We start from the raw sequence: 144,179 nt of genomic DNA, 5'->3' as shown, positions 1-144,179 counted from the left end.
AACCTTGAGCCTTGATTGGCCAAGTACGTATGAAACACCGATCCTCCATGGTCGGGTATGCTATGTAAATACTATGTATATGATATGATGATGTATATGATATAGAAATGAGTATGATATGAATGTGAATAAGGTTATGTATACGAATACGAGTACTAATATGGAACAGATACGATTATGGATACGGATATTGATGTATGAGCACAAATACGCATTTGAATGGCAATTTCTTATGAAAGGCAAGTAAGTGCCCATGACGATGATATTATCATCTCCCATCTTGTGCTACTTTTCATGATGTTCATTATGCTTCTATATTGATATTGATCATGCTTTACATACTCAGTACATTCTTCGTACTGACGTCCTTTTGTTTGTGGACGCTGCGTCATGCCCGCAGGTGCACAGGGAGACAGGCTTGATCCATAGCTACATTCTCAGAGACTACATAGCAGGGCTCCACTTCATTCTGAGCTATAGCTTTTGGGTACTTATTCTTTCTTAGTTAAGCAAGATTCGAGATAGAGTTTTGAGAGGTGAGGTCAAGGAGGCCGTGATTGATTCTGAGGGTATTCTGAGGATTAGAGGACGCGTGTGCGTTCCTTGTGTTGGTGATTTGGTTCAGTTGATCTTGTCTGAGGCTCATAGCTCTCGCTGTACCATTCATCCGGGGGCGACTAAGATGTACCATGAATTGAGACAGCACTATTGGTGGCATCGGATGAAGAGAGATATAGTTGATTTTGTGGCTAAGTGTGGAAATTGTCAACAGGTAAAGTATGAGCACCAGCGACCCGGTGTGGTGCTTCAGAGGATGCCCATTCCCGAGTGGAAGTGGGAGAGGATTACCATGGATTTTGTCACGGGACTTTCGAAGACCCTTGGCAAGTTTGATTCTATTTGGGTGATATTTGATCAGTTGACTAAGTCCACTCACTTTGTTCCAGTTCAGGTTTCCTATACCGCGGAGAAGTTATCCAAGATGTACATTCGGGATATTGTAAGATTGCATGGGGTTCCTATTTCTGTTGTATCTGATCGAGGTAGTATTTTCACTTTTCGATTCTAGAGGGCATTTCATGAGAAGTAGGGTACCTGATTGGATCTTAGTATGGATTTTCATCCCCAGACCGATGGTCACTCCATGCGGACAATTCAGGTGCTCGAGGACATGTTGAGAGCGTGTTTTATTGATTTTGGAGGTCATTGGGAACAACACTTGCCCTTGGTAGAGTCTGCGTACAATAACGGTTGTCATTCGAATATTAGTATGGCGCCTTTTGAGGCCTTGTATGGTAGGAGATGTAGATCTCCGATTGGTTGGTTTGATGGGTTTGACGCTCATCCTTGGAGTACGGATTTGTTGAGAAAGTCTCTTGATAGAGTGAGAGTTATTCAGGCCAAGCTTTTGACAGCTCAGAGTCAGCAAAAGATATATGCAGACTGGAAGGTTCAGGATTTGAAGTTTGCTATCGGTGACCAAGTTATGTTGAAGGTTTCGCCCATGAAGGGTGTTATGAGGTTCGGTAATAGGGACAAGTTGAGCCCCAGGTATATTGGTCCGTTTGAGATTGTGGACTATATCGGTGATTTAGCTTAGGAGTTGGCATTGCCGCCAGGCTTGGCGGGAGTTCATCTAGCTTTTTATGTTTTGATGCTGAAGAAGTACCATGCCGACGGTACCTACATTGTCCGTTGGGATTCTATATTGCTTGATGATAATTTCACTTATGAGGAGAAGCCTATCGCGATCTTGGATAGGCAGGTTCAAAAATTAAGGTCGAAGAAGATTGCTTCGGTGAAGGTGCAATGGAAGCATGGTTCTGTTAAGGAGGCTACTTGGGAGACCGAGTTCCACATGCATAACCGATATCCTCAGTTGTTTACTGATTCAGGTATTTCCCCGCTTTCTTTCTTTCTTCACTTGAGGACGAGCGACGGTTCAATTGGTATCTGATGTAACAACCCATTTGGTCGTTATAGTCTTTTCGGCACTTTCACCCTTTCCGAGGGTTGATTAGCGCACTTGACCCAAATTGACTTTTGGGTAAACGGATTTTTTTCAAAAATTCATCGATTCCAAGATGTCCAGATGGTTGCTTATGACTTATGTGGATATTTGGTATGGCTCCCAATGCACTCGGATGCATTTTAGAACTTGGGTTGGGAAATTGGAATTAAGGCATCGGGGTTGACCCGGTTAATGAGACCTCCATTGGGAATTTGAAGGCCACGAGCGCGTTTGTAGCGTATTTTTGTATGGTTCTGTGTATGTGGTTTGTGAGCAGATGGCCTCGGGAATGGCTCGGGATTTTGATTGCGACTTAGAAAAGTGAGAGAAATTCTAGTACTTGGTGCCTGAAATGTCGGCACCAGTGCCATCCTAGCGGCACAACTGTTGTAGTATGTAGGCCGCTAGGGCGGCCATGTGTATGTTGGCCAGACAGCTATGGCGGCCTGATGGGCGCTGTAGCGGCCTCGCCGTGACGGTAACGGGCTTGTTATGTCATTAAGTGTGATTTAAATAAGCCTTTAGACCCTCATTATTTCCCATTTCGAAATTAGAGCTTTGGGGACCAGTTCTTGGAGATATTTTGGAGATATTCTTGGGGTAAATCTTACTTCTTCCTTTACTCTTCCTTTAATCACAATCATCCCTGGATTCCCCCCCCCCCCCCCCCCCGTTCCCTTTAATAATCCCTTAGTGATGGAAGTTGAAAGAGGGTTTTCCTTAGGCCCATTAATGAGGAAATTGATGATGTTTATGTTAGATTTTGATGAATCTAAACTTATTAATCCTATATCTTTCATTTTTAGTGTTAAATTTCGAAATCAAAGCATTAGGGTTTATACCCAAATTGGCGATCTTGCTTGAAATCAGAAATTAGGCTAATCCTTGAGTTAAATCAGCAATTAGTGGTTGGGTTATGATCACCTAGTACTTAATTTAGCATTTTACTTCCGAATTTTCCATATTTTCCTTGTTGGCCCGTTTTCCCAATTTCTAGGGCTAGAATTGACCTAATTTGAATAGTAGTAATATTAGTATCATTCTTCGTGATTTCTACTCTAGATTTTGATTATGCTTAGACTACTTTGGTTCTGAGGTTCAGCGGAAAGGCAAGGCAAAGGAGTGAATTGTTGGTGCTGCAATTCAGCCATCCAGGTAGGTTATGGCTTACCCTTGGTGAGACTTCATATAGCGAAGCGCATATGTAGATTATATTGTCGGAGACAACATGTGAACCTTCGGGTAGGAAGTTGGGTTGGATATTGCCTTAGGTTGGGCCCTGTTGCGTGTTGGGACTAGCCACCCCGTTATGTTGTGTTGATTGTTCTATTACGTTGGCTTAATGCCATGTGTTGTTAATAGATATTGGATTCTGTTTATCGTCTTGATTGCGATATGGTTGGCATATCCACTGTTGGTATTTGTGATTCGAATATATATTGTTGGCATACCCATTGTTGGTATTTGTGATACGGATATATATTGTTGGCATCCCCACTATTGGTATTTGTGATTCGGATATTTATAGTTGGCATACCCACTGTTGGTATTTGTGATTCGGATATATATTGTTGGCATACCCACTGTTGGTATTTGTGATTCGATGTATATTGTTGGCATACCCACTGTTGGTATTTGTGATTCGTCTACATTGTTGGCATACCAATAGTTGGTACTTATGATATGGAGCATCATTATTGATGTGATTCATGCATTACACACACTCTCCTTTCATGATACAGTTTTGAGATATTGATGATATTTGATGAAATACTTGATGAAAACTCAGATTTACTTGAGTGACATGAGATGGCCGATGTCCGATGTTCATCTTGGAATCGTTCATTGAGTGAAATTGATACTTGATAAAATTCTTTTACTTGAGTGAAGTGAGATGGCTGATGTCCGATGATTAATTCTAGAATCGTTGTTGTATGGCTGATATCCGATATTAGTTCTGGAATCGTTGTTAGTGCATGGACTCCGCGGGTCCCCCAGGGTGGTGCCGGTGAGAACCCCCCGTGGGCAAAGATTCGGGGTCCCGTCTGTTTTTTGGGAAATGATCCAGGACAGGTGGCACTTAGACTTCGCGAGTCACGGTAGGTTGTGCTACCGAGACGTCGATATTTCCGTCTGGAGTACATGTGTACATCGCATTTGCATGGCATTGCATACATACACTAAGGTATTGCATTGCATTCATACACTACTGCATTGCATGGCATTATGACTTGATTTGAGATGCTTGGTGTTGTATTGTGATGTTGTATTGGATTGGATACATTCAAACTTGGCACAATTGGGATTAGATGCTTTACATAAGCGATGACAGACACTTGGAATTGATTACATTGTCTTATACTTGTTGGTTTATTTGGGATTAGATTACAATTGGGATTAGATGCTTTACATAGGCGATGACAGTACTGTTGTTTGTACTGACCTGCACTTGCTGCATTCTTTTATGAATGCAAAGTATCAGGTTGGATCCACTTCTGTGACGCGTGGCTGATAGTTGCTTCAGTTCTATTCTCGAGTTTCCAGGGTGAGCATGGTCGTTCACTGCCTTGAAGACTTTTCTATCTTTATGTCCTATTTTATTCAGAGACATAGATACTTATGTATTATTATTCCAAATTTGTACTATTTGCCTTCTTAGATGCTCTTGTGTTATTCAGACCAGACCCTGGGGGTGTTGTTATTATTCCGCACTATCCTATTACTTCTATATCTATATCATGAGACTTACGTATTCGTTCTATTCCGTGGCTTAATCTCATTCTTTTATGTATTTATACATTGTTGGGTTGAGGGTTCGTTTACCGAGGTGGCAAGGTAAGTGCCCTCACGGCCTAGGCAAAATAGGTCGTGACACCCAATTCATTTAAAACGGATAAGAGGGTATACCCCCTCCCTTTAATTCATTTTTTTTTCTTTGCAATTAAACCCTCCCTCTTACCCGCTTCTCTCTCTTGCATTCTTGTGTAACCCTAGCACCACCATGACTTTCCATCGCCTCTCTCCGCCAAAAATGGCAAGTTTACAGAGCATGGTTGACAAATACAACTATGGCATGCTTATTGTGGTGAAAGTACTAAATGTTCTGCTTGATTTCGTGTTCTTTTTAGCCGAATATGGTAATGTATCCTTTTCTTTTTACCTATTTTTCAGATTTCTTAGTCAAAATCGTGTTTTTTCTTTTGCTTTAAAGTTGTGTTGTTTGTTATTTTTTGTGAGTTCCTATTGGTTCATGGTGGTTGGGTCAGATCGACCCAAGAAGGGTCAGATCTGACCGCATGTTTTGCTATGCCTTTAGATCTGGGTCGTTGGTTTTGTTTACTGAATATTGTGTTTGGAAGAGGGTTTATCCCACATCGTTTGCTGTTAGTTTTGGTTGAGTTTTTGGGGTCCTATAAATAGAACCCCACTCTCACAAAAATAGAAGGTCGGAAAACGAGGGAAAAAAATAGTAGATAAAGAAATAGGGGAAATTTTTGAAAGTTGAAGAAGTTGGAAAATTTCAATTTTTCAAAAACTTCTTAGTAAATAATTTTAATACCCTAACTGAAAATAGTCGGGGTTTTCTCAGTCCTAAAATATTTTCTTACTTCATTTTATTTTTCGTGTGGCTTAGTTGTTGAGGTCGGAAGCACAAAGCTCCCAAATTCATTCTTTTCTTGGCTGCGCACACAAAAGGTAAATTTTAATTCATTTTATTTTGTTATTTAGAGTTTTGCCTAGTCTAAGTGTATTTATATTAGTTAAGTTGGCTTGTGGTTTGATACTTGTTAATGGTGGTTCTCATGGCTAATAGTTGCCCTATTTGATTGTGTGCTTAACTTATGGATTGGCTTGAGGTAAACATAGTAGAACTAGTGTGAATGTTATGCTGAAACTCATTAGGAAGTAGGTTGTTTGAACTTCTTATTGGTTTGTTTGTTCATGTGATTCTAATGTTCCATGTTTACTGTGAAGGGGTGTGGTTGAAGTACTTTTAAAAAAAAATCCCTTTTTCTTTTCCTTCCCTCTTGAAGTCATGTTAGTTTGTGAACTGCAATCCTAAGTAGAACCAATGTAGTAAAGTTCAACTCATTTTCCTCTATTCAAATCTTAGGTGTTGTTTAAAGGAGATAAGGCAGCCTACGTGTTGGTTTAGATGAACATGGATAAATTACTTGTAATGTGTGCTTGTGTTTATAATTAGAAATCACATAATTTTTTGCTAATCAGCCATGAACTACCCTTCCTTGTGAAGCAAAGTCTCTTATCGAGATCTTCTTAACTACAAATGTTTTAGCTTAACAATTGATTTGGATACAATTTCTGGTGTGTTCTCTTCTTTTAAAATAAACAAAAACTTAGGTATAAGTTAAATCTATTTGCTAATTCTTGGAAGATATAACAGTAGATAATTCCATTTTCCCTTTCCCTCCTTCCTAAATGATCTTACTCACATAAAATAGAGTAAAGATAGGATTAATTAACAGTTTGCCTTTTATATTAATTAATATTCAGATTAAAAGGGAATCAGGTTCAGTTTGATTTTGTGGGTTTGTAGACTGTTAGTGGTAATACCTGTGATTATGCTATCATCTAATGTAGGCTAGAGTGTATGCTAATTGTCTATGATTTGTAGCAAATTCTAGAACTAATGTGATTAAGGTGCTTGAGTGTGAATGTTGTTCTTTCCTTGGTTTGATCAAGACGTTAGTTTCTTGCTTGAACTTGTTGCTTAAACATGTAATGCTCATAGGTTGTCTTGTATGGTCCATGTCACAAGTCTTACATCTGAAAATGGTCTACTCCTAAAGGTTCAGAGTTTGGTAAAAAGGGAAAAATGAAAAGAAAGGATCAACTTTAGGAAATGTAAGAATAAGTCCCCATTTGAAGATTAATTGAGTTAATCTAACTAGTAACTAACTAACAAGATGGTTGTCAATCTGTAACTTGGTTAGTGATTATGTTGGAATTAAAAGGTCTAAAAATGGAAGGAAGTAGTTGTCAAGGAGGGAAGTCTGTTTTGCTATCTTTGATCTCCTGTTGCTAGTCCTATCCTCATTAGTTGGTTATTTAACTAGTGAAGTAAACTTGTTATGGAAGTGGACTGATATACCATATTCCTGCATTTGTGTTGCATTTCATTCATGTATAGGTCCTAATTTGATATATGATCCTAAGTGTTAAAATTTAACAAGTTTGAAACATTAAAAGAAGGGTGAAATGAAGCAGTTTGGTCATGGTTTGTCCAGTTTTGAATAGTTTAGAGATTGAGGCTTTTATTTTGAAATCTGAGGTCTGTTTTCTTTTCTTTGTGCATGGATGAAAATATGGTGATAATAATTCATGGTCCTTGATTGTCTAGTCTTAAAAGATGAAAACAAATAGGAAGGATCTTATAATTCTAGTCTGAGTAAAAGAAGAGGATAAAAAGGATAGAAGAGGAGGGAAAACTGTGGTTGAAACCTTAAGGAAATGTTTGTCTTTGATCTGTGAACTGTCCAGTCATTCTTTTGGTATATGCTAAAGGGTAAAAGGGATCATAAGTGTAGATGTAGGGGTTGAAAACCACTTGGCTAAATGGGGAAGTCCTTTAAAGACATCTTAGGAGAAGGTTGAGAAAGGGTCAAGCATCACTGACCCATAGTATCTTTCCTCCCAAATAAGAGATTGTCGTGGCATCCTTCATAAGTCTATGGGGTGTGACCTGCTACCTTTGAACATTTGGTGTTTCCTTGCCATTTTGTTAAGTTAAATGGATCCTAAAAATGAGTTTCTTGTGCATTTATTAATTATTCACTCAGATTAATAAACATGGTCTTGTTGTGTCTGCTCTGATATGTTTTAAGAGAGGTGATTGACTAGGCTAGATGATATATGATAATTTGAAAGATTGCAGTAAAACTAGAAAGAGGAAAAGGCTTTTCAAAAAGGAATATTGTTTGTTCTGAAAAATAAGGCAAGAAGAGTTTTATGAAGATAATATGAGAATATATAACAAATTCTTTGATATTTGGTTAAGTTGGGTTCATAATTAAGACCTTTATGTGAATTTTGTGTGCACTGATTTGAGTCCAACTTGTGTTTGAAAGATGGTCTGTCTTCTCCCTTATTCTAAGTAACAGTAGGACCTTAAAAGTAAGGAAATCAGTGGTTTGCATCCATTTAAGGTGGCAGTACAGTCTGAGTGGTATATTTGACCCCTTCACTGTGATAATTTGGGATAATACATCATGCTTCCCATTTTGAGATGTGTTTTGAGTTCATTAGTCTAAAGTCTGAGCAGAAATAAAACTAAACTTAGTCATGATGGGTAGATGTGTTTTCCCCTTTATGCAGCATTAAAACCAGCTAGGGATATGATATACTTTTCCAGTTTGAAAAAATGAAAACTAAGAGTAGATCATTGTTTATGAACATGTCTAAATCATGTGCATCCTTTTAAAAATCAACTTGGATCTTCCTGCAATAGAATAGGATCAGGAGAAAAGGTCTAAAGGAATTTCAAACTCTGAACTAAGAAATGTGAATCTTATGTGCATCCATGGGACTTTTGGCCCTTCTACTTGCTTAAGTTATGTGTAAAAATATAGTTGTTGTACCTAAGGTTGTACATTCTACATAAGACCATTAGGACTTGAAAGTTCTTTGGCATTTTCCCACAATTGATCCTGGCTTGGTTTTCATTTTTTGCTTATGTCTTAAATTGGATTCTGCTGAGAGTAATGCAGCACCACATCTGTGTTTGTCAAGGGTAATGAAATCATGGCTCTTATGACACTTTCTTATCCTAGTTAGACCTATCTATGCTTTGTTCCTGCTGGTATCATAAATAGATAAAAAGACTAAGTATGCTTCCCTTTGTGTGCTACACACTAGTAGATGGTTGTTTCCAATAAAAGAATTCTGATTTCCTCTATTTGGATTGGTATATATCATGTATGTTGGATTATAGTTTGGTTCCTTCTATTTACTTCCTGTATCCTCTGTGAGGATCACCTAGACTTTAGAACATAATTCCTAAAAAGTGGCAAGAACCTTTACTTGGACTGTGCCTAAGACATCTAGGCTCATTTGAGGATTTTGTCTAAACAATTCTACATGTACCCCATGAATGCCAAAACTGTTGTGATTCTACCATGTCTAGAAGCTGGTTTACCCTATCCTTGTGTGCCTTTATACTTTGCCACATCTACTTGATTCAATATTGTTAAGAACTGTATTACTCCTATATGATTGCCTGTGCTGTTATTACTTGGTTTAAGTTCAGTCTTGGCCACATTATGTTCATGCAGATTACTTTATTTTTTTCCATGTTTAGATCATACTTGGTGCCTTGGTCTTGGTTCATAAGATTAATTTGCCTGCTGAGTCTATTCATCTATTCTCTCCTTGTTCTCATCTGTTCTTGTTGACTTATAATTGTTCTATATACATGTATATTGGACCTGTACTATTTATTCCAAGCTATGTGTGTGTACGTGGATCTGTGTCTTCCATGGTTATTGTTGGTTGAGAGGCAGTTTAGATGAAAGAAAGGGCTTAGTTTGAGCCTTCCCGTGGTGACCAACCATTTCGGAGGTTCATGAAACCTCTTGGAACTTGTGCGGCATCAGGAATAAGAGGGGTGATGACTTAGCCTTCCCACCACCTAGGTTTGGGGTTTGAGTTCAAAGACATAGAAATGCATACACACATTATGTGAGTTTGTGAATAAATAGGGTATATTGCCTGTACATGTGTATACTTGTGGACTTATAAATAAATAGGACACTGTGTGTGTATGTGTGTGTAGTTATATGTATGATAAGGAAAAAACAATAAACTAACCGAGGTCTTTGTTTCTTTCCCCTCTCTACTGCATGGCCACTTAGGCTAAGGTCCAGCTACCTTACTGGGTCAAAAGCCCAATAGGGAAATTCTTTCAAGGTCGTTGAGTCGAAAAAAAAGAAAGGGAAGCTAATATATTGAAGGCCCAGTCATGGGTAAAAATGACACGAAGGCCCAGCCATGGGTGAAAATGGTCGGGATTTGGTACACACCATTTTACCTTCCTTATATATTTACTTTTTTTTTTAATTATTATAATTATTTATTTGTTTAAGGTGCTTCCTCTGTTGTATTCGTATTTGTAAAACCCACAAACATTATTGGAATCATTTATGTTGCGAATTAGGCATCTTAGGCAAAATGGTGCATATACCGTTTAGATTGACTTTAACTCCTTAAAAATTCTTTTTTGAAAGATCTGAAAAAAATACGTACTGATTTTGATTAAATAAAAAAGGAAGGCAACTGCGCTTGCTTTAATAAATAAACAAACTATAGAGGTTTTTTTGGAAAGACAAGATAGTGTTATCATATTGTTCAAATACTAAGAGGACGAGTGAAAGTAGACAAGAAAATCCTTTTCCATTATTGAAATATGTTTTCTGGGTTTGGAGTTAATAAAAATGTGATATTTTGGGCCAGAGCCCATCTGAATCTTTCTTAAAGAAAACCTACTATTTCAAAAAATCTTTTCGGGCCAGAGCCCATTTAGTTTAGTCTTTTGACAACAAAATGACGAGCCATTTTTGGGGCTAAAGAATCCACTTGACTCGTTTTAGTATAAATTTGTAGATAAGAAAACGTGGTTGAGGCCTATGTTTAATAGCTAAAACAAGGCATCTTTTGCACTAGAACCCGTGCAGTTTTATCTTTAAAAAAAAAACAATAACGCATACCTTTCTTTTGGTTAAAGCCCATATGATTATTTTAACCTTTTGATTGAAAAATTTTGGGCTAAAGCCAACGTTTTAAACAAATGAAGTAAAGTGTTTTGGGCCAAAAAACGAAATGGATTTCAAAAGCTGAATTGTTACACCCAGGAAAGTTTTGCGTTACCAAGACTGTCGACGGCTTAGTATGAGCTCAAGGGAGAGCAAAGTTATACAAGGATTAGGGATGAAGATTATATTATCTGAGTATAAGAATATATATATATGACATTTGGAGATCGTATGGAGTAAATCAGTTAACAAGTTACTTGATGATAGCCCTCGTAACCATAAGTTAAGGTGGGGCCCACATGTCGGGATGTTATAAAGGACATATGAAGAGATATATGAGTAGTACATGTGAAGTTGAGCAAGTCCTAAGAAGAACCCTTAAGCCAAATATGGGCATAAGCCCTCCAAAAGGATGATTTAAAGATACGTTTTCGGATGACCTGACTTGGAGGGGCCAAAACGCTATTATACGTTTGAAATTTGGAAAAACACAAAGAATGAAAGTTGTAGATAATTGAAAGAGCTTTCCAACCGTAGGTCGTGGGCGCTCACACCATATCGGGATCAAAAGTTATGGCCATTTTAAGAGCAAGACCCTAAGCTGCCAAAATAGCTCCGCGGGCCCCACATGAGTAAGTCGGTGGAACCGACCTAGGGTGGGTATAAATACCCCATCAACCCCTTTTGTTTCAGCATAATAACATTCCAAAAGGTCCTAGAAGTCTCTCAAAACATCTCCCAAATATTATAGTCCGATAAATCAAGAATTTAACAAGATTACGCCAAACTAGTCCGTGAAAGGTGATTGTTCTTGCTTCTACATAAGCTTGGTGTTGGAAAAAGTTGAGGTGGCTGACTTTTCTTCAAGTATAAGGTATGTTATTCATCCCATCTCTTGTGTTGAGTTTATTTGAAGGTCTAGCAAGCTTTAAAAACGAAAATAGTTATGGAGGAAGGGTCATAAAGTGTTGTGTTGTGGTTGTTGTGTTTATGGGATGTTTTGAACATGTTGTGGCCGTGTGGATGGACTGATTTATGCGTATAAAAATGGTATCTAACATTGTTAGTGTGTTGATGAGATTATACTCCTTGATTGGGATGGAAGGAAGTGTATATTGTTGTTGTATCTTGAAAAACATCGTGTGGGATGTTTATGGAGTATATTGGTATGAATAATAGTGTTGTTGATGTTGGTATTATTGTTGTTGTTGATTGGTTGCTGAATTGTAATTTTGGGCTAGGTATATAAACAGGGGAGATGCTGCCCGATTTTCGGCAGAATATAAAATAGTCTGATTTGAAACTTGGAACAAGTGTGCAATAAAAAGTCTAACGTTAGTGTGAATCCTCTTAAATGTAGACTTACGAGCTCGGACGAATAAGCGTAGCTATTAAGAGGTGGAACAGGTATGTTAAGGCTCGTCCCCTTCTTTTAAAGGCATGATTCTGATGTTATGGTTTCATAAATGTTTCCATATCTTCCTTATTGCCAAAAGTTAGATGTTTATGATTCCAAGGCATGATTTCTTTTCCCGATAGCCCGTAAATGTTTTCCAAAGTGTCCGTACTTTTCCCAAACATAGGTTTATGACTCCATAAGTTTTATGACAACAACGATGGATATGTTTTACAAAAATGTTTCCATATCTTCCTTGTTTTCAAAAGTTAAAAGCTTATGATTCCAAGGACATGAATCCCGTCCTGATGGTCCATAAATGTCTTTCCGAACTGCCCGTATTTTCCAAACCAAAGGTCTATGATTATATGAGCCCTTATGACAACAACGATGAAAATGTTTTCACAACGCTGATGATGGACATCAAGGATGGCAACATTTTCTATCATGTTATGATGACGATGGTTTTATGGTTACACTGATAACGATGATTTGATGTTCAACTGTTCCAAGCCCTCGGTTTCTATATGAATAGGAGAATGATGAACCATTTCTTGACCCTCGATTTTATTCACTAAATGACTCCATTTTCTAAAGACTCCAAGTATATGGATTGATTCCTTATAAGATTTATGACCTTGTTTTATGTTTTCTCTTGATGTTATTCTTCATTGATAGTCTCACCTTATAATAATTGTTTCTTCAAGGTGAGACAAAGCGATGATGGTTATTCCATAATATCATCGGAGGTTACCGACCTTGCGTCCCTCCGATAGGGACATAACTTTCCTTGGGCTCTCCTGCATGCTGCTTATATGATATATGTATATGTACATGGGGAATATGGGGAAAGGTACACATGTCGCGCTATAGACGCATTGCCACCTGGTCAGTTGGCGTAATATGATATCATCCCGGACGCGGGATGCCCGGACGTGGGACATATGTGGTTACATGAATCGGAGCCGACGTTGCTCGGCAATATGATATGTTCTATTTTCTATATATATGAAAAAAAAAATGTTTTTCGAAAGAAAGCTAGCATGCATGGCACCCCCCCCCCCCTAAGTGGCACTCATATGTACAGGTTACTCTCTTATCTCATGCTATGCTCTATATTTCCATTCTGTTATTATTCACACTTTACATCCTTTATTATGTTACTATTCGTGCCCTACATACTCGGTACATTACTCGTACTGACGTCCCTTCTTGTGGACGCTGCGTTCATGCCCACAGGATCAGGTAGCCAGTCAGGCGATTAGCAGCAGTAGGGCCACCCCTCAGCAGTAGTCAGTACGCTCCATTGATCCGGAGCTATAGCCTTTGTGTATGATATTCCGTTACGTACATATATGGGTACGGCAGGGCCTTGTCCTGTCATTTCTACAGTTTGTATTCTATAGAGGTCTATAGACAGTGATATGCAGTCGAGTTGTTATGCAGCCTCGTCGGCACTTATTTTGTTATACAGTATATATGAAGTGGCCAATCGGCTTGCGCTGTTACTCTGAGTATTTGTGTTTGTATGTATGTGTTGGCCGTGGATTCCCGATACGATGTCTCTCATGTTGATTGTCTGGGAGACAGTCCAGTTCAGTTACAGATTGTGTATGGGCCCAGGATAGTCAGTGAGAGGTAAATACAGACATCGGAGTGCTTGACCAGCAATGGTCGGGTACTTGTTGCGGCTCATCGGTTTGGGTCGTGACATGAATTTTGACTTAAAATAAATCTGAGATTTTGTTCAAAATAAAACATACATATAACGGATACATTCTTTAAAGGGTATATATGCATAAGTTATTAGACCATAAATTTCACTCATTTTCCTAAGGATAAAACGCGCAAAAATGTAAAGAACCTATTGCTTGTAAAATTAAAATAAAAATGGTCCAACTTTATACACCCATAATTAAAAGGTTTAGGTGACGATGTTCTAGAAAATGTATTAAACAGATTGACCCGGTCCGCGTGTGAGCAAAGCATGAATAAAACCTATTCACACAAATCATTAAAAAAAACACTTTCTATCCTTTTCCATAGAAAAACTACTATCCTTATATATAAAAGGAACTAATTATACCCGGATATCATAAATCCGAACCTAAATACCCTATATGTAAGGGGAATATATTCAATTCTTTTCAAAAAATGATATGCAGCATGACAAGCATTTGCGGGAAGTAAACTGTAAATAAACAGTTCATGCAAATACTTACACATTGGAATTCGAAGGTCAACCGTATAGTACGGATCCTTAATACTAGGGTGCCTAACACCTTCCCTAGGGGATCATCAGAACCCTTACCTATAACTTAAGAAGGATATTTCACGGCGTATGAATAAACCCTTCAAAACTGGTTTTCCTAATTTCCTAAAAATTAGGTGGCGACTCTTTTAAAACAAAGTCCGAAAGAGCACCAACGATTTCGAAGTAGCTTTTCCGAGCGCTAACCCCGCCCGCGAAAATACGAACCATTATACGGTGTCCATGTTGATATCTATACAGATCATAAGAGTATCCAGTATATTTTCAAGCAAGATAAGTTGAAATTGCGGCAAAGACGGTGGTTAGAGTTATTGAAGAATTATGATATTAATATTCTATACTATCCGGGGAGGCAAATTCAATTGCTAGACTTAGGGGATACAAGAGTTACGGTACAGGACACAGAGACATCATTCCAAGTAACTGAGGCAAAGTGCGCCAATAGGAGGATTCTATATTGATTCACTACAAAGATATAGCCCCCACAGAAAGGGAAGTCACCATTTGAAGTTATTAGAGACAGAGTCCCCAAGTACTGAGGTATGTTGTGTGTTCCTGATGTTGCACGATTAAGCCAACAGATTATGGCAAAGGCTCACTAATCACGCTATTCTACTCATCTTGAGTCGACAAGGATGTACCATGACATCTGAGAAGTTGTTACACCTTGGAAAAATCCCCCGTACATGTACAGTGAATAGGCAAACGGAGGACATAGTGTATGCGATGTTTAGACGAGTAAGAAATAGTATTAGATGACCCTCGACGAGGTTTCAAAGGCATACAATGCAAGGGAAGAAAGTTGTTAAGGAAAGTGAACCATATGTTGCGTATCGGGTAAGAATTCCGAGTAACGAGTCTACGATGACATAATGATGTCTTAGAGAAGTGTGACGATGTCCCTAAGATTGATATTGAGGTGTTAAACAAGTGCCAAGAAGGTTCCATAAGGATCGGAGATCAAACGAGACAACGAGAACGAAAACGGGATCACTGGGCATTATACGGTCCAATCTACGGACCGTATAATTTATACTGGCCATAGAATTGGCCGTATAATTGGCCAAAGAGAGGACCAGCCTCTGGACCAAATGTACGCCAGTACATACGGTCCGTATAAATAGTACAGACCATATGTTGGTCCGTATAATGGTCCTCAGCCAGTTTTTAATTTAAGTGAAAGAGGTCCTTTTCCATTTCATATTTCATTCCACTCCCACTCCTCTCTTCAAGAAACATCTAGAACCTTCCCTACTCTTAAACTACAAGAAAATTCCAAGGGTAACTAAGATCAACAACACATAATCCCTGAATCAAAGTGTGTGAAAACTCAAGTAAAGCTCATCTTCTTCAAGAAAACCAAAAGAAGTGAGATAGGGTTTTGGTGAAAGAGGAAGAACTTCACTCAAGGATCGTTCCACCACCATCTAAGGTATGTTTCATGACTATACCATGTTTTTTAAGGTATTGGAAGGCGTAGATACTTGAATTGTAGCAAGACATAGAAAATGGACCATTACTGAGTGAATAGTGCCATAGTTGGGTGATAGCTAGGCTGAATCATGAATGTTGTTATACTATGATTATGAATGCGTTATAAACGACATGTAGACCATGAGATAAGTGTGATACACGAGGAAACACGATAGCGAACCCAAAACCATAAATGTGGGGAAAATAGAGAGAAATGGTGGATTTTGCCAAATGTAATCAAATGAGGAATGATGGTGCGATATTGTGACTTGTTGTTGTAGGTGTTTGGAAGTTGAAATGGAACATGGGAAAAGTAGTATAAACAAAGGAAGTGCTGCCCAATTTTCTCTAGAAAAGTAGTGCGTTCTTATGGCTAATTGACTAATACTAGTACGAATCCTCTTTTGAAGCTAAAGGCGCGACATTGAAGGAGAATAAGCAAACGCTAGATCGATTAAACGTGAAAGGTATGTGAGGCTTAACTCTTCTTTCGAAAAGGCATGAATCCTTCAAGTTCCACAATCCTCCTATAAGATGAAGCTTATGAGTCCTTTTATGTATGCACTCACATATGAGCATGATAATGATGTTATTATTGTTAACACTCGCCTCATGTTTTATTCCCTTCGAGGCGAGGCACGATATTCACGAATGTCCATAATACCATCGGGGGTCCACGACCTTATGTCACCCCGACATAGTGTGGTTGTCTTAAGGCCTAATGTATGCTATGATAGTAAAATGGTCAATGACACTAACTTGTAATACGACTATGAAATACTAAGAAATGATAACATGATGCTCTGGCAAGAGATGTGTAATGATAATGTGTGTGAGTGATGTTGTGATGATACGATTCCACCGCGCCTATATGGCCAGGCATGTCACCACGAATGCGGGCTGCTATGATTCCACCGCGCCTATATGGTCGGGCATGTCACCGCGAATGCGGGCTGCTATGATTCCACCGCGCCTATATGGCCGGGCATGTCACCGCGAATGCGGGCTGCTATGTTAACACCGAGCCTAGAGGGCCGGGCATGATCACCACTAGTGGGCGGCATATGAGGGTTACCCGGACGCGGGTGACGATATAGATGATGATGTGATGATGTATATGACGATGAGTGCGATGATGTATGGAATGTGCTAACATGTGTGCTATAATTATGTAAAATATGATATGAGCAAGTAACATAATTGCCTATGATATTTGTGCAGGTTATGCCCTTGCCTCGTGACTCATGATCTTTCCATTATGTTGTTTATTTCATTCCTGCGTTACATACTCAGTACAATATTCGTACTGACGTCCTTTTTCTTTGGACGCTGTGTTCATGCACACAGGTAGACAGGGAGGAGATTTCGCTCCGGATTCTTAGAGGCTGCTAGCTGATTGAAAGCCCTCCATTGTCCCGGAGGTGCCTATGATGATTCTTTTGTACACAATTGTAGATGTCATCTCATAGAGGCTCGTAGATACTCGATGTGGGTCGTATGGTTTTATGGAAGGGTCTTTATGTATGTATGTATATGTATATATGTATTATTTTGCTAGCCTAAGGGCTCATGGGTATAAAAGCATTTTGTTTCTAAATGAAAACGGTTTCTTTTTATAAATTGAGCATGAATTGGATAATTGATTGTTAATAAGCCTGAGAAGTAGTAGTACGAGCGGTGCTCGGTGGGTAGCCCCGGGTACCCGTCGCGGCCTCTAGCCGGGTCGTGACAAAAGTTGTATCAGAGCAGTTCGGTCTTAGGAAGCGTCTACGAGCCGTGTCTAGTAGAGTCTTGTTTATGATGTGTAGCGCGCCACATCAATAAACAAGAGGCTACAGGGCATTTAGGTAAAATGACCATCTTTCTTCTATGAAATCGTGCGATAGAGCCGTGTATAAGAATTTATCCTCCCTAATAGTGTGTTATGATTTCAGAATGCCGCCAAAGGGAAAAGCTACAGCCGCCCAGAAGGGCCAGAATACAACAAAGAGGCGGGTAGAAAGAGAGCCTCCGGTGAATATAGAGGAAGGCAAATCACACCACGAGGCCTTGTCAAATACTTCTTCTACCCTGCCTAATGCGGAAGAGCAAGGGGGAGCTCCAGCTTCGATTCCTCCGACTGTTGCTTCGGGTCAACAAATGACCGAGGCTATTCAGTTATTGACCCAATTGGTTGCCGCTCAAGCGCAACGACAAAATGTAGGTCCAAGTGACCGGGCAGCGAGTACTAAGGCCCGTGATTTTATGAGCTTAAATCCCCCGGAATTCTTCGGGTCAAAACCGGAGGAAGATCCACAAGGTTTTATTGATGAAATATTGAGGACATTGAAAATTGTCCACGCCTCCGAAACTGAAACAGTGGATTTGGCATCTTATCGACTCTGGGATGTGGCGGTGTTATGGTACAACAATTGGGTATTATCAAGAGGGGAGAATGCGCCTCCACCGGTTTGGCAAGAGTTTGTAGATGCTTTTGTTCGCCACTATTTGCCACCCGAGGTCCGCCGAGCTAGAGCGGACAGATTTCTGAATTTGAGGCAGGGAAATAGGAGTGCCCGGGAGTATAGCATGCAATTTAATTCCTTGGCTAGATATGCTCCGACCATGGTGGCCGACATGGGAGATCGGGTACATAGATTTGTGAGTGGTTTGGGACCACATTTATTCAGAGATTGTCTGACGGCCTCCTTATAAGACGGGATGGACATTTCCCGGATACAGGCCCATGCTCAGAATCTAAAGGGGCGACAACAACAACAAAGGGGTGATCGTGACAGTGATAGAAGGCAAGGAAAGAGGGCCAGATCTATGGGTTCAAGCAGTGATTATAGAGGGGGATCAAGGCAGGTTTATTCCCGACACTCAGGCCAGTCAGCGACTAGTGCACCACCCCGGTTTATAGACAGGGGGTTCGATCGCTCTTTTCCATCGGGACAGGGTCAGAGCTCGAGAGCTTCGGGTTCTCAGTTTGGGGGTGACTACAGTCAGAGGCGACCACCAGTTCCACGATGCAGTCGGTGCCACAAATTACATTCAGGGCCGTGTCGTCAGGACACTGATGGTTGTTATGTTTGTGGACAGACTGGACATTTGATGCGAGATTGTCCCTCACGGTATGGTAGAGGTGGGGTTCAGCCCACAGGCTCAGCCGCCGGTTCTTCATCAGCACGCCCGGCAGGACAGACTCCTCAGATGACAGCAGGCCGAGGGGCAGCATCTACTTCAGGTGCCACTCAGCCCCGTGTATATGCTTTGGCCGGACGACAGGATCTCGAGTCCTCTCCAGATGTAGTTACAGGTATATTGTCTATATTCTCCCATGATGTGTATGCGTTGATAGATCCGGGTTCTACATTTTCTTATATTACTCCATATGTTGCCGGTTGTGTTGGGAGGAAACCCGAGTCAATTAAACCCTTTGAGGTGCTTACTCCGGTTGGCGAACCCGTGATAGCAAGACAAGTATACAGAAATTTTGTTATTGTGATATGTGATCATCAGACCCAAGCAGATTTGATTGAGCTAGAAATGGTTGACTTCGATATAATCATGGGTATGGACCGGTTGGCGTCATGTTATGCAAATGTTGATTGCCGGACAAAAGTGGTTCGATTTCAATTTCCGGGCGAGCCCGTACTTGAATGGAAGGGTAATACATCATCTCCAAAGGGTAGGTTTATTTCCTACCTTAAGGAAAGGAAGATGATAATCAAGGGTTATATTCATCACTTAGTTCGGGTCCATGACACCGAGGCAAAGCCGCCAACTCTCCAGTCAGTCCCAGTAGTGAATGAATTTCCAGACGTATTCCCAGATGAACTTCCAGGTCTTCCACCCGAAAGGGAAATTGATTTCGCTATTGATGTATTGCCGGACACCGAGCCTATTTCTATTCCTCCTTATCGAATGGCTCCGGCAGAATTGAAGGAGCTAAAGGCGCAGTTGAAAGACTTGCTCGAGAAGGGATTCATTAGACCCAGTTCATCACCGTGGGGAGCACCGGTCTTGTTCGTGAGAGTTAGAGAAGCGGATATTCCTAAAACGACCTTCAGAACGAGATATGGCCATTATGAATTCCGAGTAATGTCATTCGGGTTGACTAATGCTCCGGCTGTATTTATGAATTTGATGAACAACGTATTCAGGCCTCTTTTGGACCTATTTGTGATAGTATTTATTGATGATATCTTGGTGTATTCTCGCACGGAATCAGAACATGCCGATCATCTGAGAATTGTTCTTGGTATTCTTCGAGCCCGAGAATTATATGCAAAATTTTCAAAGTGTGAGTTTTGGCTGAATTCTGTGACATTTCTGGGCCATGTTATTTCCGATGATGGTATTCGAGTCGACACTCAGAAAATTGAAGCGGTGAAGACTTGGCCAAGGCCTACGACGCCGACAGAAGTTCGTAGTTTCCTAGGTTTAGCCGGATATTATAGAAGATTTGTAGAGGGATTTTCATCCATTTCAGCCCCACTGACGAAGCTAACCCAGAAGGCAGCTAAATTCCAATAGAATGACGCTTGTGAGCGTAGTTTCCAAGAGTTGAAAAACAGATTAACCTCAGCTCCAGTTTTAACACTTCCGGAAGGGCCAGATGGCTATGTGGTGTATTGTGACGCTTCGGGTGTTGGATTAGGTTGTGTATTGATGCAGCATGGTAAAGTTATTGCATATGCTTCGAGACAATTGCGGAAACATGAAAAGAGTTATCCGACTTATGATCTCGAATTAGCTGCAGTCATTCATGCCTTAAAAATGTGGAGACATTATTTGTACGGTGTGCACGTTGATATTTATACCGATCACAAGAGCCTCCAATACATTTTCAAGAAAAGGGAGATGAACTTGCGACAGAGGCGATGGCTAGAATTATTAAAAGATTATGATGTTAACATTCTGTACCACCCCGGGAAGGCAAATGTAGTAGCCGATGCCCTTAGCCGCCGATTAATGGGCAGTTTATGTGAAATTCCTCCGGAAAGAAAAGAAATGGTTCAAGAACTTCATCGATTAGCTAATCTGGGAGTGCGTGTAATTGATTCAGGTGATGCAGGTATTAGTATCAAGGAATCCACAATTTCGTCCTTGGATATGGAAGTGAAAGAACGGCAATGTGAAGATGCTCAGTTATGTCATTATAGAGACGCATCTCATGGGAAAGAAAAGTCTCTGTTCGAAGTCTCTATGGATGGGATTCTTAGATACCGAGGCAGGTTATGTGTGCCGAATGTGGCGGGTCTGCGCCAACGAATTTTAGAAGAAGCGCATTATTCCCGGTATTCTATTCACCCAGGTTCAACCAAAATGTATCATGATCTCAAGATGATGTATTGGTGGGATGGTATGAAGAGAGATATAGCAGAATTCGTGGCACAATGCCCAAATTTCCAACAAGTAAAAGTTGAGCATCAAAAGCCGGGAGGCTTATTGCAAGCGATAGAGATACCTACCTGGAAATGGGACGTGATCAATATGGATTTCATTGTGGGATTACCTCGCTCTCGTGGTAAGTATGATTCGATATGGGTGATCGAGGATAGGTTGACGAAAGCAGCCCATTTTCTCCCAGTTAGAACTACGTACGCAGCAGAGGATTATGCAAGGTTATATCTTAAAGAAATTGTGTGACTTCATGGCATTCCGTTGTCTATCATCACAGACAGGGGAGCACAGTTTACAGCTAAATTCTGGAAGTCTTTTCAAGAAGGTTTGGGCACGCAAGTGAAGTTTAGCACGACATTTCATCCACGGACTGATGGACAGGCCGAGCGCACTATTCAAACCTTAGAAGATATGCTACGAGCGTGTGTGCTAGACTTTGGTGGTAGTTGGGACAATCTTTTGCCGCTAATTGAGTTTGCATACAACAACAACTATCATTCTAGTATACAAATGGCTCCGTATGAGGCATTATATGGAAGGAAATGTAGATCTCCAATCGGATGGTTCAAAATAGGAGAAGCACAATTAGTGGGTCCCGAATTAATCTAACAAGCAATAGAAAAGGTCAAGGTGATCCGAGATCGGTTGTTGACAGCCCAAAGTCGCCAAAAATATTATACGGATAACCGCCGGCGAGACTTGGAATTTCAAATTAATGATTGGGTATTCGTAAAAGTTTCACCAATGAAAAGGGTGATGAGATTTGGTAAGAAAGGGAAGCTAAGTCCGAGGTACATCGGACCCTACAAAATCATCTGCAAGGTGGGACAGGTAGCCTATGAATTGGACTTACCTTCGGAGCTTGAATCAGTTCATCCAGTTTTCCATGTTTCAATGCTCCGCAAGTGTATTGGAGACCCGACTAGAATTGTTCCGGTTGATGATGTTCGAGTGACGAAAAAATTGGCATATAAAGAGGTGCCAATTGCTATCTTAGATAGGCAAGTGAGAAAGCTTCGAAATAAAGAGGTAGTGTCGGTTAAAGTATTGTGGCGAAACAACAATCAGGAAGAAATGACTTGGGAGGCCGAAGAAAAGTTGAAGTGCAAGTATCCGCACTTATTCCAACCCCCGGGAGAGATCCAAGATGAAACGCCGACAAAATAAGGTTGGTAGTGCCAAGTTATAGGGGAAACTCTGGCGAACTATTTGTAAAATCCCGAGTGTTTAACATTCGAGAACGAATGTTCTAAAAGGGGGGGGGGGGGGGGGGGAGAATGTTACACCTTGGAAAAATCCCCCGTACATGTACAGTGAATAGACGAACAGAGGACGTAGTGTATGCGATGTTTAGACGAGTAAGAAAGAGTATTAGATGACCCTCGACGAGGTTTCAAAGGCATACAATGCAAGGGAAGAAAGTTGTTAAGGAAAGTGAACCATATGTTGCGTATCGGGTAAGAATTCCGAGTAACGAGTCTACGATGACATAATGATGTCTTAGAGAAGTGTGACGATGTCCCTAATATTGATATTGAGGTGTTAAACAAGTGCCAAGAAGGTTCCATCAGGATCGGAGATCAAACGAGAGAACGAGAACGAAAACGGGATCACTGGGCATTATACGGTCCAATCTACGGACCGTATAATTTATACTGGCCATAGAATTGGCCGTATAATTGTCCAAAGAGAGGACCAGCCTCTGGACCAAATGTATGCCAGTACATACGATCCGTATAAATAGTACGGACCGTATGTTGGTCCGTATAATGGTCCTCGGCCAGCTTTTAATTTAAGTGAAAGGGGTCCTTTTCCATTTCATATTTCATTCCACTCCCACTCCTCTCTTCAAGAAACATCTAGAACCTTCCCTACTCTTAAACTACAAGAAAAATCCAAGGGGAACTAAGATCAACAACACATAATCCATGAATCAAAGTGTGTGAAAACTCAAGTAAAGCTCATCTTCTTCAAGAAAACCAAAAAAGGTGAGATAGGGTTTTGGTGAAAGAGGAAGAACTTCACTCAAGGATCATTCCACCACCATCTAAGGTATGTTTCATGACTATACCATGTTTTTTAAGGTATTGGAAGGCGTAGATACTTGAATTGTAGCAAGACATAGAAAATGGACCATTACTGAGTGAATAGTGCCATAGTTGGGTGATAGCTAGGCTGAATCATGAATGTTGTTATACTATGATTTTGAATGCGTTATAAACGACATGTAGACCATGAGATAAGTGTGATACACGAGGAAACACGATAGCGAACCCAAAACCATAAATGTGGGGAAAATAGAGAGAAATGGTGGATTTTGCCAAATGTAATCAAATGAGGAATGATGGTGTGATATTGTGACTTGTTGTTGTAGGTGTTTGAAAGTTGAAATGGAACATGGGAAAAGTAGTATAAACAAAGGAAGCGCTGCCCAATTTTCTCTAGAAAAGTAGTGCGTTCTTATGGCTAATTGACTAATACTAGTACGAATCCTCTTTTGAAGGTAAAGGCGCGACATTGAAGGAGAATAAGCAAACGCTAGATCGATTAAACGCGAAAGGTATGTGAGGCTTAACTCTTCTTTCGAAAAGGCATGAATCCTTCAAGTTCCACAATCCTCCTATAAGATGAAGCTTATGAGTCTTTTTATGTATGCACTCACATATGAGCATGATAATGATGTTATTATTATTAACACTCGCCTCATGTTTTATTCCCTTCGAGGCGAGGCACGATATTCACGAATGTCCATAATACCATCGGGGGTCCACGACCTTATGTCACCCCGACATAGTGTGGTTGTATTAAGGCCTAATGTATGCTATGATAGTAAAATGGTCAATGACACTAACTTGTAATACGACTATGAAACACTATGAAATGATAACATGATGCTCTGGCAAGAGATGTGTAATGATAATGTGTGTGAGTGATGTTGTGATGATACGATTCCACCGCGCCTATATGGCCGGGCATGTCACCGCGAATGCGGGCTGCTATGATTCCACAGTGCCTATATGGCCGTGCATGTCACCGCGAATGCGGGCTGCTATGATTCCACCGCGCCTATATGGCCGGACATGTCACCGTGAATGCGGGCTGCTATGTTTACACCGAGCCTAGAGGGTCGGGCATGATCACCACTAGTGGGCGGCATATGAGGGTTACCCGGACGCGGGTGACGATATAGATGATGATGTGATGATGTATATGACGATGAGTGCGATGATGTATGGAATGTGCTAACATGTGTGCTATAATTATGTAAAATGTGATATGAGCAAGTAACATAATTGCCTATGATATTTGTGCAGGTTATGCCCTTGCCTCGTGACTCATGATCTTTCCATTATGTTGTTTATTTCATTTCTGCCTTACATACTCAGTACAATATTCGTACTGACGTCCTTTTTCTTTGGACGCTGTGTTCATGCCCACAGGTAGACAGGGAGGAGATTTCGCTCCGGATTCTTAGAGGCTGCTAGCTGATTGAAAGCCCTCCATTGTCCCGGAGGTGCCTATGATGATTCTTTTGTACACAATTGTAGATGTCATCTCATAGAGGCTCGTAGATACTCGATATGGGTCGTATGGTTTTATGGAAGGGTCTTTATGTATGTATGTATATGTATATATGTATTATTTTTCTAGCCTAAGGGCTCATGGGTATAAAAGTATTTTGTTTCTAAATGAAAACGGTTTCTTTTTATAAATTGAGCATGAATTGGATAATTGATTGTTAATTAGCCTGAGAAGTAGTAGTACGAGCGGTGCTCAGTGGGTAGCCCCGGGTACCTGTCGTGGCCCCTAGCCGGGTCGTGATAGAAGTTTACTGGCAAAATAGCATGAAGAAGGAGATACCCAAGTCTGTAGTTCGGAGCCCTAGTTGTCAGCAGGTAAAGGTTGAGCATCTGAAGCCTAGTGGATTGTTGCAGGATATAGAGATTCCGACTTGGAAATGGGAGGCGATTAACATGGATTTCATTATAGGCTTACCTCATTCCTAGCACAGATTTGACTCGATATGGGTGATTGTTGATAGACTCACGAAGTCAACACATTTTCTACCTCTGTGGACTACTTATTCCGTCGAAGATTATGCGAAGATATATATTAAGGAGATAGTGCGACTTCACGGTGTTCCAGTATCTATTATTTCAGATAGTGGTGCACAGTTTACAACTAACTTCTGGATATCCATCCAAAAGGGTTTATGGACACAGGTGAACCTCAGCACAACATTTCACCCCCAGCGAGACGGGTAGGCTGCGCGAACTATTCATACTCTTGAGGATATGCTACGAGCATGTGTGATGGACTTCAGAGGTAGCTGGGATGATCATTTTCCACTTATTGAGTTTGCATATAATAATAGCTACCATTCCCGTATCCATATGGCCCCGTGCGAGGCCCTATATAGGAGGAAATGTATATATCATATCGGATGGTTCGAGGTCAGAGAATCAAATTTAATGGGGCCCGATTTGGTTCAGCAGGTGGTGGAGAAGGTTAAGCTCATTAAGGATAGATTACTAGAAGCTCAGAGTCGCCAAAAGTCTTATGCGGATAACAAACGACGAGTCTTAGAGTTCCAGGTAGACGACTGGGTGTTTCTGGAGGTATAACCTATGAAAGGTGTCATGAGATTTGGTAAGAAGGGAAAGCTTATCCCTAGATACATTGGTTCTTACAGAATTGTACATAGAGAAGGCCAAGTAGCCTATGAGTTGGATTTACCTTCAGAGTTGGAGTCTGTACATATGAGTTTTCATGTATCCATCCTCCGCAAGTTCATCAAAGATCCTTCTAGGATTGTGCCCATAGATGATGTCTAGGCTACAGAGCAGTTGTTTTATGAGGAATTCCCTATTTCTATCTTAGATCGCCAGGTTCGTAGGTTGCGAACCAAAGATGTTGCTTTTATAAAAGTACTTTGGAGAAATAAGAATGTAGAAGAGATGACTTGGGAAGACGAGGAAGATATGAAGTCCAGATACCCTCATTTGTTTTTTGCTCCAGAACAGATGCAGACTACGGCGCCATCATCTTCAGGTATGTATCATTTATCAGTTACTCTTATTGGTCGTGAGGGACCATAGTTGTTATTGATTATTGTAGCCCTGTGTGGCATTGTACTGTGTTGTTAGGCTGTGTGGTAGGTTGGTAGTGGTGTAATTATAGAGGAGACTCTACCGAAAATTTTGTAGACAGGAGAAGGATGTTACACCCCGTACTTTTATACGTTAAGTTTCCTCATGATTTGGTTGCTATAGATTTAGAGAGTGGAGTGACCTTCGAGGTCATACAGGATTAGGCATGTCTATATCGAGTGTATAAGATTTTAAGATCATGTTTAGTAAGTATTGGAAGGTACCGGGATCTAGCGAATCGAATAAATTAAGTTTGTCGAAACTTTGAGAAAATTTGGCAGAATTCTGGACAGGATTTTTGGTCCAAATTTAGGGAGGTATATCTTCTAGCATATGAGGAGTAATGAAATGCATAACCTATGTAAATTCAAGTTCAGAGATTTTTCATTCCAATGCAACTGAAAGACCACAGATTCGAGAAGTACGGTGCAAAATACGACTCGTAAAAATATATGATTTCAAGTACGGACCGTACCTTGGCAGAAAGGAAATTTTTATACTAAGAATTATGGCCAAGAAATACAGACCATATTTAAAAATACGGTCCGGACTTTTGGTTGTATTTTTATGTAGGCTGCAGTTCATGATTTTTTATATAATTAGTGTATCCCTTCATTTTATTTCATTTCTCCACTTTCCCTGATCTTCGATATTCTAGAAAACCCTCTCCAACAATATCTATCAAACCCCTAAGAAAAATCAAGGATCAAAAGAGAAGATCAAATGTTTAGAGGTTCTAAAGTGATCATGGATGCTTGTTTCTCCTCTTGGTAGTGGTGTTGGAGGATACTTCAAGGTAAAGTACTCTTGGAATTGATGTGTTCTTGAGTTATGAGGTAAGATTCTATCTTACCTCCATGTTTATGAGTTTATATAATGGTTATGCTAGGTTTGGAGGGAAGGTTCAAAGATGAATTTTAGTTTATGTTGAGATGCAATTTAACCTGAGTCATGTTGTAAATATGTTTTTAAGCTAAAACCTTGTTGTAAGGATAGTAGTTGGAGTTGATCTTGTATTGAGGATGTTATACTTGGTATAATTGGAAGAAGGAAGTGTATAAGTGTTGTATATAAAGCATATTGGGCTGGTTTGATATAAGTCTTGAGGTGAGTAGTGATGTGGAAATAAGGTTGTTGTTATGTTATTGACTGTTAGAAGTGTTGTAGTGACTAAGGAGATTGGAATTTTAGCCCGATTGTTTCATTGTGGGCTTCGGTTGACGACTTGAGGTATGTTAAGGCTAACTTTCCTTATTTTGGCATGATCCTTATGAACGAAACGTAAACGTAACGCTAATCCCTGATGATTCTATTCTTAGTAGCTAGGGATGTTCCATGTTGATTCATGTTCTAGAATGTTATTTTCAGTAAGTCTTTCTCTAGATTCAATATGATTCCTAGTGTCACTTGTTGATGAAAATGCTATCTCATAATGATGTTCGAAAGTATAACGACCTTACGTCACTCCGACACGTTCTTATCATATTCATGCATTGCATTTCATACATACATATATATATATATACACATATAGACCTACCCCTCAGGTGTTATATACGCGTATATTATGTATTGTATATATGGGGTATGGGGAAAGTGACGGCGTTATATAAGCACTACCACCTGATTAGCTGGTCACATAATGATGATGATGATGATGATGCCCATAGAGACCGATATGATACGATGGCATGCCCATAGACGCTTGACAGGCATTATATACGCATATATATGTATGACCCCTATGCATGCATGCATAGTATTTATGCATATCATTGGCCCACAGAGGCAGTTCATACATACAGGTTGCATTCATTTCATCCTATGTACTTTTATGTTTCTTCCATGTTACTTTCATGCCTTACATACTCTGTACATTGTCCGTACTGACGTCCTTTTTTCTGGGGGCGCTACGTTTCATGCCCGCAGGTTCAAGTAGGCAGGCTGACGATCTGCTCCTGTAGGATGTTGTTCAGCTGATGTTGGAGCACTACTCTTCTTCCGGAGTTGCTGTTGTATTTTTGGTACGTCATTTATTTGTGCATATGGGTAGAGGCTTGTAGACAGTCATGGTATAGTTAGACGTTGTATGGCCCCCTCGGCCTATATTTTTGTTGTATAGTTTTTCATGATGACCGTGTCGGCTTGCACAGTTTAGTCCAGCATAGTCATACAATATGTCTTTTAGAACTCATCCCTTTTTCAGCATATTTCTATTTTGATTTAGCAGGTTTCCATCTGATGACCCTCGGGGTCCACTCTTATTTTAGAATATTATATGGAAGTATGTTTAGTGGTGCTCGGCAGGTAAGGCCCGGGTACCTGTCATGGCCCTCCGGTTTGGGTCATGACAGTTTCTCTCTTTCATGTTTGTTTCGCACTTATATTGGCTCTTCAACATTCTTGACAACATGACTTCAAGTTTGGAACTAGCGGGATCACTAGTAGATTCACGGTTATGATAAGGTGGTAGTTGGATAGGTTGTTGGCATGTGGTCCTTTTAGCGGAAATAAGGGTTGGAACTCAAGTTTTGGTAATTGTTATCCCTCCAACCTCTTTCATTATGATCTCTCCAATTCGGACTGCCTTACTCATTCTTCCAACTTTAATTCCCGCTACCTTGATTACTAGATTGCCATCTCGATCCTTGGTAATTAGGCTGGAACCCTTCCCCTCCCCCCCCCCCCCCCCCCCCCCCCCCCCCGCGGTTCTTGTAATTATTGACATAGCTTAACTCCTATTCTTGCTCTTGTTACCCATAATGGTCATACGGTGCATTATTGAGGTAGCTTTGCTTTGGAATAGTACTTGTAACCGCATTCACCTTTTTGGTTGCCTTCTCCATAGCATACTTAGCAAGAACCGCTATTAGGGTCACCAATTACGCCATTGTCTCGTACCTTTCTTCTTCTTTCTTAATGGCTTCCTGAGATAACACTTTAGAGAAGCCTCCTCCGGTAACTTCTTATGACCCTGTATACCAAGCGTGATTCATTTTGGTCAATTAATCAAGTAGCTCACTCGCTATGGCAATGAGTTACCTATAATGACACCCTCTGCAACACTACAGCCACCGATTTGTTGACCGAGTCAAGTGCCTGATGTAAGGTTTGGATGATCACATCATCACTCAACCTATGTGTCAGGCTCCAAATTTGGAGAGACGTGGCCAGCACACGATACCATACTCGGGCCGATCGTACCACTCTGTAACTGTAGCTCTCGAGGGGTAACCCTCTACTTAGGCCGACGAGGACTACCTACAAACAGATAATACCAACAAAGGCCGACAAGGTCGTATCATGAATCATCTGAACATAACATCAACTTCGTCTAAAGGGTAAGCACACCCAAAAACGTATATATAAATATATATAAAACTGCGCAGGCTGACGAGGCCCCCATGACCGTCTACAACAGCACTACCAAAATGAACATATACCAGGGCCGGTAAGGTCGAAACACTGACATACATAACATACAGGATACGTCTACAAGCCTCTAAAGAGTAATGATTGTACTATGGCCGGGACAGGGTCCCGACCTACCCATCATCCGTATATACACAAAACTCCAGACTGGATAACTTTGAATGACATGAAGCTTACCACACTTGCCGGTACTCGGCAAATCTACTGAAGTGGTCTCTCTAATTATCTTTCTGAACCTGCAGGCATGAACACAGTGTCCCCAGGCAAAGGGACATCAGTACGAAATGATGTACCGAGTATGTAAGATGACTGAAACTAATACTGAAATGGAATATAAGATAACTTAACATAAACTGAACAATCAATAAAGAATCCTGCTATAATTACCTGCCTCTATCATCTAATAACTAATAACACGACATCAAGATACTTAGCCTCGTATAAGGCATCTAGACATGCATGATTAGTCCCGAAGGCACTCAATGTATCCCCGAAGGTAATCTGTATGTATAATCATAGCCCAGAAGGCAAGCGCACGTCTGTATAGCCCCGAAGGCAACTATATGGCCAATAGCCCTGAAGGTAAACATCATAGTCCCGAAGGCAACTATCATAGCCCCGAACGCAATCGTCATAGCCCCGAAGGCAAGAATATCATGAAACGACATAGACATGGAATCTCTATGAGGGGCAATTCTTTGTGCACTTGGTCGGGACTCGTTCGACAAGGAATCATGCCAAACAAAGAAGGATGGGTATTCTTTACACACCTGCATCAAGTCTCCTAACAACATAATCCACGCAGCTCGTCTAGCACCTCAATCTATAGGAACATTAACGCTCTCGTTATGCTAAGGAAACACTAGTATGCCGCGTATATTAGGAGGCAAGCTCATTCTATAATAAATCAGACAGCATCTCCCCTATTTTTTCCACTTTCCCCATGTTTAAACAATCAAAATAACAACAACAACATCAGGTATATCAATCTTATCCATCAAACAACTTAGAACAGACACCAAACAGCCCATAAGCCAACAACAGCGCCAAATACGATTTATGGTATAATATCTGTACTTTCTCATTTTGTAACTTAGCTATGATCTAGATTGACTTAAAATCAGCAAGAGGAGGAGAATTCCCTTATATGCCAAGAACTCCTCTTCTTCCACCTTACTACACTTCGAAGAAATCTCGGATTTAACAACGCGACAAAATTGAAAACCAAGATCAAAGCGGTGCGGAAAACCAATGTATTGTTCTTGAGAAGAAATAAATGTTTCTTCTTTAAAATAGTATGTCACGTTACTGCCTATAGAAATGGTGGCATGTTGCTGCCCTTTCAGAATTCATCTGTAGCATATTATTACTACTATTAATAAGAGGCTAGAAGTAGACTACTGTTCAACAACATGTCTGCTTCTAGCTCTCAAGAGCATTATAGAAATTCTGCAATTTTTGGCGCTTTATAGATGCTACCAGATTGCTTTATAGATGTACTTTTACACTCTTGGACAAACAAATCACTCCACGTTCTATTTATTACATTTGTCAGCTAATAAATGTTACTTAGCTTTTTGTATACCGTGGGCCCTATGTACTTTTCCCTACAGTTGTTCGGATTTTCTTGCAAACTTGTGGATCCCATCTCTTGATTTGCCTATCGATTACATTTCTTCTTACTATTGTCTGCCTAACAATTATTTGTGCCGAAAAAAATAAAAATCACGGATTAGGATAGAAGGTTAGTAGTTAATAAAATATTGTCTCGTTAGCAGTTGTAGCATTACTCATGTAGTTTCTTTTTCTTAGATGTTTATTATTATCTATTATTTCTTGTACGGCTCGTAGTTACTGTTCCGTTTTTATATGCTTTGACATGATTTTTTTTACTTCCGTTATTTCTTTTTCTACCTGTTTGGAGTTACTTTTCCTGAGCTGAGGGTCTATCGGAAACAGCTTCTCTACCTCTCAAGATAGAGGTAAGATCTGCGTACATTCTACCCTCTCCAGACCCTACTTGTGAGACTATATTGGGTATGTTGTTGTTGTTGTGTAATTAGAGTCTTCAACTGTTAGCCTTGAACGTATTTTATTTTCACTTCAGTTATAAAACTTCTTTGGGATTAATTTTGTGTATCATATAGTTTATATGATAATTGATTTATTTCCCTTGAAATTTAGTGCATGAAATTAATATGTTTAACTTAATAATTCCAATTCTAAAAGCTCCTCATATAGAGCCTGTTTGGATGAACTTATTTTAAGCAGCTTGCAGCTTATAAGCTAAAATAAAATAAGTTGGGGTAGTCCAACTTTTTTTTTTTTTTTGGCTTATAATTGTTTTTAGCTTATAAGCTGTTTTAGATAAGCTAAGTCAAACGGGCCCAATTATTTTTTTGAGCTTATTTTAAGCACAAAATGACTTTAAGCTGGCCAGTCAAACACTCAAAAAAACTGAAAACAGCTTATAAGCAACTTATAAGCCAATTCAAAGGGCTCATAATTGGACAGGTTGTCGTGTTCATTAAGCCGATACACAGTATAACTAATCTCCTCCATTATTCAAATTGTACAATTTTACAATTACTACGACATAATTGAAATTATTGGTTCTGAAAATGTTAAATTTACTACTTTTTGTGTAGCACAAAAGAAAACTTAAAACAAGAATTTTTAAAAAGGAATAACATAATATGAAGTATTTGATTTTTTTTCTTTGTTTTCTCGATGAAAACATATCGTTAATATTATTCTTATTAAGAAAAATATAAAATTGCAAGTAAAAAAAAACATAATATTACAAAAATATTAAAAATGAAGCATTACGTGCAGGGACCGTGCTGGCACGGGATCTGGCCTCTAGTGTGTGTATATGTCCTTACAATTAAATGTCAACATTAGAGATAAGACACTTAATGGACCATTTACCCTTTACACGTGGGAATTATTGGGTCACCTCTTTGGACACTATGATAAATAGTGCCACCTCATCCTTATGCATGTATAAGTGTACACTCTTGCAGCCATAGTAGCTAATCTACATGACTTATGAATAATACTTATTCAATGCTCTCAATTAATTTCTTCTCTTTCATTACAATTCTCTTATTTAATCAATTACACACATAATTAATTTATTGATCTTAATTCATAATTAATTTCTTGATCTTAATTCACTTATATAGTAATTATTTTTGACACACTTCATATACTCATTATCATGATTATGTGATATAACACTATTCCATAGACTCTTTTGCCATACACAATATATTATTTCCAACCATCGTCGTCACACTTTTACGTCTGAAATCATTTCGAAACTTCATCTTCTTATACGACGAGCTCTTTATTTGCATACTCGAATATGATCAAAATTCTGGGGGACTCAGGTCTACTTACATACTTCGAGTGGCTCAAACCATAGCCCGAAAGCCCGGGATATTACATCGATGAACCTTATACTCTCCAATTCCCTTAACTTCTAAGCTTCACAACACTTATTTATCACTTGTCAAACATAGTATAAATCTTATAACCTCAAAAATAATCTTATCCTTGAACTTATGTCGATTAACTTACGATAAATCCAACGTACAAAAGTACGGGATGTAACATTCTTCCCCCTTTAGAAACATTCGTCCTCAAATTTTAACTCTTAGAGACTTAAAAAAAATTACCAGAGACTTAAAAAAATTTACCAGAGCCTTCTCTGTAAACTGAATTAAAACCCAACCTGTAAGCAGCCACAAAACACACTATACATACCACAGAGGGTCAATATCTATAAATAGCAACACTTGGTATCACACGACCGTCAACCATAAGTACTGTAAATCATGAATAAGAGCTCACCTCAAGATCTACTAGCTTGTCCCGGGCTATGATGTAACTTATGGACTCGGGTATCAACTAGTCATAAGACGGGGATAGTATAACGTGCTATGGTTGAGTGAATAGTATATGACTGAACTACAATTTTGTGGTATCCTTACAGTTCCATAATGTTGTTACAGTAATCACATCTGATTTGTTAGTCAAAGATAGTTACTGGGTCTGTCTCGTTAGATAGATCTCTTGTAATTTAAATGAAGTCTGCTGGATCACGACCTCTATAATTCTCTCGATATCAACTATTTTTGAAATCTTTTGAGTCCTTAATTCCTGTTCAGTTATCTTGTTTGTTAGCCCATACTGAATTTAGTTACCCCGAGAATCTAAGTTAGCCTTCTAATAATCTTGTTGGAGTCTCCAATTCGTTTCTCGAAATGTGGGTATAACCTTATGGCTTATACTCTCTTATGATCTCAAGATCCATCTTCTTTTGTCTCCTTTTGTACTTGGCCATGAACTTTGTCATCTTGCCATATTCTAACTTACTATTATCATCAATTTATCACATTTTACTCGTAATGCTTCACTTATCTTCCTATTATCCTTTTACTAATGTTCCTGTCTCTTTATTTATTCTGAAAACTTCAACAAGGTACTCGATAGATTTTAGCTCCCATGTTTCGTCCCACTTTGTTCTTCTGGTCACTTAATATTTTCCTTTATTGGGGACGGAACCCATGATTAGGTTAGTACTTATCCCTTCTAGGATTCAAACACCTAGCTTCGAAATTTTCTAATCATTTTGGTAATCATATCTGACTGTACTGTTTTAGAGTACACCACCTTGGTGCCACATAAGGGGAACTATTATCACGTTCACCATATTATTCGGGAATGTCATCTAGTGCTAACAATCTGTCCACAGTTCTAGGTTACTCTAACCTCAGCTAGATCTTAAAATCATGTCTTTCTCTTACGCTATATCTGCTAGTTCTCATAAAGCATAACTAAAATAGGTGCAGCTAATTGTATGTACCTCTATTAGAGTTAGAAGAGGACTTACCATGCTTATATTTCCCTGCCTGAATTGTAAATACTTATAACGGAAAAGGGTCATATATACCCCTGTACTATCTCGAAATAGTTGTGTGTATCCCCCGTTTGCTTTTTTGATGATATATACCCCCGTCGTTAGCGTTTTGATCATATATACCCATGCCTCTAACAGCCACTTTAACAGGGACACGTGGGAAGATCCTAAACGTCCCAATCTTTTCTTTTCTTTTTTATTTTATTTTGATAACCAAACCCCCAATTCTCATAACCCATACCCGCATAACCCGCACCCACAACCTATGGTTATTCATCTTAATCCTCCTTCTCTTTGTTTTAGAACTTCTCATAAATAGAAGAAAAAAACAAAGAACTCCATTAAAAAGAAATGGTAGCTTTGCATCCAAACACCCTTTCACTTTCCAAAATCCCCTCTTCCTCTCTGTCTTCTTCACCATTTTTCGTTCCAACAACTTATCATCCCTTTTAGCCTTTAAATTCGAACAGAGAGTTTGAATTTTCAAACATCATAGTCTTAAAATGCTCTTTGTTCTTTCACGGAAGAATCTGTGCACATTTCATTTTTTATTAGAACTTTTAGAAAATTTAATTAGAACTTTTCATTTTGGGTTTTTTGAGTGAAGATGTGTAATTCAACTAGATATCTTGATGGTGGTGGACAATGTTAGTGACGAGTAATGGAGAGGAATAAGGGGCAAGGAAAATAATTTTCTTCTTTAAAATTTTATGTTTGGATTCGGATTTCTTTTTGGTGATGATGACATTAGTTGCCTGCGGGTTTCTTGATTTTGAATGGAAGTTGAATAGATTTGTGTTAAGGAAATGCTGGGGATTTTGAGTTGAATTGGCCGAGATTCGGCGATATTTTATATGGGTTTGTCGATTTTTGGGTAAGAATAAGGAAGAAAGGATGCACGGAGATGTTGAACATAGGGTTACGGGTATGGGTCATGTATGGAGCGGGTTGGATTTAAAATAATTAGCTAGGTCTAATATTTAATTAAATAAAATATAAAAAGGGGTGGGCCGTTGAGATTATGCCACGTGTCCAGTTAAAAGTGGTCGTTAGATGCAGAGGTATATATGATCAAAACGCTAACGGTGCAGGTATATATCATCAAAAAAGCAAGCAAACAACTGTTTCGAGATAGGACAGAGGTATATATGACCCTTTACCATACTTAGAATCTTCCCTGACTGGGTGCCTCATATCTTTTCACCTTGCCTCTTTTGCCTGCTAAAACTTATACTATTACCTCCTGAAACTCTCATAACCTGCTATTCACAGGGTGTGTTAAATATTCCCATCTTAGGGTCTTAAGCAGATGACATGGAGCTTACCGCAATAGTTGGCACTCGGCAAATCTACTGAGGCGGTCTCTCCAACTATCTTTCTGAACCTGTGGATATGAATACAGTGTACCCAAGAAAATGTATGTCAGTATGAAATAATGTGCCGAGTATCTAAGGTGACTGAAACTAATACTGAAATGGAATATAAAATAACTAAACATAAACTAAAGAGTCAATAAAGAATCCAGGTGTAATTACCTGCCTCTGTCGTCTAATAACTAATAACACGACATCAAGCTATTTAGCCTCGTATAAGGCATCTAGACATACATGATTAGCCCCGAAGGCACTCAATGTAGCCCTAAAGGCATATGCATGTAACGACCCAAATCGCGAATCGTGCGGGCACCTACCCAATCCCACTTAGTAGGCGAACCCTTCCCAAAAACAATAACTCAAATATACCAATTTAAGAAGAATGCATACTAGATATTTCCCAAACATCATTTTCGAAGAATAAGATATAAGAGTTACTTTATCAATAACTGTTTCTCAAAAACCGGATCTAGATTCGTACAAGAGCTTCTAAGATTTACAACTTAAATAGAATTACAATACAAACGAAATACAACCTCTGTTCTAGAATGAAATTTAACATAAGGTTTGGAGTGGACACCGAGAGATCTTCAGAAGCTAATGAAATCTCGAACATAACCTGTAACAAATCTATACCCCAAATAGGATGTAGCAAGAGTAGTATCAGTACAACACATGTACTGGTAAGTATCATAGGCCGACAATGATTAGGAAAACATATAAACAAATAGAGATCAACAGATCAAAATGATAGGCAATCAAATTCGAATACTAGACATAATCAGATAATGGTCCATAACAGATAGTTATAAACTTAGCAATGGTCTCAGATCTTGGACCTAGATATAACCTTCTAATCCTCAGTGCTTTAGTTTTCTAAAATACAGACTCATGCACACGTAACTTATCTCAACTCATCAAATGGAATAGTCTTACTGGATTCTGTTCACATTCTAAGTCATACCTCTAATCCTTACTACATGTCTTTCTTTTCAAGAACTCCACTACGTAACTGGACGATCTTTTGATGAGCAATTCACAACCAAGGAGCAGACAATAAAGAAGTCACCAAATGTAAATGTAATGCACATGCATTGGAATGTATGCAATGCAATGGCCAAATCACCATTCGTACACACATGCTACGGACGGATATCCTCCACGTTTCGATAGTCATGACCCATGGGGGACCCGCAAATTCCATGTACTAGTCACTCCGTACACAGCCCAGAGATGACTCCCACAACACCAGCCACTTTGTACACAGTCCAGAAGTGGCTTCCATATTACTACCCATTCCGCACACAGCCTAAAGATGGCTACTATATCAAATCTATCCATAATCTCGGATGTTCCCTTCTCACTTATCATCATCAGTACCAATCACAATTCATATCAATTTATCATGCAATGCATAATATCAATCTCAAATGTAATCATATCAAATCTCAATCGTGCCTCGGCATGAGCACATATCACAATATCAATACCGAATCAAGTTCTTTTCTTTATCAATGATGATGCCAATATAAGTGAGAAACGAACGTATCACGATTACAACATGACAATTTAGCAACATGTCCAATACCACACACATGGAAACAAGCCAAATCACAACAACCGACGCAACAAGCCCACAAGTCAACAACAATACCGACCTAAAAATATCCATCCTAACTTCACACCCGAAGGCTTAGCATGCTTTCTCCCTCAATAACTAACTCTACATATGCTTCAGTAACTGGAGTATAACCAAAAAGGTAAATGGGAAACAAGTACAACCTATAAGGCATGGCGCGAGCCCAATCATACTAACAAGCCACTAGTTCACACGGTCAAACAAATGCGTCAAGTTCAACATCACAATTGGCGACAAGCCACACATAACAGTACCAACCTAAGAATATCCATCCCAACACTATGTCCGAAGACCTAAGCATGCTTTCTCCATCAATCTCTACCATTCACACATGAAATCCTAATCGGAGTCTAACTCAAGTAATCCATAACCTACCTTGAGACCGAGCAGGTGCCGCGAATGTCCACTTGAACTTCACCTTCCATTTTCGGAGAGAAATGTCAAGACGGGAGGGGTCTAGGAAATGCAAGTAATTTGAGTAATCAAGAGTTAAGAATATATGATTGGTACAACCCAAGAAGGAATCTAGAATACTAAGATACGACGCCCAACCCACGAGGGTAAAATTGAAATTTCTTTTTAAACTAGTTTTCTAAGTCTCAATTAATTAATAACCTAATTTCCATAGTCATCTAAACCCAAACAAGTCATCAATTTCTTTAATCGTTGAAACCCCCAACTTCAAGAAAACCCAAGAACTTACCTATTTGCAAAACTATTGTAGAAAGTAGGAGCTTTGTGTTGGAACAACTAGCCTAAACTAGAAGCTATGAAATCCTTCCAACTAATCCAAGATTTTAATTTAAGAAGCCATTTTTCCCTATCTATGGTCTTACAAGTCAAGAAACCTCCCAAATTATTAAACATTAGCATTAAATCCTTAATAAGTAAAAGAGGAGACTAAAGAGAGATAAAGTAATAAGGTTTAGGACTTACCCTTCCCAAGGCCATAAAGAAATCCCCTCTGAAAATGCTCCCAAACTAGCTTGAAATAAATGTTGGATGGAAAAATAAAGCTCAATCCCGAAATGGGGAGTTAAATACTAGATATGTCCAGCGATTCCCACTGGGGCGATACTAGGCTCGCTGGGGCGGTCACGCTCCGGTGAAAGAATCATCTGCGAAAGCAGACTTACTTAACTCAGCCTCTTTCCGCTGAGGCAGAAGACAGAGCGTCGGGGCAAACCCGCAGGCATGGCCCACATATCGCTGGGGCGAAGGAATTGCACCGGAACATCCTAGATTGATTTAAATTTCCTTCCAACTCGACTAAAGGTCAACCTTCACTGAAAATCACACGTGTATTACTATCGGGGCAAGCTCGAACAAGGATTGTTTTGGGCAAAGATTAAGGAAAGTTGATAATGACCAAACGGGTCATTACAACATACAATCATAGCCCGGAAGGCAAACACGCGTTTGTATAACCCCAAAGGCAACTGTATGGCCAATAGCCCCGAAGTCAAACATCATAGCCCTGAAGGCAACTATCACAGCCCCGAAGGCAAGAATAACATAGCCCTGACGGCAAGAATATCATGAAATGACATGGATGTAACGGGTCATATTTTTTTCGATTCGTATTTGCATTTGCCTCATTAAAAAGGAAAGTGTCCCGGAAAAGTACGGTTGTCAATCTTACCGGGAAAAAGAAAAAAATATACTTCTACTTGGATGGTGCTCTAAATGGACATCGTTTTAGAGTCGCCACCTAACTTACAGGTTAGTTAGTAAGTTAGGAAAACCAGTTTGAAAGAATTCGTTTAAAACGGCTAAGTTTTAAAAGAAACCAATCTATACCAAAGTTTGGGTAAGGGTCCTGGTGATCCCCCGGAAAAGGTGTTAGGCACCCCGGTATTAAGGATCCGTAAGATACGGTTGACCTACGGGTTCTAATAGTATGCCTTGTGAATATAAATTATTTTTGATAAAAACTGCTTTTGTTTTAGATTCCCCTAATAAAAAGTTAGTCATTCATGCAAAATACAATACTTTCAAGAAATAAAAGTGGTAAAATTTTGCCCAAAATTGGACGTTTTGGGTTTCGGACTAGAACACCTAGGTTAAAACCCGAAGGCGTTAATCAAAGTAGAACACTATGTAAGCCCAACCGAGTTTAGAAAAAGGTTTTTAAGTTTTATAAAATCATTTTTTGGCATACTATTATTATCCATATTTTAACCATATTTTATATTTTTTTAGATTTTTATCCTTTTAGTCCAAATTATCCCAAAAAAATTGTCCAAGTCCATTTTTTGTCCAAATCTCCATATGCACGGTCCATAATAATTTTTTTGTCTCAAATGTCCATAAAATTTGTCAAGTCATTTTTGTCCAAAATCATGATTTGCATTTAAAGAATATCCATTTTTTTTTATCCATAAGGCAATTTTAGTCTCAAAAAAATCATTTGGACGTTGACCTTTATCAAAAATCAATTTTATTGCTTAAAAATGGTTTTTGGCAACTCTAAATTCATGAAAATTTTTAAAAGGGTTCCAATAAATAATATAGATGCTCAAATTTGAAATATAAAATTCGTAAGTAAAGATATAAGGAATTGGGCCGACCAAGCCCAATAATAATGTGTTATGCATTTGGGGTAATCCTCGGGTCCAAACATATGCTCCATTTTTTGCTCAAAGTTGGTAGACTCGATCTAGATACACTAGTGGGCCCCGTTAGGGCCCACCAACGGTGGGTGGTCATAGATGAAAAAAGGGGTATACATAACATTAGAATACATCGCCAAATTAAACTCGAGTAATAAAATTAAAGCCTACAATTATTACATAGCCCAAAAAATGAATTACAATGCTATTGGGCCAAGCCCACAATTGATATACTAAAAAATAGCGGATAATTTATGCAATAACCCATCAGCGGCTAAAGGTAACAATTATCAGATCACCAATACTAAGGGTAGGCCCAGAATTGTGGCCCAAACTTATCCTCTCCTTAAAATTTTCGAAGTGTCAGATTATGATATACACGATATACCACTGCCATACTCACTAAAATAGAGAGAAAAACCTATGAAGGACATACCCTCTATACACCTCAATATACACTATATGCTCAACTAATATCAACTCTCAAACACCACATTTAGATCCCATAGAAGACTTCAAATCTACCCAGCAATGCCATAATCCAAACTTAGGTATCCAGTTATCAATTAGGACCAAACAAACAGTCTGTAACGACCCTTCCGATCGTTATGGAGAATGGAGGGTATCCCAAAGGTAGAACGAGCCAGTAGAGCTCGATTTTGTGAGCTTAAGAGCTTAATTTGACTTGCTTGTGATTGTTGTTTAATTGTGATTGAGTCCGTCGGAGGGTGACGTAGGAAATTAGAATTCTGTTGGAAATTTCGAGGTCATGGGTGGATTCATATGATGTTTTTATGTCTGTGTGCATGTTTTGTTTATGTTTGTGAGGCCTAGGATGAAATGTGGAGTGAAAGGGGAAAAACTGGATAAAAAGTCAAGCTCACTGCCCAAATGGCACCGCTGCGGCGGTGGGAGTACCGCTGTAACGGTGAGTGGACCGCTTCCAGCGGCCAGCCATTTCTCTAGTGGCTGCTGTGGCGGGCGATGGCCCGCTACGACGATACCGCTATAGCTGGGGATGGACAGCTATAGCGGTGAGCGGATTTCTTTGGGTCCACTATAGCGGGACCGCTGCAGCGGTGAAACGACCACCGTAGCGGTCGACAGGGGACAGAATTCGTGTTTTAAAGACTCAGTGTCACATTCTTTATTCATAATACCCCGACACAGTTCACCACAAGCACCTACGGTGAAATTTCAAGCTAGGGTAAGAAAAATCTTGAGAGGTAAGTTTCATTTATTCCTTCCAACTATTCCGTATCATCTTTATGATTATCATCACTTTTGTGGGTCTTCAATGGTGGAATTTTAATAGAAACCCTAGAAACTAATGAACCTTCTAAACTTGATGGGTTATGGTTATTATCACTTATTTATCATCTAAAGGCTTGGGTTAACTCCTCCTAATCATGAATTGAATCCTTCGAGCCATAAACCAAGCGAATTGAGACCTAGGGTTCTGTAAAAATGGTGTCTTGACCATGAAAACTGATTGTAGTGGGAATGTTGATATAATATTATTATAATTTGATGATTAATGATTACTAAGGCCCTTGACAGGTTTCTTCACACCTAGAAAATCATCCACCCATTGGAATGGGGTAAAGAGAAGGGTATTCTTGAATTGGTACTTGTGATTTGAGTAATTGTGACTCATTGAGCCTTCTATTTTTAGACTTTGAGCGTTCTGAGGCTTTAAGGAAAGGAAAATCTATAGCAGAGTGACTTACGTTGTTCCAGCTCTACGTTTAAGGTAGGTTACGGTCTACTTGAGTTAGACTTTGGTTAGTTGATTGAATGTTTTGTGAATTCTTTAGGAGAAGCATGTCTAGTTTTACATGCATGATATTGTGTGGCTGGACTCCTATGTGAATGTGATTGAGTGATTGTGTAGGCTTCGTGCCACTATTCCTTTGTGTTAAATCTAAATTGTATGTGTTTGTGATGAGAAGCTAATATAATCTTCTCGGCGATATTGTGATATGAAATAATGACTTGAGCATTGATAATGAGAAGGTAAGAAACATTGTCCTATAAAGAGGTATGGAAAGGCACAAATGTGACCTAGATTATGGGCTCGTGGTCCGAGGTTAGTTCCGGAAACGAGAGCTACATAGATATGGCCGGTGTCCGAGGTTCATTCCGGAGCGGAGGTTTATGCTCGGGTCCGAGGAGTGGATCTGGAACGAGTGGTACGTGGACACCATCGGTCCGCTGCAGGTCATGACTACTAAGCAATGACATCAGTTAGTAAGTGTGTACAGTGAGTATGGTTATTGTGGTAAACTTATTTCTGTTGTGGCTTCCGTTTATTGTGACTCTTGATTATCCTTGGTTGACTTGTGTGGTTTATTGATATTCGTGTTTTTTGGTTGGCTTGTTTATTCTATTGATTTTATGAGATATGCATGATACTAATCTTAGTCGGCCTATGATATCTACCGGTACATAGTGTTTGTACCGATACTACCTTGCTGTATTCTTTTGAGTGCAGATCGTGATATAAAGAGTGCTACCCGCCCTCACATCTAGCGTTGAGGACATTTGCTGACAGATTTAGGGTGAGCTTCTATCCATGCCAGGCCGCCCAAAGATGTTCCTCTTATGATGTCTTTTCCTATTCTAGACATTATGGATAATTAGTAGACAGATTTCGTTCCTTAGACATGTTTTAGATTAGAGTCTTGGTACGATGACATTCGAATTTTGGGAATTTTGTAATAGATAGACTTCCACACTTATTTCAGTATTTTATGGCATGACTTATTTTATTTATATGATGCTTGAATGAGTAATAACTGATTAACTTGGTTAAGATAAAATCGGACTTGAATGGATAGATGACTTATGTGTTGGTTCGCCCACTAAGAGTTAGTGTGGGTGCCAGTCATGGCGGGTTGGGTCGTGACACAGTCTTAAGTTCTCTATTATACATAGTTTTAAGGCCAGCTATCAACAAATGTGTCACAGAGTGACTCAACTAATTCAAGAGGGAATAGCAAGCAATTTTAGGCAAACAAGTTACACATGGGCCAAGTTCAACATTTTTTTAAGAACTGTTAATGTAAGAAGGTAGCATAGAGATGAATCACCACCTAAAACTACAACCAACACATTACAGATTCCAGCAAGATAAAACAGTACCAATTTAGTCTCAATACAGTTTTTAGTTTTCAAATTTCTCAAATCACACTTCAACAGGTTTTTGATAACTCATTTTTGATAGTCAACAAGTCTTAAACCAAGGCTAAAAACAAAGATTTCAACTTGCATTTTTCCCCAGAAACACAAAGAGGTTGACAAGTTTAAAGTGATGCACAGATAGGGTCTCCAAACATAGGTTAAGACAAGTTAAAAACAACCCAACAATGCCAAATTCTGTGAGGCATTCAAAGGCCTTTAAATAATGTTTCAAATCTCAACTTGTTTTCCAATTATCTTATTAAACTAATAAGAGCAAATGATAGTTACACACCTAGTCCTAGAAGTCAATTTTCAGACAAAGACATCTTGCACAGATTTCAAATAGTTTCAACTATGAACCAGGTGAACATGGGCAGTGGTTGTTGGGTGTGGAATTGGCCAAACAAGTCAATTCTTTTGTTCACATAGTCGTGATGTAAGCGCTTACCTCATGATAGTCGTGATGTAAGCGCTTACCTCATCATAGGAAATTCATTCCTATAAATAGGTAGCTTATGGTTCATTTGTAAAACACACCAAATTGAAGAAGACAACACATCCCAAAGAGAGAGAAAAATCTAAGAGAAATACTCTTAGTGAAAGGCCTAAGTAAGAGAAGGTCTTTGAGAGAATTTTCTGTGGTAAAATTCTTGAGTGTAATTGGGATTGGGGTTGTGAGGTTGAGTGTTGTAAACACTTGTAATATTTCTTCTTTAATAAGATCTGCAGCAGCAACGTGGACGTAGCTCTCACATTGAGGGTGAACCACTATAAATCTGTGTGTGTGCTATTTATTCTTCGCTTACATCACGGCGTAAGTAGGTTCTGTCTAAGGAGGTTGGTATTTAAGTGGTCCAGCTGTGACCCTCCAATCTTTCCTGGGAACCTGCTTACAAAGGTCGGATTTGGGATTCAAATCCTAACAACTGGTATCAGAGCAACAGGTTGTGTTGTGATTTAGAAACGATGGGAGGCGAAGATGGTACGACGCACGGCATCGGTAAATTCGATGGTACAGATTTTGCGTTCTGGAGAATGCAAATTGAAGATTATTTATATGGCAGAAAGCTTCATGAACCTCTAAGTCCGAAACCAGAGGAGATGAAGCAAGCAGATTGGGATCTCCTCGACAGACAAGTTCTGGGAGTCATTCGACTGACGCTGTCGAAGAACGTTGCTCACAACGTGGCAAAGGAGAAGACCACCGCAGATATGATGAAGGTATTGTCTGATATGTATGAGAAACCTTCGGCAAATAATAAGGTATTTCTCATGAAGAAACTATTTCATCTAAAGATGATGGAAAATGCTCATGTTGCTGCACACATAAATGAATTCAATACCATTGTAAATCAATTGTCATCGGTAAAAATTGATTTCGATGATGAAGTACAAGCTCTAATTTTGTTGGCATCCCTACCAAATAGTTGGGAGCCAATGAGAGCAGCGGTTAGTAATTCTGTCGGCAGTGACAAACTAAAGTTCAACGATGTTAGGGATCGTATCCTTGCTGAGGAGGTACGCAGGACAGATTCGGGAGAGGCATCGACGAGTTCTGCTTTTAATGTTGAAAACAGAAGCAGAAATTATGACAGAAACTACAACCGAAATAGGGGCAGATCGAAGTCAAGGAATGGCAGGGGTCAATCCAGACCAGGACGAACACATGAGTGTTGGAACTGTGGAAAACCAGGTCACTTCAAGAAGAACTGCAGGGCGCCAAAGAAGGAGGACAACAAGGGGGCTGGAACCAATGCTGCTACGGAAGACATTGGCGATGCGTTGTTGCTATCGGTTGATAGCCCGATAGACTCTTGGGTGCTTGACTCAGGAGCGTCCTTTCATACCACCCCACATCATGATATAATGACAAACTACGTGGCTGGGAATCTCGGCAAAGTTTATTTAGCCGATGGAGAGCCGCTAGATGTTGTTGGCACGGGAGACATTAATTTGAAGATGTCAAATGGATCCTCGTGGAAGATTACAAAAGTTAGACATGTTCCAAAGCTGATGCGAAACCTGATCTCAGTAGGTCAGCTTGATGATGAGGGATATGATCTCAATTTTGGTAATGGGTCTTGGAAGGTGGCGAAAGGTGCTATGGTAGTTGGCCGAGGAAAGAATATTGGCACTCTCTACATGACGACTAGCTGTCGTGATACTGTTGCTGTGGTTGACAACACAAAGAAGACAGATTTGTGGCATTGTCGGCTTGGGCATATCAGCCAGAAGGGGATGAAGCTGTTGGTGACAAATGGCTTAATTCCGGAGCTGAAGACGGTGGACCTTCATACGTGTGAGAGCTGCATTCTCGGAAAACAAAAGTGAGTAAGCTTCTCAAGTGCAGGCAGAGAGTTGAAGGTCGAAAAGCTGGAATTGGTGCACACAGACGTGTGGGGACCTACCACTGTACCCTCCCTTGGAGGATCACACTACTACGTGACCTTCATTGATGATTCAACCAGGAAGGTATGGGTTTATTTTATGAAAAATAAATCCGATGTGTTTAGTGTATTCAAAAGATGGAAAGCCATGGTCGAGAATGAAACAAACCTCAAGTTGAAGTGTTTGAGGTCCGACAACGGCGGAGAATACACTGATGGTGATTTCAAACGGTACTGTGCCGATAATGGGATCAAGATGATGAAGACTATTCCTGGAACGCCGCAACAGAATGGAGTAGCCGAAAGAATGAACCGAACGTTGAACGAGCGTGCTCGGAGTATGAGAATACACTCTGGACTGCCCAAGACATTCTGGGCAGATGCAGTCAATACCGCGGCCTTCTTAATTAACCGAGGACCGTCAGTTCCCTTGGATTTCAGAATTCCAGAAGAAGTCTGGAGTGGCAAGAAAGTAAATCTTTCATTTCTGAAAGTGTTCGGTTGCTTATCATATGTTCATAATGATGATACGGCTAGAAGCAAGCTTGATCCAAAATCAAAGAAGTGTTACTTTATTGGCTATGGTGACACCGAGCTTGGGTACCGATTTTGGGATGAACAAAATCGGAAGATCATCCGAAGCAGGAATGTTGTCTTTAACGAAGAGGTACTGTACAAATACAAGCTGCAAAAGAATTCAGAATGTCAGGACAAGGAATCGGAAATAGTCGATTTGAAGGACTTTCCGGCACCTGAGCCGCAGCCAGGTACAACCGAGGCAGAGGAACAAACAATCCGAGAAGGTGCTGATGAAAGTGTTGATTCTGAAACAAATGAACAGACGCCAATCACAGAGCTGCGTAGATCATCCAGGATCAGGAAGCCGCTTCACAGGTACTCTCCATCCCTCAACTACATTCTACTCACTGATAGAGGGGAGCCAGAATGTTATGAAGAAGCAATGCAAGTCGATGAATCGACTAAGTGGGAGCTGGCAATGAAGGATGAAATGGATTCACTATCGGCAAATCATACATGGGAATTATCCGAGTTGCCAAAGGATAAAAAGGCATTGCAAAACAAATGGGTTGATCGGATAAAGGAAGAACCCAATGGAAGCAAGCGTTATAAAGCAAGGCTGGTTGCAAAGGGATTTCAACAGAAAGAAGGCATTGACTATACGGAGATCTTCTCTCACGTAGTCAAGATGGTGACTATCAGAACTGTTCTTGGGCTGGTAGCAAAGGAAAATCTACATCTGCAACAGATGGACGTGAAAACTGCATTTCTTCACGGTGATCTAGACGAGGAAATCTACATGCGACAGCCGGAGGGATTCAAAATCAAAGGAAAGGAGAATCTGGTGTGCAAACTTCAAAAGAGTCTGTACGGACTAAAACAGGCTCCAAGACAGTGGTATTTAAAGTTTGACAGCTTTATGAAGAAAGCTGATTTTTCAAGGTGCGAGGCAGATCACTGCTGTTACTTCAAAAAATTTGAAGACTCGTACATGATACTGCTACTCTATGTCGACGACATGCTAATCGTAGGAGCAAACCTACGGGAGATTGATCGGTTGAAAAAAGGGTTATCGGAAGAGTTTGCAATGAAGGATTTGGGAGCTGCAAAGCAAATCCTTGGGATGAGAATCGACCGAAGCAAGGAGGGCATCAAACTCTCACAAGAAGAATATGTGAGGAAAGTTATCAAAAGGTTTAACATGCATGATGCCAAGCCAGTCAGCACTCCCTTGGCTGGACACTTTCGGTTGTCAAAGGATCAGTCGCCGACAACCGAGGATGAGAAGAAGCAGATGGACAAGATACCTTATGCATCTGCAATCGGTAGTCTTATGTATGCAATGATATGTACAAGGCCAGACATTGCACATGCAGTGGGAGTTGTCAGCCGATTTATGAGCAATCCGGGAAAGCAACACTGGGAGGCTGTGAAGTGGATATTCAGATATCTGAAAGGCAGCTCGAGTTCAGCTCTGTATTTCCGAAAATCAAAAACAAGATTGCAAGGGTATGTTGATGCTGACAACGGTGGTGATATTGATAGCAGAAAGAGCACATCCGGGTATGTTTACACCTTCGGAGGTACTGCAATCTCTTGGGTTTCCAAGTTGCAAAAGATAGTAGCTCTCTCTAGTTGTGAGGCTGAGTACGTTGCTGTGACGGAGGCCACAAAGGAAATGATGTGGCTACAATCTTTTCTGCGGGAATTGGATCAGGACCACGAGGGAAGTGTGCTATATTGTGATAGCCAAAGTGCCATTCATTTGGCAAAGAACCCGGTCTACCATGCTCGAACGAAGCACATACAACTCCGGTACCATTTCATTAGATCAGCTTTGGAAGATGGAGCGCTAGTGCTTGAGAAGATCGCAGGGAGTCAGAATCCAGCAGACATGCTGACAAAGGCAGTGACGATAGACAAACTGAAGCTATGCTCAGCTTCAGTTGGCCTGCACGAAGTATGAAACTAGGAAAGAGCTGCTGCATCGATCAAAGTGTGAAGACAAATTAAAATTATTCTTCAAGTGGGAGATTTGTTGGGTGTGGAATTGGCCAAACAAGTCAATTCTTTTGTTCACATAGTCGTGATGTAAGCGCTTACCTCATGATAGTCGTGATGTAAGCGCTTACCTCATCATAGGAAATTCATTCCTATAAATAGGTAGCTTATGGTTCATTTGTAAAACACACCAAATTGAAGAAGACAACACATCCCAAAGAGAGAGAAAAATCTAAGAGAAATACTCTTAGTGAAAGGCCTAAGTAAGAGAAGGTCTTTGAGAGAATTTTCTGTGGTAAAATTCTTGAGTGTAATTGGGATTGGGGTTGTGAGGTTGAGTGTTGTAAACACTTGTAATATTTCTTCTTTAATAAGATCTGCAGCAGCAACGTGGACGTAGCTCTCACATTGAGGGTGAACCACTATAAATCTGTGTGTGTGCTATTTATTCTTCGCTTACATCACGGCGTAAGTAGGTTCTGTCTAAGGAGGTTGGTATTTAAGTGGTCCAGCTGTGACCCTCCAATCTTTCCTGGGAACCTGCTTACAAAGGTCGGATTTGGGATTCAAATCCTAACAGTGGTTTCAATTATAAGTCTAGAGTTAAATGATCATGAAGAGGTTACACTCATACACATAGTTATATTCATCAAGAAAAGGAAAAGAGAATAGTAGAATTATAACAACCTTATATCCATTCCCTAACTAGTTAAGTGTATCAATTCAAACAAGAGGTCTAATGTAGGATCATCTATCAATCAAGAATAGGAGTAACAACCAGGTTTAAACACAAGCAATTGCAATTTCAGTTTTTCAAAAATATTTACAGTCTTGTTTTCAAACTCCTATAATCAATTTTCCAGAAATCAGGTTCCTAATCCTTATACTTAACATCTTTTCAATTATATTTCAGACAAACTTCCAAATTTTAAAGGTCACAAAGACAGTCAAAAGGGAAAGAGGTAAGATGGGCAAACAAGCAAGTAGTTCAATCCAATTTACACAAAGTCACATAATCTCTTCTTTCATGTTAATCAGTTTTGAACTTTCAAAATCCAATACACTCTTAAACTAACATAAATGCCTTATGGCTCTAAATCAAAACAATTTAGTCCAAACAAAGAGAATTAGATCTTTTAAAAGTGCCACTTTCACCTCCTGGACTTGCGTTAATCCTAAATGTCTTGCCAAGTAATTTTACTTATTAAAATCCTATTTTTTAGACTAAGTTTTACTCTTCAGAAGGATTCATTTAGGTAAAAAACCAAAATAAATATTCAAATGAATCACAGGACACACAGTTTACACATAAGAGGTTTTTATTAAGTCCCAATTTTGTGGCCTATTAGTCAACTAAACTTGGAAATCAGTAATAGAAAACAGCAAAATTCACAATTTTGAGTACACACAATTAAGGCTGAGCTCAGTTTGTACTTCAAACACTTAGCAGGAATCATAAAAAAAATAGCTTGACATAGGAGTTAACTTTACTCAATCTTAACTTTTCAAGTTCTGGAAAAAATGAACAAATTGCAAACTATAGCACAGTTTTCAATCATAATTCACTATCTTTAAGTTAAACAAGTTCTTTCCTTTCAAAATCTCAATCTTAAGTGTCCTATTTATTAAACAGAGAGTTCAGTTCTCTAAAAAAAATAGTCAAGTTACTTCAAAGCAATGTTCAAGTTGTAAGCATGGATAAGTCACAATGCACAGAGAGGTGTTTCAAACTAAATGGATCATAAATGATACAAAGTAGTGTCCTAAGAAGTTAACATGGGGCACAGTCTAGTCTAGGGGCAGTTTTAAGGTTAAATTTTCACATACAAGTCACACAGCAAAGGTACTTCAAACAGGAAATGCAATAGTTCACAAGAATCTAAAAGAAACTCATAGAGGGTACATGGAACCTATCCTAGGATCATTAAGGTAGACAGAGATGAACACAGTTAAGACATTCATAAAACAAGATTGACAATGCACACTATAAGACTTATCTTTGAAACAAAGGAGGGCAAACTGAACTTAGTAAAAGTGTCACATGGTTTTAAGTCAGTTTCTACATAATTCAAGGACATCTTTGTTATTCAATTTCTAGAAAACTTAAGTATTTTGAAATCTATGATCAAGCTAAGTGATTTTAAAGAGGTTAAGCTATAAAACAAACAGTTTTACACAAATTGTGACACACAAAGAAAAGAAGAAAAACAACTTCCATAGATATCAATAACTACATTCAACTTTGACATTGGTTTAAAGCTCCTACTCTTATCTTTTGAAAGCACCAACTCAATTTTCCAACTTTTATTATTTACACGACATCAAACAAAACAAATATTGAAACAAAGGGTATTTCTGGCCTAGTTTGTTACTTAAGCTTTCAAAATTTTCAAACAAGAACACATATAAGACTGCATAGACCTATAGGACTATAGTTTAGCAAAACAAGTTTCAATTTTTAGCCTTAGTCAATTTCAGGATCTCAAAAATTCCACAAACCACACATAAGATAAACTTATACTCCTATAAACTACCTAGGCAAAGTTAAGAATCATCAAAGGTATCTGACTTTCATTTTAGACTCTAACCAATACTTATACAGTTTTGAAATCTTCAAATCTATAAACTACATTCCAAAATAACTTGTACCTCTTTAAAATCATTTTTTGACAAAAACTGGAAACTTTACACAGTACAATCAAGCTGAAGGTCTTATAACTTCATTAAGTATCAAGTTTTAACAGTTTTAGTAGTTAAAATGAATTACAAGCTCTGTTTCTCAAATTCAAACTTACACAAGACACTCAACTTTCAAAAATTTCATTTAAAATTTAAAACGAAGTTTCATAATCTATTTTAAGAACTAACTTACTCATTTAAAACAGTTCCAATACTTCAAACAATCACATATTCTTACAATGGACCAAACTTACGTAAGCAAGTTAACATCTACTCAGTAATGAAGGAAAAGGTTATTTTTAATACTTAAGACTAAAACAGGTTCAAAAAAGGTATATTCCTAATCCTAGAAGCATTTTCAACTTAATCATATCTACCTTTCAAACAATTCAAACAGTTTTCCTAATTTAACTTATAATTTTAAAATGCCAAACAAAGTTAAAAAGGTACAAGGTTATAGACTAAGGCAGATTTGTAAACAACTCAAGGTTCTTATAAAAAAACTGTCATAAGTGACTAACTTGGACCACGATTATCAATTTTACTAACTTAATGTCCAGATTCCTATCTCAAACTATCCTTTCCTTCATTTTTTATTTAACTTAACTCATCTTAGAATTGCTTAACACTGTTTAATCCTAAAATTTCTTAACTTCATTTTCAAACTCAAATAAAAATGAAGGCACAGAATATTACACTTAATCAACTAAAACATGATCAACTTAGAATGTAATCATTTTTAAACTAACAAATAATATAACTAGCATGTAATCATTACTGGAAAAAAATGAAACAGATTAAAATGAGATATTACCTTTTGTTGGGGTGACCTAAAGATCAAAAGGGGATTGAATCACTTCAAGTAATAAGACCCTTCACTAATCCTCAAATTACCTTTATTTTTATATTTTTCTTCTATATCTTTACACTACAACACAAAGCATCTATTGCTACAGAATACACTGTAGCTAAAGATGAAATTTTCCGTGGCTAAACACTTTAGCCACGTTTTTTTTTTCCGTAGCATTCGTAGCAAAATGTAGCGTAGCTAAAAGTTAGCTACAAACTTTACATGGTCCGTGGCTAAGCACTTGTACTAATTGCTACGAGTTTTTTTGTATTGTAGCTGCGAAGATAGAAAATTCCTGCCACGGAAAATATACTCATAGCAAGCAACTTTAATCTTTTGCCACGACGAACAAATTTTGTAGTTGTCTTCATATTGTAGCAACAAGGTATTTTATTGTAGCAAAAGATTTAATTTGTTTGCCACCAAACTCAAATTTTATGGTTGCTTCTATAGCTTAGTTTCGTGGCAATAGCAGTCATATTTAGTTACGAACTAAACAATTCATAGCTATGAGTTAAATTATTTGCCACAAATATTATCATACTGTAGCTATGAAGTCGTACCTTTAGCTATGAAATAAATAGCATTATAGCTAAAAAGAACCTTCATTTGCTACGAAAATTGTAAATTTGTAGCAATGTTTTTATACGTGGCAATTATAGGATTATATGTCTAGCTACGAACTCAAAATTTCATAGCTGAAAGTGTATACTTTTTGTCACGAGAGACAAAATTGTAGCAAAAGATTTTTTTCATTTTCTACGGAAATAAAAAATTTCATCCATATTCTCGTTTGCGTGGAAATTATATGTACGTTTAGCTACGAATCCAAAAATTTCATAGCTACTAATTGAAATATTTGCCACGACATTGTTAGCCATATAATGTAGCTGAAAATTCATTTTCAACATGAAATTTATAGACAATATCGTAGCAATATATCTTCAATCGTGTAATAAATGCAATATATTAGAAAAACGTTGTAACAAAGGTTCAACAATGTCATCCAAAATAGTGGAACATCACTTTATTCAAACATATCAATATACTTTTGCAAGAGAAAAAATAATTCTTCATGTCCCCATCGATTTTGATGCTTCCACCACTACTCCACAAGCTGCAATAACAATTAAGAAAACAAATAAAAAAAATGATACAATAAAGAATTCGTTTAAAAATTAAGCTTTGTTTCTTAATATGAATATTTTATAAGATCACATATTTATTGGATTAGTAATATTAAAATATAAAAATAAGCTACTTACGGTTAGATTTGCATCATTTGATTGTCGGCCTTGAGCTGCAACAAACATTTGAAATTTTGCTGCCCATTGTTTCTCCAACTTTGCTATCTTATTTGATAAATGATGTAAATATGTAGTCATAGAATATTTTGTAAATCTTCTAATTTAGGTTAGAATATTTTGTATCCTAATAGGATATTGTAACTATGGTATATTTACCAATTCCATCAATGAGAATAATCACGGAATTAATCTCTTTCATGGTATCAGATACTAGGGTTTTCTTTCCTCCTCTTCCGCTACCCTAATTTTTTTTTCCGTCGTCCCCTTCCTTCTTTTTTTCTCCTTTTCCGTCCACCTTCTTGCTCTTCTTCAATGGCAGACACCAAGTTTCATCCTGCTATGGCTGTCTCCAACATCAAGAATCACATTCCTATCGTTCTTGAGATGGAAACGGATCATTATTCGGCTTGGGCCGAATTATTCAAGCTTCATGCCCGGTCTCACCGTGTCCTTTCCCATATTCTCCCGACCGGAAAAGAGAAAGCTCCTTCCACCAACGAAGAAAAGGAGTTGTGGTCCACCTTGGATGCCATGGTACTTCAATGGGTGTATGCAACCATCTCCACGGACTTATTGCATACGATCATCGAAGAAGATTTATCGGCGAAGGAGGCTTGGGATCGCCTCCGTAATCTTTTTCAAGACAACAAAAACTCCCGTGCCGTTGCATTGGAACATGATTTCTCTCATGTCAAGTTGCGGGATTTTCCAAACGCTTCGGCGTATTGTCAACGACTCAAGACCTTGGTCGATCAACTCAAGAGCGTGGGGGCTCCGGTGACCGACAACCGCCTCGTTCTTCAAATGGTGGCTGGCCTCACCGAAGCGTACAAGAATGTGGGAACCTACATCCGGCAAAGTAAGCCTCTTCCATCATTCTCCGAAGCTCGGTCAAGTCTGTGCCTTGAGGAAAAGGCGTTGGCTGAAATGCATGATGACTCGCCCTCGGCTATGGTGGCTAATTCCCAATGTGAGTTTGATGACTCCACTCTTATGGAAAATTCTGGTCGTGCTCACCATCATAGGGGCAAAAATAAGCACAAAAATCGTGGCTCTAGCGGCGGGAAAAATAACGGCGGTGGCCGTGGTTCTGGCGGTGGCAGTGCACACCGTCGCCATGGTGGTCGTGACCGGCAGCAGGCCCTCATGCAGCAGCAGTGGCAGCAGTCCTCTTCACCACTACAGCAGTGGCAGCAGTCCCCTTCACCGTGGCCATGGGGGTGGATGCCGCAATGGGCTCCCCCTTGCCCGTATCCCACCCAGCAGTGGACTCGGCCATAGCAGCAGTGGCAGCCGCAGCCACCTTCTTCTGGTGGCAGGTCGATGGCCCAACCTGGAATATTGGGCTCGCGACTACAACAGCAGGCGTATGCAGCAGCAGGCCCAACGACGCCGTGGACTCCGACTGATATTGAATCGGCCATGCACACGATGACGTTGAGCCAACCCGATCCAAATTGGTATATGGATACCGGCGCCACATCCCATATGACATCCACAAAAGGTACTCTCTCATCTTATTTTAATTTGAGCGATCATAATACTGGCATTGTTGTTGGTGATGGTAAGTCAATTCCAATTCGAGGTTGTGGTCGTGCTAAATTGCCTCCCCCGAACCCTCCATTGTTATTAAATAATGTCCTTCTTGCTCCAAAACTCATAAAGAATTTAATATCGGTTCGTAAATTTACTATTGATAACTCTGTGAGTGTTGAATTTGATCCTTATGGGTTTTCTGTGAAGGATTTCCGGACGGGGATGGCCATCATGAGATGTAATAGTAGGGGTGCTCTTTATCCATTGTCCACCCTCAAACACCACTTCCATTCACCATCAACTTTTGCTGCCTTGTCTTCTACGTGTTGGCATGATCGTTTGGGCCACCCGGGAGATTCTATTTTGGATTTTCTTAGGCGCAATAAGAGCATTGAATGTAATAGTTCTAGTTCATCTAGTATTTGTCATTCTTGCGTTCTTGGTAAACATGTTAAGTTGCCTTTTGCTAGTTCTATTTCCGAAACTTTATTTCCATTTGACATTATTCATAGTGATTTGTGGACGTCTCCTATTTTGAGCTCTATGGGGCATTGTTATTATGTTTTATTCTTGGATGATTTTACTAATTTTTTGTGGACTTTCCCTTTGGCTAGAAAATCTGAGGTTTACTCAAAATTCATAGAGTTTAAGTCCCATATCCTTACTCAATTTGAACGTCCTATCAAAAATGTCCAATGCGATAATGGGAAAGAATATGATAATGGTCAATTCGGAAAATTTTGTGTGTCCAATGGGATGTCTTTCCGTCTTTCATGTCCTCATACATCCTCTCAAAATGGGAAAGCTGAAAGAAAAATTCGTTCCATCAATAATGTCATCCGCACTCTTCTTGCTCATGCCTCCATTCCTCCATCGTTTTGGCATCATGCATTACAAATGGCAACTTATCTCCTTAATATTCTACCAAGCAAGTTGTTGGGTTAAAAATCCCCTTTAGAGGTCCTTTATCAACGGAAACCATCTTATTCTCATCTCCGGGTCTTTGGGTGTTTATGTTATCCCCTCTTTCCGTCTACTAATATTCACAAGTTGCAACCTCGGTCAACTCCATGTGTCTTTTTGGGATATCCACCAAGCCATCGTGGCTACAAATGCTTTGATTTATCCTCAAATAAAATCATTATTTGTCGTCACGTGTTGTTTGATGAGACTCAATTTCCGTTCTCTAAAATCCACACTTCCACTCCCACCTCGTATAACTTCCATGATGATGGTTTTTCACCTTACGTGATCCGTCATCTCGCCACTAGCCCCTCTTCACCGCAGCCGTGTCCCCCTCCCTCGCTGCCCAGTGGTTTTCCGCCTGCTCTAGGCCAGCTGCCCACGCCACCTTCGGCTGGGCAGCAGCGTCTCCCGTCCTCCACGCTAGACCAGCCCGCACATATGCCCAGCCAGCTTGCCAACAGCCCACCGAACTCCACCACTACTCCTCTTATCCAGCAGCCCCCTACCCAAACGCGCATGGTCACTCGTAGTCAGCGCGGGATATTTAAGCCCAAGCACCCATTTAATCTACATACGGCAGTTACCAGGTCCCCCATACCTCGTAATCCGTTGGATGCGCTACATGACCCGAATTGGAAATTGTCCATGAATGATGAATATGATGCTCTTATTAAAAATAAGACGGGGGAGTTGGTACCCCGTCCACCTAGTGTGAATGTTATTCGGTCTATGTGGATTTATACTCATAAAGAAAAGTCTAATGGTGATTTTGAGAGGCATAAAGCCCGTCTTGTAGGTGATGGCAAAACACAGCAGGTTGGCATTGATTGTGGTGAGACTTTCAGTCCGGTCGTAAAGCCAGCTACGATTCGCACTGTTTTAAGTCTAGCTCTCTCTAAGCATTGGCCCATTCATCAGTTGGATGTCAAAAATGCATTTCTTCATGGCGAGCTCAAGGAGACAGTATATATGCATCAGCCAATGGGTTTTCGAGACCCATCTCATCCCGATTATGTGTGCTTGTTGCGCAAGTCCTTATACTGGCTTAAGCAAGCACCGAGAGCTTGGTATAAAAGATTTGTTGACTTTGTTTATTCCATTGGTTTTGTTAATAGCAGGTCCGACAACTCATTGTTCATCTACAGCAAAGGTCCCGACTTGGCTTACCTTTTACTATATGTGGATGATATTATTCTTACTTCTTCTTCAGATACTCTTCGTTGTTCGATTATGGACCTTCTTGGCTCAGAATTTGCAATGAAGGACCTAGGTCGTTTGACTTATTTTCTTGGCATTGCGGTGACCCGTCACAAAGGTGGTATGTTTCTTTCACAACGAATTTATGCTACGGAGATTATTGAGCGTGCAGGCATGTCCTCGTGTAAGCCTTCTTCCACTCCGGTTGACACTAAACAGAAGGTCAATGCCGCTTCTGGCGATCTTTTTGCAGATCCCACTCATTTCCGGAGTCTTGCAGGTGCTCTTCAGTATCTTACCTTCACCAGACCGGATATTTCTTATGTCGTGCAGCAGATTTGTCTTCATATGCATGCTCCACGAGATATGCATTGCTCTTAAACGGATTATTCGGTATATTCAGGGTACTCTTGATCATGGTTTGCATCTCTATCCATCTTCGGTTACTGATTTGGTTTCGTATACTGATGCTGACTGGGGGGGATGTCCCGACACATGACGTTCAACGTCGGGTTATTGCGTGTTTTTGGGAGACAATTTGATATCTTGGTCATCCAAACACCAACCTGCTCTTTCCCGCTCCAGTGCGGAAGCAGAATATAGGGGGGTTGCTAATGTTGTCTCTGAATCATGCTGGCTACGTAACCTACTCTTGGAGCTACATTGTTCGATCCCTAAGGCTACTTTGGTGTATTGCGATAATGTCAGTGTTATTTACTTGTCAGGGAATCCAGTCCAGCATCAGCGCACCAAGCACATTGAGATGGATATCCATTTTGTTCGTGAGAAGGTGGCGCGCGGCCAAGTACGTGTCCTTCATGTTCCGTCCCGATATCAGCTCGCCGATATTTTCACTAAAGGACTGCCACAGGTCTTATTTGAGGATTTTCGGAACAGTCTCAGCGTTCGTCAACCTCCCGTTTCGACTGCGGGGGTATGATAAATGATGTAAATATGTAGTCATAGAATATTTTGTAAATCTTCTAATTTAGGTTAGAATATTTTGTATCCTAATAGGACATTGTAACTATGGTATATTTACCAATTCCATCAATGAGAATAATCACGGAATTAATCTCTTTCATTATTATCCGTTTCTTTCTTCATTTCTTCAATTTGCTCCTTAGCTTCCCTTATTTGCTCCTTAGCTTCCCTTTTAACTTCTTCCACACGCTCGTTCGATTCTTTTCTTGTCCATTCTAATTGCTTTATGAGTTGTACCTTCGTTGGTCTACCCCCGAAATATTCACTAATATTTTTTGCTGGGCCATATGCACGAAGATATCCATTTTTTTCTGCCCCAAGTACTTTTTCGAAGATATCATCATCATTTAAAGAAATTTCTCCTTTTTCTTGCTGCTTTTTGAATTGGCCAAATTGATCCTACAATCAAAAAAATTCAATCAAACATCTATGCAAATATATATTTTAAGGAGATAAAGAGGAAAGCCAACACGTTGAAATTACAATAGCATTTTGTTGAAAAGCATAAACTTGTTTTCCTTTTTTTCTCTTGCGAGATTCCATGAAAACTTCAACACGAGAAGGAGTTTTTCCATCTTTTTTCTCCGCCTGTGAAAATAATAGTCATTATCATTAGTTAAATTTCGATAATGAAATATAATTCTTCTAACTCTGTTCTAAATATTATATGTGTACCATTTCCGGTCTAAGTCTCGCATAGCTTTTAGTTCCAATATATGGAGGCAATGAACGTTTCGATCTATTCGTCTTGTTCTGCATGCTTTTTTTCTGAACAAGAGTTGATAAACAAACAATAATTAATATTAGTTTCTATACTACAAAAAAATTTAAAAAACAGTAAACTAATTAATTCAAATACCTGAAAGTCAGCATCACTCCAAAGGTTGACCAAATATTTCCATTCATCTGCGTTAACAAGTTTAGGCTTGTTTCGCAAGCGAAGTTGATAAGTTGTCTTCGAATCGAAATACCTGCTTTTCATCTTGTGCCTATAGCCTCTGTAGATGTCACTCATATGACCAAGAATTGCGCCTTTTCTTCCCTCAAAAACATCGAAATTAAATTTTTCCTATAAAAAAAAATACAATTTTAGTAATCTCTGGGAACACCATATAGACCGCAGGCATAATAGTTATCTTGAAGAACAGTTGCTATGTTCTAACAAATATCAACCATAAAAAATTAAAGAAGAAATATAAATTTTATTTCTTACCAAGATGATGTCCCACATATGGTCGATCTTTTCTTCCTCAATCTCTTTCCAACCACTTACTTTTAAGGGACAACAAATTCGATTTCTAACTGTTTGCCCCAAAAACCAAGTAAATTGAGTTGCATTCTTGCCAATAGCTTGATCATCATCATCAAATTCTATAGGCAATTTTTCACCCTCCTGTAAGTTGATTATTTTTATGCATTGGGTAGGCCCTCTAGTTTTTCTTTTCACAACGTTTGAGCCTAAAATTGAAGATTAAATTGATAATGTCAAGTAAAAGTATTGATAGAAGTAAAAAAAAATCAATAAAAAATAAAAGGTACCTGTTGAATTTGCTGATTCGAGCTCTTCCACAACTGCTTCATTTACCTCTTCTGATGCATTTTCTCTAGAACTATTTTCTCCGGAACTCATAAAAATATCACAATCTTTTGATAGCGCATAAATCTCGATAGATTTCTCCTTATGCCTTTTATAACTAACTAGCATGTTCCTAACATCCGAATCATCACGACATTCGACTAACCCTTCGTAATCACTAATAACTCTATCACCTCTCAGATAAAAGAACTTATCTCCCTCAAAAACATCGAAGTTACAATTCTTTTTTAAATCAGCCAATAAATCAAAGTAACTAATAAAATCAATGTCCATGTTTGTTTTTATAAAATTCCCGTTTACATATTTTCTAGAAGGCGAGAATACAAAATAACCACCTTAATGGTAGATAATTTCAATCTCACTTAGCGTGTCCACACTTCCTACAAAATTATTGAACATGAGTTAGCTATATATGATTAAACAAAACGCAAATTCATCTAATTGAAAGGAATAATAATAATAATGAATTCAATTTGTACCCGGATAAACAAGTTCTTTCACATGTTGTGTGGGCAAATTTTCTTTAACCGGCACCGTTTGAGCATTCTTAGGATGTTCCATATTACCATTATCAGTCAACAGACTAGTTTTTTTCCGAAGACCATTCCTACCCATGTCTGGCTGTAAACAAGCTTTTGTTAGGCGCAAAAATACTTTGAAATTTCAGCAAATAATTTCAATGATAATATGTCCACACTTTGAAGTTTCAGCAAATAATTTCCGGGTGGCAGGATATTAATTTCAATCTCACGTCCCCCACAACCCATACTTTTTCTTCTATATACTATGGCATATTAAAGACCTAACAATTTGGCAGGGGTGTCATGTTGATGCTTCAATTGAAATTAGAAAAAGGCCTTGCCTTGTTAATGCCTTGGTCTGCTGCCTTTTTCTATTCCCCTCAATTCTTCTCTGCGTTACTGGAAAAAAAAAACTTTGCTGCGTCTAACCCATATTTGTTAATCCTCACTACACATGGCTGGGGGGTCGTGGAAGAATGAGATGGTGAATGCATATGGTGTGTGTTTATATAGTGTGTTCAAAATTTAAAACTGAACAATCCTTTCAACTTCTAATTTCCAACGTTCCTAAGACAGGCAACACATGTTTGTAAGCAGACCCAATGCACCATAGCAGTTATCACCAATTATCACATAAAGAGATTATCACATAAAGAGAATATCAATGGCGGCTTCACATGGATTAAAGAGAATAGCAATGGCAGCGTCGTCACATGGATTAAATCATTATGGTTGTTTAAATCATAAGGAAAAAGAAACCAACAAAGAAAAGGATATACAATTACCTTATTGTGATTTGTGCCTTGAAAACAAAAGTTGAAACTAGGAAAATTGGAGATGGAGAAGTGACGTGATTTTTTTTTCTATCTCTAAAGTGCTTAATCTTTTAGGGTTTTGGGGTCTGTAATAAGAAAATAAATCTATAATTTAGGCATAAAAATTAAGAGGGAAATAATTTGGAGGGAACTTTTTTGTTTTTGCTTTTGTTTTCAAAATTTCACCACAACTCTTTTAATTTTTAATTTCGTAAATTAGAGAAAATTATTGTGAATTCATCATGTTTCCCTCCTAATAGACAGAACACTTAAAAAAACGTTAGCTAAGAATTTTCTTAATAAAAAATATATTGTTGTTTAGACACAATTGCCTATTTATTTAAATACTATTTTAAACTTACAATTACAATAAAATCTCGTTAAAGTAAGTCGAATCGAACCAAATATGAGCATCTAATCAATAAAGTTAATGTTCCAAATTCCAATAATAGAGTTAATGTTAAATTGAATTAAATAGGACGATCAACACCTAATTACACTAGATCGATAAAGTATTGTCGTGATCGAACAGGTCTGACTCAATAATAATTCTCGAAGCACTTGATCAAGATGAACTCGAGTGAGACCATCTCACAACCACCCAAACAAAAATCTAAAACTCTTTTTTTTTTAAAAAAAAAAAAAACTTTTTTTTTGAAGGGGCTAAAGAAAATATTTCCCAAATTTGGAATTGCCGGGGGGGGGGGGGGGGGGGTGCGGGGTGGTGGGAATGGTTGGTAGAATGTCATTTGCAAGACTTGATTTTCTTACATTCATTAGGGAAGTCATTTTCCTCGTTCTTAAAAAACTTGTTTTCTTAGAGAAAATATTTCCCAAATTTTGGGGGAAGGGTGGTATTGTGGGTGCGGAAGTTTGGTAGTGGGAATGGTTGGTAGAATGCCACTTGTAGGACTTGGTTTTCCTACTTTCTTTAGCGAACGATGCATGTATATACATCGAACGATGAACAACTCTAATTACACTAAAATGTATTATTTCAAGTCAAATAACAATTTTTGGAGTACATTAGTATGAAGCTTGAGCTGGACTTAGATAATAATTAGATATTATCTATTTAAATATTTAAAACTTACACTTACAAGTATGATTGTGTAAAGTTAAATCGAATCGAACTATATATGAGCATTAATTACATTAGATCGATAAAGATATTATTCCAATAACAGAGGTCCGAGTCAAATAACATGAATTCTTGAAGCACTTGTTCCGAATGAAGCTTGAGCCGCCTTAGTGAAGTTAATTTGTTGCTTAAATCCAATATAAGTAGTCAGTTAAATAAATTAGATATAATCTAACTATTTATTGAATTATATTTAAAATTTACAAGTAAACTATGTAAATTGAATTAAATAAAACGATCGACACCCAGTTACACTAGATCGATAAATGTATTGTCCACGTCGAATAGGTGCGAGTCAAATAAGAATTCTCGAAGCACTTTATGAAGATGAACTTGAGCAAGACTTATAGTTTGTTTGGCCAAACTTCTAAAATTAGCATATTTTGAAATGCACTTTTCAAAAATGTATTTTTCGAAAAAGTGTTTTTGGGCAAAAACTATTTTTTTAGCTTCTGAAAAATAGTTTCTGCTACTCTTCAGACGCAGTTATTTTTTTTCAAAAGCGTGGCCAAACACCTCACTTTTTTAAAATAAGCACTTAAGGGAAAAAATAAGCTTGGCCAAATAGGCTATTAGTGAAATTCAATATAATTACTTAATCAAAGATAATTAAATATAATTACTATTTATTTAAATTATATTTGAAACTTATGAGTATGCAAAAATTGAGTTGAATGGCATCGAACAATGAACACCTATAATTAAACTAAAAATGTATTTTTCAATAGAATTGGTTCAAGTCAAATAAGTAACTAATTAAGGACCTAACCCTTCTCCCTTATTTTAATTTACTCTCTCACCCAGAATCCCCAAAACATATTTGTGCGCTCTCCCTCACCTCTGTGGACCACACTTCTCACCAACAATCCCCAAAGCCATTAAGGTATGTATTCCTCCAGCTTTCTCTCTATTTGTTTTGCTTTGTCTTATCACACTTGCTGATAATTTCTTCCCTTGGCACAAATTCCTCTCCCTATTTTCCCATGAACCCCTTCTAATGTATCCTTGCTCTTTGATGTCTAGTACTATTTTTTATTGTTGTTTGGTGTCTAAGATTGGTGATATTAGAATCCTCAATCAGAAAAGCAGAAAGTAAAAGGTTCGCTATTAGCCATGATTGGAGTTCTGTCAATAAGGTGTTTGGGATAATGCTTGAGCTTTCATTCTGGTTATATAGTCATGTTTAGGTGCCTAATATATTGAACACTTGTTAGAACCATTTATAAGTAATTCAAAACCATAATACACTTGGTAGAACGACATATAAGGTATGATAAGTAAATACAAATATAGCACCAAGATGTGAAATTTAGTGAATTGGGTTGAAATACTAAGATGTTTGAGGCAATCATGTTCTGCTTTGCTGAACTCTTGAAAGTTCGTGAGTTTTTTATGCATCTTGATCTTAATCTTAATCTTTTTTTTTCTTTGTAGGAAATTTGAAAATGGACAAAACTTGGATGCGTTGTGAAGATAGATTGAGCGATACTTATGTAAACGGAGTTGACAGATTTCTGGAATTTGCTTTTAAGCACTCGGAACTAGAAGGTGCAATTCCTTGTCCTTATAAGAAATGCAACAATGTTTTCCACTGGCCTAGAGGTGAAGTCAGGGATCATTTAATAATTAATGGGATAGTCAAGGGATACACGCGGTGGCTTTATCATGGAGAATTTGCACCTAAAGAGAAAAATACGAACAGTGAAGTAAGACCAGAAAAAGTAAGAAAAGAGCGAGGTGATGATATATTTGAAATGATTTACGATGCTGCTGGCCCTGAAATCATGGATGATTCCAGTGGGAAGTTTCAACATGGTGATGCTTCAGAGCCTACTTCAAAATTTCTCAAATTATTGGAGGATGCTGCACAACAACTTTATCCTGGTTGTGAGACATTCTCCAAGCTGTCACTGATTGTGGAACTATTCCAAATCAAGTGTCTTTTTGGGATAAGTGATAAAGCAACTGATAGCATACTGAAGTTAATTAAGCGAGCACTTCCTTCCGGTGAAACTTTACCAGAGACATTCTATGGAGCAAAGCAATTGATTAGAAATTTAGGCCTTCGTTATGAAAAAATACATGCTTGCGAGAATGACTGCATGTTATTCTGGAAATATAATGCAAAAGCTGAATCTTGCTCGGTTTGTGGTGATTCTAGGTGGAAATCAGTTGAAGGTCAAAAAACTAATGGCGGTGCTCAAGGAAATACCAAGAACAAAGTTCCTCGAAAAGTTTTACGTTACTTCCCCTTGAAACCAAGATTGCAAAGGTTGTTTCTGTCATCAGAAATTGCTTCAGACATGAGATGGCATCATGATCAGCTTTTGAAAGATGGGGTTCTTAGACATCCAGCAGACTCAGAGGCGTGGAAACATTTCGATACATCTAATCTGGGCTTTGCTAGAGATCCTCGTAATGTTAGACTTGGATTAGCATCTGACGGGATAAATCCTTTTGGTAACTTAAGTGTTTCTCATAGCACTTGGCCAGTGATTATTACTGTATATAACTTACCCCCTTGGATGTGCATGAAGCCACCATATTGCTTCTTGTCTTTGTTGATACCTGGCCCTAAAGCTCCTGGAAATGATATCGATGTGTACTTAGAACCATTGGTAGAAGAGTTGCGAGAGTTATGGTATTATGGAGTCGATACATATGATGCTTCGAGAAGAGAGAATTTTTGTATGCGGACAACACTCTTATGGACTATAAATGATTTTCCAGCTTATGCCTACTTGTCTGGATGGAGTACGAAGGGAGCTTTGGCTTGTCCTTCATGCAACAAAGAGACTCCTTCTACTCGATTAAAGTATGGTCGTAAGTTTTCTTACATGGGTGCTCGTAGGTTTCTATCATCTAATCATAAATGGCGGCGGAATAAACATGATTTTAATGGAGAAGTAGAAAAACGATCTGCTCCTAAAGCTCTCTCTGGAGATGATGTTTTAAACCAGTTGTCCAGTTAGGAAGACGTGACATTTGGTAAGACCCAAAAAAAAACAAAAATACGAAAAAAGTAAAGGGATTCATAATTGGAGGAAGAAAAGCATTTTTTTCAAACTTCCTTACTGGAAAAATAATTTAATACGCCACAATTTAGATGTGATGCATATTGAAAAAAAAATTTGTGATAATATCATTGGGACATTATTAGATATAGAAGGAAAGGCAAAAGATAATCTGAATGCTCGTCATGATTTGAAGGAAATGGGTATAAGGAAAGATTTGCACGCAACTCAAAAGGATGGAAAATGGTATTATCCAGCGGCATGCTATTCTTTATCACCAGATGAGAAGTCTAAAGTATGCAAGTTCTTGAAAATGGTTAAGGTTCCAGATGGTTATTCTTCCAATGTATCACGGTGGGTGAAGTTAAAGGATCGTAAAGTTTATGGAATGAAGAGTCACGATTCTCATATTCTGTTGGAACAGTTGTTCCTCTTGCAATTCGCGGAGTCGTGCCAAACAATGTCTATGATGCTATCACCGAGTTAAGTATTTTCTTCAGAGAGTTGTATTCAAAAACATTAAGGGTTGATGTTTTGGATCAACTTGCAGCTCAAATTCCAATAACATTATCCAAATTAGAAAAAATATTTCTACCAACATTTTTTGACGTTATGGTGCACTTGGTCATTCATCTCCCAACAGAAGCTAAGGTTGCTGGACCTGTACAAAACAGGTGGATGTACCCAATGGAGCGGTATGTTTTTAATATTATAATTTTGATTTAATTTTATGTGACTTGTTAATTTATCATGCTAAGCAATTTAACTGTGTGTTTATCATGTAGATTAATGGGCAAATGGAAATGTTACGTTCGTAATAGAAATCAGCCTGAAGGAACTATTGCAGAGGGGTATATTGTTGAAGAAAGTCTAATATTTTGTTCAAGATATTTACATTGTGGCGCGAATGGATATAATCGAATGGACAAAAATTACGAAGGTGATCATGTTGAGTCATACAGTGGATTATCAATATTTGAACAAAAGGGTTTCCGTTATTAAGAGATACATCCAAAAATCTTGAAGAGTTTGAGCGAAAACAAGCTCATCTTTATGTCTTGAGAAATTGTGAAGAAGTTCAACCATTTCTACGGTATGTTTCATTATATTATTGTGTTCACTAGTCTCCCGTCTCAAATTATTTGTTATGTTTCTTTTTCACACACCATAATATTAATTTTGGGATGTTTTGACTATTTTACCCTTATTTATGTCTTAAGAGGGATAATCTCTTTTCATTGAATATTTATTCTATTTATATGCCATCTCCCCATAACTGAGGTGTTTGTGTTTGTAATCTTAAAACACAATTACTATTAACGGTAAAATGGGAAAAAAAAAATAATTTGTGTCTTGAACTTCTAAAATGACAAATAATTTGAGACAACTATTTTTAGAAATCACGACAAATAATTTGAAACGGAGGGAGTATTTGTTAGCTTTTCTCAAGTCTTATGGTTATGTTTAAACAGAGAGTATGAGCAGAACAATCGGGACATGAACTTCGATGATTGGTTTTCCAATCGAGTAAGTTTTTATTGTTACTTTGAATTCATTTTTTTTTTTTTGGTAAATACCTTTTTGGACAAAGTCCCGAACTTAGTGCAACATATGAAATCTCAAGACCCAAGGTCTTTCTACTCTTTCAGCTAATCTACTTAGTCAACTAGGATATACATCAAAGTGCTGGACATAAACTTCTTTGGATACCCATGCCATGAATTTCTTCCAGATAGCTCCAGCTACTAAACACTCAAAGAACAGGTGCTGAATTCAATTTGTAATACTTATTTATTCATTTATTTTTTGTACAGATTGTACAAATGCGCAGAGAAGGGAATTCACTTGCAAGTTGTGAATTGTATTCTTTGGCTAGAGGCCCTTTTAATGGAGTTCAAAGATTCAAGGGTTATGAAATAAATGGTTTCAGGTTTCACACTAAACTACTTGAGGAAAATAGGGTGAAGCAAAATAGTGGGGTTTTAGTAAGAGGAGTAGTGAATGGCCAAAATATTAATTACTATGGTGTTCTAACTGAAATAGTAGAACTTTAATACTTCAAAAGTAAGCGGGTTGTTTTGTTTAAATGTGACTGGTGGGACGTTGATCACATAGGAAGAGGAGTGAAAATAGATAAACATGGTGTTGTTAGTGTCAATACTAAGCGAAAACTAACAACAAATGAACCATTTGTGCTTGCATCTCAAGCAGAACAAGTTTTTTATGTCAAGGATAATCTTCATCCAAATTGGTCAATTGTCTTGAGTGGTCATTCTACTTATTTTACTGGAGCTGCTATAGGTGAAGATACTTTTCAACAAGATGCTTGTAATGATTTCTTGTGTACATTTGAGGAAGATGAAGACTTTATAAACTGGGGAAGAAATGATCTTGATGTTATCAGCACTGATGTTGCTTTAGCTGATGATATTATTGACGACATCGAATCGGAGCCTGAAACCGATGATGAAGATTTGTTATTGTGAACATTTGAAAATCTTATATGGATATGACTTATACTAAATTGATGTTAACAAGTTAAGTTATTTCTTGAGGGATGATGTTTATTTCTTTATTATATTGAGTTATTCTGATTGAATATGAGTTAATATTTAGTAATGTTGAGTTGATAATTTTGATTGGATTGAGTTGAAATGTTATTTTCTACCGGGTGTATGTTGATGGATTATTCAGTTACAGGGGAAACTCTGTCGATTTTTTTGTCAGATCAATAGACTAAAGTAATAGCCAGTCTGACATTATCCGTTTGTTGAATTGAATGACGTTCGAGTCTTGATAATGATATTGATTTTTGGTGAGGCTAGTTATTCATGTCATCTCGTGTTGGCATTTTGTCATTTTAACAATGTATTTTGTGCTTCCTTATGTAATGTGCAGGTATATATGGTGATAATGTTTTTTCAAAATAATTTTGGTAATGACATTGATTTTTGGTGATTGTTGTAATTCATTTTGCCATGTATTGACATCTTTTCATTTAAAAAGACAATGTATTATTTTCTTCCTTGTGTAATGTGAAGGTATAATTTTTTGAAAATGGTAACAGAATGTGCATGTATTATATCTGTAACTTCTGAAGAATGGTGAATGAAAAAGCTAATAGAAACGTTGAAAATTCTAAGCTACAAGTATATTTCTGCATCCATTTAATTTAATGTGTTTATTATGATTGTATTCATACTATTTTTATGGTAACTACAAGTGTAGGAAATCAAATTATTTAATTTGGCTAAAAGATTAGTATTGCTACAACAAAATTCAATTCGTGCTAAATAATACTAATTATTAGCTATGAAATTTTATCATAACAATAAATATGTGGCTATATGATTCTGTCATGACAAGTAACTATATCTATTAAGACAATCATTGTCACGAATTTTAGTACTCGAAGTAAAAATATTTATCTTGTTGGAATATTTTATTTTAAGTAATTTTTTATGGCTAAAAGGTACAATTGCTACAATAAATTTTAACACGTGGCGAAAATTAATAATTAGTTACGAAATTTTACTATAGCAAAAATTCTATAGCTATATTGTGTAACTATTGCCACAATCTTTTATAACTTGAAGCAAATATATTTATTTAGCTACAACATTTTGTTTCAAATAATTTGTTGTGGCTAAAAGGTTACTATTACTACAGTAAGTTTCAATCCGTAGCAAAAATTTATAATTAGCTACGAAATTTCTTTTTAGCAAAATATTCGTGGTTATATCATTTAGCTATTGCCACAAATTTTATAACATGAAGCAAAATTATTGATTTAGCTACAATATTTGTTTCAAATAATTTATTGTGGCTAAAAGGTTACTATTGCTACAATAACCTTTATCGCGTGGCAAAACTTATGATTAGCTATAAGAGTTTATCGTAGCAATAAAGTTGTAGCTATTTCGGTAACTATTGCCACGATAGTTAGCAATTATGGCAAAAATGAGAAATTAGCTTTGTCAATTTGATTTTTGTGGCAAAGAAATTTTACGAATTTGTAAATAGCTACGAAATTCTAATTTTTGTGGCTATTAATAGGCAATAGCTACGCTTTTTAAATACGTAACTTAGATTTCGTAGCTATAGATATACTGTGTTGTAGTGTTATATTGTATTTTTTTATATATATATTTATAAACTTTATAGTAGATGAAACATAATTTTTTTTTAGGGAGTAAAAATCTGGGCCTATAATTCGTTCACAAGCTTGCTATTTATAGCACAAAATCTATAGGAATCCTAGGACAAAAATAGATGGACACCTGGTCACTATTTTTCCCCTCAAATTCCCAAAATTCGTACCTTATCAACATTTCAAAATAAAATTAGATAGGACAAAATGAAATGCTAACTAATTGTACCCTAAATTTCAAATAAAATCCACAAAAATCAAATAAATACGAGGATAGTACAAATGCCAGCATGAACCATGTATATTGTGCAAAGTAACAGTACAATTGTACCAATTTTGTACCAAGAGGATAAAAATCCTCAAATTCGTACCCAACCCCAACAGAACATCATGGAAATTACCCTAGGAGCCCATATAATTGCATGTGGCGCACAAGTTGGCAAAGGACTCGTGGTCCCACCCGTGGCAACCACATGCATGGTTGACCCGAGCAACATCAATAAAAATGGCTCAATTCGGGTCTAAAAAAATAAAATTCGAATGAAATTAAACTTGGCAATCACGAGAGCTTGTGATGGGCATGAAAGCCCTCTCAAATACGGCCAAAAATGACCGTGAATTGTTGTGGAACAGCCGCCAAAGACGGAACCCTAAACTCGCTTGATATCGCCTCTTCAAACAGGTTTAAGGGTTGGGGGGGGGGGGGGGGGGGATGAAGTGAGGGGATGGAAGTTTATTAAAAATACCCTTTTTTTAAAATAAATTCCCACCCTTTAAGTTTTAAAAACATTTAAGTTAACCCCCCTTTTTATTTAATAGACCATATATTATAAATGTATATATAGCTAAATATATTAATTATTTAGGCTAAATAAAAATTAAAACTCATAAAGTTGAAATGCAAGCTTTAAAACGAGCCCAATATTGACATAGTTCCGAGCAATATTTAAAAATGTGAAAATGCGGTCAAAATGAGCTGTAATTCATACGTCATTTTAATTAGCAATTATCCCGAATTAGACAGAGCAAGATACATATCGTTTTTTCAAATCATATTTGTGAAAGTAAATGACTCGTAATTTTCTTGTAATTTTCAATTTTTATGAAATAATAATAAAATGTCAATTTTTTGCAATTTTCTCGGGATTTTTGAAATTTTAATCTTTAAAGGGTGTACTTTTACTCCGTCTTTGACTTGGGAAACTTGAAAACTAAAATACGCATCTTACGAGGTGAAAATTAGGTGTCAACAATAGATATGGAATCTCTATGAGTGGCACCTCTTTGTGCACTTGGTCGGGACTCGCTCGATAAAGAATCATGTCAAACAAAGAAGGAAGGGTAGCCTTTACATACCTACATCGAGTCTCCTAACAATACAATCCATGCAGCTCATCTAGCGCCTCAATCTATAAGAACATTAATGCTCCCGTTATGCTACTAAGGAAGCACTAGTATATCACGTATATCAAGCGGCAAGCTCGTTCTATAATGAATCGGACAGCATCTCCCCTATTTTTTTCCACTTTCCCCATGTTCAAACAATAAAAATAACAACCACATCAAGTCTATCAATCTTAGCCATCAAACAATTTAGAACAGCCACCAAACAACCCATAAGCCAACAACAACATCAAATACGATTTACGGTATAATTTCCGTACTTTCTCATGTACTTTCTCATGTAGAAACTTACCTATGATCTAGATTGACTTAAATTCATCTAGAGGAGGAGAATTTCTACCTTATATGTCAGGAACCCCTCTTTTTCCACCTTACTCCACTTCAAAAAAAGCTCGAATTCAACAACGCGATAAAACTGAACAACGAGATCGAAGCAGTGCATAAAATCAATAGATTGTTCTCGAGAACAAATAAATGCTTTTCTTTAAAATAGTATGTCACGTTACTGCCTATAGAAATGGTAGCATGTTGCTGCCTTTTCAGAATTCATCTGTAGCATATGCATATATGTGTCCTTACAATTGAATGCCAACATTAGAGATAAGACACTTAATGTTCTTAATCCCCTTTACACGTGGGATTTATTGGGTCACCTCTTTGGATACTAAGGTAAATAGTGCCACCTCATCCTTATGCATGTATAAGTGTACACTCTTGCTGCCACTTGTCGCTAATCTACATGACTTAAGTCAATATAATACTTATTCAATGCTCTCAATTAATATTTTTGTCTTCCACTATAATTCTCCAATTTAACTAATTATACACATAATTAATTTTTTGATCTTAATTCACTTATGTAATAATCATTTTTAACACACTTCATATACTCATTACCATGATCATGTAATATAACATTAGTCCAGAGCCACTTTTGCCACACACAAAATATTATTTCCAACCATCGTTGTCACACTTTTAAGTCTGAAATTATTTGGGGACTTCATCTTCTTATACAACGAGCTCTTTATTTGCATACTTGAATATGATCAAAATTCTCGGGGAATCAGGTCTACTTATATAAGTCGAGTGCCTCAAACCATAGCCCGAAAGCCCGGGGTATTACATCGATGAACCTTATACTATCTGATTCCCTTAACCTCGAACTTTCATGACACTTATTTATCACTTGTTAAACATAGCATAAATATTATAAACTCAAAAATAATCTAGTCCTTAAACTTATGTCGATTAACTTACGACAAATCCAACGTACAAAAATACGGGATGTAACACTATGATTAGGACATTGTTTAAGTTTCTTCTTGAACCGAAGCGATGCTTCATATAGGCCTCATCCGATAGTTGACGAAAGTGCATGATCTCATCTCGAGTTGTAACATCCGAGGTAGAGGGAATAATCTCCTAAGGAATGCCTCTACAAGTTTGACCCATGTAGTGATGGATTCGGCTAGTAGATCATCCAACCTTGTTGTGGCTTTCCCCGTGAGATAGAAGGGGAAGAGCCTCAAACTTAACCTGTTCTTTCAATACACTAGGTTGGTGATAGTCGTAGCAAACCTCAATGAAACTCCTTAGATGCCTATCCGGATCGTTTGCACCCGTTCCCCCGAAAAAGCATTTGTTGATCAACATGTGAAGCATAGTGTCCGTGACATGAAAACTTGCATTTTCTAGAATTTCAGGTGGACAGATAGGTGCACATTACCCCGGCACGGATATACAAGTAAACTCCAAAACAAATATTTGAGCAAACATTTTATCAAGAATAATAAGGCAAGCAAGAGAACCATGCAATTTCTCCTTAGAACATTGAAGGTACATCAAAACTTTGTAAGAGAAATCCAACTTCCAAGTGATGGAACATCAAGAAATGATTTGCAATTTCCTATCAATACTAGTCGGTTAAATTTTGTTTTTCAATTGATTCACGTGAATGTTTGGGGCCCTTATAATAAAACTGAAACACATGATGGCCTGAGATTTGTTTCTTACTTTAATTTATGATTATACAAGGTGGACTTGCATCTTTCTAATGAGATTGAAATCTGATGTGCTCTCATTTGCTTAAAGATTTTATTGCTATGGCATAATTAGTTTGTTAGCAAAATAAAGATGGTAAGATCTGATAATGGATCAGAATTTGTCAATAAAACTTGCAGTAAATTGTTTAGGTCGCATGGAATTGTTCAGCAGTGCTCATGCCCCTACACGCCACAGCAAAATGGTGTTGCAGAGAGAATGGTGAAAATGTTTACTATCAGGACAGTAATAGCAATGGCTGCTGTAAAGAACTGAACAATTCAACAAATGGATGTCTGCAATGTTTTTCTTGCAATGAAACTTGTCTAAGGAGCTGTACATGAAAGTGCCTCAAGGTTTCTGTGATACAGGTAACAAACAGAAAGCCTTTAAATTTCTTAAGTCTTTTTATGGACTTAAGCAAGCTTCAAGACAATGGAATATAAAGCTCACCACAGCTTTAGTGAGACTTGGACTCACCCAAAGCCATTATGATTACTCCTTATTCACAAAGAAGAAACATGACAAGATGGTTATTGTGCTTGTCTATGTAGATGATCTAATGATCACAAGTGATGATATGCAGACGATCATAGAGACAATACTCATCCTGCAAACCATTTTGAAAATCAAGGATTTTGGTGATCTAAGATTTCTTCTCGGTATTGAATTTGCTAGAAGTTCAGGTGGTATTCTTATGCATCAAAGAACGTATTTTCGGAACGCATTTCAGATCTTGTCTTATCTGGTTCCAAACCTGTAACTTCTCCTGTGGAGGTGAATGTTAAATTCACCATTGTGGCATTTGATGAACAGGTTGGCAGTTCCTTAGATGTAATATTGGAGGATCCTAGTAGCTGTCAAAGGCTCATAGGAAGGCTGCTTTATTTTACAGTGAACAAGTCTGATGTCTGCTTTTCACTTCAGTGCCTTAGTAAATATATGCAGTGTCCAAAATCATCTCACATGGAGGCTGCTTTGAGGATTGTCAAATACCTAAAGCATTTCCCAGGTCTTGGGATTCTTATGTGCTCTACCCTCACACAGCAGTTGGAAGTCTATTGTGATGTTGATTGGGCTGCTTGCCCTAATACCGAAAGGTCTGTGACAGGATACTTAGTCAAATTCGGGAGTTCTCTCATTTCTTGGAAGTCCAAGAAATAAGTTACTATATCCAGGAGATCTGTAGAAGCAGAGTACAAGAGTGTAGCTTCAGCAGTACCCGAAGCAGTTTGGTTGGTTGGTTTGTTTTCTGAGTTGAATTTGCCTTTGCAGTTGCCCATTTCAGTTCTTTTTTTTTTTTTTTTTTTTTTGTGATAGCAAGTCTGTTATGCAAATTGCAGTAAATTTTGTGTTCCAGCAACGTACCAAACACATCGACATTGATTGCCATTTTATCCGGGAGAAGATTCAACATGGCTTATTGACTACTTCCTACTTGGCTTCTTCAGAACAATTGGTTGACATCTTGACCAAGGGACTCGATCGAGTGTAGCAGTCTCATTTGTTGTCTAAGCTATGCATGAAAAAACATTTTCATTGTGCCTAGCTTGAAGGGGGTGAAAAGGATCAGATTGTTAATTCTTTTCCTCCTTAATACACTGTTAGTTAGTTAGCTTAACAATTGGACAACTGGATTAATATGTCGGTTGGTTAGTTGCAGTTGGAGTTAGCTCAAGTAGACTATAGCTAGTTATACTCTACTATAGTTAGCATAGATTGTTGATTGTATATAAACATATGTACAGCTGTATTTTGTAGCTAAGATCAATATACTTCTTCCTCTTTCTCGAAAAGTAGTAAATTCTATAGACTAGATTTTCCATTGTCACAAGTAAAGTTTCTTACATGGAACTTATCATTTTGGAGGCGGATACACATTTAAACTTAATAGGTTCAACCTTTTAGAATTTTAGCAGTAAACTTATTGTACTTTTAAAATTAAGGCTCAAATTTAATATTTGTTGAAATTTTAGTAAGTTTTTACATATATATCTATGTTTGATGTCGAAAATTCTGGATTCAGATGAACCCATAGCCAAAATACTACATCCGCCTCTAGGGAAGTTAATACGACTAATATGATACATCTATAGTGGAATAGATTGATTGAAGCTGATGATGAAACTTATAGTTAACCTCATATTTTCAGGTCTTAATTACTTTATTTTATTTTTAAAGTCCTTGGTAAAAGTCTCTAAATGTAGATCTTAGGCACTGATAACAGGATATCTTCAATCCGAAATATATAATTACACTTACGTTAGTTGCTTAAGATATTGTGGAATGTGATTTGTTATGGATTAATTGAAGTTGTGATTAAGAATTTATACGAATGATCTGAAATCATATCTGTAACGGAATAAAGCGATTGAAATTCGAAAATGAATTACCTTCTAGTTTTATTTAGTTTATTTTATTTTGACAAATAGTCACTAATAGTTCGATGCTAATATTTAGGGCCCATTTGGACACGATTTGAAATCAGGTTGATTTGACATTGAAATTTTGTTTTGACATGCAATTTCTTATGTTATATTGTTTTCATAAACATGAAAAACCCACAATTTGTGAAAACTCTCAAAACTTCCCTAACTCTTGTACAATCTTACCAAATGAGCAAATCATAGTTCATAAATAGGTATTCTAATATCCTAAGGCGACACATTAATAAATCGCATATCTTCGTGTTCCTTTTATAAATACATGTTTGGAGTTACATGCTACTACAAACTTTCAAATACATATAATTTTACAAAGACCCACAGGTCCAAAAAAATCAACAATAGTAGTAACTAGCTATTCTTTAAGATTATCCTTCCACATGGTGTGCACAATTTCTTCACATCGAGTATGTTTTTTTTTTTTTGTTTTTTTTTATAAATAAACTTTAAAATGATGGATCTTTTTTAATAAAATATAAATTTATGGGTCAAATTTTACATTTTAAAAAAAATTAAAATCACAACTTGAAATTTAAAATCCTACTTTTTGGAGAATTTGGAATTTAAAATTGAAATTGAAGTTTTGTGCAGATTTCATAAATAAATGTTGATTTCAAATCAAAACTTGAAAGTAGAATCCCAAATCCTATGGCCGAACCCCTACTTAACCACATGTAATTTTGTTTGCAGTCTGGCAAAAAATGTACCTTTTGAACAAGACACTTAGATCTAGAAGAGGTGTGTTGCTGCAAAATATGCAGAGAGTTGTGAAGTTGATCATAGAAGAATGTGAATGCAATTCAACTGTTAAACATTTTGTGAATAACTTTTTCATGATTTAAGTGATCGTTTGGTAGCTGGTTAGGGTTATGCAGGTATTGGTAATACAAAGATTAGTAACAAGGGAATCAATGTATTATTTTATGCATTATGCAGGGATTAGATATAAAGGGCTTAGTTATTCATGTACTAATTATTCCATCTTCTATCCTGCATAAAATAATATATAGATTTACTCAGAATTTATACATTTATTAGTTATGCAGTTTTTAAATTGCAAACCCAACACCGTATTAGGTGTGTTGAATTTTGTGCATAACAAAAGAATGTTGAATACTTATGCAAGATTTAATACATGAACAACTTAACTCGTAACCAGGTACGAAACGATCCCCAAGTGCCTAAATCAGGCTATGTATGTCTTGATGCACTTAGTGGGAGCAAAGTCCGTCTGGAAGGTATGGGATTCAATTCGGCTGTGAACGGTTGAATGAAAGAAAGAGGAGACTTTTCCACAAGCACGCGGATGCTCTTTTTATGTTTTCAAGAGGTTGTTTATATATGTAAAAGCTTGTATCAATAGATTGTTTTTTAGCACGGAGAGGAGATTAGAAAATATGTTGAAATTACATAGTTGCGTAGCATTTATTACATTTCAACGCACACTTAACAAAGCACGGGAAATCGTTACTTCTTGGCAGAAAAAAATTTTGGCAGCTCTAAAATTAATTAGAGGCATTGGGACTGCCAAACGCGTCGGCGATATTCTGCCAGTGCCCACAACGGGAAATAGCTCCTATACATGGCATAGTGAAGCATACAATTCTTCATGTAGACTCCAGTAATATCCTGCAATAATGAGGAAGTTATAATTAGAAGAAAATTAGAAAGGCTGCATTCTCTAGTATGTTATGGAATTTAGACTAATGTTTAATTTTTCTATTTATTGTTTCCTTCCTTTTCGTTTTTTTTTTTTTTTTTTTTTTTGTTGTGTGTGTGTGTGTGTGTGTCTGTGTGGGTGGAGAGAATATAGAGACCTGTTGTGGAAAATCTCCATCATCCATTTGTCCATTAATCAATAACTTTGCTGCTCTGTGTAAAGGCGTCGAATCCCTCTCAGCCTAGTTAACGAGAGGCGGAAACAGTGTTGTTAGTTGAAGGATCTTAAACATAACAATTTTTATATGTTAGTTCACCTCCTAAGCATGTTCCAAATGAATGAAAAAAGATCAGCATAAGACCAGCAACCCCCTTTCGGCGAAAAATTACACAGTATATACAAAGTGAAAATTATTTTTTATGTATATATAGTCGACATTGAACCCCCTTGGCTTCTTCGTTTGTCAGCTTCTTTATATTTTTGAACCCCCTTTATTTAAATCCTGGCTCCGCCACTGCATAAGACCAGCACATCAAACTAATACTAACCTGTCCAGCATACATGAGACCAAGCATAGCCCAGGAAGTCTGTACCAAATTTGTTCGGTTCCCTTCAAGTGGTGTGTATTTCTGTTGCAAAACATATATGTGAAAATCGAAAACAAATATATGATTGTATTGTCATTTATTATGGAAAGTTGTGCTATTCATTTAGAAGTAGATTTTGTTACCATTGTAGGGCAAGATTTTAGGCTCTCACCCCAGCCACCCTCTTCATTTTGTGTTGATAGGTAGAAGTTAACAGCTTCACGAACAGCTTCACTATTTTCATAGGTCTTCCCAGCAGCCGCTAAACCTGCTAGGACAAAGGATGTACCATATAGGAAGCAAATTCCCCAGTAACCATACCATGAACCATCTGGCTTCTGCCTTTGTTCAAGAAATTTAATTGCCTTTGCCACAGACACTTCAATTTCTCTCTCTGTAACTTGGATACAGTCGTTTGAATGCTAAAAAAGCCCTGATTATAGCAGCAGTGTTTTCCTGATGCCTGAAGAGTTATTGTACTTTAATTCTAAAGATTGAGAATATGATTGTTTTCTGGTTGAAATCAGAGGAATCATGCATGCTTTTACTTACTCTTGCTCAACGACAATGTCAGCAAAAAGTTCTGAAGGATTCAATACCTGGAAAAAAAATTGTATTGTTACATTGTTTATCTTGTTAATATTTTTTGATTATGTGTTGAGAAATATTACTTGCAGATAGGGCTGTCGAATTGGAGGCTCCCAAATAGAAAAACCTCCACTCTCGAGACTCTGGTGGACAGAAAAGACAAACATCAGCAACCTTAATTTTTACAAGTTCACTTTTTCAGGAAAGCTATCTCACCTGTAGATAAAGGCACACGTCAACAGCCTCATATAAACGCTGAACATCGACTTTCTCTCCAACTATTTCAGGTGGCATTTGACCAAGCAACAGCAGACACTAAAAGAGTGAAGTTGACAAAGGTAATTCAAAACAAGTTTCCATCTTTTCCAATTTTCTGTTCAAGTATAAATAATAAATATAAGATTTGATTACCTGAAGACCTTCAGCAGTACAATCTGAGACAACCCAACCATGATCTTGGTCTGCAAAAGTCCATGATCCTTTAGTGAAATGTCTGTACATGGCTTTGAAATCTCCCTTTGGATTCTCTTTCACCTGTTGAAGCAAGCTGTTAAATATAAATTAACCATAGAGCTAGTATGAAAGATTTTGAGATAGTGAAGCAAAAAAGAAGGAAACAAACCTGTGATTCTTTTATAAAGAAATGCGCTTTCTTTAGACAATCCCCATATTCCTCCACCATTCCAGTTGCAATAATTGCTTGAGTGGAAAGAGAACAATCCCACAATTGACTTCCAAAGCTGTGCATCGTCATTCCATCTTCAGCAAGCCATAGATAATCGGCAACTCTAGCGAGGTGATACTTGAACTCCTCACACTTAGGATCATGAGCCCACCAACACATCATTTGCAAACTCTGCAACCATTTGGTTATATTATTTACTTAGGTAGAAATGTGATAATAAAACATGTTTTCCTGTACCAGTGCTTCTTACCTTCTCAACGCAGCCAATGGTCATATATCTGCTCTCTTCTGCGCCATAGCGCATGTATTTGATTGCTTTTCTCAAAGCTTTTTCCCTTATTTTCGTGAAAGGCTAGCATCTCATAATTGGCTCGCTGCAATATTCCAAAGTATTCCAAAGGAGATCTTGGATGAAGGTGTGAGGGTAGTAAATATCCTCCTGCATTAGTGTTTATATGGAGCTTATTAGTCTAATCTAATGAGACAATGAAGCAGAGTTCCCTCCCGGATCAGAAGCTTTGACAACTTATTTCAATATGGATGCTTTTATGTTTGAATATTTCACCATCATTCTAATTAATCTTTTTTTACACCGCTTTGTGGCACTCGAGTTTACTTTTTGCAATTAGCCTGCAACTATTATTGTCACACATTGCTATTCATGACTATTACCAAACATCATGTGCCACCTTCCTACTATCAAAGGTTACTAACCTTTTGCCCGATTACATTGTAAACATGTTATGTCACACCAACGAAGCCTTTATATCAGAAAAGGATAACATTGAGAGGTTTAGCTTTGCATTTTTCTTTTTTAATCTTGACACATTAAGTACATTCATATAGCAGGGAATATGTAATTATTCCAACCAGAAGTGTTTTACATGGGGCCATATAATCATTTAGAAGCTTCGTATGAAAATTAAAGATGCGTCATCATGTGACGCCATGACAGGGTGGACTGATGAAGGCGCACCAGTCAATGAGAATGATTGGCAGGTTTTGGGCGCGAAGTTTCTGAATAATGAGTGCATATGACACCTTAGGCAAATCGAACATCAGAAAGAGAAGAAAGTTAACTGTCATAAGGGCAAGTACAACTTTACATGATACGTGATCTTTCGAGCTTAATGTGGACAAGTCTCTGAGTGTGGCATGGATTTTAGTTGTTACAAATATGGTATTAAATCCGGACTCCCACAGTTCGATGATGAGACAAACCTTAACAAGGACGATGAGTCTCTAAGGGATGGTGTAATGACTCCCATAATAGAAGGGGGCTGACAAGCTAGGGCGAGTCAACGAGGATGATGAGACAAACCTCTCAGGACGTTGATTCCTAAAGGGTGGGGGTGAATGTGACCCTCATAGTGGAGGGTGGCCGATGAGGGCGAGTCAAGGTGTGAAGGATTGACAAACTTCTAAGCTAAACCTTCCAAAGAATACATGACATCTTAGGCAAATTTCACATAGGAAGAGGAGATAAAAGTGAAGTGTTATATAAGACAACACAAGTTCACATACTAGTGCATTTTTGGGCTCAATGTCTGTAGCCTAAGTGACAAGTCCGTGAATTTTGGGGGGAAAGTACGCAAATAACCGATTTTGATACCACTGTTGAAGTTATGCCATAAGTTTACAAGTTTTTGCATGTCTACCCACTTCAGAACAATTTCAGACATGAGGTGTCTGAAGTTAATCAAAGCCTATAAATGCAACTTTTAGGCATATGAAAATTAAATTGTTCTATCTGAGCCTAGCTTCAAAACTGCATGTCTGAAGTTATTCCGAAGTGGATAAACATGCATTTTTTTTATAAAAACTGGGTACATGCTAAATAGTTGTGTTTCAAATACTTTTTGCCAATTAGAGGAATCCATCCCAGTCTATTATACTTGATAGAATTAAATTTCTTAAAAAACTACTTACCGCACAACAGTCCATGCGAGCTTTATTCCACTCAATCTGATCATACGGTTTGACATGAATTTCGTTTCTTATGGAGAGAACAATATCAGTGATGGGTCCATGGTATTTTCTGCCATACAAGTATGACATAGGCATGTACGTTGTCCGGCAATAACACCACATTTTTGCTGTAAATTATACGAGCTCGAATCAGTCAGCAATCCACGGCTAGGAGCCAAGGACAAAGAATAATCACATGACTAAAATTGAAAAGCAAACCCAACCTTATTAATTTTTATAAATATTTTAAAATGCTTACTAGCACGTGGACGAAAAATGTTGAATTTAACAATGTAAAAATTTGAGCAGAAAGTTACGTCACAACAACAACATACCCAGTTAAATCACGCAATGTGGGGTCTGGGGAGGGTAAAGTGTATGCAGACCTTACCCCTACCTCGGAAGGTAGGGAGGCTGTTTCCGAAAGACCCTCAGCTCAAGAGAAAACATGACGAAAAAAAAGGTCAGTTGCGGACAAGCTGTTCAAAGCAATATGAAAATGAAACTAACGAAAGCGGAAAAAAATCATGATAAAGCAGTTTGAAAGAAAAGAGCAGTAACTACCATAGATAAATAAGATAATCGAAGTACAAGAAACAACAGATAGTAGTAGGGATCAAAGGAGCAATAGAAAACTAAGAATACGAGATATGTGAATGCTAAAATGACAATACAAGAAAATGACGGAAATAATACTGGTCCAGCAAGAAAGGAAGGCACTACTAATCCTACTACTAGCCTTCTACCCTAATTCTCGATCGCCACACCTTCCTATCTAGGTAAGCTGAAGACTAGTCATGTCTTGTCTGATCACCTTTCCCCAATACCTTTTTGGCCTTCCTCTACCTCTTTTCCAGCCCTCCATCGCCAACCTCTCACACCTCCTCACCGGCGCATCTATGCCTCTCCTCTGGACATGTCCGAACCATCTCAGTCTCACCCCCGCAACTTTCATCTTCAGAACATGAGAGTTCTTGACTGGCCAACAGTCTGCCCCATACAGCATCGTTGGTCTCACCACTACTCTGTAGAACTTACCTTTAAGTCTCAGTGGCACCTTCTTATCACACAAGACACCAGATGCGAGCCTCCATCTCAACCACCCTGCTTCAATACAATGTGTGACATCCTCGTCAATCTCCCCATTACCTTGGATTACAGCCCCCAGGTACTTGAAACTCTCTCTCTTCGGACTACTTGTGAGTCGAGCCTCGCGTCCACATCAATGTCCCTCGTCACCGCACTAAACTTGCATTCCATGTACTCTATTTTGGTCCTACTCAACTTGAAACCTTTCGACTCCAGGAACTGTCTCCAAACCTCCAACCTGGCGTTTACCCTGTTTTGGTCCTCCAGAAAGTTACGTAAATTTTTCGGATTTAAGTTATATACATTGATAATGTAATTTTTTATTTATACTATTAGTGCAATTTAATAGGATATAAGTAATACGGAAAGGGATTAAGCTATATACACTGGCAGCGTAAAAATTATTTTACACAGTCAACATCGTTTAACATATTGTAACAGGTTAGTTATTATTTTTATCAGGTTAATTATATTATGCTGAAGTTTTTCAATGAATACCATATAAAGTTACTTGATTGTCACGTCCTTAGTCTTCAACTAAGCGCACGTGCGACACTTGACAACTCGCTCACGATCTTGCACAACTTGCTCACGATCTTGCTATGCCAAATCAGCCTAAATTGCTACACTTAGGATCGCTAAGGGAATAGTAATTAAGAAAGACAAGAGAAATTAGCTATAGGAAGCTTTTTGTATTAGAGAGAACTTGTGACTTTTGCTTGATGGTTTACAAATGAATAATCCTCCTATTTATACTACTCACCTAGGGACTAATATGCAAATAATAATTATTAGATAAGTCTCCACATATTTACAAATAAGCCCCTATTCTAGAAATCTCTACACAACTAGAGTATTCCAAGGACTTTGCATGAAAATCCATGAGATTCTACGGTCTTCCAAGAGAAATTCCCAAATTTCTCTAGAACCTTCTACATAAGCTAGACTTTTTTGTCCACATAAGCTTCCTTCATGGAAAATATAGTTCCAAATGGCACCTAGGTGGCATGATGACGTGGCGGGTCATCACACTCTCCCCTCACCCAATGTTGCGACAACCGCGGCGCAATGCTGCCGTATAAACTCTCGAATCTTGTCTTTAAACTGCCACAAGTCTTCGTACCGCTCCCATGTGGCCTTTTCCGATGATTTCCCCTTCCAATAGATGAGGAACATGGCAGTGCCTTTTTCTCCTTGTTTCCGCCTGGCCTAGTAGTAAATGATAGCCTCAATCTCTCTATCGCATGAGGCGGTAATGGTAATCGGTGCATGACTTGACCCTTTCCCAGTTCATGCTCCAACTCAATCTTGTGATCCAGCTCACGCCTAAAAGGCAAGCGCTTAGGTAGATCTTCATAAATACCATCTTTGTTTTCTTCGAGCAAATTATCTATCCAAGGCAGCGGTGTCTCTTGGGTACCATTATCTTCCTCCAAACTTGTAATGGTTGCCATGAATTTTGGCTATTCTTTCTTGAGCCCTTTGACAAGCTGCATAGCTGAAAGTTGTGCATGGCCCTGTCCCTGCGGCATAGTCACTGTAGGCACCATGCAAACGCCTTCTCTCTCCATGACCAAGAGACGTTGGAGGTAGGGATCGATCATCGCGTGACAATGTCTAAAAAATTCTTGCCCCAAAACAATTTCAAAGATATCCATAGTAGTGGCGGTAAAGTTTGTCGTACCTTTCCAATGGCCCAATTTGACACTAACTCCATTGGCTACAACACCAGCATTTTCTAGCTTAGCATTCACAGTCTTGACGAGGGCGTTAATTAGAGCGAGCTTCAACTCTAGTATCTTCGCTGCGCCCTTGGTCACAAAATTATGAGTCGCCCAGTGTCTACCAGTGCATGAGCAGGCTTCTTATTAATAGTGAGATCCACATACTGGTTTTTATTATCGTTGGTTTGACTATCTTGCTTCGTGACAGCGCGCCACATAGTCTAATCGTCCCCAACTGTGCGATTTTCATACTCTGTGCTTGCGTCTGCTCGTGACTTTCAAGCACCATAGTGCTAAGGCTCTTCAGGTCAGGGCAATTTTTGAAGTTGTGCGGCCCTCTGCATAAGTAGTATCCCTTCTTCTCATTCTGCGTTTTCTTTTCGGCATAGCCCTGACGACCACTTGACTTCTTGCCATCGAACTTGTTCGCATTTTGAGTCTTGGAATATTGTTGTTGCGACTCCTTGCTCTCGCCATGGTCTCCCCCACCTTTGGCATCGCTACCCCTTGACTCATTGCCTTGGCCTTTGTCGTGGTTGTCATGCTTGTCATGACTGAAGTCCATCAAAGACTTAGCCTCCACTATAGCTTGGTCTATGTCTGCGACTTGACGGTGTTGCAACTCCTAATTAGCCCAATTTTGCAACCCGTTTATAAAGTGACACAATAAGTCATCATTGGTGAGGTTGGGAATTTGAAGTGTAAGGGCGGTGAACTCCTTGACATAGTCTCGTATGCTCCTCGTTTTCTTCAACTCCCTAAGTTTGTGCCTTTCCTTGTAAAAGACATTACTTGGTAAGAACTGTCGCTTGAAGTCGTTCTTGAACTGATCCCACGTGCTAATTGTGCATAGACCTCTCTCAGCATCGGCGACCTTTCTTCTCCACCATAGCATGGAAATATCTAATAGGTATAATACAACGGTGTTGATCTTGGCCTCATCGTCCCTCACTTTGCCATGCCTGAAATAGTTCTCCAAGTGCCAAAGAAAGTTCTTCACCTCCTGTGCATCACGAACCCCTTTGAACACTGGAGGCTTGGGAGCCTTGATCTTAGCCTCACTCGTCACAAAAACATTATTGGCTGCCTCGATCACGCCAACATTGACCTGCTCTTCGAGTGCCACTATTTTTGCCTTCATGGCATCAATAACACTCAACACCTCCATGAGTCTGCACTCTAAGGTAGTGATGGTTTGCTTTACCTCAATCTCAGCCTGCATGCGCCCCTCCAAGTCATTTCGGATGCTTTCAACCTCTTCAAGAGTATGCCCCTCAAGAACGCTAAGAGTGCCCTCTACCTTGCCCAAACGTTGGCCAAATATGTTGATGGCATCCATTCCCACATTAACTTTCATAACCCACTCTTTACAGATCGATACGTCCTCGAACAGGACCTTCACTTCATCCTCGCTCGCCTCAGTGGTAGATGGTTCTTGGGATGTAAGCCCTTTATTTGGCACAACCTCTGGCGGCACCTCCTGGCTCTTGTTGGCCGCATTCCTCTTTTTGTTATGACCCTTCTTGCCAGCGGCATCCTGGATGACGTTGTCTTGGGTTTTAGTGGCGTTGATTTCTCCGTCATTTGTCATTCCCTTAGTCGTAACCTGGCTCTGATACCACATTGTCACGTCCTTAGTCTTCAACTAAGCGCACATGCGGCCCTTGACAACTCGCTCACGATCTTGCACAACTTGCTCACGATCTTGCTATGCCAAATCAGCCTAAATTGCTACACTTAGGATCGCTAAGGGAATAGTAATTAAGAAAGACAAGAGAAATTAGCTATAGGAAGCTTTTTGTATTAGAGAGAACTTGTGATTTTTGCTTGATGGTTTACAAATGAATAACCCTCATATTTATACTACTCACCTAGTGACTAATATGCAAATAATAATTATTATATAAGTCTCTACATATTTGCAAATAAGCCCATATTCTAGAAATTTCTACACAACTAGAGTATTCCAAGGACTTTCCATGAAATCCATGAGATTCTACGATCGTCCAAGAGAAATTCCCAAATTTCTCTAGAACCTTCTACATAAGCTAGGCTCTTTTGTCCACATAAGCTTCCTTCATGGCAAAAATAGTTCCAAGTGACACCTAGGTGGCATGATGACGTGGCAGGTCATCACATGATAGTGTAAAATTCTTTTATATTGTGATGAATAGTACTGAAACTATATGAAAAGTACATGTTATTGTATGTTAATATAATCGTGTAAAAGCTCTATAAGTATAGCTATACAGAACATAAAAATGTCTCTATTCATGTTGTCCCGAGATTTTTTTATTGATGTTGTCGCAAGATTTTCTTTTTTGACAGTTTCCATCTCAAAATATTCGAACAGCGTTAACATTTGATTAACATGTTGAATTATATATGAGCCTTGCTAACTTATTACATGAAAATGGTAGGTTAGAACGTTCTCATTATTAATCAAATGTTGAATTATATATGAGCCTTGCTAACTTATTACATGAAAATGGTAGGTTAGAACGTTCTCCTTTTTTAATTTACTTAAATGCCCGTAATAATAAGTTGGCAACGCATTAGGTAAATGGGTAATTTTATCCTTTTCACTCAAGAACTAAATGCTTCATCGTCTCCCTACGTCAGGCTCCCGTCCCCTTTTCTTCTTTCCTTCACACACCACCTAGTAGGGGCGGAGCCATTAAGGGGCTAGGGGGTTCGAACCCCCTTTGGCAAAATATTATATTGTATATACAAGGTTTAAATTATCTTTTATGTATGCATATAGTAGATGTTGAACTCCCTTGATTTTTTTTGTGTGTTTGCTTCTTTAAATTTTGTAACCCCCTTAGTAAAACTTATGACTCCGCCACTGCCACCTAGCTAGAAGCAGTAAGTGATTGAGGCAAATCTTAATTGGACCCTAAATTCAAACAATTTAGTTTGATTTTAGCTTTATTTGCGATAAATACAGAATTTAAGAGAATTATGGATATCTTATACTCCATCCTTTCCTAAAAATGTCTTAGTTTGACTTGATATGGAATTTTAGAAATAAAGAAAAACTTTTGAAATGTATTATCCAAAACAAGCTTTACATATTTGTGTGGCTGTAAATTATCTCATAAAGTTAAATTATTTTTAAATATAAAAATGTGTCAATCTTTTTTTGACAAACTAATAAGAAAATTAAGATAATTTTTTTTAGGACGGAAGGAGTATTGTATTGGCACAGTCAACTATTCAAGGCCACCTCAGCATGTCACTTATGACTATCGATGAGTCTTAGCGAGTCAATAAGTGGGGAAAACTCAAAATTCGATTTTGAAAGAAGACTGAATAAATTTGGTAGCCCACTTCTGAATTAACACCACAAATAGCAATGAAAAAGAACGATAGATACAGACGTGCCTAAAATTGAGAAATAAGATGAATTGGATAATTTTAGTTCTCAAGATGAGGTGGAAATTGAGAAAGATTATTTCTTCTAAAATCTCTATGACCATCGCAAGAATGAAGTGAGAAACGACAGTAGGACGGCATCGGGAGAGGAGATAGAAAGGAATCGAGCGTGACAAAAAGATGTTGAGTTTTTTTTATCTTTTTTCTGAAATGACTAAAAAGCCTTTTCTATTCTATTAGGGGTCGTTTGGTAGATAGTCGAAATTATTCCGGGACTAATTTATCCCATCTATTGGGATTATTTTATACCATCTAAAAGATGGTATAAAATAATCCCAGTATAAGTGGGATAAGAAGGTATAAGCTGGGATATCCCAACACTAATTTTTGTACCATGTTTGGTACAAGGTATAAATTTATCCTGGAATAAATTTATACCTTCTACCAAACATGATATAAAAATTAGTGCTGAGATATCCCAGCTTATACCTTCTACCAAACAACCCCTTACTATTAGGAGTAATACATTGCAACACATTACTAAGAGCATTTAAGTAAACTAAAAAATAGGGACATTGTTAACCTACTACCTCACTTAAATTGTATGTTAGCAAAGATTTTATGTGTATGACTTAGTTATTTAAGAGTTATGGTTAAAAACACACCTCAATTATTACTTGGTTTTGCGGATTTCACACCATAACTATCGGTTGTTCTATTTTCATATCTGAACTATCACCATCTAAGTATTTAACACACCTCAAAGTTGACTAGGCCAACTATCAGAGCATCTACTCAACTAGGTGTTTTAATACATAGATGGTGATAGTTCAGGAAGAAAAGGGGAAAATGGTGATAGTTCATGCATGAAAAGGGAATAACTGATAATTGTGGTGTGAAACTCGCAAAAAAGTGATAATTTACGTGTATTTTCTGCCATTATACCTTTTGTTGATGAGATCAAATAATCTTTATCCATAAAGATTAGGGTTGTTCACGGTTTTGGTTAAAACCAAAACCAAATCGAAAATTTAACCAAACCGAATAAAAAAACTCACATTTGGTTTGGTTTGATTTGGTTTTAAATTTTAAAAACCGATACTATTTGGTTTGGTTATGGTTCTATTAAAAAATAGCCGAATAAATAATCGAACCAGACTGATAAATTATATGCATAAATTTTATAATTATTATATGTATAATATTAGTTTTTCATAAATAATTATAAATATTTTATAACTTTTAATCATTAATTTGATTTTTGGTCTACTTATTTCACATGATTGTTTAAGGCCCATATTTTTAAGAATATGTCCAAGCCCATGTATTTAAGTTTTTTACCTCTTTAAGTGTTAAGTGTAAACCTACTAACAGAAGCTCACGTTAGAGTCTAATGTCTTTAACTTAAATTTTTATCCTTTCTTTGTCAGCCATTTGATTTTAGGTTTTTTTTTTCGAATTTATACCTTTCTTTTTTCTTGTTTGAATGTGTCCTAAACTTCTAATATTTTTCATATGAAAGGGACAGAAGTTGTAGATTTGGAGGTTCCTAAAGAAGATACTTCAGTAACATCAGGATTTACTGCAACTCAAGCACATGGTAATGCCCTAATACTTCTTCCGTGGGTAATCCTCCTAAAAAACAGAAAATAACAACTCCTTGTAGTCGAGACCCTAGCCTTGGGGATAATAATAGAAAAACATCTGAAGTTTGAGATCATTACACAAAGCTTTTTTAAGAAAATGGGAGAATTGAGGGCAAAATGCAAGTACTGCCCCAAAGTTTGGGATCATTACACAAAGTTTTTTTATTTCATATATTTTCGTTTTAATTTTAGGTAGTCTTTATATTTAATTGATATGTATGTTTGTAACAACAACTAAAAGCTCCTATGCCCTACTTTATTTCCAGGTATGTGTATTAAGATGACAAAAATGATGCAGTCACTAATAAGTTAGTTTTTAGCTCTATATGTACTAGTTCAACAACTTTGGGTAACTTGAGTACTACACTATCACTAATAGCGAAAATGTTTCTCTGATGTATGTTCCACCTTAAACTATAAATAAAAGTTATCGTTTGAACAAAAAAAAAAGACATGTCTTTTTCAACTTTTTAATGTTTTACTGATACGTCTCATGACTGCTAGTCATAAATCAAAAAATCGAATCAAACCGACAATAACCAAACCGGTGGTTATTATTTTATTTAGTTTGATTATGGTTTTAGACATTTAAAAACCGACTAAATTGGTTTGGTTATGGTTTTAATCAATAACCGATCCAAACCGAACCATGAACACCCCTAATAAAGATCACTATACTATATTGATCTAACTGAATCAATAATGTCCTAATTAATAATCTTATGATCAAGAATAATTCTAAATTAAATTTTGAAATATAGTAAATTATACAGTAGTACCTATTATGTACAATACAATATTCGTAGTGATATGAAGTTAAATTTTGCTTTGACAATTGGTGACTTTCGATAACAAGAAAATGTCAAATAAATTGAACCTGGCTAGTGAAATTTGTTGTCGTCAAAACATTTATCCAGAAAACAATATAAAACGTATCATACTTAGTTTAACAATTTATTAGTGTCATCCTATCTTTACCTGGATGGTAAGGAAAAAATGAAGGGAAAAGCCAGAACTCTGGTGGCAAAGGATTACAACCATCCCACTCGTACACTCCAAGCACCTGCCAAGGAAAACTATTACACAGGACAAAGCTACATTTTCCCTCCTAATACCCAAAACGTGTTCTAGAAAACCCATTAAGACATTTTTTCATTATAAGATTAAGACATTTAAATCTGAATAAACGTATAACTATTAAGATGTGCATAAGATATAAATATTTAAATCTAAATACACACATAAATATTAAGATGTTGTATTAAGATTTGAATAATAAATAATTAAGACGGATTGTTTTCTCAAAATATGAATGTGTAAAACTTGTCTTTATTTAAAAATTAATAAATATAAAATTTAAAGAAATACTAAATTAATCTAATACTATTGCAACAAAATATATTTACAAATTATATGACGGTTGATAGTGGTATGACTATTGATGGTGGTTGTGGGTGCCAATTGGATGATGGTGGTGGTTGTTGGTAGTTGATTGTGGCGACTGATAATTGTGGTGGATGACAGTGATAGCTAATGGTAGCTGATGGTTGTTGACAATATATAATGGTGGCTGATAATGGTGATTGTCAGTAGTAATTGGTGGACATAAAGCCGATTGATGGTGGTGATTGTATATTGGGCTAATGGTGATGACGACTGACTACAGTGGTTTTGGCTGAGGCAAAGAAAAAGTGGGTGTTGGTAGTTGATAATGGTGAACGGTAGTAAAAGCAGATAAAGTTGTGGTGACCTATCCTTTTTGTATACTTTCTTGAATTTTTTTTTATTTGACATCCTAATGATATTCTAATGATATTAAAATTTTGTTATAGATCTTAATCCTTCTGATATATTCAGACCCATTACGTGATTGTACAAAACAAAATGGGAAAAAGCTCAAATATGTAATCGAACTTAATGAAATGGTCGATCTATGCCACTCGTTAATAGTTGGACATAAACATGCCACCGTCGTTATCATTTTGTGTCGTATATATCATTACCCACTAATGGAAATCTACTACTATCCAATTTTGTTATGTAACATTATCTAAACCCTTCATTATTTACCAATCCCCTCCCCTCTCACCCCTTTTACGAGTGGCATATGTGCGTCATTTTGTTAAGTCCAGTGGTATATTTGAGTCTTTTTTTAAGGCCTTATGATATATGACTCTCTTGGGTAACAAAACTAACTTTTGTTATTTTTCTGTTTATAATTTGATGCATGATATTCAACTTTTAGAATTATATTCCTATATAAGCCTTCATTTTTGTTTAGTAACAAACGTATAAGGATAAGTTTGTCCCTTATACCATAACCTTATTATTTTACATGAAAAATTAACTCTCTTGTTTAAATAGATTATGAATTTAATCATATTCTACATCATTCATAATTTTCACGTACTTGATTTAAAAAAACACATAAAATTTGTTTTAATAAAAGACGAACTTAAAAAATAGAACACTAATGAGGTGTAGCTGGGTATGAAAAATACATATGAGTGTGTGAATTAAGAGTACGTATGTATTTTCATGGTGAAATTTGGGGTATTACAGTGATTAGGACATGGTAATGGCTTGGTAAAAAGACATAAAATTTGTTTAAGAAAAAAAAGGACGGACTTAAATGAGAGTGCACTAATGAGGTTTAGTGGAAAGTACATACAAGTGTGTGAATTAAGAGTATGTATGTGTTTTCATGATAAAATTTGGGGTTTACAGTGATTGGGATGTGATGGTGGCTTGGTAAAAAGGCAAAAATTGTTTAAGAAAAAAAGAACGGATTTAAAAGAGGCTACATTAATAAAGTGTAGTTGGTGTAGAAGTACATATGAGTGTATGAATTAAGAAATGTATGTCATTTCATGATGAAATTTGGGGTGTAATAATAGTTGGGACCTGATGGTGGCTTTGAGAAAAAGTTCTAATATGCCATTGCATTTTACGAAATCACTCACATATGTCACTCGTAAAAGTGAGTACTGAGAGGGATGGGGGCCTAGTGAGTAATGAAGTGTTTAAATAATGTTGTGTGGCAAGATCTGGTGGTAATAGAGTTCCGTTAGTAGGTAATGACATATATGACCCAAAATGTTAACGTAACGAGTAGCATAAATAGACCATTTCATTAAGTTTGATGGCATATTTGAGTTTTTCTCAAAACAAAAACGCACTTAATAGTTAAGATCTGAATAATTAAGATTCAGACAAAAATCAAGCATACTTATAGCCTGTTTGGCCAAGCTTTTGAGAGAAAATAAGTACTTTTGAGGAGTAGCAGAAACAGTTTTTCATAAGCTAAAAAAATAATTTTTGCCCAAAAACACTTTTTTGAAAAGTACTTTTGATAAAAATACACTTAGAAGCACTTTTTAAAAGTTTGACCAAATCTTAATTGCTGCTCAAAAGTACTTTTTAAATTAATTGAAAAAGTACTTTTGAAAAAAAAACACTTTTTAAAATAAATTAATTTTAGAAGCTCGGCCAAACAGGCTATTAATGACTTAGATTTGAATAATTAAAATTTAGACATTTTTTAAGTGCAAACCAGCAAGAACTGAAATATCCTTGAGTTTACGATGTTTGATTTTGCAGTCCAATACTTACTGATAAATACGTTTTCCCCCATGAAGGAATTGCAGTGGCACCGCCATGATCAAGAATCCATTTGCGACCTCTAGCAACTGCGCCATTGCCATCATCATCAATGTCAGGCCCTTCACCCAACAAACGTAAGGCTACATAGCTAAGTGCTGAACCAATCATGGTGCTATGCCCTTCTATATAGAATCCCCATCCACCATCTTCATTCTAGCCCACAAAATGAACATTATTAACTTCATTCATAGTATCTGGCAATTTTGCTAAACAGAAGAAAGCATAGAAGACATTCATACTTACTTGATGGTTGTAAATGAATCTAGCCAATTCTGTTTTGTGTTCTTGTGTTAGAACGGTGTTAATTGCTCCGCTGATGTATAAGGCAATGAGCTACACGAACAAACAGTTGGCATTGTAAATCAAATTGGGAAGCTATGTAGGTTGCATTTTTTTTTGTCAAAGCATATGTAAAGATATAGATATAGAGTGTAATTTAACCCAAAAGTTAGCTTATAAAGAAGGATTGTCCAAATCCATATAAGGAGACTAATCATGTCATTAACCACTGATGTGAAACTTTTTTACTCTTTAACACCTCACCTCAAGTTCAGCATATCTCGAGCATGGGCAATTTAATATGGGGGCCCAACATCAGGTGAGACCTGCTCTAATATCATGTAAAAAATGAATCTTGAGCCTGAGTCAACCCCAAAAACTAGCTCATGATGGAGAAAATTATCCAACCCTTTAGGAGATCACTCATCTCATTAACCATCAATGTGTGACTTTTTAACTCTTTAGCATCATACTTATTATTTTGCATTAAAAACTTAAAACACACTTTGACTGAAGTCTTTGGCACAGTACTTTAACCTTTCATTTGTTCTTTTGTTTTCTCCTCGTAATGGAAGAAGTGAATCGAGTGGAACTCTGAAAGAATGGACGAATACTGCCATGAATTAAATTTTCGGGACGAAAATAGCTATCAAAGTTAGAACGATAATTTTACCTTTTACCAAAGTAGCGAAAAAAAATTTCTATTTATTTACCCTAAAAATTGGATAATAATTAATTTTATATGTGGTTTAAAGGATATGTGGTTTAATTTAATAAGAATGATTATAGAGCAATAAATAATAGTGTAAAGGCGAATAAAAACAGTCAAACCAAGATATAACAATGATTGGTCCTTAGACACGACCGACCGGTTGGCTGGCTCGGGTCTTCGGAATCGGGCTCGCGTCATAGTGGTGAATGAATGAACTATCATAGAGCACTTAGAAAGATTGATAAACACTTAGAATCAAATTGTATTATTTAGTATGCTTATGCGTGTAAAAGAACCAGCCAAAAGTAAAAGGGGTCCTCCTCTTTATATAGTAGAGGAGTCCTAACCCTAGTACAAGTCTAAATAAGATACAAAATCTTTCAGTTACTGATGAGCGAAATCGGCGCCGCCATATCCCGCTGATAGTGGATATTTCGGACTCTCGTTTATCACTGTTAACCGCCTTCTCATCCAATCTCGGTATCCAATTCCAACCGAGCTCAGTGTCTCGGGCTCAGATGTTCTGGGTCTTGCTTCGATCCATCGTTTGATCTTGACCCCTATTGGGACTCATCCGAGCGAGTAACGGCCATCATAATCTTAAGTTTCTTGACAGGAAATCGAGGGTAACCTTGCTCTCGATTTTGCTCGTATACACTATTAAGACTTAATACATAGGTAGCCCTTAAACTTGTCAATATATTCCATTTAAACACTCGAACTAAGTCCTGTCTCAATTGAACACTTCAACTTCTAATAAAGTGTTCGAATTAGACATTTTCGGTTTCGATTTTGAATTTATTTTTGCGTGTATTTTCATTCATCCATTAGGTATTTAAGTTAACACATAAATATGACATTTCCTTTAATTATATGCATTCACCTCAATAAGTCATAATTGACCCTTTCAAATTTTCAATTACGCAATTTACATGTTTTATTAATACTAGTTTCAGTGTACGCGCTTTGCGCGTGACCAAAGCACGTACAAAAAGCACTATGAGAAAAATTGAATTTAGCTACGAACTTCGTCGTTAATACGTCGCTAAATTTCTTGTAGCTAAGATTCTTTTTGATAATTCATTACTAATTCGTCGCTAAACAGGATTAGCGATGAATTTTACTGGTTAATTTTTCCTCGTTAATTCATATTTAATTAGTAGTGAAATAATAACAAATTGTTTTTAGAGTTGTTAGCATAAGTGTAATTAAAAAGAATAATGAAAATGTATTTAGAATGTTTTATTTTCTACTATTTCATTTGTTATTTAAATTTGCATTTTACCAATTTGACATATAATAATATTCTATAATCAATTTTGTTTTATTTCTAATTTCTTTCACCACTAGTATTTTTCTTATTTAGCAAAGTTATTATATACTTAAGAATTTTGTCAATTTGAAAAATAAATTTACTAATGTGTGGAATTTGAAAAATAATAAAATTGAATTATTTTGCTAATTAGTTAATTCAAAATCTTAATTATTTGTTTTCTCCATCAAAGGAAATAATTTATTTTTTATTAATTCAAATTCTTGATATTAGTTCATCCCAATTCTAAATATCTAACTGTAATTATCATTTTATCCCATAAGAATTCTATACGAACTTTCTTAGTTTGATTATTTTGATTTTATCCTTTTAAATTTTTTAAATTATTTTTCTACCTCTTAGCATTTTATTTTGGGGCTTTGTGCTGGGCAAAAATAGGCGAACAACATTCCGCTAAGGAGGTTCGTGCTTTTTGTTATATATAGATAGATAGTGTACGCGCTTTGCACGTGTATTACTGAATATTATTTTATAAAAGTAATAATGTTTGACTTAGAAAAATATTTTCTTAAGAAATATATAAGTTCATGCAAATGAGTAGAAATATTGGCCACATATTTTTCGATGGCTTATTGTAATTGTTAAGGACTTCTGTCAGAATATATTATGGAAATTGTTGTTATTTATATGACCTAATACTGAAAACAAACGAATAACATAAAAATGTTGTTATCAATAAAGAATTTTCAAATAAAATAAATTAAAAATTGAATCTCTTGGGAATGAATACGGCTTTGTAGTTCATAGAAAAAAATTAATAAGCAATAATGTAAAACTCGAAATGATTAATATTGACTTAATATTTATAACAAATAACTTAATATATAAAATATATAGGAAGTTATCTTTTGTTAAAATAAACATTAATAATAATAATAATAATAATAATAATAATAATAATAATAATAATAATAATAATAATAATAATAATATGTTCCGTCTTCTACAGTTCTATTCGTGTTGTTTTAAGTTTGTATTTTTACTAATCTGACTCTTAATACTGATAATATGACCATTTTTCTCTATTTGTTTTCCACTGCTAGTACTTTTATTATGAAAAATTATTTATGTCCCGAAGAGTTTTTTCGGCTTGAAAAATACATATATGACGAATTGAAAAATAATTAAATTGAACTACAGTTACCAATTTAAACAAAAAAATTTAAATTGAACTCTTTGCTACTTAGTTAATTCAAAAACTTGATTATTTTTTCTCAATAGCAAAGGAAATAGTTTACTTTTAGTTGATTCGAATTCAATTAACTCATTCATAAATTTCAATTTTTAATTATAATTTTATCCATTACTAATTATATTTTTGAAGGAATAAAAAATTGATTACTTTCAATCTTTATGTCTGTAGAATTATTATTGTTATGATTTTAATGATGACAAATTGTTGTGTAGGTACTATACACAAAGGTTCAACCAAATCCATTGGACAGAAAAGCCCAATGGACAAAAAGAGTTCAGTCGGCTGCAAAGGAGTACAAGCCCAAGTCGGCTGCATAAGGAAAGTATTTCAAGGCAGGAAGAAAATAAGCTCTTGCTTATTTTTGGAACAAGGATCAGATTTTACTCAAACAATCAAATCAGCACAATCCTGGAGATTCAAGCTTTAAATCAAATCTACATATACAAGGAAACAAGTACCATTCAAACAAGGCAAACGACGCATAAGGAAAGCAGTTGTACAACATTGATTATTCATCAAGGACGCACAAGGAAACAAGTATCTACTAAATAAGGGTGATGCCACGGAAGGAAAGAAGCGTTACAGACTTAATGAGCTCTTGCTTTATTCTTGGAAATTAGGATTCTCAATATTACTAATTTACAAGGATCAATTCTCTTGGGTTGACATCTCTGCTGAAAAAGAGTCTAACGGCTAGTTGATTTGAACACTATATATTCAAGACTCTAGAGACGAAGAAACACATACTTTCGTCTCATACTCTCAAGCTCTCTGCTTTACTTTTCACAAATATTGTATTTTTGAGTGATATAGTGTAAACAAAAAAGAAAGGAGAGATATAGTATAGTTTGTGAGGCATTGTATCAAAAAGATTATGAGTGTAGACATAGGAGCTCCATTTAAACAAACCATTGTACCAATCCATTTACAAAGAGCTGCAGAGAACACCCTTGCAACCCAACGGGACTGAACTAGGATTCACATTGAATATGAACCAGTATAAAATACCTGGTGTCATTTACTTTCTGCACTTTTATTACTGCATTGCTTTATAGTCGACTAGTGTTTTAAGTTAGTCGACTGACTGAGCGAAAAAGTTACAATTCACCCCCCCTCCCCCCCCCCCCCCCCCTCTTGCACTTTCAATTGGTATCAGAGCAAGGTCTCACATTTCATTGCTTAACAGCAAGTGAGAAAAGATCAAATGGCTGCATATCAAATTCCTAGAGCAATCTTACAAGATGGGCACTCCACAACAAGACCACCCTACTTCAATGGTGAACACTACTGTCATTAGAAAGAAAGGTTCAAGATCTTTGTGCAAGCAACAGACTATCAAGCATGGATCGTGATCAAGAAAGGACCTAAGCTTATCCCAAATATGGATGCAAATGATACAAATACAAAAATTGATCTGGAGTCACATGATGTGACTAAAGAACAACATGAGACTCTATCAACAAATGCTAGAGCAATAGCTTTGTTGTACTATGCAGTCAGTGGAGAAGAGTATGCCAAAATATCCAATTGTGAGACTGCAAAAGAAATGTGGGATAAACTCGAAGTCACTTATGAAGGAATATCAAAAGTGAGGGAAACCAAAATTGATGCACTAAGGCATAATTATGAAGCTTTTAGCATGAAGGATGTTGAGAACATTGAATCAATGTTCACCAGATTCAGCAAGATCATTGGTGAACTTAAATCGCTTGGAGTGACCTACACCAATTCTCAACAGGTAAGAAAGCTTGTCAGAAGTCTACCAAAGACTTGGGAAACCAAGGCAATTGTTTTGGAAGATGGAAATCTGGACAATTTTACCTATGACGAACTAAGAGGAAATCTGATGGCCTTTGAAAAGAATCATATTCAAAGATATCAGAAGGATGAAAAGAAGAAAATGGTTGCCTTCAAATCTCAGGCCGAAGAATCTGATGATGAGTTTAAAGAAGAAGAAGCGACCATGATTTCTAAGCATGTGATTGAAGCCATGAGAAGATCTAGAAACAATAGAAAAGGAAGTTCAAATTTCAGAAAAGGTAAAACTTCCACTGTTCAAAGAAATGATGGAAAATGCTACGAATGTGGAAAATATGGTCACATTGCATCTAAATGCCCTGAGGCAAAAAGGAAACCATCGAAAACTATCAAAAGCAAAAAGCATTCAGCAGTTGGTGTGAAGATGATGAAGAAGGAATGGAGAACATTTGCTTCATGGCGATTGGTGAAAGTAGCGAGGTAAGACCTTATCACTGTTATAACTGTAGTGAAACTCAAGAATTTCTTGATCAAACACTTGAAGATTTAAATAGGGTGTTTAATGATTATAGGAAACTTAAGAGAGAAAGAAGGGGCTGAACTTAAACTAGAAGTAGTTGAAATAGAAATGGATCTTCTTCAAGAAGAAGTTGAGGACTTGAAATTGCAGCTTAATGGGTTGCGTAAGTCCACCAATCATAGCTCAGTTAGATCTAACCAGTCGACTCGTAACAACAAGTCAACTAGGAAAAGACCTATCAGTGATAGTAATACCTCTGAAAAATCTAAGGGTGTGTCGACCAATTATGAGGAGACAGATCAGTCTAATAAAAGCTTTCAAATAACTGAAAGGAAGTCTCCAAGAAACATTCATAAGTCGACTACTCAGTCATTCTCTGAAAAACCCCCTTTTCAAAAATGTTTTTGTTGTGGAATAATGGGTCACAAATTTTTTCAATGTAGATTTCGCTACACATCTTCTCCAGGTTGGATATGGAAGCCTAAGATCAATCATCAGAGCACTAACTCTCAAGGACCCAAGGAAGCTTGGGTACCTAAAAGAAAGTAAATACTTTGTTTTGCAGAAACACCGCAAGAAGAAATCAAAAGGTAAATGGTATCTAGATAATGCGTGTTCCAGTCACATGACAGGCGACAAAAGTTTGTTCAAATCAGTCGCAGACTTTGATGGAGGATTAGTTACTTTTGGTGACAACTCAACAGGAACAGTAATTGGTACATGAACTAATTCTTTTAATAACTCTTGTGATATCACTAATGTTTATCTTGTTGAAGGACTCAACTATAACCTCTTAAGTATCAGTCAGCTATGTGATTCTCATTTAGAGGTAAGGTTCAAGAAGACAGGTTGTGTCATAGAAGACAAAACTGGAAAAGAAATTCTTCCTGGCATCAGAACAAAGAATGTGTATGTGCTTGACTTTGTTAAAAGTCCAGCTGGACACATTTGCTTGGCTTCAATAGGAGAAGATCCTTGGGTTTGGCACAGACTTGGACATGCTAGCATGCGGCTAATTGAGAAATTAGCCAAACACGATTTAGTATTAGGCCTGCCTAAAATAAACTGTCCAAAAGATCATATATGTGATGCTTGTCAGAAAGGCAAGCAAACAAGAAGTTCTTTTAATTCCAAAGATATTGTATCTACTTCTAAAGCCTTGCAGCTTCTACATATGGACCTTGTTGGTCCTACTAGAACTGCTAGCATTGGAGGAAAAAGGTATGCTTTCGTTATCGTTGATGATTTCTCCCGTTTTACTTGGGTTATATTTCTTGCTCATAAGGATGATACTCTAAAGAATTTTAAGTTTTTCTGTGAGAAAGTTCAACCTGACAAAGGATACTACATTACTTCCATAAGGAGTGATCATGGAGGAGAATTTGAAAACAGGGCCTTTGAGGATTTCTGCAATGAACAAGGTTATGCGCATAACTTTTCTTCACCAAGATCTCCTCAACAAAATGGTGTTGTTGAAAGAAAGAACAGAACCTTACAAGACATGGCTAGACCAATGATTTTAGAACACAATCTGCCACATCACTTTTGGGCAGAAGTTGTAAGCACAACATGTCATGTATTGAACAGGTGCCTGATTCGACCTATTCTAAAGAAAACCCTTATGAGCTATGGAATGGTAATAAAACCCAATATTAGTTATTTTCACTCATTTGGGTGCAAATGTTTTGTGCACAATAATGGAAAGGACAACATTGGTAAGTTTGATCCTCGAAGTGATGAAGGTATTTTTGTTTGCTACTCAAATAATAGCAGATCCTGTAGAATTTTCAATAAACGCATTAAATCTATTGAAGAACATGTTCATATTATTTTTGATGATACTAATCGCTTGGTTGAGAAAGAAACATTTGCAGATGAAGATGTTTGCCAACCTTCAGTCACTATGATTACTCCTTTAACTGATCAGAAACTCTCATCAAAAGAAACTACCTCTGCTGATGAGTCGACTAATCTTACAATTGGACCTGTTCCAAATAATGGAGGAGTGAGCCTGATTATCCTAAAAAATTTGTCATTAGGGAAATAAATGAAGGAATGAAGACTCGAGCATCTTGTAAAAAAAAATGCAAATATGGCACTCATATCTCAACTTGAGCCAAAGAAAGTAGATGATGCTTTAAAGGATGATCATTGGATTAAGGCGATGAAAGAAGGACTGGATCAGTTTGACAAAAATAAAGTATGTAATTTAGTTCCCAAGCCTGAAAAAGGATCAGTAATAGGAACAAAATGGGTTTTCAGAAACAAGTTAAATGAAGCAGGCGAAGTTGTGAGAAACAAAGCACGTCTGGTTGCCCAAGGCTACTCACAACAGGAAGGAGTCAACTATGATGAAACATTCGCTCCTGTTGCACGGTTAGAATCTATTCGAATTTTGTGTTCAAGCAAAGTAAGGCTTTATATGGTCTTAAACAAGCTCCTAGAGCTTGATATGATCGATTAAGTACTTTCTTAGTAGAACATGGATTCTCTAGATGAAAGATTGATACAACACTTTTCATTAAAAGATCTTTCTCTGGAAATCTAATTATACAGATTTATGTGGATGATATTATTATTGGAAATTCTAACCCCTCTTTGTGTAAGGAATTTTCTGATTCATGCAAAGTGAATTCGAAATAAGTATGATGGGTGAACTAACATTTTTCTTGGGACTTCAAATTCATCAATCTGACAAAGGAATATTCATTTGTCAAAGTAAGTATACAAAGGAGCTTGTTCACAAATTTGGCCTAAGTGATGCTAAAGTTATGAAAACTCTTATGAGTTCCACATGTTCCATTGACAAAGATGATACATGTAAAGCAGTTGATGAGACTAAATATAGAGGAATGATAGGCTCTTTACTGTGTCTTACTGCTAGTCGACAGGACATCATGTTTAGTGTTTGCAAATGTGCTCGTTTTCAGTCAGCTCCTAAGGAATCTCATCTTAGTGCTGTAAAACGAATAATTAGATATTTACTTGGAACAATTTCATATGGATTATGGTATCCCAAAACTAATCCCTTCAAACTAGAAGGATTCTCTGATGTTGATTTTGCAGGTGATAAAGATGATAGAAAAAGCACAAGTGGTTCCTGTCAACTACTTGGAAAATTATTAATTTCTTGGCATACCAAAAAACAAGGATGTGTTTGTATTTCTACTACTGAAGCTGAATATATTACTGTTGGGCAATGCTGTGCTCAACTTCTATGGATGGTGCATCAACTAAGTGATTATGATCTGTTATTTAAGCCTGTTAAATTTTTTTGTGATAATTCAAGTGCTATATGTCTGTCTAAAAGCCCTGTGCATCATTCTAGAGCAAAGCATATAGATATTAAACATCATTTTATTGGAGATCATGTTATCAAAGGGTCTATTGAATTACAATTTGTTTCCACTGAAAATCAACTTGCTGATATTTTTACAAAACCCTTACTCGAGGAAAGATTTTGCATGCTTAGAAAATCTTTGGGAATTACTGATAATCCTATATAGCTGCGTTATTTTTGGCAACTTGTTTGATTTTCCTTTCACTGAATTGCTTCAGTCCCTTCATTAATTACCACCTCTTAAAATTTCCCCAATTCACGCATTCTCATAAATATCATCATTACCCCTTTCTCTCTTTTCTATCGCCTTTTCATTCTTCCACCACGTCTCCCACTTCCCCATAAACCTTTCCTCTTCCATGACTTTTCATTATCCCCTAAAACTCCATTAAAACCGTCTATCCTTCCATTCTTCGACACTCAACAACCTTCTTCTCTTCTTACTCATCTTAAACCATGGCCAAAACACAGAAACATTCTTCCCTTTCCACTCGCAAAAGCTCGAGAAACAAGAACAAAGGTAAAGCCTCATCCCCAATTAAAATAGACTCTGATGGCTCTGTTTCCTCTCCTCACAACTGTGCAAATTCGTTGTCTCTTTGTTCCTCTGGTAAACATGACCATGCAGATGAAGAGTGTGGTGAGTCTTCCAAGAAATTTAAGTTTGACTATGAAAATGCCTTTCTTGACCGTCGAAACTTCTGGTCTACCCTAAATTCTGACCTATTTCACTCCCTTAAAGGTAGATCTTTTGCTCATGGTCGAATTGTGGACTTTGATGTTATCTCTTCGTTGCATTGTCATATTCAACAATTTTTTGACTTTCAAGGCTGGGTAAATCTTTTCTCCTATGCACCTCCTCAAGTTTATGAACACCATATTCACATGTTTTATGCTAATCTTAGAGCTACTAAGGATGATAAACTTGAAACCCTTGTTTTTGGCACTCGTATTTTGTTTGACAATTCTGGCTTTAATGAAATGTTTAATATCAAAAGCTCTGGTTTTTCTGCTTTACCTCGTAACTCATGGCCGTCAGATTTTGAGGTTTCTTATGAACAGGCCAAGTGGTCTATTTCTCTTGAATCAACTAGTTGTCTGCCCCCTCACTTAGGCCCAAAAAATTTGTCTTTTGAAACCCGTGTACTTGCTCATATTGTTGCCACCAACATCATGGCTCGTGTAGGCTCTTTGTCAACTCTTACTCAGCGTGATACTCTCTTTACCTACTGTCTGGTTAAAAAACGTAAGCTTCACCTCTCCTCTCTAGTCATGAACCACATGTTAGAATCTGCTTCTGATCCCACTAATCTTCCCTATGGTATGCTCATTACTCGCATTATAGAAGCCTATTATGTTAATCTTGATGACCAACCTCCTATCTTTGTTAAACAATGTTATGACTCTAGAGCTTTTGTCAGTATGGGATATATTTGTATGGATGATGCTTGGGTTCTCAAGAAGGATGTGGATAAGGAACCTGAGAACCCCTGTCCTCTTGTTTTCCAAGAATCCAAACCTTCCTCTTCGAACCCCCCTTCTGATATTCTTGCTAAACTATCAGCCCTTGATGACAAACTTGATTCCCTCAAAGATCTCCGTGTGTCCACTCACTTTTAGATGGAAAAACTCAGGGATGTCTCTAAGGAGGCAAGTGCTGATGTTGCTCGACTGCGTATAATGATTGATGGTGGCTTAAGGAAAGCAGAAATTGGCTACCAAATTGCAAGGTAGCGTTGATAGCCCTCCTGCTAAGTTGACTACAACTCTGGATGCCATGAAGCATGCTATGGTTAACACCTTAGCTTAGTTCCTTAGGCCCTTTGCTCAGCAGTAGGAAGAGGAACAGCAGGAGCAGCACTCTGAAGGGGAGCAGGATTAGTTGTGTTATGACCTGCTCGTTTTAGACAATTTTTTGGTTTTGGACATAAGTCCATCTTTACTATGTTATTTTTGTTGGTCTTTACTAGAACTAGACTATGTTTTGTGGCTGTTTTTTTAGCCCTTTTTGGACTCTTTTGGTGCTGGTCAATCCAGCCATCTGATCTAACCCTATTATCCCTCTATTCTGTGTATTATTATTTTGGTTTTGCTGTGTGTTTCTCTTTTTGATTGATGCCAAAGGGGGGAAAAAGAGCACTGCAAAGTCTGGATGAGGCAACTATTCAGGGGGAAAAATCAACTATTCAGGAGGAGCATTATTCATGGACTAGAATCAACAAGTTAAATAGGGAAGTTGACTACAGTTACACTTACTTTGAGTATTTTTTTTGTCATCATCAAAAAGGGGGAGATTATTAGTGTTATGATTTTAATGGTGAAAAATTGTTTTGTAGGTATTATACTCAAAGGTTCAACCAAATCCATTGGACAGAAAAGCCCAATGGACAAAAAGAGTTCAGTCGGCTGCATAAGGAAAGTATTTCAAGGCACGAAGAAAATAAGCTCTTGCTTATTTTTGGAACAAGGATCAGATTTTACTCAAGCAATCAAATCAGCACAATCCTGGAGATTCAAGCATTAAATCAAATCTGCATATACAAGGAAACAAGTACCATTCAAACAAGGCAAACGACGCATAAGGAAATTTGCTATACAACATTGATTATTCATCAAGGACGCACAAGGAAACAAGTATCTACTAAATAAGGGTGATGTCACTGAAGGAAAGAAGCATTACAGACTTAATGAGCTCTTGTTTTATTCTTGGAAATTAGGATCCTCAATATTCCTAATTTACAAGGATTAATTATCTTGGGTTGACATCTCTGCTGAAAAAGAGTCTAACGGCTAGTTGATTTGAAGACTATATATTCAAGACTCTAGAGACGAAGAAACATATACTTTCGTCTCATACTCTCAAGCTCTCTGCTTTACTTTTCACAAACATTGTATTCTTGAGTGATATAGTGTAAACAAAAAAGAAAGGAGAGATATAGTATAGTTTGTGAGGCATTGTATCAAAAAGATTACGAGTGTTTGAGTGTAGACATAGGAGCTCCATTTAAACAAACCATTGTATCAATCTCCATTTAAACAAACCATTGTACCAATCCATTTACAAAGAGCTGCAGAGAACACCCTTGCAACCCAACGGGACTAGACTAGGATTCACATTGAATCTGAACCAGTATAAAATACCTGGTGTCATTTACTTTCTGCACTTTTATTACTGCATTGCTTTATAGTCGACTAGTGTTCTAAGTTAGTCGACTGTCTGAGCGAAAAAGTTACAATCCCCCCCCCCCCCCCCCCCCTCTCGCACTTTCAGCTATATTTATAAGATAGCCAAATATGTACATACCTTTGCAAGTGGCCGTTTTCTAAGACAACCAAAAACATAACTACTTTGCACTTTGAAAGACAACCCAAAAAAGTGACTATGTTTGTAAACAAACCATTTTTTTAGAAGTGACACAAAAATGGCTATTTTTGTAAATTGGTCATTTTTTTGAAAGTTACATAAAAATGGCTATTTTTCCAAAAATGTATTTCTTACAAAATGACCGAAAAAGCAAATTTGCAAAAATAGCTACTTTTTGTCATTTTTACAAAAATGATCACTTTACAAAAGTAGCAATTTTTGTGTCACTTTTAAAAAATGGCTACTTTACAAAAGTGGTCTCTATCTTAGAAAGGACACATTGCAAAAATGATTATTTTAATGCTTTCACAAAGAGGGTATTTTAAAAATGGTTACTTTTACAAAGTAGTAAATTTTTAAAAGTAGCTAGTTTTACAAAATGACTATTTATGAAAATTGGCTACTTTCAAAAAGTAACTACTGTAAAAAAGTATCTACTTTCACAAAGTGGCCATTTTCTTAAGTGACTACTTTTGCAAAATGACTATTTTGAAAAGTAGCTACTTTTCTCAAGTAATATTTTTTAAAAGCGGCTACTTTTGTAAAATGATTACTTTTGTAAAGTTGCTATTTTTGAAAGTAAGTGCCTAGTTTTGCAAAGTTGAGAGATAGAGGGGTGTGGTAGGGAGGTGAGACGTAGGGGTGATAGGGGTAGGGGTGGGGGAGATGGTTATAGGGGTGGGTTGGGGGAGGTAGTGGGGGTGGTTAAGTGGCTGGGTGGGGGTAGTTTGGGTGGTGTATAGGGTGGGAAGTGGGGTTCATGGATGGTGGGGTGTTGGAAGGTCGAGGGGTAAGGGTTGGGGGTGTTGTGTGGGTGGAGAGGAGACAATGAATTTGCAATGTTATTTGTGGAACTTGTTTTCCCTACTTCCATTAAGGAAGTCATTTTCCTCATTTTCAAGGAACTTGTTTTCCTAGAAAAAATGTTTTCCAAGACATTTTGACCAACCAAACATGGAAAAATTGAAAAACATTTTCCAGAAAATGTTTTCCTTCATACCAAACACACTCATAGTATAGATTATCTATATCGTTTTAAAAAGTTTGTATTGATCAACATGGGACACATGTACTCCAGAGACTAGTTAGTTATTAATTATGAAATGACATACTCTCTCAATCTTAATTTATGTGATATACTTTGCTTTTTAGTCTGTCACAAAAAAAATGATACATTTCCTTATTTGACAATAATTTAACTTTAAATTTTATCTTTTACGTTTAACGAGATGTTTTATGACCACACAAGTATCTTTAGCTTGTTTTGGACTACAAGATTCAAAAGTCTTCCTTTATTTCTTATACTTCGTGCCCAGTCAAACTATATCACACATAAATTGGGACGGAGGGAGAATATAACATGTTGAAAAACACAATATACTCGATCGATATTTTCTGTACGCTACATATATATATATTTAAAAAGAAAAAAGAAATTGTAAAATAGGAAAGAGACTCACAAGAGGAGGAGTAAAGAACAAGGGACCAGCATTCTCAGCCGGCCAGTGACCATCTTTGGCTTGGATGGCACGGATTAGACGGAGAGCTTTCTTGACAGCACTTGTGACAGCTTCATATGTCACTTGTTCCTTTTCACTTATTCTTACTGCTGGAGTGCTCAACAAGTCCATCCCACTTTCCTTCTTTAGCTGTTGTTAATTAATTCACCAAACAAATTAAGTTAGTGTACTTGAACATTGGCCAATTAAAATGGGAAATATATGATGTATGTATTCACCTGAATTCTCATGAACAAATCAGCACAGGCATGATATCCCTTGTGGCGATGGTCGTGGAAGTCTTGGCGGGCTTTGTCGAAAGCTTGTCGCTCTTCAAGGGTTCCAGCATTAGGATCAAACTCCCATATTTGTCTTCCAACAAAGTTGTTAGTACTCTTCAGATATGGCCCTCCACCTTCTCCTATCTTCAGCTTCCACATCGAAAATAATGAATCTCTGCACTTGCATGCATGCATATGCTATAATTAATATTATGACAAGTTAATTAAGCACTTACATACACACACACACAAAAATTGTTTTCCTATCTATTTAGTAATCCCTCTATTCCAATTTACGTGATACACTTTACTTTGCCTGTCCCAAAAAGAATGATACATTTTTATATATAGAAATAACTTATTTAAAACTTCCCTTTTTACCCTTAATTAATGAATAATTTACGATCACACAAATATCTATGACGTTATGGAATATTATATTCTCCCAGGATAAAATGAATCAACTTTACCATAATAATGCCTCAAACTCCAGTAAACGATGAATGAAACAGGCGGTAGCAAATTACACAGAATATTTTTGAAGTGCAGAATGGAAAAAGAAGACAGCCAAATTTTGTAAGGAAAATCTGAAGGAATGCCAGATATTTATAGCCTAACATCTGGGTTCAAATGAAGAGTTGCAACTCTTTCAAGTGCCTTATCGTGAAAAGTGGTTGTTTACAAAAAATGGCTAAGTCCGAAAAATAACGGGAAAATAAAACAAAGGGGAAATTAAATTACCTTTACAAATATGTCGTAAAACATTAATAAAAAATTAATATTAACGAATTAAATTTGGTCTGAAAAATATATTAATCAATTCGATCATCTGACCAAATCCAAACTCAAAGTCGACCGATGACAGCAACGCGAGGGGAGATTCTCTTCTCTACTCTTTATGAGCTAGAAGAAGTACTTCCGTTTATAAGCACACTGGTTTTGCTTTCCTTCACCAATGAGGGAAAAGAAACTTCTCATTTCCCTCCATTTTTTATTGATATTTCCTCCACTATGAATTTTTGGCCAAGTGGTTTTGAGGCCAAAAACACTTTTTTATTTATTTGAGGTGTTTGGCCAATTCCTAAAACTGCTTTAAAGTAAAAGCAAAAGTAGTTTTTCTGCGGTTGGGGCGAAGCTTCTGCTTCTCGAAAAAAAAAAAAAGTAGAAGCATGGATTTATTTGGTTCAAGACAACGATATATCTACCTTAAATACATATTTACCAAGTATATCCCTCATTATCCATTAATTTCTATTATATCAATATTTAATATTTATTTGATTTATCTATGTATTATATTAATTGAAAATTTTAATATGTACTTTTAAATTTTAATTAAATAAAAGTAAAAACTTAATTAAAGTCTTTCATAATATATATTTAAAATAATTTCTCTATAAAATAATCTTAATAGTAAACGTCTATTGATACTTGTCTTTTCTTGTAGATTGACATTCAAAAACACCTTTTAAGAACATTAGTAAAAAACAATCTGCTTATCAAAAGCACTTTTCAAACACAAACTGTTTCTCACCAAAAGTGCTTTTTAACCGCAAAATAAGCAGTTTTTGGCCGAAAGCTCTTAAACCCCAGCAGCTACAACCTCCTAACACGGGTGTCTGCTTTACATTTTGGGTTGTGCACTAGTTGTATTTGTAATACATAACAATTAAGTTTAAAGTTTCTTTTAAATATTTGAATATATTAAAATGGAATTTCATAAGCACAAAAATGCTCTCCGTAGTACAAATTATCGTTGCATAACAAATTCTAACTCTTATGAGCATCTGGTGTTCAAGCACCTTCTCCATGGACTCACCGACCGGCTCCTTTTTGGCGCGTCCTATGGAAAACATTGCTCCCCCCCCGATGGGACGATGCCTACTGAAAAGGAAAAACTTGATTTTGCCTCAGCTATAAACATAAGCCCCAATTCCAATTACCAAAATTAGCAAGTTTGGATACCCTAATGTCAAATCCATTTTCTCGAAACACAATGGAGTAACAACAGTCATATTCAAAGCATCAGAATACTATGGTGGACCGAAGTCGCTTCATAATCGTTAGAAATTTCATTAAATTGATAAAATCAGATCAAAGTTTGAGGAGAAAGTCTCGATGAAAGGTAAATATACTATTAGAGTCTTCGATTACTGTACAGTGTTTGTTGATTTCGATCTTGAACAAGATTGCAATAACTTCTGGTATAGAAGGTCAATTGAGATAGAAGGGTAGCAAATGTGGCTCCAAAAATAATCACCTGATTTCAAACTGGAGCTATCCTCCTCCCGGAACTGTCTTTTCACCTCTATTCCTGGTATTACCTGTGACAAATTCTATCACCTGTCGGTACTCCGCTTACCACGGATAATGCCACTGAGGGAAGAACTCGGCCCAGTATGGCTAAAGTGAGGGTCGAAGTGGACCTAACCAAACCAAAACTCCAGTCTATATGGATTGGATCACAAGATGAGGATCAACCTCTGAGGGGATTTAACCAAAGATTGGAGTATGAAAGTGTCCCTAAATATTGTAGACATTGCAAAATCCTTAAACATTCCATACTTTAATGTAGAAGAATTGAGAAGAAAAACTAAACTGAGGAAAATAATACCAAAGACAAAGGTACTATATCCCAAACAAAGGAGCAGGAGGTACTCACAAAGAGAAGGGAATCACGGTTAATACTAAGGACCCCAAAGCAGATCCTGACAAGGACAATGAGCTACAACACAACAAGAAATAGCCAAACACTTCTGACAAAAGTGAGCAAACAACAAATTCCCCTGAGAATACAACGAGGGAAATAAGAAGACTACAAAATCTCAAAGATCTATTGTGGACAGAACTAAAGGAATCAAAAGGAGAAAGAAGATTGGGAAGAAAAAGATGCCCAAGAAGAAATCCAAAGTTGTTTTTAAACCATCTATGCCTCAAAAAACAACCAAGAAATCCAGAAAATGCAATCCCAAACCTATCAACATGATATTATCACCCCTATCCTTACTGAAATACAATAACTCTTTCAAAAAATTCCTCAAAAGGAAGAGGTAAAGCAAACGGAGGGATCAGAAGCACAAATCATTCTCATGACAAGCTAGAGGGCAGTGACTCCAACTCAATTGCACAGAGAATAAATGATCCCATTATTGAAGTGTAAATTGCTCAAGAGGAAGAGGAGGAACATCGAGAATTGATCAACCCCATGGACAAATGACACTTGATAGAGGCTCCTAATGTACCTGTTAGTACAAACATAGATGATAGGAATTTGGAACCTATACATTTGACTATTGACCTGAATTGGAATTCTACCACTTTACCTGCACCAGCTAATCAAGTTCTAAACACTGATGACACTTCAGTAGAGGAAAATATGCTCCCAAAGTCTAAAGGCTCTGACACCAACCATGAAATTCAACAAGAAAAAGAGAAATCAAAGGAAGAACATAGCAAGCAGGAATCCAAAAGCACATACAACAAAGTACAGAAACAGGAGGTAAGTGGAAACAACAAAGTTCAACCATCAACCAGCAAAGGTAAAAACAAGCACAGGAACAAAGGTAAGAAGGGTAAACCCAATAACTCCGCTGAACACCATGGGAAGGGAACAAAAATGGTAACAAAAAATTGGTTTTCCATGATTAATGTTGTCATTTGAAATATTAGAGGGGTAAAAATTAAAAAAGTCATTCATAGGCTTAAAAGACTTTCTAATATTAACAAAAATGATTTTATGGCAATCACAGAACCTTTTATGAATAGCAACAAGATTGAAGGTTATAAAAGGTTCTTGGGTTGCCAACACTGTTTGTCTAATAATAATAGTCAAATTTGGTGTTTTTGTAAAAATCATGTCCAAGCAGTTATGTTTGACAATGATGATCAACAATCACTTTTGAGATCACTAACACCTCCACAAATGAGGTCTTATATGTTACTATTGTGTATGTTAAATGTTCCTCCAATGAAAGAAGAGAGCTATGGGATAGTCTCATAGATCTCTCTAGGGGAATTAATGGTCCTTGGTGTGTTGGTGGTGACTTCAATGTCATCATGGACACTGATGAACAACGTGATGGTAGACCTCATAGAGCAACCAAGAGCTTTGACTTTAATGAAAGCTTGTGGGTTAATTGACATTGATTTTGTAGGACCAAAGTTCACTTGGTGCAATAACATGAGGCTAGACAAAGGATATGGAAGAGACTAGATAGAATTTGTGCCTATGACCAGTGGCTTCAACTTTTCCAACACAATTATGTCAGAAACCTATCCAGAACTCGTTCTGATCACAGACTATTGCTCATGAAATGCCACAATGATCAACAGGAAATCATCAGGTATTTTAAGTATCTTAATCTTTGAACCTTTCAATCTGATTTCCTATCTATTGTGCGGGAGGTATGAAACATTCAAGTTCAAGGAAATGATATGTGAAGACTCAAGAATAAGCTGCAAGAAGTAGGGAGAAAATTGAGCCAGTGGTCTAATGGTAGCTTGGGGGGTATCAATGATCAACTAAACTCTGGGAAACTAAGGTTCAACTGTTAGAAGAAATGGACCTTCAAAACAACAATGAACTTAGCAAAGAGAGCTTAACAAGGCGAATGTTGAATACATCAAATGTTTGGGTATTCAGGATAACATGCCAAGAATAAAATCCCAAAATAAATGGTTCCAAGAAGGTGACTACAACATTAGATACTTCCATAGTGTGATGAGGGATAAAAGAAGAAAACTCCACATCTCTTGAATCAAGAACTACATAGGGAATTGGATACAGAAAGAGAATAAGATTAGCAAAACAACTGACCATAATTTTGAAAGGATGTTCAACTTAAGAATCCCCCTGCTGACAATATAATCCTGAACTACATCCCTCACACTATAACATAGGAGGATAATGACATGTTAACCAAGATCCCTGAGGAAGAAGATGTCAAGGATTCCATTAATAATCTAAGTTCTAAGAGCACTGCAGGCCCTGATGGTTTCAATGGCACTTTCTTTCAAGTACGCTAGGATGTTATCAAAAAAGAGGTCACTGAATTTGTTCAAGAATACTTCCATGGTAAAAAGCTCTCCAAATTCTATAACCGTACTTTCATAGTCTTAATCCCTAAAGTCACTTCTCCAACCAACTTCTCAAAAATAAGACCTATTAGCCTCACCGACTTTACCACTAAAATCCTTTCCAACAGACTAAACCCGTTTCTCTCCTCTCTTATTTCTAAGGACCAATGTGGTTTTGTCCAGGGCAGGTTGATAACAGAGAATGTGATGTTAGCCCAGGAAATCATTCAGGGCATCAGAAAAGAAAAAAAAAGGCAACACAGTGATTAAACTGGACATGGCAAAAGCCTATGACAAGCTTTTCTGAAACTTTCTTATTCAGTTATAAGGAAGTATAGCTTCTCTGAAGTTTGGATTGATTTAGTTTGGGGGTTGATTGCAGATGTATGGTATTCAGTTGTTATCAATGGAACTAGAAGAGGTTTTGTCACCTCCTCTCAAGGTTTGAACCGTCTCTTATAATTATTGCGGCTTAGGTCCTTACCAGATCTCTCAATAGCCTTAACATCAACCCTGAGTTCATCCCTTTCCACATGAACAAAAGAGGCCCTCAAATTAACCAATTAGCCTATGTTGATGATATTGTTTTCTTCAGTAGTGGCAAAGAAAGTTCTATTAACCTTATCATGAATCATATTATGGAGTACGAAAATGATTCAGGTCAGAAGGTAAATGGAAAGAAAAGTTTTTCCTGACAGATCCAAAGGCAAGTGCTCAAAGAATTAACAGAATGAGAACTTGCACTGGGTTCATGGAAAAAAGTTTTCCTTTCACTTATCTTGGTTGTTTTTTGTACATTGGAAGGAAGAAACTTGTTTACTTTGAGAATATGGCTACTAAGGTGGCTAATGAACTTAACAGTTGGCAAGGAAATATGCTTACCTATGGAGGTAAAATGGTGATGATTAAAAATGTGATGTAATCTCTACCTATTTACACTTTTTCTACTATGAGCCCTCCTAAAGGAACTTTCACTCTTATTGAAAAATATTTTGCTCGGTTCTTCTGGGGCAGTTCAAATGAGAGAAATAAGTATTACTGGAGTGCCTGAGAGAACCTATGCTATCCTACCAAAGACGGGGGCTTAGGCATAAGAAGTATGATAGAGATTAGCAACACTATAGCAAAGAAGGTGGAAGTTTAGAACTCAAACCTCTCTTTGGGGTACATTTTTTAGAGCTAAAGCAGGTCCCATGTTGCTGCCAAAAAATGGGTCTCAAGAAATTCACATGCTTGGAAACACATGTAACAAATCAGAGAGAATTTGTCACTTGTAGATCAATGCTGGAACTTGTAGTTTGTGGTGGAATAATTTGTCTGATAATGGGGCCTTGGCCAACCTTCTTCATGTTTTTCACCACAACGGACATACAACTATCAGTGAATATATTATCAATGGTGTTTGAGACTTAACCAGGCTCGCCCTTGATTTTGATGACAGAATCAACAATATTATAGGTGGTATTAACATTGGGGACCCTTTACTGGAGGATTTCATTATATGGAAACCATCCAGTGATGGGCTTTACACTAACACTTTTGCTTTTCAAGTTAACAGATGTAGGAAACAAAACGATGTGTGTTAGGATTTAAATCCCAAATCCGACCTTTGTAAGCAGGTTCCCAGGAAAGATTGGAGGGTCACAGCTGGACCACTTAAATACCAACCTCCTTAGACAGAACCTACTTACGCCGTGATGTAAGCGAAGAATAAATAGCACACACAGATTTATAGTGGTTCACCCTCAATGTGAGAGCTACGTCCACGTTGCTGCTGCAGATCTTATTAAAGAAGAAATATTACAAGTGTTTACAACACTCAACCTCACAACCCCAATCCCAATTACACTCAAGAATTTTACCACAGAAAATTCTCTCAAAGACCTTCTCTTACTTAGGCCTTTCACTAAGAGTATTTCTCTTAGATTTTTTTTTCTCTCTTTGGGATGTGTTGTCTTCTTCAATTTGGTGTGTTTTACAAATGAACCATAAGCTACCTATTTATAGGAATGAATTTCCTATGATGAGGTAAGCGCTTACATCACGACTATCATGAGGTAAGCGCTTACATCACGACTATGTGAACAAAAGAATTGACTTGTTTGGCCAATTCCACACCCAACAAATCTCCCACTTGAAGACTAATTTTAATTTGTCTTCACACTTTGATCGATGCAGCAGCTCTTTCCTAGTTTCATACTTCGTGCAGGCCAACTGAAGCTGAGCATAGCTTCAGTTTGTCTATCGTCACTGCCTTTGTCAGCATGTCTGCTGGATTCTGACTCCCTGCGACCTTCTCAAGCACTAGCGCTCCATCTTCGAAAGCTGATCTAATGAAATGGTACCGGAGTTGTATGTGCTTCGTTCGAGCATGGTAGACCGGGTTCTTTGCCAAATGAATGGCACTTTGGCTATCACAATATAGCACACTTCCCTCGTGGTCCTGATCCAATTCCCGCAGAAAAGATTGTAGCCACATCATTTCCTTTGTGGCCTCCGTCACAGCAACGTACTCAGCCTCACAACTAGAGAGAGCTACTATCTTTTGCAACTTGGAAACCCAAGAGATTGCAGTACCTCCGAAGGTGTAAACATACCCGGATGTGCTCTTTCTGCTATCAATATCACCACCGTTGTCAGCATCAACATACCCTTGCACTCCTGTTTTTGATTTTCGGAAATACAGAGCTGAACTCGAGCTGCCTTTCAGATATCTGAATATCCACTTCACAGCCTCCCAGTGTTGCTTTCCCGGATTGCTCATAAATCGGCTGACAACTCCCACTGCATGTGCAATGTCTGGCCTTGTACATATCATTGCATACATAAGACTACCGATTGCAGATGCATAAGGTATCTTGTCCATCTGCTTCTTCTCATCCTCGGTTGTCGGCGACTGATCCTTTGACAACCGAAAGTGTCCAGCCAAGGGAGTGCTGACTGGCTTGGCATCATGCATGTTAAACCTTTTGATAACTTTCCTCACATATTCTTCTTGTGAGAGTTTGATGCCCTCCTTGCTTCGGTCGATTCTCATCCCAAGGATTTGCTTTGCAGCTCCCAAATCCTTCATTGCAAACTCTTCCGATAACCCTTTTTTCAACCGATCAATCTCCTGTAGGTTTGCTCCTACGATTAGCATGTCGTCGACATAGAGTAGCAGTATCATGTACGAGTCTTCAAATTTTTTGAAGTAACAGCAGTGATCTGCCTCGCACCTTGAAAAATCAGCTTTCTTCATAAAGCTGTCAAACTTTAAATACCACTGTCTTGGAGCCTGTTTTAGTCCGTACAGACTCTTTTGAAGTTTGCACACCAGATTCTCCTTTCCTTTGATTTTGAATCCCTCCGGCTGTCGCATGTAGATTTCCTCGTCTAGATCACCGTGAAGAAATGCAGTTTTCACGTCCATCTGTTGCAGATGTAGATTTTCCTTTGCTACCAGCCCAAGAACAGTTCTGATAGTCACCATCTTGACTACGGGAGAGAATATCTCCGTATAGTCAATGCCTTCTTTCTGTTGAAATCCCTTTGCAACCAGCCTTGCTTTATAACGCTTGCTTCCATTGGGTTCTTCCTTTATCCGATAAACCCATTTGTTTTGCAATGCCTTTTTATCCTTTGGCAACTCGGATAATTCCCATGTATGATTTGCCGATAGTGAATCCATTTCATCCTTCATTGCCAGCTCCCACTTAGTCGATTCATCGACTTGCATTGCTTCTTCATAACATTCCGGCTCCCCTCTATCAGTGAGTAGAATGTAGTTGAGGGATGGAGAGTACCTGTGAAGCGGCTTCCTGATCCTGGATGATCTACGCAGCTCTGTGATTGGCGTCTGTTCATTTGTTTCAGAATCACCACTTTCATCAGCACCTTCTCGGATTGTTTGTTCCTCTGCCTCGGTTGTACCTGGCTGCGGCTCAGGTGCCGGAAAGTCCCTCAAATTGACTATTTCCGATTCCTTGTCCTGACATTCTGAATTCTTTTGCAGCTTGTCTTTGTACAGTACCTCTTCGTTAAAGACAACATTCCTGCTTCGGATGATCTTCCGATTTTGTTCATCCCAAAATCGGTACCCAAGCTCGGTGTCACCATAGCCAAAAAAGTAACACTTCTTTGATTTTGGATCAAGCTTGCTTCTAGCCGTATCATCATTATGAACATATGATAAGCAACCGAACACTTTCAGAAATGAAAGATTTACCTTCTTGCCACTCCAGACTTCTTCTGGAATTCTGAAATCCAAGGGAACTGACGGTCCTCGGTTAATTAAGAAGGCCGCGGTATTGACTGCATCTGCCCAGAATGTCTTGGGCAGTCCAGAGTGTATTCTCATACTCCGAGCACGCTCGTTCAATGTTCGGTTCATTCTTTCGGCTACTCCATTCTGTTGCGGCGTTCCAGGAATAGTCTTCATCATCTTGATCCCATTATCGGCACAGTACCGTTTGAAATCACCATCAGTGTATTCTCCGCCGTTGTCGGACCTCAAACACTTCAACTTGAGGTTTGTTTCATTCTCGACCATGGCTTTCCATCTTTTGAATACACTAAACACATCGGATTTATTTTTCATAAAATAAACCCATACCTTCCTGGTTGAATCATCAATGAAGGTCACGTAGTAGTGTGATCCTCCAAGGGAGGGTACAGTGGTAGGTCCCCACACGTCTGTGTGCACCAATTCCAGCTTTTCGACCTTCAACTCTCTGCCTGCACTTGAGAAGCTTACTCGCTTTTGTTTTCCGAGAATGCAGCTCTCACACGTATGAAGGTCCACCGTCTTCATCTCCGGAATTAAGCCATTTGTCACCAACAACTTCATCCCCTTCTGGCTGATATGCCCAAGCCGACAATGCCACAAATCTGTCTTCTTTGTGTTGTCAACCACAGCAACAATATCACGACAACTATCCGTCATGTAGAGAGTGCCAATCTTCTTTCCTCGGCCAACTACCATAGCACCTTTCGCCACCTTCCAAGACCCATTACCAAAGTTGAGATCATATCCCTCATCATCAAGCTGACCTACTGAAATCAGGTTTCGCATCAGCTTTGGAACATGTCTAACTTTTGTAATCTTCCACGAGGATCCATTTGACATCTTCAAATTAATGTCTCCCGTGCCAACAACGTCTAGCGGCTCTCCATCGGCTAAATAAACTTTGCCGAGATTCCCAGCCACGTAGTTTGTCATTATATCATGATGTGGGGTGGTATGAAAGGACGCTCCTGAGTCAAGCACCCAAGAGTCTATCGGGCTGTCAACCGATAGCAACAACGCATCGCTAATGTCTTCCGTAGCAGCGTTGATTCCAGCCCCCTTGTTGTCCTCCTTCTTTGGCGCCCTGCAGTTCTTCTTGAAGTGACCTGGTTTTCCACAGTTCCAACACTCATGTGTTCGTCCTGGTCTGGATTGACCCCTGCCATTCCTTGACTTCGATCTGCCCCTATTTCGGTTGTAGTTTCTGTCATAATTTCTGCTTCTGTTTTCAACATTAAAAGCAGAACTCGTCGATGCCTCTCCCGAATCTGTCCTGCGCACCTCCTCAGCAAGGATACGATCCCTAACATCATTGAACTTTAGTTTGTCACTGCCGACAGAATTACTAACCGCTGCTCTCATTGGCTCCCAACTATTTGGTAGGGATGCCAACAAAATTAGAGCTTGTACTTCATCATCGAAATCAATTTTTACCGATGACAATTGATTTACAATGGTATTGAATTCATTTATGTGTGCAGCAACATGAGCATTTTCCATCATCTTTAGATGAAATAGTTTCTTCATGAGAAATACCTTATTATTTGCCGAAGGTTTCTCATACATGTCAGACAATACCTTCATCATATCTGCGGTGGTCTTCTCCTTTGCCACGTTGTGAGCAACATTCTTCGACAGCGTCAGTCGAATGACTCCCAGAATTTGTCTGTCGAGGAGATCCCAATCTGCTTGCTTCATCTCCTCTGGTTTCGGACTCAGAGGTTCATGAAGCTTTCTGCCATATAAATAATCTTCAATTTGCATTCTCCAGAACGCAAAATCTGTACCATCGAATTTACCGATGCCGTGCGTCGTACCATCTTCGCCTCCCATCGTTTCTAAATCACAACACAACCTGTTGCTTTGATACCAGTTGTTAGGATTTAAATCCCAAATCCGACCTTTGTAAGCAGGTTCCCAGGAAAGATTGGAGGGTCACAGCTGGACCACTTAAATACCAACCTCCTTAGACAGAACCTACTTACGCCGTGATGTAAGCGAAGAATAAATAGCACACACAGATTTATAGTGGTTCACCCTCAATGTGAGAGCTACGTCCACGTTGCTGCTGCAGATCTTATTAAAGAAGAAATATTACAAGTGTTTACAACACTCAACCTCACAACCCCAATCCCAATTACACTCAAGAATTTTACCACAGAAAATTCTCTCAAAGACCTTCTCTTACTTAGGCCTTTCACTAAGAGTATTTCTCTTAGATTTTTTTCTCTCTTTGGGATGTGTTGTCTTCTTCAATTTGGTGTGTTTTACAAATGAACCATAAGCTACCTATTTATACGAATGAATTTCCTATGATGAGGTAAGCGCTTACATCACGACTATCATGAGGTAAGCGCTTACATCACGACTATGTGAACAAAAGAATTGACTTGTTTGGCCAATTCCACACCCAACAATGTGGTGCTGAGCAATTTTATGGCATAGCTGTATGCCTTTCAAAATCTCTTTTATAGCCTGGAGGGCCTGTCTGTCCAAGCTACATTTTAATGAGAATCTTTCCAGATTTGGCATCGTCAATGGTGATATCAACTGTAGCTGTTGCAACATAGCCACTAGAGATAGCATTCAACGCACTTTTATTGAAGGAGAGACAACCAAATATCTCTGGAATTTCTTTGGCTCCCCTTTGGGTGTTAGTCATAGAAATTGGCCTCTCAGAAGACTTCTGAAACACTGGAGAGATACTACTACTGTTAATAGTGTCCACAAGTTGCTTGTTAACATTGTACCATTTGCTATCTATTGGGAAATATGGAGAAATTGGACTGTTTATAGATTTGGGGACCAAAACAAGTTTTATATCAGGAAGATGGAGTACCATGCTAGCCGGACCATTAATTATGCTATAACCAAAGCTTTTCCAACTTGTAGTTTCAGCTGGCCTTGGCACAAACTAAGCAGTGATGTGGAGAAGTGGAGACTTAAAACAGTGTACTCACATGTTGTATCATTAGAACTTGCACTGGAGAAATGGTAGCTGCCTTCTCCAACTCCATTCAGTACAGTTCTCAGTTCTCATTACATTGTTGAAGCCATGGCAACTCTTAAAGGAATACAACAGTGTTTACAACTTAGATATAGAGATTTTCACCTTGAACTAGATTCTTAGATAACAGTCAATATGCTCAAGGCTAGGGATACCAACAATCTCAGGATAAAAGGGATTATCCTAAACTCTGTCAAAGCCATGGATCAGGCAGAGGTTGATGTCATCCATTGTTACACAGAAGCAAACCAAGTTGCTGATTTGCTCGCCAAAAATGCAGCAGGCAGTGGTAACTCCTTTCAATACACATCCTACCCTCAGCTTCCTGGAAATATCAAAGGTTCATTCTACATAGATACTTTGCAGCTTCCAAGTCTGAGGAGCAAAGTGGATAAAGCTTTTTTTTTTTTTTTTTGTGTTAGTTAGAATCTTCTATATTAGCATGAAGGGATGTATATTTTGTACAATGAACTGTTTGTCCCCATCATGTTCTCTTTTGACAGGTTGTTCACTCAACCTTATGTATTTCTGGATGTTTTGGTCCTTGTCCCCCTCCACTTCTATTGTTGATTTGATGAAATATACAAGGTAAGGGCCATCACCACCCCCCACCCCCCCACCCCACCAAAACATCCAATGATCACTAATCGAGGGTGATTTGACTTACTATATATATTAAAATGATATGTTCTATAATAATTAGAAATTTAATTATGTCTAGAGAGTTATATATATCAATCTTGTGTGTTTTCTTTTTTTTCTTTTTAATTTCTACAGTTTTTACTAATTTTTTATATAGCTTTATACTTTAATTGTTATTTTGAGTGTGAACCTTACAACCCAACATAAGATCTTAGTGATGGACTTGGAAATCAAGAGAAAAAGGAAGAGGAGGGTTGTGGAAAACTTGCCAAGGATTAAATGTTTTATTTCTAAATATTAAATTCATGGGGTTTACCTTCAAGAGTAAGTATGCCCCATGAACGTCTATTTTAAAAGCACTGGTTTCAGGGGTTCCTTTCAAGCACAAAATGCTAAAGGAAGATATTAATCTTGTTAAGTTATAGTACCTTTTTTTTTTTCTTTAATATAAAATTTGTCTCTAGTTTACCATTTAATATTGTACAAATATAGTAGTGTTTCGAGGACCATTACTTATTCTCAAACTCATTAGATCACGTGTCCGGAGCTCTCATATGATACAATAAAGGATTAGTTTTTATATTTAAATAGTGTTAAAGTATCTTATTATAATTTAATTAATTAATTATTCTTTTTAGCCAAATAGTAGTTCTTTGAGGACCATTTCTAGTTCTCAAACTCATTAGATCGTGTGTCCGAGGGTCTCATATGATATAATGAAAGATTAGTTTCATGTTTAAATAGTTACGTCCCTTATTATAATTTAATTAATTGCTTTTTTAGTCAAATAGTAACATAGCATGTATAGCAAGTGTTCGATTATTGACAAATGATTAGTTGCATTGACATCGGCTAATTTATGATATACTTGTCTATAGTCCATCATCAACATAGAGGATAGTCTATGATCGTTGGTGAAGTGGTTGAGCTTTTACAGCAATGAAAAAATTAATTGGAGATAACAATGACTGAATTGGACAACAATGACTGGGAGCTAGGGATGACAATGGTTGAATTGGAGAAGCTTTTTGTAGTTCGGGAGTGATTTTACCATGAAAAACCTAGAATTTCTGCTGGGTAAAGGGATTTGAAGAGGGGGGGGGGGGGGGTAACTTTTGGAGGAAAGAAAACTGATTTTTATTTCTATTTGGGTTTTTCAAAACTTTGGAGATGTGGACAATTGTAATTTTGTTTTTCAAGACTTCGGGAAGGGATTTAAGTCTTTTAAGCCTTTAGGGAAGGGGACTATTTTGTATTTTTCAAACTTTGAATCTAGGGTTGAAAACCTTTAAACTTGATTTGCTGATGTCATAAAGGGGGAGGGGGTGTATTTCACCAATTTCCAAGACTCATGGTGTAGTTTTTCAATTGTAGACTCAAAGAGGTTTCTTTGCCAAGAGACCCGAGTAACTATGGGAATAGGGACTAAAATTCTTAACTAAATTATATATTTGCACCCTACATAGATATGCCATTTCTTAGAATCAGCATTTAAGTTTCAACCACAAAAAGAAAAGGAATACTATGTTCTTTATCTTTTTTGACGAAACTCGTTAATTTTATAGTAATAAGTTGATTTAGTACGTACATCGGTACATCATACATGCATCGTCTTTATTTTATCTTTTATTTTTTTGAGGGGTTCACTTCAGAGGGAGCCCTTTCAACGCCTCAAGCGCAAAGAGGGTTTAGCTCCGATAGTTTAACTTACGTTTACTACTTGTTGTCCCAACTCGTTTTTGGATCAGTTCAACATAAAAGTAAGCGCTAGAATTTATGACCTCTTACGTACTTCCAATATAGCACTGCACTTCACAAGCCATCACAACTCTGATTCATAAACAGCCCGTGAAGGGTGTAACTATCTTTAAAAGTTTAAATTGTTGGAGAGAGTATATTTTTATCTACTTAATTATATCTTCAACATTCACATGTTACAATTCGCAAATACAATAAAAAACATGGGGAAAATAAAACAGACTCTGTATGCTATGTACACTAGAGGGCAAGATACTTGCATGCAAGACCGAGAGACACAGTGTGTGTGTGAGAGAGAGAGAGAGAGAGACCTGTTTGAAACTTTTGAGAAAGATGTGAAGCTAAAATCAGCTCAAAGGGAGCTGGGAGAAGAGACAAGATAGAGGAGCTCTTTGGACCTCAATGGCTTTCTCAACTTATTAGTTTTCTGCTAGTGGACAGATAGGAAAGAGTCCTTAAAGACAGATAGGAAAGAGTCATTAAATAGAGTGGAGAAAAAAGATCGTACTAAATGAAGCAAATGTAAAGGGCTTACGAATCCAAGTCCTAAAATATCCTAACTATATCTTTTAACTTTAATGCGGAGACGTGAGAATTTAGGGGTCGGTTGGTACGATGGATAAGCAAACATAGTCGTGGGATAAAAATTTAGTACCATCTTGTTCCACGTTTGGTTGGGATAAAATTACAGGATAACTAATTCCGGATTAGTTATCCCAGTATTAAAGTGTTATTTTATCCCACGTAGAGGGTGGAATAAAAATCCTGGGATAACTTGTTCTCCAACCAAACGAATCCTTAAGGTTATAAGCTTTTTCCTTCGTTCACTTTTCCTTGTCCATTATACTAAAAATAAATTTTCACTTTTACTTGTCCACTTTAGCATATCAAGAGAAAGACAAACTTTTTTTTTCTTGTTTTACCCTTAGCATTTATTACTCATTTTTCAAATCTATTGAGACTATACACCAATTAATATGAGTATTATGGTAAAATATATACTTTATTTATTAATTTTTAAGGAACATGCAAAGTTGATAGTGGATAAGTAAAAGTGAACGGAAGAAGTATTTCTATTGGCCAACCAACAAATAGGTTTGCTTGTCTAATTAACTATTTTTTAAAAAAATTATTTTTATTACATAGGGTAGAGAAAGAGGATTACAATATGGGATTCGAACCCTCACCAATAAAGTGAGAGTTCAGGTAGTCATCCAACTGAGCTACTAGATCCATTGGTCCATACATTTAACTATTTTTTCTTGGTCTATACATCACAGGAATTGCGCAAAAGGCGTCAGAAAATGTTTTGTTTATCCTTGACCATTAATGAGCAGAATAAATTGTGCAACCAAATTGGTTGAGATTTTCCAATCAGGGCTTATGTCCTTTACGAGTGCGGGCCCAACAATTGATATTACGATATTGTATGGGAAATTTGCACGATTTTCCTTCATACAGATTGATCTTTAATTTTTGCCTTTTACTTAAAAAAGTGGTTAAAAATATTTTAAATATTTGAGTTTGAAACTCAGTAGAGTCAAAAATTAAAAAAAAAAAAATCGCAAGGCATAGGTTTCTATGAACCTATGCCTATTCGGGCGAAGTTACATAGAACCTATACCAAAAACAGCAGACTTTGCCTTGTAAGACAAACTTTTAGTTATGCCTAAAAATCTGCCGGAGAAGGGCAGATTTTGCCTTAAGGCATAACTAAAAGTCTGTCGCATAAGGCAGACTTTTTGCAAAAGTCTTGCCTTGTGGTTTTTTTTTTACTGAGCGAGGATTCGAACCCAGAACCTCAAGGTATTTTCGGCCACTTTTTTAAACTAAGGACAAAAAATAAAAAACCAGCAATTTGAGGACAAAAATTAAAGACCACCCCAAAAGAAGGCCAATCCGCACAAAAATATGATATTGTTTTGCTTGCACATTTTGACGCTGCAGCTAAAGACATATATTGAAATTCTTAAACAATACTTACCATTTAGTGAAACAACAGAATAACTATGATTTCGGAAGAAGTAGAACTGAAATACTAAGAAACAAATTCGGCATTTCCCTTCATATTCATGATCCACAAACACACCCGACAAAACAATGTTGTCTTCAAATATACATGCATCCAGATTAGTTCCAAAGAGATATTTGTCACCTCTAATATGGTTCAAAACCAGGCTTATAATCTTGAAATTATACCAGATAGATAATCTCATTTTTATATCGGATAAATAATCTCACGATAAATTTTATTTTAATTTGCTTGAACAAATTTTAATTCCAAATTTTATGTTGGGATAACCCCTTAGTCCTGTAACCAAACGACCCCTTTGTATCTCAATTTCTTCCATACCCATAAGCTTGTGTTTTGTAAGAATGTATCGCCATATTTATATCTCTACCCATAAGCTTGTCTTTTGTAAGAATGCATCACTATATCGATATTCAGAACAGGTCTTGAAGGTTATTACCTCAGTCCTCAAGGACTCTCAAAATGCATTATTAAGTGAAACAACCGGAAATCCTACGTGGGAAGAAGTTATGGTACTGAAAAAAGTGACCACGGAATTACAAAATTAAAAAGTCGAGGATGTGTCAACTGTCAATTACACTTCATTGAAGTTTAACGGAGTTAATGAATTATGTTCAAACAATGCCTTCTATTAATTCTTTGTACTAATGAGATACTTTGATCAAATAAATTTTATGTTACTACAAGCACAGAAAAACGTAGATGCGAGATCAATCACAGTGTATACGGTAAAATCCGAATCTATTTGCGTCCGGTAAGTGCTGAGGTTAAGTTTAAAGTTGTCCGACATCATATCAAGGGCGAATAGGGTCGTGACAGTCAATAGGGACGGAAAGTCGTGGGGTCGTGAATACCTTCAACTATGCATCAACACCGAAGTTATTCTACCGAGCACGGAAAACCTGAGCCTAAAGAGTGCATTCAATATAGGTTCGGATAATCAGTTATGGAGCAAGCCATGCGTCATCTGACCGTTCCGCCACTTGCGCTGACAACAGTACGTGTGTCAGACCATATGGACGCAACCTTATCCATTTTAGGGTTTTTCTAGAAGGGCTTTTCCTACATTGTACTAGGGCCCATTTACTGTTAGCTATAAATAGATGGTTACTCTTTCCTTTTTCAGTTTAGCTTTTCACCATTCTACATATTGTAATCAGCAAAGTGGCAAAGGAATTTTCTTAAGCATATTGGCTCGGTTGAAGGAAGAATCCTCCAGACCGGACCAATTCACAGCATTTATCAACTTGTCTTCTTTAGTTCCCATTATTGTTATTTGCTAATACGTACCTCTACTTACTTATTACTGTCTTATATTATAAATTAAATCTAACCACATATCCTATCAACCACTTACAAATTTAATTGTTACCCACTATTTGGGGGTAAACATTTTGGCGCCCACCGTGGGGGATAGGATAATAGTGGTGGTTTAATTTTCTACTTCATTTTCACTTGTTGTTTGAAAGTTTGCAGATTTGCTGAAAATACGTTCGAAATGACAAACAACGGTCATTCCGGGCATGTGGACAACAATGAGATAGTTGCTGAAAACGAAACAACAGCGGGTTACGAAACCCACCTGCTGATCCAGCCGACCCAAATGCTGTCAACTCAAGAGAAGGCCTTAACCGGAAGAATACCGTCAACCAGGAGAATGCCGCCCTTCCGACTACAGACCCTTTAAATAGCCATAACTCAACTACTTTGCCTCGGGCGAAGGCCCAGAAAGCACCGGATATACCGGATGAGATAAACTTACGTTTAATATTTAAAATGTTGCAGGACTAGGCGATCGCCATAGCTCAGCTTCAGAGCAAAGACGACAAAGTAGCTTCGGCAAAGCCAAAAAGGGTTACCGAACCAATGCGAGAGGAAACACGGATAATCGAGAGCAACAGATCTGGGGCCTGTTCGTCTATCGAGGTTTTGAAGATGCTTGAAACTTTGGAAAAATGGGTTGATTCAATGGAGAAAAGGGTGGAAACATATAACTCTCGGGTGGATCAGATCCCGGGAGCACCCTCGATCTTGAAGGGACCAGATTCAAAGAGATACATTCAAAGGCCCTTCCCATCGAGTGCGGCCCCAAAGTTGATCCCCAAAAGGTTCAAGATGCCGGATATTCCAAAATATGATGGGAAAACGGACCCACAGGAGCACGTGACCTCGTACACTTGTGCCATAAAAGGCAATGATGTCGAGGAGGATGAAATAGAGTCGGTATTACTGAAAAAGTTTGGTAAAGCATTGTCCAAAGGAGCACTGACTTGTTATGACCATCTACTCGAGCATTCCATCACTCCTTTTGAGATGCTCGCAGATGCGTTCATCAAAGCCCATGCCGGGGCCAAGAAGGTACAGGCCAGAAAGGCTGATATTTTTAGAATCACCCAAAGAGATAATGAGATGCTACGTGAATTCGTGAACCGGTTCCAAAGGGAACAGATGGAACTTCCCTCGGTCCCAGAAGAATGGGCGGCACAAGATTTCACTAAGAGGCTCAATCCCCGAAGCTCAACTGCCTCGTTCAAATTAAAGGAGAACTTATTGGAGTACGAGGCAGTAACTTGGGCAGATGTCCATAACAGGTATGAGTCCAAGATTCGGGTAGAGGATGACCAACTTGAACTCCTCCCGGGTCCAATAAATGGAAGCAAGGGCTCTGAAATGTCGAGGAGAAATTATGAACCGGAGACAAGGCCATAGAGGGAAAGGTATCGACCATACTCCCAACCGGAGAAATCAAGCTTTAGGTCGGATAAAGGAAGAAGTGGCCCTAGCCATATCTCGAGTAGAGGTGATAAGAGAGCTGATCGTGGGTCAAACAGCCAAGGATTGCTATTTAGAGGCGATGTCAGTAGTTCAGCCAGCAATGGAGACATACCGAGGTTATCAGAGTACAACTTCAACATCAACATATCAAACTTTGTCTCGACTATCGGACGTATCACATAAGCCAGGTGGCCAAGGCCGTTAAGATCCGATCCAGCTCAAAGGGATCCGAGCGTGATGTGTGTGTACCATGAAACTCATGGCCATAGAATCGAGGACTGCCGCCAATTAAGGGAGGAGGTGGCTCGGTTGTTGAAAAATGGTCACCTCCGAGAATTCCTGAGTGAGCGAGCTAAAAGCCACTACAAAGGAAGGGAAAATCACAAACAGGCTGAGCCCGTGGAACCACAGCACGTGATCAATATGATAATAAGAGGAACGGATATGCTATGAGGGCCGATGATGAAAAGAACAATGGTTTTGATTATACAAGAAAAGCGGACCACGGATTACATGCCCGAGGGGTCTATCTCCTTCAACGATGAGGATGCAGAAGGCATCATTCAACCGCACAATGATTCATTGGTAATCTCTATTCTTATTTTTAAATCATAAGTTAAACATATTTTGATTGACCCAGATAGTTCAGCCAACATTATCCGATGGAGAGTGGTAGAACAACTGAAGTTGCTGAATCAAATCATTCCGGTAGCTCGGGTGCTTAGCGGATTCAATATGGCAAGTGAAACTACAAAAGGAGAAATTTATTTACCGGTCAACATCGACGGGACCATACAATAGCCCTTGTTCTATGTCATCGAGGGGGAGATGAAATATAATGCTTTACTCGACAGACCGTGGATTCATAGCATGAGGGCGGTGCCATCGACATTACATCAGATGTTGAAGTTCCCAACTTCGGAAGGGATAAAAAATGTCCGCGGTGAACAACCCGCAGTAAGGGAAATGTTCTCGGTCGAAGAAGCCCCCTTCGTTTTGAAGACACCGGTTCAAAAGGCTAACGAGCCAATCAAAGACAAGGACACCAAATAGCAATTAAATAATACGAGCTCAAATGGAGAGTAGAATGAGATGAGCCCGGATTTCGAAGAGGATGATTTTGGTGTGCCCAGATAATTCATATTACTAGATGATTCAGATGCGACCAAATCTACTTTGGAGGAGTTGGATCAGATCATCTTGTTCGTGCATTTACCGGATAGAAAGGTATACCTGGGCACGAGGCTGACCTCGGAGCTCAGGAACAAGTTAATTAAATTTCTTCAAGCTAATGCCGATTGTTTTGCGTGGTCCCATATAGACATGACAGGTGTGCCACCGGAAGTTACAACACATAAGCTCAGCCTTGATAGGAAATTCACTCCGGCAAACAGGAAAGAAGACCGATGGCAAAATCAAAGCATGCCTTCGTTAAAGATGAGGTAACAAAGCTTTTAAAAATAGGCTCTATTCGAGAGGTTAAATATCTTGACCGGATGGCCAACATCGTCGTTGTGCCGAAGAAAGGTAACAAATTTAGAATGTTCATTGACTATAAAGATCTAAACAAAGAATGCCCGAAGGATTCATTGCATGCCTGAGGGATTCATTCCCTATGCCTCACATCGATCGAATGATTGATGCGACGGCCGGGCATGAGATGTTAAGTTTTCTCGATGCCTACTCCGGGTACAACCAGATTTGGATGCACCCGGAGGATCAGGAGAAAACTTCTTTTATTACCTGATATGGGACTTATTGTTACAATGTCATGCCATTTGGATTAAAAAATGCCGGAGCAACTTATCAACGCCTAGTTAACCAAATGTTCGAAGAACAGATAGGTAAAACAATGGAGGTTTACATTGATGATATGTTAGTTAAGTCCCTGGAAATAGAGGACCATTTAAAACATTTGCAGGATACCTTCGATGTACTTTGCAAATACAACATGAAGCTGAACCCGGAGAAGTGTGCTTTCGGGGTCCGATCTGGCAATTTTTTTTGCTTTATTGTATCAAATCGGGGGATTGAAATTAACCCGAATAAAATCAAAACCATTGAGGACATTGAAGTGGTAAACAACGTGAAGGTAGTGCAAAGGCTGACCGGAAGGATAACAGCTCTGAGCCGGTTCATCTCTAGGTCATCAGATAAAAGTCACCGTTTCTTCTCTCTGCTGAGGAAGAAGAATGACTTCGTTTGGACACCAGAATGTCAAAAGGCCTTGCAAGAGTTGAAGCGATACTTGTCGAGCCCACCCTTGCTGCACACGCCGAAGGTAGATGAACAACTGTTCCTATATTTAGCAGTATCCGAGGTTGCGGTGAGCAGCGTCTTGGTCAAAGAAGAAGGAGGTATACAATTTCCAATCTATTATGTAAGTAGGACATTAGGGGATGCACAAACCCGTTATCTGCACCTCAAAAAATTATCCTTGGCATTGGTAAGTGCTTCAAGGAAGCTAATACCTTACTTTCAATGTCACCCCATATATGTGGTAACTACTTACCCGTTAAAAATGTCATGCATAAACCGGAACTATCGGGTAGATTGACCAAATGGGCCATAGAGATTAGCGGTTATGATATCGAGTATAAGCCTAGAACGACTATTAAATCTCAAATCGTATCTGATTTTGTAGCAGACTTTACCCCCGCCATGATTCCCGAGGTAGAGAAATAGCTCTTGTTAACTTCGAGAAAGGCTTCGGGTATCTGGACCCTATATATAGGCGGGGCATCGAACCTAAAGAGGACCGGGTTGGGCATTGTTCTTAAGGCCCCCGCAAGTGACGCTATTAGACAATTAATCAGAACCATGAAATTAACTAACAATGAAACCGAGTATGAGGCTATGATTGCAGGTCTAGAATTGGCTCAGAGTTTAGGGGCTGAAGTGATCGAAGCAAAGTGTGACTTCCTTCTGGTCATCAACCAAGTCAATGGCGTCTTCGAGGTCAATGATGAACGAATGCAAAGATACTTGGAAAAAACTCAAGTAATATTGCATCGGTTTAAAAAATGGACCATGCAACATGTACCGAGGGAGCAGAAAAACGAGGCAGATGCATTGGCCAACTTAGGCTCATCAATTGAAGCGGAAGAGTTCAATTCTGGCACGGTCATCCAATTGATGAACTCGGCAGTGGAAAATGGTCAAGCTGAGATAATGCAATGGGTCTGACATGGGATTGGAGCAACAAATACATCGACTACTTGCGTGATGGAAACTCCCAAATGACCCAAAATAATCGAGGTCCCTTCGAACCAAAGCAGCCCGATACTGCTTGGTAGACGATCAATTATATCGCTAGTATTTCTACGGACCTTTGGCTAAGTGATTAGGACCCAGAGAAAGGGACTATGTGATGAGAGAGGTTCACGAAGGAACATGCGGTAACCACTACGGTGCCGAAGCCTTAGTTCGAAAGATTATCAGGGCAGGGTATTACTGGAACCAAATGGAAGAAGACGCGAAAAGCTTTATCCGTAGATGTGATGGGTGCCAAAAGCATGCGCCAATGATACACCAACCGGGGGAGTTACTGCACCCGGTCTTGTCCCCTTGACCTTTTATGAAATGGGGAATGGATCGGTCCTTTACCATGGGCCCCACATTGAACATACCAGATCTAATGGAGGAGCCAAACGACCATTTCGTTTCCTGAATATTCTTGCTGAGCATGCTGATTTTATGGAGACAGTGGGCATCATAGGGAGCACACAGGTGCAGGGAAGTGCCACGTACAGGGTATGGCAAAAGCTTAGGCTTTGTAAAGAGCCACTGGAAATTTTAATGCACACTCACATGGGAAGTCTAGATAGAAGAGTGCAAGAGCAAGAGAGAGGCTGCAAATAATTCAAGCACAAGTGACCCAAACAATGCATAATGTTTTGGATCAGGGACTTGCACAACAGGAGAAGGAAGCTTTAGCAAACTTGCAAAGATGGTCAGAACTTCAAGAGCGGACCCTAAAACAGAAATCAAAAGCACACTGGATCAATTATGGGGATGAAAATAATAAGTATTTTTTTGCATGTATGAAGGCCATATCCAGTTCAAACAACATATCTGTACTTAAAGATGGGTCAGGGAAAACACTATTCCAACATAAAGAGATAGAAAATGAAATTATGAACTTCTATAAGGGTTTACTTGGGTCTCAGGCAGAGCAACTCCCAGCTATTGATGTAAGGGTGATAAGGAATGGACCTAGACTATCTCCAGCACAACAAAGAGACCTATGTGCACCTGTAACACAAATGGAGATTAAGAGAGCATTATTTGATATTGATGAGAATAAAGCACCAGGAATTGACGGGTTTAACTCTTGTTTCTTCAAGAAGGCATAGGATACAGTTCAAGATGATATGTATAAGTCAGTGCAGGAAGTTTTTCTGCGAAATAAACTTCTAAGAGCTGTAAACAACACTGTTGTGACCTTGATTCCAAAAACTTCTTACCCTGAGACAGTTAGGGATTTCAGGCCAATAACTTGTTGTTCCACCATGTATAAGATCATATCAAAGGTGATATCTAACAGAATTAGGGGAGTTATTGATGGACTGGTAGGTCTAAACCAATCAGCTTTCATACCAGGGAGAGTTATATCTGATAACATCTTGATTAGTCATGAGCTAGTCAAAGGGTATACAAGGAAGCAAATTTCACCTAGATGTATGATCAAAGTGGACATCCAGAAGGATTATGATTCAGTTGAATGGTGTTTCATCCAACAAATACTGATAGAATTGGGGTTTCCTGAACAGATAGTGAGATGGATCATATTGTGTGTGCAAACTGTCAGCTACAACTTTCAAATTAATGGTATTCTCTCAGATAACATGGTGGCTAGAAGAGGGTTGAGACAAGGGCACCCCAGGTCCCCCTACTTGTTTGGGATACTTATGGAATATCGGAACAGATACCTCAATACACTGAAGAGGATCCTGATTTTAATTATCATCCAAGGTACCAAAGACTGGGAATTACTCACTTATGTTTTGCTGATGACCTCCTCATGTTCACAAGAGGAGATATAAGATCTGTCCAACTATTGAAAGATAGGTTTGCTATGTTCTCTGAAGCTTCAGGGTTGAAAGCCAACTTAAACAAAAGTCAAGTATACTTTGGTGGTGTGGATAATGATACAAGGGAAGCAATTATATCCCTGCTTGGGTATGAGATTGGTGAGCTATCTTTCAAATATTTAGGGGTGCCATTATCTACAAAAATACTCACTGTAGCCCAATGTCAACCTTTGGTGGATAAGATAACAGCTAGAATCACATCATGGATGGCTAGAGGAATGTCCTATGCAGGTAGAGTTCAAATGATTTGATCAGTACTATTTGGTATTCAGGCATACTGGTCTCAGCTCTTTCTCTTGCCCCAAAAAGTGATCAAACTCATTGAAGCAACATGCAGAAGCTACCTATGGACAGGAGAGGCAACCATATCAAGGAGGGCACTCGTAGCTTGGGAAAAAGTTTGCCTTCCCAAAGGTGCAGGGGGTTTGAATTTCATTAATCTTAAGATATGGAACCAATCAGCAATATGTAAACTGTTATGGGCTCTCAGTTAACAAAAGGAAAAGTTATGGATCACCTGGGTGCAAACATACTACATCAAGAACCAAGACTGGCTAACAATGGAGCCTCCTAGGCAGGCAGCATGGATGATCCGGAAGATCTTTCACATGAGGAAATTTTGGCCAATGCTTGCAAGTCAACAACAACTACAGGACAGAGGTAAATTTCAGATCAAGTGTGCTTACAAAATACTAAGAGGGGCTGTCACAACTGTTCCATGGAGAGGACTAGTGTGCCATAATGTGGCATGTCCAAAACATGTGTTCATACTATGGTTGGCACTCCTTGGTAGAATGAGAACAAAAGATCTGCCGTTAAAATGGGGTATGGGAATTAATGGCACTTGTGTATTGTGCAACAACCAGCCTGAGACCATTGAACATCTTTATTTTGAGTGCACATATTCTCATGAAATATGGCTGAGGATTTTGCAATGGTTGGGTTGGCAGAGGACTATCTTAGATTGGGGGAGAGAATGGAATTGGGTTCAACAACATAGCAAGTCGAAAAATCCTAGAAATGTGCTGAAGGCTTGCTTTGCAGCAGTGGTATATGAAGTTTGGTGTGAAAGGAACTCTAGAGTATTTCAAAGCAAAACAGTCACCATGGATAAGATGATACATATGATACAAACTAATATGTGCATACGAGTTAGGGAAAATAGGAACTTGTTTGATACTATTTGTTCTTTATAGGTTATGTTTGTTTGGAGATAGAGGAGACTTATAGGTGAAATGAGATGGGCAATCGGGATGTGGTGTGCTCTGGTTATGTACAGTGACTACTTGGTGATTAATAAAATATCTGTTAATTGTCAAAAAAAAAATACATATATAAATTAAAAAAATATTAAATATTGATATAATATCAACACAATGATTTAAATATACTAAAAATCTACAACCAAAACAAAATTCAAAATCATTCCACAATTTATAAAAGTCTATGCCATACGTGGAAGCTAACTTTATACTACGTAAAATAAAGTAAAAGAATTCTTAATTAAAAATTAATGGATTAATGAGGATTATACTTGGTAATATGTATTTATGGTAGGAATATTTGTCTTGAAAAATAATTTTTGGCTTCTCCCCAACCGCAGAAAAATTGCTTCTGCTTCTATTTAAAAGTAGTTTTACTATTTGGCCAAATAGCTCAAATATCCCAAAAAAATGTTTTTTCTCCCCCCCCCCCAAAAAAAAAAAACACTTTTGACCTCAAAATGCTAGGCCAAATAGACTCTTAATCTTGAAGACACAAAAATCTCAGAGTAGAACCACTAGAAAAAAACGTTCCTGGGCGTTACTATTACTATTAATTAATAATTAATAATTAATAATTAATAATTAATGATAAAATAAGTAAGAAGAAATGCACTTAGTAACTGCATAACGGAGATATCTATATATTTGGGTCTTGGGTGTTTGCGTTTGGGTATTTGAATTTGATACTTCTCCCCTTTACAAGTTTGAGGAGGAGGAGCAATATGTGGTCGTGGTTGGGAGAGGTTAAGAACTTTAAGAACTCTTTCTCTTTTATTTATTTATTTATTTATTTTTTTGCGTTTTTGTTTATTTTATATTTTATATCTCTCACGTTCAAAAGATGAAAGTTGCCGAGATGAGAATGTTGAGATGGATGTGTGGGCACACTAGGAGGTACAGGATTAGGAATGAGGCTATCCGGGACAAGATGGGAGTGACCCCAGTGGAAGACAAGATGCGGGAAGCGAGACTGAGATGGTTTGGACATGTGAAGAGGAGAGACACAGATGCCCCAGTGCGGAGGTGTGAGAGGTTGGCCATGGATGGTTTCAGAAGAGGTAGGGGTAGGCCGAAGAAGTATTGGGAAGAGGTGATTAGACATGACATGACGCAGTTACAGCTTACCGAAGACATGACCTTAGATAGGAGGGTATAGAAGACTCAGATTAGGGTAGAAGGCTAGTAGATAGTTTTGTTTATCCTTTCATATATACTAGTAGTCACATTATCGTGCTATAGTTTCTTGTGCTTGGATTTCTGCTACTATCTATTATTTTCTGTACTTTGATTATCTTATTTTATCTTTGGTAGCTACTATCCCTTTGCAAATTGCTTCATCATGACTTAGTCGCTTTCGTTATTTTCATTTCTATATCGCTTTGAATTCTTGGCCTTATCTGACCTCTTTTTATGCTTTCTATTGAGCCGATGGTCTTTCGGAAACAGCCGTCCTACCTTGATAGGAGTAAGTTCTTCGTACACTCTACCCTCCCCAGACCCCACGTTAGGGGATTTCACTTGGCTCTTGTTGTTATTGTATAAGTGTAGTTCCTCTGTTTAATTTACTGATTATTATGGATTATTTTATATTGATTTTAGGCATTTTGCATAGGAAAGTAATTTGAAAAAGGTTTCAGGAGAATTCAACATCAATTGTTTCGGACACGTATCTATTTGTCTTCTTTTTTTCTTTTTATATACTTTTATGTTTGATTTATTCTCTTCCTTTTTCTTTTTGGCCTTTTTTATTTTAATTAGACTATAAATTTGCTTTGTAGATTTGAAGATTGATTCTTGGATATGTATATCCTATTTTCGGGTATTTTCAGAATATTGAAAAGAACAAGCGAAGATTGAAGAGCTCAGCTTATGATATAAATATTTCTTCGGTCATGTATTTAAAAAAGACTACATAAGTTGATTGAAATACGCTAGTGAATTTTATGCCGGAAAGTGACTATGCTGTTAAGAATGTGTAAGTAGTGCATGGAGAAAAGAGAAAACATATATGTAATTTCTATTTATCTTCTTTTAATTCTTGAAAAAGTATTAGTGATAGTTAATTGCAATGGTGGTGAAACTGATATGTAAATATATTCTAAAAAGTAAGTTATATGTGACGACTCAAATGCAAATTTAGATTACAAATTTATGTAATACAATATCTATTGTTCTTAATCAGGAATGATTTTAATTTTTCTTTTACATCGATGAGATTTTTGAGATGAGTACCATTTTGATGGATAGAAAATTAGAAAAAGTGATGTTTGATTATTATAAAAGAAACCAATCAATATTGAGAAGAGAATTATATCTAGGAAAACAAATATTATGATTGGAGAATATAAAGAAGACAAAATAGATCGAGTGTAATACTTCTTCAATTATATTCAAATTTTTAAGATGTGTGCATGATAATGCCAAGTCTTTTATACTTTATATTTATACTAAATATTTTAACCCTATACGCCCACATATACCACTCAAAGTTATGCTTTAATGTAATTTTTTTTCCATCTATGTCATTTTCCTTCCACATTTTTTTTTTAAAGTCCACTAGGCTTGTAAGCCTAGGGCTGATTTTATAGTTTTTTCTCAACACAAAACCACATAATGTCTTGTCACGACCCATTTTAGCCTAGGTCATGCGGGCACCTATCATTCCCACCTCGGTAGGCGAACCATTAACTCAACGTTCACAATCAATAATTATAATAAAATAGCGGAAGAAGTAAAATGACGTAAGTCTCACAATATAATATACTATAGATAAGTGCGGAAGTAAATGAAACTACCTCAGTATCTGGTCTGGTCATACAAGAGCATCTAAATCCGAATACTAAGGTCTGAATAATAATACATAAATGTCTCAAATCATGTATTGGAAGAAAAGTAAGACATAAGCAATAGAAGAGTCTTCGAGGTCAGCGGACGCCATGCTCACCCTGGAAAACTCAAGTAGAAGCTGAGGAGTCGATCAACCACGAGTCAAAGAAGTAGATCCGTCCTGATACTCTGCATTTATAAAAGAATGCAGCAAGTGCAGGTCAGTACAAACAACAGTACTGGTAAACATCATAGGCCGACTAAGCATAGTTAACACAATTCAAAAAAATAAGGCAGATAAACAAGTAAACCAATCACGCAGGGAACAATATAATCGTAACCGAGTATCCATCAACACCTATATAAGTATCTAACCCCAATATAATAAGTCTGAGTATATCTAATCCTGGAACAATCAACACAATAGAATCAACACCACAATAGTCACAATACAATCATCACGACATCTCACTCAAGTCATAATGCAATGCAATGCAATAATGGTATGAATGTGATGCCATGCCATGCTATGCAAATGAGATGTACACATGTACTCCGGACGGAAATATCGACGTCTCGGCAGCACAACCCAGTGTGACTCGCGAAGTCTGAGCGCCACCCATCCCGGATCTTTGTCAAACAGACAGACAGGACCCTGGCTAATTGCTCACAGGAGGAGTCTCACCGGCACCACTCTGGAGGACCCGCGGAGCCCATGTACTACAATAGATTCCGAAATAACATCGAAATCGGCCATGAAACCTCGGACATCGGCCTCCTATCAATCACTCAAGTAAAAGAGTTTATCAAGTATCAGTTTCATATAAACAGCGATTCCGAAATGGATCTTCGGACATCGGCCTTTTTCACAATCACTCAGGTAAATGAGTTTATCAAATATCAGTTTCGCTCATCAACGATACCGGATAATCACCGGATATCGACCATGCATGATAATATGAGAGAATGCGTGCAATGCATATGTAAATCATCAACAAGTAGGATCAATATCACAAGTACCTCAATGGGGTACGCCAACAATGTATCACATCACAATACCAACAGTGGGTATGACAACATATATCAATAACTCAAGTACCAACAGTGGGTACGCCAACAATGTATCAAAGTACAAATACCATCAACGGGTATGTCAATCCTATCCGAATCAGGATAACAAGCAACATTCGCTATCTACTAACTAGAAATGGCATCAAGCCAACACTTTTAAACAATCAACACATATAACGGGGTGGCTAGTCCCAACACACATCAGGGCCCAACCTAAGGCAATTTCCATCCCAACTTCACATCCGAAGGTTCACATGCTGTCTCCGACATCATAATCTAAATATGTGATTGACTATATTAAGTCTCACCAAAGGTAAACCGTAACATACCTGGACTGTCGAACCGCAACACCAATAAGTCACTCTATCGCCTTGCCCTTCCTCTGAAGCTCAGAACCAAAGTAGTCTAAGTATAATCGAATTCTAAATTAGAAATCATGAATAATGATACTAATACTGCTATGATATCAATTAGGTCCATTTTAACCTTAGAAATTGGGGAAACGGGTCCACAAGGGCGAAACGGAAAATTCGCGGGTAAAATACCAAATTGAATCCTAGGTAATCATAACCCAATCATTAATTTTTGATTTAGCTCAAGAATCATCCCCAAATCTGATTTCTAGTAAAACCCCCAAATTGGGTATGAACTCTAATTCTCCAAATCCGAAATTCAACGTTAAAAGTGGAAGATATGTCTTACTAAGCTTAGATTCATCACATTTTAGTATTAACATCATCAATTTTATCAATTATAACCTTAGGGAGAAGTCCCAAAACCCTTCTTCAAATTCTACTTCTAAGGGATTGAAAAGGGAAGGGATGATTCTAAGATGATAATGATTAAAGAGAAGTAGGTGATTAGACAAAGCTTTACCTCCAAGAAATTCCTCAATTTATCACCAAGAAAAACCTTCCCAAGCTCCAATATCGAGTTATGACATAATGAGGGTCTAAGTCTTATTTTAAGACACATTTAATGAAATTCCCCTGCCCGTGACCTCCACGGCGAAGGGAGTGCCGCTACAGTGGCGCTGCTGCGGCGTCTGGGACACCGCTGCAGCGGTGAGGCCATTTTGCCCATGACCGCCCCAGCGGTCACTACACCGCCATAGCGGTACCGCTGGGGCGGCTCTGGTGCAGCCATTGCGGGTACCAGACACCAGAAATCCCTAATTTTTCAAAGTCTTCCATCAAATTTTCGGGTTATTCCCAAGGCCATCTGCTCATACCCCGACCACCTAAACTCATACAAAAATACGCTGCGAATGCACTCGTGTTCTCGGAATTTTTTCAACGGAGGTCCCGTTGACCGAGTTAACGACCTGTGCCTACTTTCCATTTCCCGTCCAAAGTCCTGAAATGCACCTCAATGCATTGGGAACCGAATCAATACACATACATGTTCTAAGTAACCCTCCGGACATCTCGGAGTTGATGAAACTCTAGAAAAGGTTTGTTGCCCAAAAGTCAGCCTCGGGTCAAAAGTGAGTCAAACAATGCTCGGAAGTGGCGAAAGTGCCAAAAGAGCTATAACGACCAAACTGGTCATTACATCAGATACCAATTGAACCGATGCTCGTCCCCGAGCAAGTAAAGAAGGAAAGTAGGGAAATACCTGAATCAGTGAACAACTGGGGATATTAGCTACGCATATCGGACTCAGTCTTCCAAGTAGCCCCTTCCACAGGGCAGTGCTTCCATTGCACCTTCACAGAAGCAATCTCCTTGGACCTCAATTTTCAAACCTGCCTAACTAGGATTGCGATAGGCTCATCCTCATAAGTCAAATTCTCATCAAGCAACATAGAATCCCAACAGACAATGTAGGTACCATCGGCGTGGTATTTCATCAGCATCCAGACATGAAAGATCGAATGGACTCCTGCCAAGCCTGGCGGCAATGCCGACTCATAAGCTACATCGCCTATACAATCCACAATCTCAAATGGGCCAATGTATCTACGGCTCAACTGCCCCTCTTACCAAACTTCATAACACCCTTCATGGGTGAAACCTTTAATAGAACTTGATCACCAATAGAAAACTTCAAATCCCTAACCTTCCTGTTATATCCCGTATTCGGATAATTCAAGATAATTGCGGGAAGTTAAGAGTAAGGCTATATTTTTGACCTTGTTTGGCACACAAGTTGTTTATGAAAATTTTGGTGTGGAAATATTAGGAAAGGCTAGGGGTAAAAAGGGAAATTCACAAGATGGTCCATGGAAATATTAAGGAAAGTTTGGGGTTAAAAGTGAATTTTTGGAAACTTATAATTCATGAAATAAATGGGCCAAGTGGCCATGTGATGTGGTGTGGGCTATGGCCCACATGGAAGCTTATTAAAGAAGACAAAAGGTGACTAATTCACCAGATTTTTCATCCTTACCACTTGGAAATTTCAAGAAACTTGGAGAAGGCAAAGAGCAAGGGCCATTCGGCCATGGTGCCCAAAAATTGACCCCTTGAATTTTGATCCAAAAAAAATATTTTCTTCTAGTATTCTTACTAATTTGAAGGTCCTCTTTAACGTGGTATAATCGTTGGAGCAAGAAGACCTCTCTTTGTTGCAAGTTCATAATCATAGCCAAGTGAGAAGTTAAGGGAAAAAGGTAAGAATTAATCTTCTTTTATATGTTATGAATGGTTGTGTGTGTTGTGGTATGTAGAAATGGATGAAATTCATGAAAATATGGATGTATGTTATGGCCGTGTATATGTGGTGCTTGGCCGTGTGTGTTGTGTAGAGATAAGGGACCAATTTTGCTTAGTATTTTTGTTGTTGTTGTCATGAATTCTATGTTGATAATGAAAGTTTAATGATTCTAGTGAAGTTGTAATAGTTGGAGAGTTGTTTTAGAAGTTAATGTGATTTGAATATAGTCTTCTTGTATTTATGGAAGATAATGTTGTTAGTGTGTGAATTGTTGGTGTAGTTCAAGAATTTGAAGAAAGAAAATATGTTGTTATTGTTCTCATTGAATTTGGAAGGTTCCGGGTGAAGTGGTATGTTGGTTGAATTGTTTGAAGTGTTCTTGAATCATGTTAGAATGATTTCGGATTAATACTTGAATGTGAAATCATTGATGTTAGCTTGACTATGTGTGGTTGAATTGAATATGAAAGGAATGCTGTCGAGTTATGTAAAAGGATTGCTAGTGTTAGAATGCATTTGAATTTATTTGTTGAAGTTGGAGACATGATTGTTGGTATTGTTGTTGATAATTTGGCCGAGTTGAATTCTCGGATTTGTTGTTGATAAATTGGCCGAGTTAGATTCTCGGGGATGGTGTATTTACAGGGGAAATGCTGCCGAAATTTCGGCAGAATATAAATGAATTCATTTGAAGGACTAAGACAAGCATATGTCGATAAGTCTAATGATTATGTCAATTCTCTTGAATGTAGACTAACAAGTTTGGACGAATAAGCGTAGCTAATTGGACGTGGGACAGGTATGTAAAGCTTACCTTTTCTTTCTTTTGGCATGTCCTAGAGCTAAGTAAGCTATGATATTTATTTTGGGGTAACTCTATTCTTGATTGCGAGCTTGTTAATGATTCTTATTCACTTCTTGATGTGAGTATACTTAGTATAGCCGAGCTTATTGTGTGATTGAATAACAAGAGAAGTCTAGAGAGTTCTGTAAGTAGTAATATCCCTAACTTTCGTAGACGGTCTCCGATTGTTTTGGAAATGCTCGTAGAGGTTTCTATAATGAATAACGTTCATAAATTTCATAAGCGAACTCGGATTGTTTTCGAAACGTTCATGGGGGGTTCTACAATGAATGATGTCCATAACGATATTTGAAAGGTACTTGGTATGATCGTTGCTTTAATTTTCCAAAAATAGCTTCTGAAATGTTCGTAGGAGGTTCTGTACTTCAAACGCTCATAACTTTCTTATACTAAGTCGGATTGACCCGAAACATGTTTATGATCTGTGACAAGTATGAAGCGTAACGATACTCATAATGAGTCCATTCCTAGATGTAGGATATCCTGAGTTCTTTGACCTCTTAAGCCCGAAGGGGCATTCTCAAGTTGTGCGACTTTATAATGCTGTCTAAATCCCGAAGGGGACATTCATAAGGTCTTTCTCTTACCTATGCATTTTTTACATTTAAATTTCTGAGTCTCGAAGGAGACAGATGAAAAGGGTTTGATTGCATACATGACGTCCATAATAGTTGTTTTTTCTATATGATTTCACGACGCGACTGAGCGTGCTATATAACGTATGGCCTCGGCTTAAGTCTGAGTGTGCCATGGCCTCAGCTGATCACTGAGTGTGCGATGGCCTCCGCTTATGTCTGAGCGTGATGTATAACATATGGCCTCAATTTACGTCATGCCAATTGAGTTGTGCATATGGTTTCACTAATAATTTCGAGGAAAAACTAGTTTTATACTAAAGGAAACATAAAGTTAGATTTTCAAAACCACTCCGAACGGGGTGTGAGATTTTACTATTTAAACTTCCAAAAACCACACCGAACGGGGTGCGAGATTTTACAATTTAGATTTTCAAAACCACTCCGAAGGGGGTGCGAGATTTTACTATTTAGATTTTCAAAACCACTCCGAAAGGGGTGCGAAATTTTACTAATTAGATTTTCAGAAATCACTTCGAAGGGGGTGCGAGGTTTTACTACTTCATTTCATTTACGATTTATGTTTACTTTCAATATCATTGTTATTATTATTATGGCCGAAGGGGCCAGGATCATTATTATTATGTCGGGACCGGCATGCCCGAAGGGGCCAGGGTAGTATTATGTCGGAACCGGCATGACCGAAGGGGCCATCATTATTATTATTAAGCCGGAAGCGGCTGCCCGAAGGGGCCATCATTATGTTATTATGCCGGACGCGGCATGCCTGAAGGGGCCATCATCATTATTATGCCGGAAGCGGCCGTCCGAAGGGTCTATTATGTTATTATGCCGGAAGCGGCATGCCCGAAGGGGCCATCATCATTGTTATGCCGGAAGCGGCCGTCCGAAGGGACTATTATGTTACTATGCCGGAAGCGGCTGTCCGAAGGGACTATTGTGATACTATATTTCTATTGTGTATTCTAGAATTTGTGTATGCCGTATTTATATTGTGTATGCTAGAATTTGGGTAAGGTACCATATGGCACGATTGAAAATGCTGTTCCAGGTTACTCCGGGTTGCCTCTAAACTGGTTTACTGTTACGCCTCTCCTTCTTATGATTCAGTGATGCTTTACATATTCAGTACATATTCCGAACTGACCCCCTTCTTCGAGGGTTGCGTTTCATGCCACGCAGGTACACCCAGATGAGTAGAAGACTTTGCTAAAGGTGTTCTAGCTGGATTGGCGAGCTCCATCTCAGTTCAGAGTGTTGCCGGGTCAAAGTACTTATGTCATGGTATTTTGTATATGTTAGAGACTTTGCAGACAGTGTCCTGTGGATAGGGCGTCGTGAAGTGCGAATCATTTATAGATGTTACATGAGTATGTATTTTCAGATGATTTCAGTTGGTAAAAAGTACGTAATTGATTGAAAGTTTTCCATAATCTGTATAAAGATAATGATCTCTATTTGGAAAAGTTTCATGTTTTTAAAAGTTTTTGAAATGACAGGTTTTGGTAAAGAGAATGTTTAAGTGTTCGCTCGACTCTGAAGAGAGTCGGGTGCCCATCGTGCCCTATCAAGATGAGGGTGTGACAAACTGGTATCAGAGCGGTTCGTCCTATGGGTTGTCTGGAAAATCGTGTCTAGTAGAGTCTTGTTTATCGGTGTGTTGTGCACCACATCTATAAATAGGAGGCTACGAGACATTAATAGGGTGTCATTCTTTCTTTCATATCTAAGATCGTGCGATAGAGCCCAGTCGTAGGAAATGAAGTCCCTTGTACTTACCTTTGATTTCAGCTAAAAGGCGGCATCGACAAAAGGAAGCGACCGATGACATTAGCAATTACAATGTACAGTGGTAAGTAACGGTGCGGAAGAGGCATGTTGGATAAGGTAAGAATATTGGAATATGATTGAGATGTAAAGTCGGGGGATTGAAAGTGAAGGTAAATATTAGGGATTGAAAAGGCTAAATTAGTAATTGTTAAGGAGAAAGACGTGTTACGAGAATGTCTCGGAATCTGTATGACTTCGACTTGCCCCAGATCATGTAATGAAGGTCATGCGGTGAGGTGGATACGAATATACCAGCATTAACGCATCGAATTTTATCAGAGTTTCGAGGTTAAGCGTGCTAGGGCGAGAGAAATTTTGGGATGGGTGACCCCCCTGGGAAATGTACTAAAAGTTCTATAAATATAGATATAAGAGACAAATAGGAAGAACATGTGGGAGTACGAAGGACAAGGATAATGAGTTGGCGCAGTTGATTAGAAAACCCATGACATGGAATGAGGATTCATGTGAAGACCGAGGAGTTCGATTATAAAGAAAACAGGGTGAAAGATAAGGAATGGACATGAAGGAAAGGACAACTATAGGAGAGACCCTCCCGAATTATTATAACATCCCATGAGGTAAGTTGAACATTCGAGGACGAATGTTCTAAAGGGGGGGGGGGAGGATGTTCTATCCCGTATTTTGCGTATTCGGATAATTCAAGATAATTGCGGGAAGTTAAGAGTAAGGCTATATTTTTGACCTTTTTTGGCACACAAGTTGTTTATGAAAATTTTGGTGTGGAAATATTAGGAAAGGCTAGGGGTAAAAAGGGAAATTCACAAGATGGTCCATGGAAATATTAAGGAAAGTTTGGGATTAAAAGTGAATTTTTGGAAACTTATAATTCCTGAAATAAATGGGCCAAGTGGCCATGTGATGTGGTGTGGGCTATGGCCCACTGGAAGCTTATTAAAGAAGACAAAAGGTGACTAATTCACCATATTTTTCATCCTTACCACTTGGAAATTTCAAGAAACTTGGAGAAGGCAAAGAGCAAGGGCCATTCGGCCATGGTGCCCAAAAATTGACCCCTTGAATTTTGATCCAAAAAAAATACTTTCTTCTAGTATTCTTACTAATTTGAAGGTCCTCTTTAACGTGGTATAATCGTTGGAGCAAGAAGACCTCTCTTTGTTGCAAGTTCATAATCATAGCCAAGTGAGAAGTTAAGGGAAAAAGGTAAGAATTAATCTTCTTTTATATGTTATGAATGGTTGTGTGTGTTGTGGTATGTAGAAATGGATGAAATTCATGAAAATATGGATGTATGTTGTGGCCGTGTATATGTGGTGCTTTGCCGTGTGTGTTGTGTAGAGATAAGGGACCAATTTTGCTTAGTATTTTGGTTGTTGTTGTCATGAATTCTATGTTGATAATGAAAGTTTAATGATTCTAGTGAAGTTGTAATGGTTGGAGAGTTGTTTTAGAAGTTAATGTGATTTGAATATAGTCTTTTTGTATTTATGGAAGATAATGTTGTTAGTGTGTGAATTGTTGATGTAGTTCATGAATTTGAAGAAAGAAAATATGTTGTTATTGTTCTCATTGAATTTGGAAGGTTCCGGGTGAAGTGGTATGTTGGTTGAATTGTTTGAAGTGTTCTTGAATCATGTTAGAATGGTTTCGGATTAATACTTGAATGTGAAATCATTGATGTTAGCTTGACTATGTGTGGTTGAATTGAATATGAAAGGAATGCCGTCGAGTTATGTAAAAGGATTGCTAGTGTTAGAATGCATTTGAATTTATTTGTTGAAGTTGGAGACATGATTGTTGGTATTGTTGTTGATAATTTGGCCGAGTTGAATTCTCGGATTTGTTGTTGATAAATTGGTCGAGTTAGATTCTCGGGGATGGTGTATTTACAGGGGAAATGCTGCCGAAATTTCGGCAGAATATAAATGAATTCATTTGAAGGACTAAGACAAGCATATGTCGATGAGTCTAATGATTATGTCAATTCT

At 37.8% G+C, this 144,179-nt stretch overlaps 5 protein-coding genes across 5 annotated transcripts; 3 read left to right on the top strand and 2 right to left on the bottom strand.

The window, feature by feature from the left end:
- Positions 1-58,137: 58,137 nt before the first annotated feature.
- Positions 58,138-59,920, bottom strand: LOC132624087 (uncharacterized). Its single transcript, XM_060338917.1, has 6 exons — positions 59,590-59,920; positions 59,264-59,508; positions 58,910-59,119; positions 58,726-58,818; positions 58,534-58,638; positions 58,138-58,449 (listed from the first exon to the last, which is right to left on the bottom strand). Exons 1-6 carry the CDS (start codon positions 59,918-59,920, stop codon positions 58,138-58,140), a joined length of 1,296 nt encoding a protein of 431 aa, XP_060194900.1.
- Positions 59,921-63,569: 3,649 nt separating this feature from the next.
- Positions 63,570-66,288, top strand: LOC132624086 (uncharacterized). The gene is made up of 2 exons (XM_060338916.1): positions 63,570-65,833; positions 65,924-66,288. The coding sequence occupies exon 1, from the start codon at positions 63,570-63,572 to the stop codon at positions 65,094-65,096; it is 1,527 nt and encodes a 508-aa protein (XP_060194899.1). The 3' UTR covers positions 65,097-65,833; positions 65,924-66,288.
- A 10,225-nt stretch (positions 66,289-76,513) lies between these two features.
- Positions 76,514-108,961, bottom strand: LOC132623664 (dammarenediol II synthase-like). Its single transcript, XM_060338453.1, is given in 18 exon segments — positions 76,514-76,808; positions 76,997-77,080; positions 77,388-77,468; positions 77,570-77,819; positions 77,821-77,889; positions 77,979-78,025; positions 78,098-78,157; positions 78,231-78,329; positions 78,426-78,548; positions 78,637-78,870; positions 78,950-79,138; positions 80,629-80,795; positions 89,483-89,567; positions 92,117-92,320; positions 92,411-92,500; positions 106,129-106,317; positions 106,407-106,623; positions 108,709-108,961. Coding segments are annotated over 17 exon segments (2,292 nt in total). The 5' UTR covers positions 106,608-106,623; positions 108,709-108,961; the 3' UTR covers positions 76,514-76,688.
- A 20,928-nt stretch (positions 108,962-129,889) lies between these two features.
- LOC132624085 (uncharacterized) lies at positions 129,890-130,360 on the top strand. The gene has a single exon (XM_060338915.1). The coding sequence runs from the start codon at positions 129,890-129,892 to the stop codon at positions 130,358-130,360; it is 471 nt and encodes a 156-aa protein (XP_060194898.1).
- Positions 130,361-131,658: 1,298 nt separating this feature from the next.
- LOC132624083 (uncharacterized) lies at positions 131,659-132,294 on the top strand. The gene has a single exon (XM_060338914.1). It carries the CDS (start codon positions 131,659-131,661, stop codon positions 132,292-132,294), a length of 636 nt encoding a protein of 211 aa, XP_060194897.1.
- Positions 132,295-144,179: the final 11,885 nt, after the last annotated feature.

The sequence above is a fragment of the Lycium barbarum genome, chromosome 12, assembly GCF_019175385.1.
Source record: "Lycium barbarum isolate Lr01 chromosome 12, ASM1917538v2, whole genome shotgun sequence".
Lineage (NCBI taxonomy): Eukaryota > Viridiplantae > Streptophyta > Magnoliopsida > Solanales > Solanaceae > Lycium > Lycium barbarum.
The sequence above is the reverse complement of the archived record's forward strand: the minus strand, read 5'-3'. Positions and strand labels throughout refer to the sequence as shown.

Coding starts and splice junctions, on each gene's coding strand:
- LOC132624087 (XM_060338917.1), bottom strand. CDS start 59,920: ATGGACATTGATTTTATTAGTTACTTTGATTTATTGGCTGATTTAAAA. Junction 59,509..59,589: donor CGAATCAGCAAATTCAACAG/GTACCTTTTATT, acceptor CTTCAATTTTAG/GCTCAAACGTTGTGAAAAGA. Junction 58,819..58,909: donor GGAGTGATGCTGACTTTCAG/GTATTTGAATTA, acceptor ACTCTTGTTCAG/AAAAAAAGCATGCAGAACAA.
- LOC132624086 (XM_060338916.1), top strand. CDS start 63,570: ATGGACAAAACTTGGATGCGTTGTGAAGATAGATTGAGCGATACTTAT.
- LOC132624085 (XM_060338915.1), top strand. CDS start 129,890: ATGCATAATGTTTTGGATCAGGGACTTGCACAACAGGAGAAGGAAGCT.
- LOC132624083 (XM_060338914.1), top strand. CDS start 131,659: ATGGAGCCTCCTAGGCAGGCAGCATGGATGATCCGGAAGATCTTTCAC.